The 144,179-nt window shown below is 41.2% G+C and overlaps 1 protein-coding gene across 1 annotated transcript; it reads left to right on the top strand.

The window, feature by feature from the left end:
* Positions 1-52,836: 52,836 nt before the first annotated feature.
* On the top strand, positions 52,837-119,095 carry LOC145395249 (uncharacterized). Its single transcript, XM_080268938.1, has 2 exons — positions 52,837-54,493; positions 118,893-119,095. The coding sequence occupies exons 1-2, from the start codon at positions 52,837-52,839 to the stop codon at positions 119,093-119,095; spliced, it is 1,860 nt and encodes a 619-aa protein (XP_080125064.1).
* The last annotated feature ends 25,084 nt before the right edge of the window (positions 119,096-144,179 follow it).

The following is a 144,179-nucleotide window of genomic DNA, read 5'->3' as shown; positions in this document are numbered from 1 at the left end:
CTGGTAGAGATTGTATGTAGGGTGAGAAGTGCTTGTAAGTGTACTGTAGTGTTGGAGTGGCTTTGGATGTGTGTGTAGTCTGTGAATCAAGTGTTATTGGCCCTCGCAAGCCGACTGGGTGAAAGTAGACCTTATAGTATGTGACACCGATTCAACCACAGCATCCTTGATGTCTGCCAATGCAGTACGTGGCCAGAAGAACGCTCCACAAATTTACTACTCTGGCGGAGCGCGAACTCTCGTTCTTCAGTGAACAAAAACACTCACTTTACCACAGTGCCACAGAGACTCCATATATATATATATATATAGAGAGAGAGAGAGAGAGAGAGAGAGAGAGAGAGAGAGAGAGAGAGAGAGAGAGAGATACATACATAAATAGCTAGATAGATAGGCAGATAGATATACAGAGATATAGATAGATAGATATAGATATAGATATGTAGTATATATATATATATATATATATATATATATATATATATATATATATATATATACAGTCGGCGCAATGGAAGTCTGGACGCTCTAATTCGCACCATATATTTGGTAGGGTCCAAGAAATATTGTAGGAAAATTCCTGTAGTTGGTGGATTTTTTTCTGGTGGTTTCTAGCGACTTTACAGGCTTACCACCACGTGCTGTGAGTTTATGAGCTCAGTGCCATCCTGACTGTGGACGGGAAAGTATGTCAGATTTTCTTGTCCTGCCTGGCCTTTGTTAATTTCAAAACTCTCGTTTTCACACCCTTCTCTGCCTTAGTGAATCATTGGAGATGGGTCCCAAGACACTAACTGATATAGAAAAAGCCCGATTTTTAACCATGAGAGAGGAAAATGTAAAAATTAAGGAGAGGCTTCAGTGCAGCAGTACAGCTGGGGATCTTGAAATCTGTATGAAGTCGATGCTGTATGGTTCTTTCAGACACATCTTTCAGCAATTGTGGGTACATATCTTTCAGCTGTCTAGCAGTCAAACGTGGGTCTTTTATCACAGCTTGCTTCAGTAACCTGTTTGTAGTTCGTGATGTCTTCCTTTTAGGGCCTAGCCTGTCCTTATGTTGGGGAATTGTGTTTTTTAGCAGGTGGCGGGCAGCAGCAAGGAGCGACATAACGGTAGATTTTCCTCACCCAGTTCGAATACAAATATCCTTAATTTTTACATTTTCCTCTCTCATAGTTAAAATTCGGGCTTTTTCTACATCAGTTAGTGTCTTGGGACCCATCTCCAATGACTCACTAAGGCAGAGGAGGGTGTGAAAAAGAGAGCTTTGACATTAACAAAGGCCAGGCAGGACAAGAAAATCTGACGTGCTTCCCCGTCCAAAGTCAAGCAGGCACTGAGCTCATAAACCGAGTCACAGCAGGTGGTGGTCAGGGCTCTCACAAGAGGAGATCAATAATTCCCTAGACCTGGGCTGAAAAATCCCTAGATTGGAAAAAAAAAGTCCCCAGATTAAAGTTACATATTTAACCCGCCCCATCCTGACGTTTTCTGGGCAGTGGTAGGCCCCAGTCCCGACATTATTGGACCTTTTTTGAGGGGGCTCAAACATCCGCTTTTGGTGAGAAACATAGAAAATTCATGGAGAAATCGCTCACCTGAGGTTTAAAATACTCGATCCAGGTAGGAGTACCTCCTTACCTTACAGGGTTTTCTATCAGGCTGGCTGCAAAGAAAGCAAGTTCTATGGGAGGATAACTATTCTACACCACTCATAAACGATATTATTTATTTGGCACGAATTTATATGTAGTATGAGAGTATATTGGTTTTCAAACGGTAATATAGGCATTATAAGCATTGTTTCACTCATTAACTCATCACCATTCCTGACCTTTTTTTGCCACATTACCTGATCATCATTTCTGACTGTTTCTTCCTCTAATGTTTGTCCTCCACATTGTCATCGATTGGGGAATCACTCTGGCCCTGAATTTTGTACCGTGGCATGACATGGCTTTACTGGCCAGGTCACTGATAACAGGTGAATTGCTGAGAAAAGGTCATGCAGGGGGGGAGGAGGTCATGCTGAGTAAGGCATTGTCCCTGCCTGGCATCTTGTAGAGGAAGGTGTCCCGTGTATACATGCCAAAAATCACTCGCAAAAATGGAAAATTTTGCAAATTAGGGACCTTGCAATGTCCTTGCAATGTTGCTGCGTTAATTTACGTCTCCGGGATATGAGTGCACATCATGTGAGGACGTGAATTCACGTCTCTGGGACGGGGCGGGTTAAACGTACTTTTAAATAAGAAAATCAACTTCTAACGGCCGCTACCACTCCTCCCTTACTCTCCACTCCCCCCATCTACCCATTCATATTATATATATATATATATATATATATATATATATATATATATATATATATATACGCTGTTTTTGTACTTAGTTTGTCACTAGCCTACCTGGAGAGGGACCCCAAGCTGGGTAGAAATGGTGTATGGCTGTACAATACACCTTTCATTTTAACATGGGTTTATTTCATGATATCCTATTACCACATGACATCCTGTTACAATTACGCTTAACATACAAGCTCTATTCACTTTTATGCAGGACTGATATGAAGCTATATTTGATGATAACTCAAAATAATATCAATAATAAATCATGCACTTAGTCAGCGTATGATGGAGTCCAACATGTGGAGGATCAGTGTAAACAAACCGGCACCGAGGCCGAGCCGAGAACAGAGATGGACTGTGATTGGCTGAGAAGTCAAAATGTTTGACTTCATTAGCCAATGATAATTCTCGATACAAAATATAGCTCACAAAACAGCTGACCACTAAACTCTTGGGCAATTGCCTCCCTCCCATATATGTGCTGCCGTTCAGTGGAAATGAATTCATCATTTTAGGCATAAATCCCTAAATTGTCACTAAGCATGACCAGAATTCCCAAGAAAATCCCCAGAAAGCTCATTTCCCCAGATTTATCCCTAGATGCACTAAAAAGTTCCAATCTGGGGACAAAATCCCCAGAAATGGGAGCGCTGGTGGTGGTAAGCCTGTAAAGTTGCTAGAAACCACCAGAAAAAAATCCACCAACTACAGGAATTTTCATATATATATATATATATATATATATATATATATATATATATATATAAATATATATATATATATATATATATATAGTATATATATATATATATATATATATATATATATATATATATACAGTATATATATATATATATATATATATATATATATATATATATATATATAAGGAATTTATTCCAACATATTAACTAAAATCAGTCATAAGTAACTGATAAGCATCTTTCTTCACAAAAACCTCAAAGACAAGGACCTTTTAAGGGAGAAAAGTGTTGATTTTAGTTTAGCTGGTAATTTGAATTACTAATATTTGAATACAGTCCTCTTTTATATACATATTATTTACTCATGCTGACAATATAGGACTACTAAAGTACCTGGTGATGGCCTGAGGTGGGCCGAAAATCTGTTATTCAATGTGTTTACCAGAATATTTTCCATCTTTTTACTACTCGTTCATAAACATACGTACATAAATCGATGTCTATCTATCTTTCTATCTATATATTCTGCATATATATATATATATATATATATATATATATATATATATATATATATATATATATATATATGTATATATATATATATATATATATATATATATATATATATATATATATATATATATATATATATATATAGAGTGTGTGTGTGTGTGTGTGTGTGTGTGTGTGTGTTTTGTAGAAACTTCGTAGCTTCTTGGATTTGCAGATCAGTTATACATATATTAGACTCGTGGACGAGTGGTTGTTATACGTGAGTAGTTTTGTAAGTAGATAATCTTCGTTCCTTTTGTCATGGAATGACAGGAGAGGTAACGATTTGTATGGGACTATTCTTTTTTTGTCTTGGAAATTTTAACGAAGTCTCTCACACACGAGTGAAGCATAAAGTAGAGTCCCGCTAGCCACCTCCCTGTCTCGCTCTATCTCTCTCTGCCAACCTTTCACTACAATCATCAGCCCCCTTCTGATCTCTGATTCCTACACTCCCATGTAGCAGGGGTCGTGTCACTTGGGCCATACTGTTGTTGAAGCTTCTAGAACACTGTATGTCTGTGTGTATGTGTGTGTATGGTCACGAGGTGCTGTTTGTGGGCTATTGTGCTGGTGTGAGACATTCTGGAGAGGTGTTAACGTCACCTCCTTTGGCCCCTACGTTAGACAATGACCTAACCTCTAGACTATATTATGTATGTTGCTGGTTATTATGTATTAAGATATTTTACAGGCCTGGCATCGCTCGGTCACTCCAACTGGCGGTCCTCCGACAGCATTCATCATTGATATATGTTAATCTCTTAATACATAATATTGATTATAATACTGAATAGATATAATATTCATGATAATATTGTACTGGCCTGATAATATTCTAGAAACATAATACATTTTAAACAAACTGTATATATAATTGAACAAAAGCACTATAGTTAAATTTATTTAGAATATTGTATAACATATTGTAAAATGTGTATGTATAACAGACATACGCATATAACTGTGCAATGGTAATACTGCTAGGTCATTACATTACATATGGAGTTATCCCTTTAGTAATATCTAATATTTCACCTAACTTGTGTGATGATTCTGGTAATACAGAATTGCAGTAACATTGTATGAATTGTTACACAATAATTGTATTGTACATAATTGTATTGTAATTGTTACATATCGTTTGTAGTTACATAACTGTAGCAAGTGTAACATAATTCTAGTAACACTGCAGTAATATTGGAGTAACATTGTAGTAATACATAATTGTAACATTGTATGAATTGTTACATAATTGTATTGTTACATAATAATTGTATTGTAATTGTTACATATCGTTTGTAGTTACATAATTGTAACAACTGTAACGTAATGCAATCGTTTGTTGTTACATAATTATAGTAACTGCAGTAATATTGTAGTAACATTGTAGTAATATATAATTGTAACATTGTATGAATTGTTACATAATTGTATTGTTACATAATAATTGTATTGCAATTGTTACATATCGTTTGTAGTTACATAATTGTAACAACTGTAACATAATGCAATCGTTTGTTGTTACATAATTGTAGTAACTGCAGTAATATTGTAGTAACATTGTAGTAATACATAATTGTAACATTGTATGAATTGTTACATAATTGTATTGTTACATAATAATTGTATTGTAATTGTTACATATCGTTTGTAGTTACATAACTGTAACAACTGTAACATAATGTAATCGTTTGTGGTTACACAACTGTAGTATTTGCAGTAATATTGTAGTAACCGCAGTCCTGACATCACTAATAAGGTCATGCTGCGGTCGATGATAGTGATGATGTGTCTTGCCACTGGCTCGTGGAGAACAACAATTTGCTCTTTGTTTCACTTATAGAAGGAGTTTATGTGGTATTTTGGCATTTGTAGTTACACTTACACCTATATTCATTTGTTTGTTATGTGATCTTTCTGTATTTATTTATTTTTTTGGATACATTAATTTTCTATAGCTTGTTTCTCCTCGTTTGTCTACGCTTTTTCGGTGTTGTCCGAGGTTGCATAATTGCTGGCTAATTCCCTTGGGACCCTTTTTTAAGGTTTAGTTTATATTGCACAAATATTACTGAAAATGATATTATATAGCCCCATATTTTGTTATTTTATGTAAAAAAATATATATACACCATATACAGTATTAACTATATACACTGACTTGTTGTTCACGTGTACCTATCGTGGGCAATATATGTGTCAGCACTGTGTGGAAATCATTGTCTTCACGATTGTGTGGAAGATGTTCATTTTTGCTAAAGTAATTTGTCTATCTATCTATTGCCAGACGCCTCAATCCCGTTTGGGGTGGCCACAAACAAATCGCCTCCAAGTCGCCCTGTCCCCCGCCATTTCACTGCCCTGCTCCCAACTCACACCCCCCTCTCTCATATACCTCTCCACCCCATCCCTCCATCTCATCCTCGGCCTCCCCCTCCCTCTTCTCCCCTCCACCTCACTCACATACACTCTCTTCGTCAGTCTTTCACCCTCCAAAGTAATTTGTATTGGGTATTATTTATTAATTTATTTTTATTTTTTGGTTTTCCTTGTAACTTAATTTCTCTGTTTCCACTAGGTAGCTTTAATTAATAAATGTTTCAAACAGATCTTTTAATCGCTCACTGAGTAACTGTGTATTATATTTTCTTTATTACTTTGTAGATGTAATAATGTATAGCTATATGTATGAAACACGTATTTTATGTAGGTATAAATGGTAACACTCGTTGGTAGTAAATAAATGGTATAATAAATGACTGAATATACTCAGTGTAGAATTTTTATTGTTGGTGCAAATATTTAGTGACTAAATTATGCAGATAACTGAAGCAGGTAAATGTATTTAAGTTGTAACTATACAGCACTTTTTATATGTTTGTGCAGTTTTCTGTCTACCACTGTGTATTGTATAAATGAAGTAACTATGTAACTCACTAATTTTTACCATGGTGGGAATGGTGTGAGTGGTGGTGCACGTGGTGATAGCGTTGTCCTTCACGGGTTGATTGACGGGTTGTGGTGGTGGTCTCAGCTTCTCAGCAAAACGCTAGCAACGTTGACTTCTCACACTTTGGTAGCTGTGGTGGGTAAATGAGTAACGATGAATAATGTTGAGTATCTATGAGTGAGAGGTGAGTGAGGGATCTGGTATTTGTTGCTTTGTTCTTGCTTTTTGTTTACTTGTTATGTTTTTTATTCTTGCTGCTGCTTGAAGTTGCGTGAGGAAGATTATAGAGTCGTCTTGTACACTTTTTATTTGTAGTTAATCGTAGAGCTTGTTGATCCTCACTAGTAACTCGTCGTTGCTACTGTATGCTCGTAGACTTGTAGGCTCGTAGACTCGTAGACTCGTTCTTCTTATTGTATACTCGCTTGTAGTTATTTGATTGTAGAATTGTAGTTTCTTGATAATGTAGAATCAGCTGTAGAACTGGAGCTATTCTTGGTTACAGTTTTGCCTGCTTTTGGAGAAATGATGGTTCGTAGGCGTAGAGTCGATCGTTACTGCCACCATTTATTGTTATTTTCTTGATGGGTTTCATGAGTTATGTTCGGTTGTTCATCGTAAAAATTGGAAGATTGTTTGTATCAATATTTTGTTAAACTACTGGCAAGGCGTCATGTGACCTCTTCACCTCTACATCAGCGTGATGATCAGGGAGACGAAGGGGGGGTTGGAGAGAATACTGTCAGGAGCTGGTTGTGCGTTGTTGGTTGTAAGAGGTATTTTTTGTTTTCTATCTTGATAATGTAGACTCAACTGTACACTCACGAGGCGCTGTTTGTGGGCTATTGTGCTGGTGTGAGACACTCTGGAGAGGTGCTAATGTCACTTCCTTTGGCCCTTAGGTTTGACATTGACCTAACCTCTAGACTACTGTATATTATGTATGTTGCTGATTATTATGTATTAATATATTTTACAGTCCTCACACACACACACACACACACACACACACACATATATATATATATATATATATATATATATATATATATATAGATAGAGAGAGAGAGAGAGAGAGAGAGAAAGAGAGAGAGAGAGAGATGGATAGATAGATAGACAGATATAACAGTGGTGGGTGGGGGGTATAACATCCGCTCAATGTAGTGCTATCTAGAGGTGAATCAGCCTCTGGGACATTTGCTATGCTGGGAGGTATCCATATAACCCCTCATTCCCTGCGGACCTGGCCAAAAGGGAGGGGATGGTAGGGACTGGCAGTCCCCATGTTTCTGTAGTTATCTGCATACAAAAGTATAAAAATTCTCGGAAGGTTCGTACCCTCCCATGGCCCAAAAAGAATGGACAGGTTTGTTCGGCAGAGTGTTATGTGGAAGACGTGAATGAGGAATGTAAGGTGAAAGTGGTGAATGTTTGTAATGCCTTAACAACTGTCTCACCAGTCAGTGATAAACACTCTCATCAGTCAACAGTAGACACTTAGTTACGTTAATTTTATTTGTAGCTGGGGCTTAAGAGCATTAGCTACACCATGATGATTTTGTGTCAAAATAAGATGAAAGACTGATGTTTTCGTTGTTCTTGATCAACCCCGGTCATGCCTGCCAAGCAGACCTGTCGAGGACAAGTAAGCAGCTTCCACAGTGGAGTCATCCAACAATTTTCCTGCACCACTGATACTGTGTCTGCGTCCTAAAGTGACAAATGTCGTGAGGTGCTCCATCAAGTTTTTTTTTTTTTTTTTTATGTTCTGTAGACTTATTCTGGAATCAGTTCTCGTGTCATCTGTGAGTCCAACCATCCCACATCTACTCGTAAGTTGGCAATTATGGAGGGCTGTATGACTCTGGCCTCAACTTAGCGAGGTGAACTCCATCTGCTCTAATTAAGGATACCACTGATGAATGGATGTCGGAAGGTGGGAGAGGGGCATTTATTAGTCTCCTAGAGTGCACTTGAAATGTCTACTGAACTGCTTCTTCATTTGTTGTGATGAAGTGTCTGAAGGTCGGATGTAACTGAAGAGTGTGGTGATTTTTTTGTGTCTAGTTGTACTGTTTGGCTCCATCACATAATGACTGGGGTGGTGTGTGTTGGCACAGGCAGTCACGTAAAACTACCTCTCATGTCAAGATATTCTCTAACAGGAAGGGAATTGGTTTCAAAATGTAAGTGAACGGGGGGGGGGGTTAGTATTGGTGCAGATAGTGATGATGTACAGAGCTTTGTTCTATATGGTGTGTAAGGTGTTGTAGTTAGTGTTAGTTAGGATGGGGGCACATTTGGGGATGCATAGGACTTCACAGATCGAACGGGTTGTTTGCAGAGTTGGGAGAGTGTAATGGTTCCGAGTGTATTGAGTCTGAGGGTGTACTATCTACAGATGATTATACTGTAGTTATTGAAGGTGAATCCAGTATCATACGTCACTACCGGAATTTTAGGTGAGGGCGTGTGCAGCATTGATATGTTGAATAGTGTGATGTAAAGGGTATACTTGCGTTCATGGTTGCTGCTGGTGATCAGTGTAATGATGGATTTGATTGAAGCAACCGTTAGTCTGTTGTCCTCGATATTTGTATGAAGTCATACTCCACTGTACAAGCTGTCTGCTATGTATTGTATGGTTATTTAGAAAATTTCATCCGCATATGAGGCACTGTTTGAGAACGGTTGGGGTGTGGGAAGGTTTATGCACGTATAAGCTGAAAAGAGTGGGTGACAGAAAGGATCCTTGTGGAATTCCGTTAGGGAAATTTTGTGTTCATGATGACTTGCCTTTGAGTGAAAATGAGCATGTCTACCAGATATACAGTAATGGGCAAGCGAGTATTTGGTGTTATGTTCCATGTTTTTGTGGTAGATTTTGGTGATTACTTTGTGTAAAGGAATGATATCAAAATCTTTACTAATGTATACTGTTTTAAAAAGTGTATGCTGTGCGGGTCGCGTGTATTTCATGCTGTCAAATATGCGACTATACTAAGCATTCAGGCATTCAGTTATTCTGAATGGTGTAAGAGGTGTTTAGGGTTTGTGCGAAAAACGACGTGTTGTGTCCTTGTTTGGCTGAAGAAGTGTACAATAAAACTAAACTCCAGTACTGAAGAACATGAGCGTCTGACGTTCCTAGATTTCGTACCATACATAAAGTTCAGTTCACGCCAGGTGTTCGACACTTGGTTGTGGTATAAAATAGTAACGGAATGTGACAGGAGGATAAATGCCACCAAAGACCCCTTTCGTGTAACAAACTTAAATATTCATACATACGATAGCTGTTTTTTTTTCTTTTACGGACACTGAATAGTTTAGACATAAAAATTTCCTTGGCAGGCTAAAATACATGGAAAAAACAGAGCTGTTCTTTTTTTTTTGTTTTTGTTTACAGGACTGAACATCTGTGTAAACGAATACGAGTAAGCGAAACTTGTGGTGATGAGGTGATGACGTTGTTCATAATATTTGGAGTTATGATAATAATTGTGCTTTAGAGTTAATTTCAGATAACCTGTGTAATTTCTCAAAAAAAAATTGAAATGGCAATAATACTGAAATGTGTGAGTTTGGCAAGTGAGTGCTCTAGTTCTCATATTTCAGGGCAAGCCAATAAGCTTCAGCTTTTATTCCAACAAAATCATTGTATGTCAAGCTTGGCGTTGAAAAGTTATGAAATAAATGGGACTTTTTTGTCAGTGGAGTGCTTTTGAAGCATATCACTTGCAGTTAAAGTGTCTCTTCTCCCATATTTGCGCTTAATAATTATGTAACGTTGAGCTCACACTGATTTATATTTCATGGTAGAAATTACAGATATAAGAGCTAGGTCACTGTTGGTAAACGGTCAATTAGGTTTGTATTTTTCATCAGCATTAGTGTGCCCATACATTGTACGTTACAATAATGGGTAAGGGGTACATACATTTTTCATCAAAACCAACACATAAATGCAATCACCTAAGTTCTTTTTTTTTTTTAATATGTAGTTCGGTTTTGCACCCAAATAAATTAACAAGCTGATTTAGGTAAGATAAAGTTAGGTAAGATTACCACGGGTGTGAAGTGGTTAGGATGCTGGTTAAAATATTTACCTGTTTCAGTCAAGCACTCTGATTTGAAAGTAGGCGTGTTGGCTTTAATGCAAAATTTGTTAGTAAAACAATACGGTTGATTTCAAGAGATTCACAAAAAAAGAGAAAAAATCATTACCCTCAGGCATCTTTCTCTTCCAAGAGCTTTTATTACTTGTAAATAGCTGCAGGCCTAATGAAATAACCTGCCCCATGACATAGTTATTCAGGTGGAAAAGACAGTTAATGTAATGGAGTAGATGGGTGTAGAAAAGGCATGGAATATAGGTCTGGGTGGAAGGGCTATACAAAAGTATGAAAGGAGTGGCTATGCAGTGACTGTGACTAACAGGAAATAACGAGATAAATATTTAGTGAAGATCAACATCAAGCATATGAATAGTTTAGGAGAAAGCTAGGAAAACAGAACTGTAAGCAATCTCAAAATGTATAGAACAGAACTGGAAACTACTGTAGGGGTGGAATAATTTATAGGAAAAGAGGTAAGACTTATGTTGCAGACTGGGATGGAAAAGGAACTACTGTACCAAGTAACTAAAAAATCCTTGGATACTGCCTAAAGATAATAATTAATCAAGAATGAAAATACCAGAAGGGCTAAACAAAAAATTTACTAGTGATGAGACAGGGATGGTAGCAATAGTAAAGAAAAATAAAACCAGGTATATAGGAGCTGAATGGACAAGTTAAAGTACACACATCTGATAACGTACATTATACAACATGTCATGGCTAGATGATACATGTGGAAAGAAATTGCCGAAAAAATGAAGGGATGGTACTGTATCACTCATATGTTGGTGCTACAATGGATGTCACCATTCCCCAAGCTTTATAATCAAAGCAATCTCCATGTTAAAATAAATTTGTTATAACTATGTATTTACATCTTGCATTATAAATTTAGGAACATAAGATGTACTGTTACATGAGTAGAGGCGCACACATTCAGGATATAGTGCTGTAGATTTCCTGATAGGTGGACTGGAAGAAAACATTCCATGGAAGTCTATGAAGTACCGGGTATATAATAATACATTCACTTTGTTCGTATAATTTTTAATACCTTCAACAATTATTTCATTTGGATAACAGCATACGGTGACTAAACCATAAACAATATAGGCTACTGTCTCGTGCTCGTAAATGCATCCTCTTTATGAGTTCTGCCTTAAATTTTTACCAATTATACCACACAGATATATATATATCCTACTTAAACAGTTTATAATGGGTTAGCGATATGTGTGGTTTATCAAACTGAAGAAACATTCTAAATTCCCGCACTGTTAGCGCATATGCAGAGCACTTTCGGTCCAGTCTAGTAACTGTCGCAACATTCCAACGCCTGAACTAGGTTTCGCCAAGGCTGACGGACCAGACTTTTTATAGTAAGGGTGACACGCACAGAAACGTCTGACGATTGAACGTCGCCGTTCACTGCCTGAACTCATGGTTTGTATAGTACGGCTCTAAGAAACAAACATCTGCTCATTTACATTTATCTCCCCACAGGGAAAATAAGATGTCTGCTGACATGTTATAAATAGAGAGAAACAGTACACCTAGTTGTACCTATACACCATTAGGACACCTGGGTCTCACAGACCCACAAAATAGAAAAAAAAAAAAACTTGTGTTTTATTTACTGAATCTTTGACCAATCTACAACCTTTTTGGTTCAATTTACTAAGCAATAATGAATATACAATTAAAATTAACATATTTAAAGCATTTTAGGCAAATTAAAAAAAAAAAAGTCTGTACAGTTTCTGTTTTCATGGACCCCATAAGAATAGAAACGACACAATGATGCTCACACTGCTGTCAAAGCTAGTGGCATGAAGGGTCTTCGTGGTGTGGAGAGAGCAATTCACAGGGTGAAAAAATTTGCATCACACAACAGTAAATTTCAGCCCCCCTTATCCAGTACACCTGGGTCTCACAGACCCGGCCACGACTTTAGTGTGTTTTACACCAAAACAGAATGGGACCTGGAAAACCACACAGCCACCTTTAGCATGGGCATCCAAACTTAGGAAGCTGTTGGGAAGGACAGGGGTCCCTGGCATATGGTAGTTGCTGAACCAGTAAGTGGCAAAAAGTGGCCGGGTCTCTCAGACCCAGGTGTACTGTTTAAGGGTTGATTAACAGAAGATAATTCAGATAATAAAACAACACTGATAATATAAGTGGATGACAAGAATATTATATGACAATATACTGTACTAATAACAAGAACATAAGTAAATGTACATACATAAGAGAATGATAAAGTACTGGTATATATTGCACAGATAAATAATGAAACTTTTTTATGTAAGGAAGAAGGACCCAAAGGCCAAGAGCCCGCAATTACTGTTCCTTCTAAGAGAAAAACAAAATACAAGAGGGAACCAAATTCAAGAGCCGATCATTTCGAGATGCCTGGACACACTGCGTTTGAAAGACTGAAGAGCATAGTTAGCAGGATTTACAGACAGAGGGAGACAGTTCCAGAGTTGACCTGTTGCATAAATGAAGGACTGGGGGTAACGGTTAACTCTTGCATTAGAGAGTTGGACAGAAACGGGATGAGAGTTTGTTGCTAGAAGGGTGCTACGCGCCAGTCGTAGAGGTGGAGGGATGTAGGGATGTAAGCAGACAGTTCAGAGGAGCAGTGACCATTGAAGTAGCGACAGAAAAAAGATAAAGATGCAACAGTGCGGCGAAGAGACAGAGGTTGAAGGGATCCAGTAAGAGAAGGAGAATCAATGAGACGAAACGCCTTTGACTCTAACCTATTGAGAAGAGTTGTATGTGGGGAGCCTTCCCACACATGAGAATTGTACTCTACACAGGGGCGAATAAAACCCGTGTATAAAGTCAACAACTGTGCAAGGGTAAAGAAGGTACGGAGTCGGCTTAGCACACCTAATCTCTTGTCAGCAGATTTTACAAAAGATGTAATATGATCTGTTCAAGATAAGTCACGAGTGAATAAAACCCAAAGCATTTTCAATGATGATGCAGGATTGAGCTAAATATTATGAAACATTAGTGGGTTACTCTTGTGGAAGATTTTGTCGTGTTGATAGGTGTAAGAACTGAGTCTTTGTTGCATTAAAAACAACAAAATTATTTTTAACCCAGTCTGAGATACAAGCCAAGTCAGACATTACGTGTGCCATAACCTCATCCCTTGTTTGTTGAAGTAAGTGCTGAGATGGACGTTGCGGGAACCGAGTGGAAAGGTGAAGTGTGGAATCATTAGCATGTGAGTGGATAGGATTAGATGTACAGCTTGGGTCATTGATGAATAAAAGGAAGAGAGTTGGTGATAGGACAGAGCCCTGAGGAACACAACTATTGACAGATCTAGGAGAAGAACGATAGCCGTCTACAACTGCAGCTATACAGTAAAACGACCAGAAAGGAAGCTATATATGAAGGCAGAGATAGGATAGAAACCGTAAGAGGGCAGTTTGGAAATTAAAGATTTATGCCAGACTCGATCGAAAGCCTTGGAGATGTAAAGTACAATGGCAAAACATTAGCAAAGTTCCGAAAGGAGGATGACTAGGAGTCTGAAAGGTAGATGAGAAGATCGCCAGTGGAGCATCCCTGATGGAACCCATACTGACGATCAGAAAGAAGGTTGTGATAAGAATGATCCTTTAAAATTGTTCTGTTTAGAGTTGACTGGAAAACTTTTGAGACACAGGATGTTAAAGCAACTGGACGAGAGTTAGAGGGTTGGGAATAGTCACCCTTCTTTGGGACTGGCTGAATGAGAGCAAATTTCCAGCAAGAAGGAAAGGTACAAGTTGACAGACAAAGGTGAAAGAGTTTACCTAGGCAGGGTGTAAGCACAGAAGCACAGTTCTTGAGGACAACAGGATGGACTCCATTGAGCCCATATGCCTTGTTAGTATTGAGGCCTGTGATGGTAGAAAATACATTAGTTGGAGAAATTTCACTCTCAGCCATGAGGAAGTCAGAGGGGGGAAGTGATTGGGGAACAGCACCGGAGTCGTCTAAGGTGGAATTGGAGGAGAAAGTCTGAGCAAAGAGATCTGCTTTATCGGTAGATGAAATAGCTATAGAGTCATCAAAAGAAGAGGGAAGGATGATGAGTTAAACTTGTTAGAAAGGTTTTTGGCAAGGTGCCAGAAGGAGTGGGGCGAATTCGAGTAAGAAAGTTGAGAGCATTTAGTATGTATGAAATTATTTTTAGTAGTGTGAAGAACGATTCGGGGCAGAAACATAAAAAAGATGTGATTCACAGGTGGGTTGGTTCTGGTAGCTTTAATAATAGTTGGTTATACAGGATTTATGATGGTATCGAGAGATAATAATATCTCATAATAACTTCATATCGTATAATGGGATAAGAAAATTATGGAGGGGGGGGGAGTTGGGGGTAAAAAAGAAACACCCCCTTAATCCTGCAATATTTGAAGATTTTAACATTTTATTGTCATATGATATTAAAGCATCTCTTCTAGTTTCACAGCAATATTTTTTCATAATTTTTTAATTAAAATATGAGATCATCATTGACGCTTTACTGAAATCATAAGAAAAATGTTTGTAAAAACTTTCAATAAACCTTCACAAACTTTGATTTTTTCTCCTCAAAATCATTTTAGTGTATTGCGGTAAGAATGATTCAAAGAGTCCCCACCTACCCTCCCCATGGTAGTCAGTGGGTTAGGACACCCCCCTAGGGAGGGATTTTTCCTTACCCCAAATTAATGCAATATGTGGGGTAAGAATAATTATTCAGGTTACTAATATTTTTCTCACCCCAACTTGAATTTTTCTTACCCAAACTGATGATTTATTCTCACCCCACCTTTATTTTTATTTTTATTTTGCTCCAAGAGGAGAAAATACCATTAGATGTGTCTTCCTTTGCCCCTCTGAAGGCTTATTATGAAAGAAGCCTGATGGAGCTAGTTCACCAGAGAGGAACACACAAACCTCTAGGCAAGAGAGGCTTTGTGAACATGTTTTGCCACATTTAGAAGGAAGGATTTTCTGAGGACAATATTAAAGCAAGGTTTAAAGCCACTAGTATATATCCATTCAATCCAGAAAAATATAAAAGAGATAGAATTGATCTCATTAACACTCTCGCACTCTTTCGACGCCACCTGCGTCCAACCACTTCCAAGTACTGAGTCTCTCGCCAGCCCAGACCTCACTCTACCCACAGTCCTCACTCAGCGATTCATGCAGTATCAGAAACTGATTTCAGTCATTTCATTCTCCCGCCCTTATTATAACTGTATTGTTTTAAAACTGGTTTATGTTATAAATTATGAATGATCTTCCTAAAGAATGAAAAAAAAAAGGGAATTTCCATATTGTATCATTCACTTATTTATTCAGTGCTCATTTACTCACAGACATATAAACATTTCGGCAATAATTATAGATTATTGTAGAGCATTTATCTGCGATCCATTTCGAAAAAAAAAAAGAGACAATTCTAGCTACACTAGAAAATTTTTTATGGCATACGGAATAACAATAGTCGTTCATCAAGCCTGGCCGCTGTGAGTGAACTGTTTCCTATTATTTCATTCTCACCCACCCAGACATCACGCTCGCCACATTCCTCACTTAGTGATTTGTGCGGCATCGAAAAATGAGTACAATCATTTCATTCCCCTGCCCTAATTTTTAACAGTATTGTTATGAAACTGATACATGTTACAAATTAATACATGATCTTCCTAATGAATGAAAAAAAAAAAAATATCTACCTATATACCTACAGTAGGCTGCTTCCCCCAAGGAAAGGGAGGTATCTGAGACAGGACGACACACTCCCCATTTACTCATCCATTCAAACACATTCCTTCACATCTTAGCCCCAAGGGGGACAAGGGACAAATCCTCACCACACCACACTGCACGAGGGTAAACTGCGCAGTGCAATCAGTGACATCCGCAGCAGGGCCTGACAGCAGAGCTGGTTTATCCCTGCCACATAAAAGACTCATCCCCTTACCCACACCTGACCTAATTAGCTGATCAGACCAAATGCGGGAGAATATCCCCCCAGGGCTGCATCATCATTTGTTCATTCACAATTTCTCTCCATTTACTTCTGTCACGCATAGCCACTCTTCCTTGCTCAACAGACATCCCTCTTGCATCCAACGCTTTCTTCACACTGTCCATCCATCCTATTCGTGGTCTCCCTCTTGGCCTTACACCTCTCACATCAGATCTAGTTATCTTTTCCACCAATCGCTCATTATCCATTCTCTCCATAGGCCCAAACCATTGCAACACCCTCTGCTCAACTCGATCAGCCATCTCCCGAACAACTCCAGTTCTCCTTTGCACTCCACCATTTCTCACCCGATCCATATGCGTCACTCCACATATACTCCTCAGGCACCTCATCTCCATTACATTCAAACTTTTCCTCTCTGCTACACCCATATTCCATGTTTCAGCCCCATATAATGCAGTCGGTACCACAACATCCTCATACAGGCATCTCTTTACATCCATTCTAAGCGAACGACATCTAAACACTTTTTTCATTTCTCCCAGAACCTTTCCTACTTCATTCATTCTAAACTTCACTTCTGCATCTATTCTTCCATTGACAGCAACATGTGACCCTAAATACTTAAAACACTCAACCTCCTCAGGCAACTCACCATTCAAAACTATATTCATCCCCCTACCATCTACCGACCTTGTACAGTTCATCACTTTACTCATATTCTCATTTACTTTCAATTTCCTACTTTCACACACGCTTCCAAACTCCTCTACCAACTGTCTCAATCTCTCCTCTGAATCAGCCACCAGTGCAGTATCATCTGCAAACAGCAGCTGCTTCAGATTCCACTCTCCACCATCAACATTCACCAGACTCAGACCTCCACCTAAAACTCTTGTATTCAACTCCCTTCCCACACCATCCATATAAATATTAAACAACCAAGGCAACATCACACATCCCTGCCGCAGACCCACTCTCACGGGAAACCAATCACTCAGAGTATTTTCCACTCTTATGCAAGCTCTGCTATTTACATAAAAACTTTTCACCCCTTTTAGTAACCTACCATCAAGTCCATACAATCTTAAAACAGTCCACAAAGCCCCCCTATCAATTCTATCGTACGTTTTCTCAAAATCCATGAATACCCAAAACACATCGTTGCCTTTCACTAAATATTTTTCACGCATTTGTCTCACAGCAAACACCTGATCCACGCATCCCCTCCCTCTCCTAAAGCTGCACTGCTCATCACCAATCACTCCTTTTGTACCCTGTCTAACTCTCTTAATTGACGCTCTACCATACACCTTTCCTACAACACTCAACAGACTTATACCCCTAAAGCTAGTCATTCATACTTATCACCCTTGCCTTTATACAATGGGACCACACAAGCACTTGCCCGGTCAATTGGCACCATGCCTTTCACAAAGCACACATTCAACAATCTTACTAACCAGTCAACAATAGTTGCTCCACCACCCTTCAGGCATTCCACAGCACACCCATCCATACCTGCAGCTTTCCTTTTTTTCATCTCTTTTACTGCCTCCTGCACTTCCTCCTTTGTGATCAAAGAATCATTCAACTCTCCCAACACATTTATTCCTTGCATCTTTCCATCCGCCACAATCTCAGCCACCAATTTCCTTTTCTACATTTAACAATCTTTCAAAATCCTCTGCCCATCTCTTCCTTACTGCATCCATCTCAATTAACATCCTTCCATCCACTGCTTTTACTCGTTCTTCCTTCCCAGACTCTCCCTTTCGCACCCTTTTCACCTCCTTCCAGAACATTTTCTTATTCTGATGAAAATTCTCAGTCAGCCGCCTACCCCACCTCTCATCTGCTGCCACTTTAACATCACGCACAGACCTTCTCGCCCTATTCTTCTTTTCCTTATACCTCTCACTTGACACCTCATCCTTCCTCTGCAGCCACACTTCATATGCACATCTCTCCTCAGCCACAGCCATACTTACTTCCTCGCACCAGCATTCACTTCCTTTTCTTACACCACCACCCACACGTCTCACACCACACACCTCTTCTGCATGCCCCACCACAGCACTCTTAAACATCTGCCATTCCTCCTCCACACTGCCATTTTCCTGATCTTTCACTGCGTCCCACTCATCGTTTAATTTATCCTGATACTCTATCGTTTTCTCTCTTTTATCCAACTCACTCACTTTCAAAACCTCCCTGCCACACCTAGCCCTCCTAGCTCTCACCCATCTCTTACCTACTCTTAACTTTCCCTCCACCAGGTAGTGGTCAGACATGCCTCCACCCTCCCCTCTCAGAACTCTCACATCCGACAATCTTCCTATTACATTCCTGGACACAACCACATAGTCCATCAATGCTCTATCAACAACCCTTCCACCCTCCTGTCTCACCCATGTATACTTATAAATATCATTCTTTTCAAACAGAGTATTTCCAATCACCATCTCTCGCTCAACGCACATCCCTATCACTCTAGCGTTCAGATCTCCCATCATTACAACATTCACATTCGCTCCAAAATTCTGCAGACACTCATCAACATCATTCCAGAAAGACTCCCTCTCTTCTTCATCCCTTTCACTACCAGGCCCATATGCACTCACAAACACCCACACCTCACATTCAAATTTTGCTTTCATCCACATCTGTCTCCATGACACCTCCTTTCATTCAATCACACACTGCTGTACATCCAGACTCATAATAATATAAATAAAGGATATAAATAAATAAAGGATATAAAACACTATACTAAGTTCAGTAATGTATTCATATACTCACTGACATGTACTGATGTACAGTACTCAGCACACTGTATATATGTCAGTGAGTAAATGAATACATTACTAAACGATAAAGTATGGTGTTTTATCTATCTATCTATTTATTGCCAGACGCCTCAATCGCGTTCGGGGTGGCCACAAACAAATCACCTCCACGTCGCTCTGTCCCCCGCCATTTCACTGCCCCGCTCGGAACTCACACCCCCCTCTCTCATATACCTCTCCACCCCATCCCTCCATCTCATCCTCAGCCTCCCCCTCCCTCTTCCCCCCTCCACCTCACTCACATACACTCTCTTCGTCAGTCTTTCACCCTCCATCCTCTCCACATGGCCAAACAACCTCAGTGTATTCCTCCTAACGCTTCCTATCACATCCACATCCACTCCGCAACGCTCCTTTATATCCTCATTTGTCAGCCTGTCTCTCCATGTGGCTCCACAGGCTCCTCTTAAATAACTCATTTCCACTGCTCTCACTCTTGACTGTGTCCTTCCAGCAACGTCCAAGCTTCACTTCCATACGTTAGATTTGGTATCACAATACTGTCATGTAACTTTTTCACTTCCATGCTCACTTCCCCGCTTCTTAACACTACTTTCAAAGAACCAGCAACCTTTCTTCCCTGCTGTACCCTTTCAAGCACTTCACCCTCCAAAACTCCATCCTTACTCATCACACTACCCAAGTACTTAAACGTACTCACATTTTCCAATTCCTCACCATCCAACCTCGTTGTACATTCACTGACTTCACCTCTCTCAAAGACGATCACTTTTCTGTTCCCTACATTCACCTTTAGATTCCGTTCCTTACACACTCTCCCAAACTCATCCACCAAGCCTTGCAGCTCTCCTTCGTCTTCACTCAACAACACAGTATCATCTGCAAACAACAGTATAGGGAGTTTCCAAACACTACCCTCTCTCACCAATGCCACTCGAACATCCACTACCTTACCTTGTATCTAATGTTTTATATCCTTTATTTATGTATTTTTTCATTTATTAGGCTGATCATTTATTCATTTGTACCATGTATCAGTTTCACAACAATACAGTTAAAAAATATGGCAGGGGATGAGGTGATTGTAATCATTTTTCGATGCCGCACAAATCACTTAGTGGGGAATGTGGGGAGAGTGAGGTCTGGGTGGGTGAGAATGACATGATAGGAAACAGTTCACTCAGAGCGTCCAGGCGTGATGAACGACTATTGTTATTCCGTATGCCATAACAATTTTTCTAGTATAGCTAGACGTGTCATTTTTTAACGAAATGGATCGCAGATAAATGCTCTACACTATTCTATAATCACTGCCGAAATGTTTACATAGTATGTCTGTGAGTAAATGGGCATTGAATGAATAAGTGAATGATGCAATATGGTAATTCCTTTCTTTCTGGATTTTTTTCGTTCATTAGGAAGATCAAAAATCAAATTGTTGTGAAAAAAAATACAGCAGATTATAAGGCTGGACTCAACCTACGTCGAAAGAGTGTGAGCGGTTGATTTCACTTGGACGAATCCTGAGTCAAAAGAGTGCGAGCGGTTGGATTTCACTTGGACGAATCCTGCGTCGAAAGAGTGTGAGCGGTTGGATTCTTCACCGGGCCCCCGTGTATGAAAGGGTTAAGCTGAAAACATACACAGAATGGAAAGACCAAGGATCTCCTTTGGATTCCGATAACAACTCACTGCTCACTGCGGTCTCACATGATATTGACTCCCAAGAACCAGAAATACCTGTACAAGAAAATGAAGATCTAACTGAAATCCCATCTCCAGCACCAAATCCAAGTGTCTTATGGCAATTCCAACACCAACACGGAGTCCAGGTCCGTCAAGGCGAGCTTCACCATTTCCAGGTTTATCAAGGCGAACTTCACAGTCTCCAAGTCCGTCAAGGCGAGCGTCACGTTCTCCAGGTCCATCAAGGCTAGCTTTACCGTCTCCGGGTCCGTCAAGGCAAGCTTCACCGACGCCAGGTATGGCAAGGCGAGCTTTATCGAGGCCACCAAGAAGAGAAGGCCTGTTCGTTTGCCAGTGACGTCAGCAAGTGTAGTACTACAGCACGCCCCGATAGCCTGCTCTCTCTCTCTCTCTCTCTCTCTCTCTCTCTCTCTCTCTCTCCCTCTGTGTGTGTGTGTCTCTCGATATAAACTAAGACAACAAAATAAAAAAATGGGTACTTACATTTTATTTAATACTTACACACTACATCATGAATAGCTACTATATGCTTTGACTATGCATGGGCTTGCAGCATAACTGTTTACAGGAACTTATGGATCTCGACTTAGCTTAAAGTTTGATTTTTTTTCTTTTCCACAGTTCTTTGTGGCAGTTATGTTGTTAATTTTCCTAGTGCAATAGTTGTTCAGCAGGGCGTTAGAAAATTCCCATAGCAACATACAATTTTCTTCATTCAATGGCCACCATCGCGAAGTCACTGGGAAACACATCATTATCTTCCAGAATATTCAATGAAATATCCATTGCTAAGTTCCTCTGGGTAGCAGAATGAGGGAAAAAATCATGTTTTGTCAATTTGTTGATAGAAATGTAATTGTACAATATTTGTCGAAATTTCGTTTGGGTACAACAAAGAACCTCTATTAATGTGGTGAATATAGCTGTTTTCTGGTAGTTCATGTTCCCTACCTGTACAAGTTAGTAATTCCTTACAAAAGTTACATTTAATTTTCTTTGCAACTTCATAACAGCAATAACCAGCTAAGTATGCTACAACAGGAAGAACGTCTTTACACTCAGTGTTATCGTCATTTGTCACATCTATATTGATTCTATGAAGATCTAACTTGTATCTCTTTTCCATATCATCCCAACTAGTCTCCTCAAAACTCTTTAGGTCAATATTTTGATTATGAAGTGGTAATTTCAGCTGCAATACCGACATCATTCTGAGCTTCTTTTCACACTCAAACACCTGACATATTGATATATTATACTGACCACCTACAAGCTGGTGGTGTTGGCCAAATCTTGATTCCAAAAGATCTGTCTGAAACTTTTCAGGTAGTATGTATGTCAATTTCAGTTCATTTATGCAATAATCTGTCAGTTCTGTTATTGCATATGTGGTATGCCTTATTGTTATAAATGTTTCTTATGTAAGTTTTCCACTAATTTCTGTTGAACTTTCCCACAGTTCCAACCAGTTGTAGAAGTTTTTTAGATGTGTGCTTTCCATCATTTTTGTCATTATTTAGTGGGTCATGCTTGTTATTAAATTTACATCCTTAAAAGAGTGATTTAACTTTCATTACCGTCCACCAGGTATGAAAAATCTTTGTGTAATCAGCAACATCAGCAAAGTAGGGCAAAGCATGTTTTTTTTTTCCTATTGTCAACAGTGCCTGAATTACATATTCATTGAAAATTTGAAGAACTAAATTATCATTTCGTCTTTCAAGATTTTATGGTGATAAAGCCTTCAAGGTCAACTTGTAAGAGTGCTTCAGGAGTGAGTCTGATTCCAGAGAATGCAGTTTTTGCAGTGGTGAATGGTGCTGTTAAGATACTAGTATGTGAATTATAATTTCCATCCCTGGAGAACTGTGGGAATGTCATGCATCTGTTGCCGTCTTTCTGGCCAAGCCAGTTGTTCCTGATACATTTTAGTACGTGAACAGAAACAAACATGAAAAATAATGGCCTTGAGTTTTGCATGGAGCGTGGATACAATTGAGAGCTTTGGTGGATTAGTGAAAAATGACAGGGCTTTCCTATTGATATAGTTGTTGTCTGTTAATACACATATTACATTAAAGCCAATTTCCTCCAAACCGACAATTACCTGTTTTAAAACTTCAAACAGTTTCCGCCTTCATGCATTTAGCTGGTATAATATGTACCACGCCTTTCAACTTAGAGCATATGCTGTTGAGCATGAAAACAAAAGCACTTGTTGCTGCCTCACTACAGTTAAACGCTGAACCAACAACATTTCCTCCTTTAAAATCAAAATAAAGCTTCAGGTGAATTTCGTCCACCATTAATGATATTGTTTTATCGTTTTGAGATAAAAGTCTAAACTTATTCTTAATATACATCAGGAAATTACTGTCATGTTCGGTTAATGGGTTCATGCATTTCGAAAGAGTTAGTCTTCTGTACTTGAATGGTTAGGAAGAATAAGATTTTTGGAATCCCTCAATAGTCTGCAACCTTGAGGAGAACAGCTATACATGAGAGAGGAAAAGATCATTACTTCTGGTGAGTACTATAACCTGTTTAGTGTCATAAAGAGCAACTGCTCAGTAATGAATTTCAGTGTGTGAACATACTTGAAGTACTCATTTTGCAAAGTTGCCAGAAGTGATAAAACCAACTGCAGCACAGAAATTACACTCGCTGGTCGGTTTACATGATCCTTAGTGTAAAATATTTTCATGTTACTTAATATCTCCTCAAGGACATTGGTGTCTGTAACATGAGAAGGACTCTTATACTGTCCAACGCTATGCATTTTTTAGCTTTACAAAACACACTCACTGCACAGCTTGGTTCAATTTCCAGAGACATTATTATTTTAGCATTAGGCAATTTACTTAAATGGCATATTATGACTGTTCCTGCTTAAATAGTTACGGTCCAGAAATTGTAATTTCCCCTCCAGTTCATCTACACTGTGAAATTCTCTCTGTCGCCTGTACTTTAAATCGTCAGGAACACTTTGCTTTAGTGCATTTTTTAGTGCAACCTCCTCTAGTCGAATTTTCTTTGAATCAGGTGATTCTCTTGAGCGGGTTGAAGAAGAAAGATAGGAAGGACAGTTTGGTAGGACAGAAGGGACTGCACCATCACGAAGATAAGGTTTCTGAGGGTGGCTGTAAGTCTGGTACCAATTATTTCATCAAAGTAAGTAGTTTCCCATTGTACTTCCTCCGGCCGGATGTGCAAGTCACATACTTAAAAGACAGTATTAATGCCTAAAACGTTGAAACCCTCTTAAATCCTAAACTCCATGTTTTGTTTTTTATTTACATGTACAAAACACTCATTCCATCAGAACACAAAAACCCTTAAATAATTTCCTCCGTTATTATCTCATTAAAATTATATCATGATTTTTTTTTTTTTTTGTAAAACACACAAAGGCACAAAAAAGCGGGCAATTAATTCCATGTATCCCTGATTGTTAAGTCTCACGTTAAACTCGATTCAAAATCAAAACATTTCCCACTACTTTAAGTAAAATTTTCGTGCATCAAAATAGGACCTATACTGAAAATGAGGACTATAATTATCCACACAGATTTTTATGTAATAGCAAGAAATGATGACTGATTATCAGACGAATTATAGCATTGTATACTTTTCTGAGAGTGTGATACAGTTATAGAAAGAAACGTAAGGTAGACTATAGGGAATTTGAATCGCCTATGCAACTGAGAATCGCAATGCTCCAGACGGGAAGTGATTCGCGGCTCCTGAGGAGGAGATCACGGTGCTTTGTTTATTTCTCATATTAAATATTCAAAACGTTATTATGTGTATTAGACGAACAGATTAAAGATATTCTTCATGTTTTTGATAAACAGTTCAGTAATTTTTCTCCAGGAACACGAGAGGAAAATGTTTATACACAAATCTGAGTGTTTGAGATGACGTTACTGCTAGCCAATCAGGAGCCGCGAAACACTTCCCGGCTGGAACATTGCGATTCTGATTTGCGAAGGCAGTTCAAATTCCATATAGATATTCCTGCAGTTTACAGGAACATCAGTACATTATTCATCTGTTAAAGTAGACAATTTTGTTAAACAAATGGTGATAAAAATAAGCATTCTCCCATAAATTACGATTTGTAATTTATGGGAGAATGAACATATTAGTGGGGCGCACCATTCCTTCGTTGTTTTATAATTTTCCTGCTCCTGCATCATGTATATCTTTCATTATGCATATAAGCTAGTTCGGCAAACTTTGAAACATAACGTGAAACAAGAGACAACCATTTCAGATTACTTACTCAGCTGTACTTGTTTAGTGTAAACTGGTCCTTCTTGATAGCTTGTACTCACGTCTTCGCCAGTTTTTTGGTCTCTTGGAAACGAAAACACATGTGCTTTTGGGCCATTCTTATAATTTCCCTTGCATTTAGGGACACAGCAACCACAGGGCATTGTATTTTCTCTAGAAAATTATCAATGATTTGAAAATATGTATATATGAAGGTCTTTCTGGCGGATGACGCAGAGACAACGTTACAGTCCCGTACTCCCAGGTAAACTAAAGAGTGTAGGTTTATATTCAAGTGCGTGACGCCACGGGTCACGTGAGCAGGTTCCATCAAGCCTTCTCTTCTCGGTGGCCTCGGCTTTACCGTCTCCAGGTATGTCAGGATGAGTTCCACTGTCTCCATGTCCATCAAATTCATGCAGTGCAACATTCCTCAGTGATAACACAGTCAAAGAAGTACAGGCAAATGAGGCCTAGTATGCCAAGGTGTTAAGATTGAGAACACTTGTTAATTACATTCAAGCAATGGTTCCTGTGGGAATGAAGTACAACATCCTTCTAACAAAAAAGGAAACAGATACATGATTGGAACGAGTTCTTCATTCCGGAGGACGATTTGGTACAACCCCTCAGCAAGTCAGAAGGAAAATAAATGCCCACAGTGAAGTGCTTACCCAAAAGGAGTGTGTTAAACAGCTAAGGAAGAAGAATGAAGAAAAAAGAAAAGCAAACAAGAAAGGACAGGAACAACAAAAAAGGAAAACCCAAACAGACACAACACAAAAGAAAGAAACCAAGAAAGCCAAAAAGAAAGGCATGTGAAGCGACATTGATTCAACAGTTACAACAGATGAAGATACAGATTATGGTTAATCTTCATCATATTTAAGTTTGGACTGTGTCCAGGATATAGAACAAGAGGCTACACCAATGGAAGCACCCACAACACAACTGGAAACAGCTACCGGTACCAAAGAAACCAGATATGAATTGCCCAAAATAGCTGATGTGTCAAAGGGAAAATATTCCGCAGTGTATTTTACTAAACCTCATCTAATTTACCACTGAGGAAAACACATGAACAATTTTTCTAAGGAGTAGGAAGAAGAAGTTTCAGAAGAGGAGATGAACTTTCTCAATAAAAAGACTACCTGCTAGTTACCCACGGGATTGGACCTGGGTTTAAAAACAACAAGCGATGTTTCGATTGTCCTTATTCCGTGCTTTCTATGGACCTAAACATCCAGACATCACCAAATCAACTTTCTGTTTCCCAGATGTAGTTGTCTCAGCTTACCTGAAGGAGCTTCAAAAAGTATCTAAGTTGTAAATGATTCAAAAGCAACCAGTGTGTATGTAGTTTATACACACTATCTTGTTCTCTTTCTTCATTAAGAAATACTAGTTGTATAATTATTTTATAATTTTGAATGCCATGATGTCATCTCCCTGATATGATTTGATATTTACAGAATCAATTATGTATTTGTTTTCCCATTTATTGAAACTTCACCAGCACTGAAGAATAAAATCAGTAAAGATTTTTCCCAATACATGTTTTTTCCCTTTTTGCGGGCATAAAAAACAAAAAATAAAAAAAAAATAATAAAAATAAAAACACAAACAAAATATTTCCCTAAACTAAAATCCTTACTAAGGTCTAAGTTATTGATGATTATGCTTCAGATGAAATAGCCAAAGTTTGCCAGCAATAATTACGTGGCTTGGGAGGCCAGAGTTGACCCTGTTGTCATTTTCTTACCCTACTTACCATGATGTTCACATAATTAGATGTCCACACGTCTTCACACAAATCAACATCGAACAGTAGAGATGAACTGGATGGTGGTGCAGTTGGCAGTTGCTTCTGGATAGTGGGTATTGGACCGTCATGTTCCCCTCAAATTTCTCCAACTCCAGCGTCATGTTGTAATTTCTTCACATCAATTTCAAATTTAACAAATTTCACTGTCTTCTTTGCTTTATGTTCTAACCTAATTTCATGGAGTATTTTCCATATATTCGTTTAACACAGCAGTGGACAAAAAACGCTGTGATCAAGAATCCTACTAGGGTGAATGCAGTAAGGAGGATATACAAAATATGGGCTTAAAAAAAAGAAAAGAAAAGAGAAAGTGGTGAAGAAAGTGAGACATCTGATCACTCACAATGAAGTGCTCAGGTAATTAATCATGTTTACCTGAGAGGTAATATATACTTACATTATTAATCGGGTAAATAACAGAGATATCTATCGGTGCAAAGATTTCAAAGGTAGTGTATGTGAAAGGATAGCATGGCGCTGACGTGTTGGGTATGTAGTGAGAAATTTGACCTGATGTAGCAATTGTCTGGGGAAATATAAAGACTAGAAGTTTCGAGTGACTTGACAGCAATGCTCGAACACATAACACTAACAAATGACTGTGTACGAAAATAAAAGTAATGTGAGTATGGAAAACGAGTACGTTTGGAGCAGGGGTGAAAGAACATGCAGAAGAAACAGTCTTAACTGAAACGTTACTAGCTAATGCATTCTCACGAGGGGCAGCTGTGATAGGAAGGATATTGTTACGTCCCCGTCCCACACTACCACTGGATCCAACAGCAGTAGTTCAGTATTGAAAGGACGTTGCCCAATAAGTTGCTCTTCCTAGAGGCAGCCTTTCGGTGTACAACACAGATCAGCACAGGCATTGAATGTAAACAACCTTCCCACGTTTGTTGTCTTTACTTATCAAGTAATAACTCGGTATGCTCGCCAACTACACATCACAGATATCACAAGTACCTGAGCTACACTAACTTCGCAAGGCCACAAGTCAAACTAAACTCAAACTCCTCTCTTCTCTTCTCCATCCTTATATAAGCTTGCATTATACTCGAATCTTCTAGTTTACTCTAGCGACAACAGTTGCCAAAATCAGACATCCAAAACATGCCAGCGTTTTCTTACACAGCATAACACTATAAATTATTTAGCATACAAACTGAGATAAAATTACATTATTTAACAATCACATAAATAAAACATTATAGAGAAAAAGAGCACAAAAATCAATGTACAACTTACAAAATAACTCCACTCACCATAGCAGGCTAACTAGCAACTCTGACATGTAACTAGAAATTACGAGGAATACTGAGTACCTTCCAGTACTTCCTTTCTAGCAAATCTCGCTTCTCAACAATATGAAAGAGAAACACAGGACAAAGACGAAGGGATTGAGCACGGAGGAACACGAGTGTAAGAGATATGGCAGGACAAAGGCCACAGACATATGGTGGTGAGATAGAGGAATGATTTCAGAGTACACATGATGCAGTGTAATGAGAGCTATTGAAAGGTAGAGGGAACGGACTTACTTGGAAGAGATAAAGGGTGACTGGGGAACGAACAGGTATTTAGACCCTGATAGTCGTGGAAAGAAAGGCGGCTTCTAGTCCAGGACAATATAGTTCTAGACCTGAAAAGGGAAAAACAGAATAAGGCTAAAATTAAGCCGAGCCCATTCAAAATCTAAATGAAAATAAGACATTACAGCAAGGTCTACATGACCACTGAGAGCATCTACTAACAAATGAATAAATCCTCTACTTGTAACATTAATGACTGGAGGAGCAGAGATAATTATTCAAGATGAGAGCTGGTATACACTATTTCTGTGACAACATTAATCATATCATTCAGTTTCTCTAAGACATCCAAATTTTTTTTTTACTTAGGTGCCCATTTCATTCATTTGTGACAATATTACCGAGTAACTTAGTGAATATTTAGCAACCTATCCTGTGCTTCCAAAGTTGAAGGAAATGTTTCTAATTGTTCATGATATGCTGACGACAAGTCACCGGATGTTGCTAAGCCGAAAACACCACCAAGGACTTTGAAACTGAGAGAGACCTTGTTTTGCAAGTGATCTTCCACCAGGGCCACTATGAAGCGGCGAGACATTTTAAGCTAATGAATAGTTTCTCGATCCAAACAAGTTTCCATTGAAGAGGTTCATACAGTGATACCTAAAAAAGATCCAGTCACATGTTTGTATACTAAGGAAGCAAGAAGGGATCGTAGGGAGGACAGCTAACTAGCAAATTTTGGAAGTTCTTGTGTGACTGTCATCAAACTCTGAAGATCATAACAGACTGAGATGACGTCCTGCACCGATAATACTTGCCCCGATGGCTTTAGCAATGCCCCGGGCCGAGGAGCCCATACCTATCATCATCATCTAGAGATGATCCGAACGAAGCTAGTGCCAGCAAAGCTGTCCACATATACCTATAATAGGAATCCGAATTAATGTTCAGATCAGCTTAGTGGTCCTGACAGGGGTCGGAACAGACACAAGAAACGATGGGGCGGGATTGATGAGCGAAGATTTTGTCTGTACTTATTAACAGGTAGAGCAGAAGGTGAGGAAGGGGTAACAAGGGCAAAGGGAGAAAAGGAAGAAGAAGATGCAATGTTTTCCTGATTTTCTTCCCACTCAAAGTACCTGGGAGTTCTCTGAAGATCATATGAATGGACCCATCGACTCTCAGATAACAAGTCTTTAATCTCAAAAATGTTACCGTTAGGAGATAATTTATCAGGCAGTGTGGACCCGAAAAATTGCGATCCAGTTTCGACATACAAATATGTGAACGAGCAAATACTAAGTCCCCAACCTTAATACTGCTAGGCGAGGCAGAGTTATGCTGGCAATATAACATATTCTCTTTAGATAAGACCAGATTAGCCTTTTTATACTAGTGTATTTTCTGGAAGTCTGTCAGTTTCCCTTTCACAACCATCCGGGTTATAGAGAGGATTAGGTTTTGAAAATAGCATTGAATAGGGCAAAAATGTATCGAATCCATAAAAGACAAAGAATGGAGTTTCGTCAGTTGATTTATTAATGGAACTGTTGACAGAAGCAGCAACTTGGGGTATCCACTCGTCCCAACAGGTGCTTCGAGAATCTTAGCACCTCAAGGACTCCAACACCTTATGATTTTGCCTTTCGACAAGGCCACTGGAAGCTGTATGGTTGGGTATGACATTACATTTATTGATGTCATACTGTTTAAATATCTGAACAAGTAGACTGTTGCTGACCTCCGAACCATTATCGGTAATACTGGTTCACCGCTTAGTGAACGAAAAAATAACATGATCGATGAAGGCACGTGCAACACTCTTATCAGTCTTGTCTTGGAGAGCTACGAGAACACAGCAACGTAAGAAATGATCAACTGTCAGAAACAAATACTCTGCACCAGACTCCGTAAGAGACACTTTAAGGAGATCAACAGAAGCAGTTACCCAAGGACGTGATGGATATGGATATCGTAAAAGTGGAGCGGATGATCTGGTTGACCCTTCATGAAAATTACAGGGAACTCAGGAATCACAGTGAATACTGATGTTCATACGCATAATAGGCCAATAAAATGAAAGATGTGCTTGTCATAAACACCATTTTTTTGCTGGATGGGATGCATGAGGTATGTTATACTGTAGATGATGTGGAGTATTAAATCAGTGGGAAGAACGAGTTGTCGTATCTCTCAATAAGTATATCCCAGCTGGTAAGGGACGTCTTCCTATACAAGATATCATTGTCTAACATGAGTTCATCTACAGGCAATGGCAAAGCAAGTAAGGTCGAAGCGTTTTCTGACTCTTAAATAAATAGCCGTAGACCACAGAGAGGGTCTGAGTCCTGACAACTATAGTCAACATCTGAGGTTCGAGTGGTGTAAGGAACTTCGCTTGGTTGACATGGAGAGACTGCCGCGACTACAGTACATGAAGTGAAAGAGCATTTGCAGCAGCTACATTAGATTTACCAGGCAAGTACTATACTCAAAAGTTGGGATGAAGTCTTGGATAACAATTGGCCATCGTTCTAGACGTCCGGTAAGCTTTCCGTTGAACAAGTCACAAAATGGGAGATGATCTGTTTGGATATACAATGGATATCCGTAGATTATTTTTTAGATTCCAAACAAGTGCTAAAGCTTCCCAATTAGTAACACTGTAGTTACATTCCGTAGTACTGAGGGCTTGACTAGCATTGGCTATTATATACACGATTAACGTGCATCAATCCTGCGCTTAGGCCTACACCAGATGTGTCTGTACAAAGAAGAAAAGGCGTTTTATAATTAGGGAAGACAAGACTGGGACATAAATAAGCGCTGTCTTCAATGTTTCAAAGGCATGAGACCGGTCATTAGTCCAAAGAAAAAAAGATTAATTTTCCTTAATTTTGTAAGACGGGTGGCAATCTGTGTACAACCTTGAATAAATCGCCTATAGTAGCCACGAAGTCCAAGGAAATGCCCTACATCATCAGTACTGGTGGGTTATGGAAAGTTAGCAACTGCTTTACCTTTCTCATCTGAAGAGTGAATTCCCTCAGCATCAACGACATTGTCCAAGAAATTTTAATTCTCTTATGCAGGAAGTTGCATTTACTGAGCTTAACTTATAGATCCACCATTTGGCGGCAATAAAAAATTTCCTGTAATTTGACAAAATGTTCAGGGATTGATTTATCCACTACAATTTTGCCATCATGATAAGCAGAAAGAAAACGGCCAATTATACCACCGAATACAGAATGGATATGCCTCATGAATAACAAAATGGATAAGCCTCATGAATACTGAGCAAGCATTTCAAAGACCAAAGGGAAGCCTTTTAAAATGATAGTAGCCCGAAGGGGTACGGAATGCTGTTATAGGGAGAGGCGACTCTTCCATTTCTATTTGCCAGTATGCTGACCACCAAGTAATCCAGGAGAAGTGAAAACAATGTTATTCTCGCCATGTGATTCCAGTAAATCTGTTAAGACTGGTAATGGGAAGCGATATGGTACAGTGAGAGTTTACGGTAGTCAGCTACGGGCCTAAACTCACCTTCTTTCTTGGGGATTAGTAAAAGTGGACTATTCCATGGACTGACGGAGTGTTCATTAATGTCTTGATTAAGCATATCCCGAACTATCTAGTCATTTTTTTTTCCCCACAAGCTGTGGGGTAATCAATATACTGGGACATAAACTGGCTGAGTTCCGGAAATTAATTCAGTGATGTGCATTATAAAAATCTGTCTTTCCCATATGTTCACCAGGCAAGGCCACAGAAATCTCTAAAGGTTTGCAAAAGATTAAGTTTTATTGTTTTTTTAAGTGCCCAACACTGGGCGAAGGCTTCAAGGCCCAGTAGGTCTCCTAAACACCTTCACAAATCACCGATTCGGCGCTAACACCACCGTCCATATTGAATTCATGCTAGGGCTGTCTCATACAGGACTGGTGTACACCCTCAATCCAAAGTTTCTGAACCCCCCTTGGTGTGAGAGCGGTCGAAGCCAGGGATGTGGAATGGCCAGGCGAACGGACAGTGGTTGAGGAGACGAAACCACGCCCCCAAACACCGTCACTACCACTACTCTCTCTCTCTCTCTCTCTCTCTCTTTTTGATTGTATTATTACCACCGCCAAAGAAGGTTATGTGTTTGCCTGTGTCTGTTTGTTTGTTTGTTTGTCCGCGAGAAAGGGCCAGTCACCCCTTGGAGGAGGTATGCGTTTTCAGAGTCCCGACTAATAACCATCATCATCATCATCATCATCATCATTCATTATTATTATTATTATTATTATTATTATTATTATAATTGTTATTATTATATATATTATTATTATTATATTTATTATTATTAGTAATATTAGTATTATATTTGCTACATCCTTACACACAACGAATAACATCACCGACATAGTAATGCAGGTAGAAGTGAAAGAGGAACGGACCAATGAAAGAGCCAGTGCTGGAGAACACAGTTTAGAATGTGAGTTGGGTATGGCATTTCGGAACAAAATCTGGGGGAAGGTATGATAACATCTATGTTATTTGAAGCCTATGCAACTGTTCTAGAAGCAGTTGCATGTTGAGACACTCTTTTCAATACTATTTCAGTAGGTTTGATAGGAAAGTGAGGTTTGTTAGCTGCATCTGAACTTTTCTCTCATCATGTCTGACGACGATAGTGATGAACTAGATTATACACATCACTTATTCATATATTGTCTGTAATGTTCTAAAAGTCATATTCTTTGTTTGTAGCCACCACATGAAAACCACAAGGTATGGAAGAAAAGGGCGTCAATTAAACTTTCTATTTTATTAAAGATCACAAGGTCTTAATACCTTGTCCATCCCCCCTGGGCCTCAATAACAGCCTGCAGGCGGGAAGGCATGGAATTCACCAAGTTAGTACAGATGTTTGGACGACGTCTGATGCTCTCCCACACCTCTCTCGTCTTCATTTCTACGGCATCCCTGGTGATGTCACGAACCTCCCAGTCTTCGACCATAATCCCCCACAAGTTTTCTATGGGGTTCATGTCACACCCCTTAGAAGGCCAGTCAATAAGGTGAAACTCTGGGTGTTGACGGAACCAGTTCATCACTGCGTTGCTGGTATGAATTGGGGAGCGGTCTTGGACAAGTATGATGTCGTTTGGTTCCGGGATGGCGTATGCACGGACTGATGGCAAGAGCGAAGTTTCCAAAATATTTATGTATTCTTCAGCATTAAGATAACCGTCAATGGTCACCAACTCTCCTGGGCCTGCTGCCCACATCCAACCATAACAAGACACTGACAACCTCCCACTTCTTGCTCTCTCGGTAATGTTTATGGCATCATAACGAGTGTTTGCCAATCGCCAGCAGTGTTTCCCAGTTGTTGCCACACTTTGAAATGATTTATCATCCGTAAAAATCACGTTCTGCCAGAAGTCTACACCATACTGCCTGTATCGCTGAGCGAATCTTAGTCGTGTCTCCTTATGATGTTGACTCAGTTTCTCCTTTTCTGCTGCAGTGTAGCAGTGCAGCCCCACCTCATGAAGGCGACGTCTCGTTGTCACAGGGTGACACTGTAGCTGTAGTTCGTGTGTCAACGTGACTGCTGTTTTCTTTGGAGCTTGCCTGGCAGCAACAGCGAGCCTTTCGTCTTCATCAGGTGTGGTCACCCGAGGCCGCCTTGACCTCGATCTAGTCGTCACGTGTCCCTCCTCTTCATATCTACGTATCCATAACCTCACTGTGTTCTTACTGATACCCATAACGCGGCTGATTTCGTTTATTGACATTCCAGCTTGATAGCGGCCAACTATCTGACTTCTTTGGCATATGACCTCTGGACGATTTGCTCGAATGTTTGGTGAACGTAAGCCACGTCGTCTACCCTGAACGTCCATAACTGTTGAAGCAATACCATATAGTAGCATCAACACGAGTATCAAGACTTACCTCCAAATATAAGCATCTGTGTCAAGATAATGATAAACAATATGTAACACACAGTAAAAAGTTGTTAGTCAAAGTTGTTACGCTAAAATGTAGGCCAAATCATAAAATAATCAATCAGACGTGTTTATTATCAAGGATAGATACTCACTAATTGCGAAGATGAGTTACAAACATTAATATGCAAGAAGTGTGTATTTACCATTATATATTGTTAGGGGGTCATTTAGATAGGAGTTTGTTATTTCGTTAAGCCAGGTAATGTAAAGGAACGACTGTGGGAAAAACGATACCTCTCATTCACAAACACAAAAACACACTTACACATATTCTCACAAACACACACACACACACCTACACATATTCTCACACACACACACACACAGCTACACATATTCTCACACACACACACACACACACACACCTACACATATTCTCACACACACACACACACACACACACACACACACACACACACACACACCTACACATATTCACACACACACACACACACACCTACACATATTCACACACACACACACACACACCTACACATATTCACACACACACACACGAAAACAAACAAGAACCCGGACAAAGAAACATACACCCCCCACCCCCACCCCCACCCCCACCCCCCCACCCCCCCACCCATACACACTCACCCAAACCCACACACCCATACCCCCACACCCACACCCACCTCCACCCCCCCACCCCCCACCCCCCCCACCCCCCACACCAACCCACACACACCACACACACACACCACACACGGAGAAAAAAATATATATATATATATATACACAGAAATGATACTCACTGAGACTCGAGAAGTGTTGTGAGAGCTTCAGCCAAGGTTGTTGTGTGCACTCGCGTAACAATGGATCCTGGGAAGTATGGAGATAAGGTTATCCCTCACATCACACTTTATCTCCCAAATAAATTCCGTCACTATTCTCCACTTGCCTCACACCAAACTCAACTTCCCAGATTAACTGCCCGATAAGGCAAGGTCAGGGACTTGTAATAGGAGTGAAGAGGTTATTATGGAAACTGAAACGTTGGTTAGTGTGTTAAACAGGATTATTACCTCACTCACAACAGTCTCATCACCAGTTCTATGAGTTTTCATGCGGAATAACAGCCCAACGTTAACTCATAATTTATCACATCATGATAATTTGTTCATTTTCATCTTAAGCTATAACAAAAATAATATGAAATCACACGAAGCATGTAATATTAGCAATATATATAATGCCTATTACTATAATCTTGTCAACAATGATAGTGCGTCATGTTTATTACACTAAATATTGAAGCAACATATTAATGAAACTGGAACCTCACCTTATTCTGCGTAAACTTCGGTGATGCTTCCTCAGGTGATCCTCCGAGTCTGTCTGTGTGGTCTGTGCTTTCTCCGGCACTTATACAAAAAAGGTCCAGTGCTTCGATTGTAATGAAAAGATTCAAAACAGAAGGGTCGAACCAGTGTTGAATGTTCCATAGTGGGAAGGACAGGGGGAGGGGTAACTGGGGAGGGACTGGAGGTTGGTGTGGGTATGACAAGCAATTACACACTAGTTCATCACTATCGTCGTCAGACATGATGAGAGAAAATTTCAGATGCAGCTAACAAACCTCACTTTCCTATCAAACCTACTGAAATAGTATTGAAAAGAGTGTCTCAACATGCAACTGCTTCTAGAACAGTTGCATAGGCTTCAAATAACATAGATGTTATCATACCTTCCCCCATATTTTGTTCCGAAATGCCATACCCAACTCACATTCTAAACTGTGTTCTCCAGCACTGGCTCTTTCATTGGTCCGTTCCTCTTTCACTTCTACCTGCATTACTATGTCGGTGATGTTATTCGTTGTGTGTAAGGATGTAGCAAATATAATACTAATATTACTAATAATAATAAATATAATAATAATAATATATATAATAATAACAATTATAATAATAATAATAATAATAATAATAATAATAATAATGAATGATGATGATGATGATGATGATGATGGTTATTAGTCGGGACTCTGAAAACGCATACCTCCTCCAAGGGGTGACTGGCCCTTTCTCGCGGACAAACAAACAAACAAACAGACACAGGCAAACACATAACCTTCTTTGGCGGTGGTAATAATACAATCAAAAAGAGAGAGAGAGAGAGAGAGAGAGAGAGAGAGAGAGAGAGAGAGAGAGTAGTGGTAGTGACGGTGTTTGGGGGCGTGGTTTCGTCTCCTCAACCACTGTCCGTTCGCCTGGCCATTCCACATCCCTGGCTTCGACCGCTCTCACGCCAAGGGGGGTTCAGAAACTTTGGATTGAGGGTGTACTTGTGTTGGCAGGGGTAATTTTACAACGTGTTGGCGGGTTTTCTGGTAGATCAGTATTTTTTTTTTTAAATGAAATTCAGATCCTTATATATATATATATATATATATATATATATATATATATATATATATCCTATTCCCTGTACCAGCCGGAATTCGAACCTGGGTCCATTAGGACTGCAGACCGCCTCTTGGGTTTACTTGAAGGATAATGTCAGCTGAAAGAGTCGTAGTAGAATCCGTATAGATTTCAATGGCATATACACCATGTTAATCATCATCCTTAGCAGTTACAGATAATGATATATCCTGGCACACCTATACGGTCGCTAGATATACCAGGAAACTACCAGTCTTTGTACCACTTTTAAGCTATAGTGGAGCATTGGTGACATTTAATAGGTACCATAAATGTAACACAAATTATCCTCCAACACTTACCACAATGCTGACTCTTATGTTAAACCATTCACACAACACATCTCAGTTATGGTTAATTAATTCACTCCTTTTATACCTACGATACAAGCACAGTCCTTCATGATTTTTTTGCGGCAACAAAACTGTGCACCATTTTGTCACTGCTCGTTTCATCTCTGCATGTTGCAAAATGTCATTCAGACTCTTTGAGGCAGTTAAATGAGATCTAGCTGAGTCAATCGTTATGTCATTGTTAGAGGGCGTCTCATGAGATACTGGTACAAAATTATCTTCTTTACTCTCTACTGGTGGCTGTGTCATAAAAGACTTTGTAGTAACTTGTAGAAAAGTTTTGTTGTTTAGTTGTCACTCTCGATTTCTTGTAGTAGGAATTAAAGATGAATACAGTGAGTTGATCTTAATTTATTATCTTCAGAGAAATCTAAGTTGAGCAGGGTATGTCTTACAGAGACAATATAATAAGTAAGTCTAGTTGAGCCCCTCTTTCTTGTTCACTCTCTCCACTACCTGTCGGTTCTAATGCTAGCCTCCTTCTGCCGCTCTGCTTCCTAAATTCTGGTGAAACAGGGGTCGTGTCACGTGTGTTACGCTGTGGTTGGAAAGTTCCAGAAACCTGTGTGTGAGTATGTGTGCATGTCACTAGGCTTTGTTCGCCTGCTATCTCACTGACACACTACCTACATCATCCCCTGACTTTGCTACTTCCTGTGTAATGGTCAACATTTCCTCAGTTAACTTGCAAGATCATTTCCCTTTCCCAGGCTTGCATGGAGCTGTCTATCTATCTATTTATTTATCTATCTATTATGATTTGTAATTATAATATGGACTCATAACATTACTCGGCCACGCCGCTGAAGGTCCTCCGACAGCAATCATCATTGGCATATGCTAATCAGTTAGTACATAATATTGATTATAACATTGTATACATATAATATTCATAGTAAATTGCAATGATCCAGTAATATTACATTTTAAACAAATTGTATACATATTTGAATAAATGCACTAAAGGTAAACTATTTAATTGTACTACAGTATGTACGTGGGTTATTGTAGTGAAATGCATGCATGCAAGAAAAAAAAAAGTTTAAAATTAAGATTATGGTAAGAGTTATTAATATTTCATTTAAAGTTAATGGTACTGGTATGCCATACTTCTATATCATGGGTCATTCTTTTCTTTATATATATATATATATATATATATATATATATATATATATATATATATATATAAAAATATATATATATATATATATATATATATATATACAGTATATATATATATATATATATATATATATATATATATATATATATATATATATATAATTAATACTATATACAAAATATGTACACTTCATTCAGGGGGGTTAACTTGGACGTTAACTGTCCCCCCATTAAATACTGACTCCAAATTTGCAATTCTTGCATGCATTCTGTGCATTGCGAACAGCAATACCGCAAATACAATGCAGAAGATTAAAAAGACAGTAGGTGCTGGGCTATACACATAATATGGGTTGAACATACTCAAACTCAAATCTTCCCAGGGCTTCATTGTTTCATTGATCAGCTGCATAGTTTCAAACATAGGTGAAGTCAACTTAATACTTGTGCTCATGTTTAAGTCCATATCAGGCAGTGGGTGGAAATGTTTGTGTGTATGATTGAGGATGGCGTAGTGATTGATGGTGGATAAAGTAGACATGGCTGGTGTAAATACCGCACAGTAGTCTGGTGCTATGTATAATCCTGAGGCTGAAGTATGATATGGTGGTATATCTGGACAGACTATGTAAACTGATGTGTTATGAATGAAATAAAAAAAACTGTGTGTCCGATGCGTTGATGGTGTACAAGTTTATCTGGAGCAAAAGTGAAGTTGCAATGATTATGAATATTGTCATTTCTGATGATAGCCATTTCACAAGGGACTGTATCAGTAGGCTGAAACGTGAAAATGTACGCAGGACAAAGATGAACAGACTGTAAGGATGTGCTGCACATTCGTTCAATCGTTGATTCACTTGCGAAAGTGACAGTGTTCCGTCTCTTGGAGACCATGATGAGTTCGGTGTCTGTGTTGATGTTGATGATGACCAAAGTGTTGTTATTTTTATAGTGGAAGGGGTGTATTTGGTATACTGTGAACAGGTCTTCAGTTATGAATGGTACATGAACTACTACTGATGTTGGTGTTAGTGTTGCTTCTGAATATGGATAATATTGCATGAATTCCCTACTGCGGAACAAAGGCTTCAATTTATGTTTATGTATGCCTTGACTAATTATCTGACGTAGCTCATGAACTTTGAGTAAGTCAATTGTGATCTTGCCATCACTAGCATTCGAAATTCCTAGCATAAGTGCCCTGAAACGATCTCTAGTGTTGTCTAATTGTAGTAGAATCGTGTCAATATGTTCTGTGATGATGGAGAACTGTTGGAAAAGTGTAATGTTTCCTTCCATTTCATTTATTTTATCTACACTTTCGAGAGCTATGTTTTCTGCCTTTTTCAGATTTTTCACAATTGTCTTCATTGCTGAGTTCTGTCCTGTGATGAATTTATCTTGGTATGTTAGTATCTGAGCTATTTTATTAAATTTGTTGTTTATTTCTTTAAGGTCATCCTCTGTAGCCATCCAAAGATGTTCCCAAGAACTGTGCCACCCACGTCGAACAAACTGCGCTTTTGGCGAGTACGTGTTATGTTGTTCCTGTAGCTCAATACCTCCGTTCCATAAGATGGGAGATCTTGGATCATGATAAGCATAGTTGACTTTGCCTGTTCTAGTTTCCATTTCGCTTACTTCACTATTTCATTCACTTCCTTTGTGTTATGTGCTTGTGAAACATAGCTTCCTATCATGAAGCCCATGGTTTGCATAAGGTTCGCGAGATTGTCTAGATAAGAAGGTAATTCATACAAGTAATCTAGACTTATTTCAGTACTCATGACGTCCTTTACGAATGAAGTCGTGGCCGTTGGAGCTATGAGGCATCCTTGTCATACTATGTGTTGGGGGTCTAAGTGCGCATATCCTCTTGTTATGTAGAGGAGAATCCATAGCATAAGTCCCTTCATCGTAACCTGCCGAAAAAAAATCTATGAATTTCCTAATATGGTCATGCTGTGGTCGACGATAGTGATTTGCGTTACGGTTTATTTTTATTTCATTTATAGAAGGAGTTTAAATCGATATTTAATTCTCGTAAATGATGTACTGTAGATTTTATTGAATCAGTTGCACCTATGTTTGATTGTTTGGTATATGACCTTAATTTCTTTTTGTAATCATTGTTGTGTTCTTGCTTGGTTTCTTGAGGTACGTTCGCCTGTTCGGTTGTATCCGAGGCTGAATAATTATTGGGTAATTCCCTTGAAACTCGTTTTAAATGGTCAATATGAACTTGTTTCTCTTCGCCAGTTGACAGTGACTTAATTAAAACTTTGTTTGCTTTTATGTTAATTACTCTGTATGGGCACTCAAATTTTGGGGATAATTTATTGTCTCTCGTATGAATGATACCATAAACAATGTCTCCTAAGCTGATAGGTGAATCTCTTGCCTTCTTGTTAAATGCCTCCGTCATTTCTTCCTTGGACATCGTCAATTGTTTTTTGACTCTTTTGTGTATGTCCTGGAATTCACGTAAACGGAGTTTAGAGTAATCATCGTAATTGTATATGGGCAGACTGTCACCTTCTAGGAGCTCATATGGTAGTTTTTTATCTGTTCCATATATAATGAAATGTGGTGTGTCACCTATGGATTTATTTATAGATCCATTAATTGAGGCTTCTACTTTGGAAATCCAATCATCCCGCTTGCATAATTTTCACTGAGAATGTGTCGTAGCACATCTAATACTTTTTTGTTTTGTCTCTCTACCAACCCATTTGATGCTGGGTGATAGGCTAAAACGTTAACCTTTTTGATGTTGTATTGTTTACATATTTCTTGTAAGATCTCAGAATTAAATTCTCCTCCATTATCACTTATTAGTACCTTTGGGGTAGTAAAGCGACATATTACATTATCTGTTATTGCCTTTGCTACTGTCTCTGCTGTCTTATCTTTAACTGGAGCTAAAATGACATAACGGGAAAAATGATCCGTTGCTACGAATAGGTATAGGTTATTATTGTATGATAATGGCATCTTGAGTAAATCAACAGCGACAACGTCCCATGGTTGATGTGGTACAGGGTAATTACCCATCGGTGCAGGTGTGATTGGGTATCCTTTGTGTTTTGCACATGATTCGCATCTGTCTATATGATTGTTTATATCTTTTCGTAATGAAGGCCAGTAATATAACAGCTGGGCTTGTTAGAATGTCTTATCCTTTCCAGGATGTCCTACATGTGGGCTATCGTGTATCGTTCGTAATACTTGGGGTATCATGTCATTAGGTACTACCAACTGGTTAGTATTTCTTTGGCATTTTGGTTGTTTAGAGTTAATCTTGCATAATGTATTATTGACCATTGTGAATTGTTCGAGTGGTACATGCAGTTTGGGTAATTGTATGTCATCACAACTTTCTAACTTGTATATAACTTTAGACCATATTGGGTCAAGTCTTTGTGCTTTTGCGATATCATCGTGGTTTGGGATATTACCTTTGAGATCTACTGCCGCGACCTGAATTGCGTTCGGGTTCCTAGATAATGCGTCAGCTACTTGTTCATTTTACCTTGTATATAATGAATTTGTACATTGTAGATTTCAACTGTACATTTCCATCTTGCTCTCCTCCCAGAAAGGAGTTTTTCTTTAAACATACCCACTAGTGGTTTATGGTCGGTGAATAAGTGGATTTCGTAACCATATACCAAATCTCGAAACTTTTGTAATGCAAAAACCACTGCAAGTGCCTCTAATTCTGTAGTGCAATAATTTTTCTCTGCACCTCTTGTTTGTCTGCTGGCAAATGCAATTGGTTGATTTTTTCCTCTTTTATCTTCCTGCATCAGTACAGCCCCTAATCCTTTAACTGATGCGTCTGTACAAATAAGAAATGATTTTGTGTAATCTGGATATGCTAAACAAGGTGCATTTGTTAGTTTAATCTGTAGATTGTTAAATGCCCATTTTTGTTCTTCTTCCCATTGGAATATAGCATCTTTTTGAGTAGTTGGAATACAGGAAAGGCTATGTGAGAGAATTGTGGTACGAATGACCTATAATACCCAGCCAGAACTAAAAATTGTCTAACTTCGTCAGTCGTAGTGGGTTTAGGAAAATCTCTCACTGCCTGTATTTTGTCATCAGTGGTGTGAATACCATTAGAACTTAATTTGTGGCCTAAGAAATTTATTTCCTTAAAGCAAAATTTGCATTTAGAAAGCTTAATTTTTAAACCAGCATCACTAAGCTTTTGTAAGAGTAAGTCTAATTTCCTGAGATGATCCTTAATATTCTTCATTGCGATTATAATATCGTCAAGGTAAACAAATATTCCTTGTCCTAAAATTCCGGACAATACGTAATTCATAAGACGCTGGAATGTGCCCGGGGCTGTCCTCAGTCCCATTGGCATCCTTGTATATTGGTAATGGCCTCTGTTTGTGGAAAAGGCAGTGTATTTACGTGACTCCTCTGAAACCGATATTTGATAATAGCCGTTTAGGAGATCGATGGTTGAGAATATGTTATTCTCAGGTCCAATATTCTGTAGAACGTCGCTTAGCAATGGCATGGGAAATCGGTCTGGGATTGTGTGATTGTTTAGTTTACGGTAATCTACTACCGCACGCATTTCTCCATTTCGTTTGGGCACGAAGAATAATGGGGCATTCCACGGGGAGACTGAAGGCTCAATAATTCCAAGTTTTAACATTTCATCGACATACTGATTTGCAAGTGTACGTTGGGAGTGTGGGATGCGGTAAGCTGGTACGAGAATTGGTGGTGTTTCTGGGCGCACATTAATCATGTGATTACTCAGGTTAGTACACCCTACTTGTTCTCCGGGTAATGCTACAGTGTCCCTGTGTGTTTCCAGCAGGGTTAACAAATCATTTTCTTCATCAAATTCACCTGAGTGAATTAAATTCTCTTTTATGCTTTCTCTATCCGTAGATTTTATCTCACTTGTCACTCCAGCTATAACTATTTCCTTCACAGGGGCGGGACATTTTTCAATATTAACTATGCAAGTCCCCTTTTTCAACTGAACTTCCCCATTCATGTGATTAATTATGAATATCTGAGTTTGCCCTTCGTCGTTCGTATGACATAATGCGTTTTCTACTGACAATCCCTTTCTATCTATCTATCTATTGCCAGACGCCTCAATCCCGTTTGGGGTGGCCACAAACAAATCGCCTCCAAGTCGCCCTGTCCCCCGCCATTTCACTGCCCTGCTCCCAACTCACACCCCCCTCTCTCATATACCTCTCCACCCCATCCCTCCATCTCATCCTCGGTCTCCCCCTCCCTCTTCCACCCTCCACCTCACTCACATACACTCTCTTCGTCAATCTTTCACCCTCCATCCTCTCCACATGGCCAAACCACCTCAGTGTGTTCCTCACAACGCTTCCTATCACATCCACATCCACACCACAACGCTCCTTTACATCCTCATTCGTCAGCCTGTCTCTCCACGTGACTCCACAGGCTCCTCTTAAATAACTTATTTCCACTGCTCTCACTCTTGACTTGTGTCCTTCCAACAATGTCCAAGCTTCACTTCCGTACGTTAGAGTTGGTATCACAATACTGTCATGTAGTAACTTTTTTACTTCCATGCTCACTTCCCTGTTTCTTATCACTGCTTTTAAGGAACCAGCAACCTTTCTTCCCTGCTGTACCCTTTCAAGCACTTCACCCTCCAAACCTCCATCCTTACTCATCACACTACCCAAATACTTAAACGTACTCACATTTTCCAATTCCTCACCATCCAACCTCGCTGTACATTCACTGACTTCACCTCTCTCAAAGACCATCACTTTACTCTTCCCTACATTCACCTTTAGGTTCCGTTTCTTACACACTCTCTCAAACTCATCCACCAAGCCTTGCAGCTCCCCTTCGTCTTCACTCAACAACACAGTATCATCTGCAAACAACAGCACAGGGAGTTTCCAAACACTATCCTCTCTCACCAGGGCCACTCCAACATCCACTACCCTACCTTGTACCTCTTTTATTACCCCATCCATGTACAGATTGAACAACCATGGAGACATGACACATCCCTGTTTCAAACCAACTTTCACAGAGAAAAATTCACTTAGTTCACCATCCACACGCACTGCAGCCTTCGCACCATCGTACATACTCTTCACAGCATTCAACAACTTCCCATCTACTCCATATATTCTTAACACTTTCCACAATCCTTGTCTATCCACCCTGTCATATGCTTTCTCCAAATCCATGAAAGCCGTATACAACTTCTTTCCCTTCTCTAGAAACTTTTCCACTAAAGATCTAAGAATGAATATCTGATCTACACAACCTCTTCCCTTCCTAAAGCCTCCCTGTTCTTCTCCAACTAATTTCTCTGTTCTTTCTCTAACTCTGTCTATAAGTAACCTACCATACACTTTTCCTATTATACTAAGAAGACAAATGCCCCTATGATTACCACACACTTCTTTTTCCCCTTTTCCTTTGTATAGGGGAATAATTATACCTGACTTCCAATCCTCCGGGACTCTACCTTCCTCCCAGGCCAATCTGCACGTCTTCCACATCCATTCTACTACTATCTCTCCCCCATGCTTCAGCATTTCACCACACACTCCATCAATTCCTGGGGCTTTCCCCGGTTTAACTTTCTTCATTGCTTCCACAACTTCCATCCTACTGATTTCTTCCTGTCTTCTCACCTCCCTCCTTCTCCCAGCCATTCCCCAGCCACTTATACTCGCATTACTTCCATCCTCCACGTTCAACAATTCCTTAAAGTGTTCTCTCCATCTGCTCACTTTTTCTCCCTTCTCCACTAGTAATCTACCATTTTTATCTTTCACTCCCCTGCTGACTTCACTTCCACCCTGTCTTACTCTTTTCACTTCTCTCCAGAACATTTTCTTACAGTCCCTCCACTTTACACTCAAATTCCTTCCAAATTCCTCATCCACTCTCTTCTTACTCTCTCTTACTAATCTTTTCACCTCTCTCTTCCTTTCCACATATAACTCTCTCTTCTGCCTCTCAACTTCTTCCACGCCCCTATTTCTCATCCATTCATTGTATGCTTTCTTCTTTTGTGCCACAGCCTGTTTCACCTCTTCAGTCCACCACGCTGTTCCTTGCACCCCCCTCCGTCTTCTCTTCCTTCCACACACCACATCACATGCTGCACATATTTCTTCTGTAAATATCTTACACACACCTTCCACGTCTCCCATCTGCTCCAATTCATATTTGCCCAATCGTTCCTTTAATATTACCAGTTCTTATTGGTTCTCTTTTACTAATCGGTGAGGGCTCTGATGGTATTTCCTCTATGAATTCATTGTCAAAGTCTATTCCATTCATTTGTGGGAGTATAGTTATGTTCTCTGCTCTCATGGATCTTAAGCCCAGTAACATATGAGCTTTAATTGCTAAGTTTTCAACGATATAGAAAAATGCAGAGAATGGTCTTGTAGTTTCTGTGAAACTGATATTTAATCTTATCATACCTTTCACTGTAATTTGTTTTCCATCTACCGTATATAAATCTAAATCAGCTTCTTCCAGAAAAGTTACCTTCTTCTTATTTTTAAGAATTCTATTTATTTCTTCATGTGTTATTAAGTTCACTGGAGAGCCTGTATCTAAAAATAAGGAAACGTTTTGATCCTCACATACAGCTGGTATCAAGATACACTCATTTCCCAACATGCCTCCTATGTGAATTTTAGACTTATTTTTCTTTATGTTTGTTCGTTTTTTGTCATGACTTGGTCTTCCCCCGATTTGAACATAGACACAATTTTTTCTACTGTTTTGCAATCACTGGTCCAGTGCCCTTGGTATCTATGATGCCTACAGTAAGGACCAAATCCTTGTGTCTTGTCTATCCTCTTTTGCTTTGATAAAGCATTCATACCTTGTGTGTCCTGGTTTTGCACAATAATGACATAGAATGAACCTATCTCTTGACTGTGACCTACGAGGTGACTTCTCATAAGTTGTATTGTTTATGGCGTGAGACCTGCTCGGGCTGCGCGAAAACTTATGAAACTGCCTGTAGCCTGGTGTTTGTGATCGAACCCTCGTCACGTTTGGTTGTTTGCTCCGCCTGCTTTCAGGTCGCATATCGATTTTGTTCTCTGTTTGGGGTCGGTGTAGATGTTTTCACAGCTGATACTGTCTCAGGTACTCACATTCTACTAGAATGTGCATGTGTGTCGACCACACCTGCTTTACTGCACTGCATTTCTACCTCGTTCATTAAGTCTAGTAAGCACATGCCTGGGGTGTACGCGATCGTCTTGGCGATCTTAAGGGTCCTATCAGGTAATTTACACAAGGCAGCTACATAACCAATGATGTCCACGACGAGGTCTGGGACATCTTTCCATCATCTGTTATCCAATTTGAGTTTTCCAAAGTAACTAACAATGTTCTTTTGATTGTGGAGACATCAGCAGTTATTTCACTGAGCACATGGTTTGTAGTGTGCTCTCTTACAAGATCTACAATCTTATGTAATTCTGGAATTATACCTGGCAAGAAGTTCATATCTCCAGAAAATTTCTTCAAAAATTCAGTTTTAAATTCATCATATGTCCTAGCCTTGAGGAGCTTGTCAGATCTCAATAAATTGCTTGCTAGACATCTTTCCTGGCTTATGCAAGATGAAAAAATGGCAATTTTCTCTTGTTCATCGAGTATGTGGCGCTTGATGAACATTTGTTTGCACTGACTGACTAATGAAATGACATCAATGCGATCATTTTCTGTGCCAGAGAATTTTGGGGCATTTTTATCATCATGGTAAACATACACATGAGGTGGGGATATTAGATCCGCGGTATTTGTTTCGTGATTCATTTTCACTGTTTGCTCTGTTAATTTAACTTGGACTTGTTTATCGTTGTGTGAGGGAATGGTGGAATATATTCGGCCAGAACGGTGAACCCTGTTAAGTGTACTGGCATACGTGTGCAAATCAGCGACAAAGTCCTCACTTGCTACGTCAGAGGGGATTTCCCACTCATCATCTGGAACTGATGTATTTGTTTCTTGGTCTTTAGTTTGTGGTGAGGTTTGTAAAATGGGTGTGTTGCCTTGGTGCTCTCCTAATTGTGCATCCTTTGTTGGGGCTAATTGTGTTTTATCTTGTATTAACGTGGGTGGTGGCAAAAATGTCCCTGTCATTAAGCTATGGTGTTATGAAATACGCCTTTTGTTTCTTTATGTCCTAACTAAATAGATGAGTAAATGAGTTGTAATAAATGATAGACAGTGAGTGTATAAGTGTATATATGGAAATAAGTAAAGGAGTTGAATATACCTAATTTTAGCACTGAGAAGAAATGAGTGAATATAATTTCACCCACTTGATACAGATCGTAGAGGCGTGTCGATGCAACTGTCGATCTCGGAAGAAAAATGCAGGGTTGACTGAAGATCTCTTGATAATTCTAGTGCTGTGTTGATGGCCGATATTACTCAGGAAATTCCATGGCCTGGTGCTTGTTGTGGTTAACAGCTGTCACAGGCAAACCTCAGCATAGAACATCGAATTTCCAACTCAATACTGTGGAAATAAATGAGTATGAGTAGGAGCTATGTGAATAATGAGTAATGAGTAGTGGGTGAGAAGTGCCTGGTGTCAGTCACACGTTGCTTGGCGTGGCAAACTCGCGTTGTGATATCATCTCAGCACATGGTGACGTCGGCTTCCCACACTGGTAGCTGTGGTGAATACTGAGTAGCGATGCTTAAGCTGGGTGAAGAAAGGTAAGTCGCGTTATAAATGTGGCTCTGGTGTTTTGCTGCTTGTCTTGACCTCTGCGTCAGCGATGGAGGTAGGCGGGAGAGAGTGGTGGGGGTTTGTGTGCTTGTTGCTTTGGTCTTTCCTCTTCTTTACTTGCCTTGTTTTTTATTCTTCTTGCTGCTGCTTGAAGTTACGTGAAGATTATAGAGTTGTTTTGTAGACTTGTAGGCTATTTGCATTGTAGGTTGTATTTTGTAGGAATTCACTGTAGAACTGAAGCTAATCTTGTAGAGTCTCGCCTGCTTTTGTAGAAATTCGCTTTTGATTCGGAGACGATGTCCGTAGTTTCGCTGGCCACCAAATAATGTCATAAAAGACTTTATAGTAACTTGTAGAGAAGTTTTGTTGTTTAGTTGTCACTCTCGATTTCTTGTAGTAGGAATTAAAGATGAATACAGTGAGTTGATCTAAATTTATTATCTTCAGAGAAATCTAAGTTGAGCAGGGTATGTCTTACAGAGATAATATAATAAGTAAGTCTAGTTGAGCCCCTCTTTCTTGTTCACTCTTTCCACTACCTGTCGGTTCTAATGCTAGCCTCCTTCTGCCGCTCTGCTTCCTAAATTCTGGTGAAACAGGGGTCGTGTCACGTGTGTTACACTGTGGTTGGAAAGTTCCAGAAACCTGTGTGTGAGTATGTGTGCATGTCACTAGGCTTTGTTCGCCTGCTATCTCACTGACACACTACCTACATCATCCCCTGACTTTGCTACTTCCTGTGTAATGGTCAACATTTCCTCAGTTAACTTGCAAGATCATTTCCCTTTCCCAGGCTTGCATGGAGCTGTCTATCTATCTATTTATCTATCTATCTGTTATGATTTGTAATTATAATATGGACTCATAACAGCTGTGGAGTAGGAGTTAAGGAAGACTGTGTCAACGAATTTACTTGTGAAAGGGCAGGGTTTGGGTAATTCATACCTGATGCATAAAGTACCTTGGCTGTAACACTGCCACATGCAAATATCAGTTCAACATTATGTTGAGCCATGATGTCACTACCAATTACAACATCTGAATCGTGACGACTAAGCAACAAACAATTCGCTCTGTTAGAGCTGCTTTTGTGGGTTTACTGGTCTGACACCAAAGTTGTTAGTGCCGATTTATTTAAAGTGGAAAAACAACTCTCGCAGAAAAGTGGAATAGACTTATTTTTTTCGCAGTAAGACTTCAGAGCACGACTAAACACAACCGCAGTTGACATCTTTTAATGGGTGAATGCGGTAGTTGAATTGAGAAGGCTACAATTCATGTAGTTTTCAAATTCCAGGGAAGGAGTAACTCTAAAAGGGTTGAAGTAATAGCACAGTGTTCTCGATGCTTTATACCAATAGGTCCAGTGAGTTCCTGGACCCTGTACCGCATTCCTGCTTTTTTGGAGACTTCGATTGGATGTCTGTCACGCATTTCCTCGAAAAGGACGAACGTAAAGCTTTTTCTGGAACGTTATATTATGACTTAGCGATTTACGGAGATGCTTAACCGTTATATGATAAAGAAATATATACATAAATTGGCCTTTGCTAATATTTTTAGGTAAAGGTTTTAGGGAAAGACCTCTGCCATTATTTGACGGTAGGGTTATGAACAAGAGATCCTTTCGTTTCTCCTACATCACTCAGTTTGTCTTTGCTATTCTTTTAGTCGTTTGTCAGTCAATTCTTTATCGTTAACCTCTTTAGCAATGGAGCGAGAGAACTGGGGGGCACCTGCTGTTACTAGTAAGACTGGTATAGGAAAGAGGAGGCCACCGTGTTTAAATAACTGAATAACCTGAGTCTTGCTCAGTTTTAGGGTAGAGAGAAATTGTTTTCAGAATTTATCCACTTGTGTCTGTCATTATCAGACATATGTTTCAGTCTTTCTCGGATCATTCCTGAGGGATGGAAGGCGCCGATAATTAACAGTGTGATTTAGTTCTTTAGTTTGACCTTGCGACAGGTATAATTTCTGCTCCATTTATTATATTGGAGGAGTAGACTGTAGCACCAGTCGAACAGGGCAGTACTCCCGAGGTTGATGGCAAGCTGGTGATAGGGAGAGCTGGAGCTCCCGTTTCACCAGCCCTCAGGACTTGATCCTGACCATTTCCCTTTTCTGAACATTTTCAGTGCATTCATTTACACAGAGAGTAGGCCAGCATGCTCTCATAATACTTCTACCTTCAACTGTCTACACCACACTACATGCGCATAACATATCACACCTTCTATTCACATCTTTAGTAATGGCCGCTGCAATCTTACAATCAAATGAGGTGGTACCTCAGATTGCCACCACCGGCAGGGTAGGGCTGGAGGCACAGGGTCCTCCCGGTCGTCATCAAGCGACTGTGCCGGCACTGTTGCTATTTCCGGGAATGCTCGTCGGTGAAGAGGTGACGGTGCGGCCTTATTCTTTACCAACATCCGCGGCCTTACCACAAATTTAAACTCAGTTCATTTTTTCCTTCAGTCCATATCCCCTTTGGCCCTTTTCCTCACAGAACCACAAATCTCACCCTCTACCGATATATCTCCATTTTGTTTTCCCGGTTACCATCTCCTTACAACTTTCAAAACAAGGGCGGCACCTGTTGTTATATCAAATCCCAATATGCAGTTGATACTATTTTAAACTTCACATCATCCAGTTTTGATTACTCATTATATAAATTAAATTGCCAAAACATTACCAAATATATCTGTGTAGTTTATCGTTCCCCCAATGCTTCTTCGGAACCCAGTGTATTTGATTCCATATCCACTCAGTTGAGTAACCTTGACCTTGCCCTTGGCAATGAAATTACCATTTTGGGTGATTTTAACATACACAGTGTTGAATGGTTATTGCATTCTGCCTGGACTGACGATGCTGGTCTAGAATGCGAGCTGTTTGCGGAATCGTTTAATCTCACCCAGTTGGTAAAGCAACCAACCAGAATACCTGATAATCCTGACCATAATGCCCATCTCTTGGATTTATTCTTGACAAATAATCCAGATCAATACAGGATAGAGGTACTGTCACCACTTGGATCCTCTGACCACAATCTCATCAAAGCCTCATTAGTTAACCCTCCTACACCTCCCCATTCCGAACCTGTCAGGGTGACCCGATGGCACTTTGACAGGGCAGACTGGGATGGATTTAGAAATTATCTTGCTGATGTTCCATGGCAGTCTTTCTTCTCTAGTGATCCCAATACTACCCAGTCCCACATTTGTGACTTAATACTAGCTGGTATGGATTTATTCATACCAAGTCAATAGTTCACTAAAAGATCAAACTCTCCAAAATGGTTTGATGGCAATTGTGCCAGAGCAACAGACCAAAAGTCATTAGCATATAACTCTTACTTAAAATGAAAATCATCTGAATCACTCTCCCAATTTAAAATTGCTAGAAATCATGCAAAAGCTGTATTAAATCTATCTAAATCAAACTTTCTTCAAAAGCAAGCATCAAAACTACTTAACATCCCTAATGACAATAGTATATTCTGGTCAGCTCTTAATTCTTTCAATAATAACTTTAACAAGTCATCTTCCATTCCGCCACTAAAATCTTCAGATGGGATTATTACAAATGACCCACGTGGGAAAGCAGATATCTTTGCTAGTACCTTTGCAAGAAACTCTACCATAGATGATACCAGCCAGAATGTCTCAGGACTGGAACTTGATTCTCCCGAAATTGCCCCATTTAAAATACAGACAAGATTCGTAAAATCCATCCTAGACAATTTACCTACCAACAAAGCTCCAGGCCCAGATGGAATTCCTCCAATTGTTTTGAAAGGGGGGCAAATTCCGACTGTCACCTCCAGGTCATCTGACCTAGGTGCCCCCTGGGTAACGCTAACGACAGCGGTGGACTGTGACAGGCCTAGCTAGCCGACAGTTACAACAAATATGCTCGTGAATCTCATGGATCAGCCTCGGAATCTGGACGGACCGATCAATGTCGACCTCGGAAATGTTTAAGGGACATGAACCGGAATACCCAAACAAAAATTAGAATTGCCACACTTAATGTATGTACATACACAGACAAAGAAGAAGAACTAATCGAACTAATGAAAGAACGAAAAATAGACCTGATAGGTTTAGCAGAGACAAGACATCATGGAAAAGAAAAGGGAAAAGATCTGGGAGGAGGATTTGTATTAATGTATAGTGGTGTGGAAGAAGGAAGAAGGAATCATGGCGTAGCTATGATAGTAGGACCAGCTCTATCACCACATGTACAAGAAGTCAAACTTGTAAATGAAAGGTTAATGTACTGTACCTTGAATATAAAAAATATGAAACATATCATATACCAGGTCTATGCCCCACAACAAGGACACCCCGAAGATGAAAAACGAGAATATATGGAACTTCTTGAAGATAACTGTGACCTCAGACCAAATCATACAACAATACTTATGGGAGACTTCAACGCCCGAGTGGGAAAAGAGAGAGAAGGAATAGAAAATATTATCGGTCCATTTGGTGAAGAAACCAGGAATACTGAAGGCGAAAATCTGATCGACTTGTGTGTTAGAAATAATCTCAAAATCATGAATGGCTACTTTGAACACAAAGAAGAGCATCAATTCACACGATATAGGTGGAATACGGTAACTGGACAATTTGACCAAAAATCCATCATAGACTACTTTATAACATCAGATAAACGGATATTTCGCAATGTTAAAGTTCTTCCTGGAGACTCTTTAAATTCTGACCATAGATTACTTGTCGGGGACCTAACTATAAACAGGAGTAAAGTGAAACAAAAACAGAAGAGAAAGATGATAAATGTTGAACCACTTAGAAATGAAGTGACAAGGGAAACTTATATGAACAAAATTGATGAACAACTTGAAAATAGGGATGACGAGATCCAAACTTGGGTCGAATTAGAAAATATTATAAAAAGAATTGCAGAAGAAGAGTTAGGAGTAAAAATGGTAGGAGGAAGCAGAAAACGACATACACCGTGGTGGACGGAAGAAGTTAAGTTGTCAGTGAAGAATAAAGTGAAGAAATTGAGGAAGTGGCTGAAACATAAAAGCCCAGAGACAAGACTTGAGTATATAGAGGCAAGAAATGAAACTGAGAACATAAAGAGACAAGCAAGAAGAAATGTTTGGAAAGACTTAGGAGAAGCTTTAGAGGAAGATGTTAGAGGAAATAAAAAGAAAATATTTGGACTGGCAAAATCATACCGTAAAGACAAAACAATGATCTACAACTTGAAAGATGACGATGGTAATATAATCACAGACGAGGACAAAATCAATGAACGATGGCAAAACTACTTTAAGAGACTACTAAACAGAGAGACAGTAGATCTTGAGGAGTACAGAGATGGATTGGGTGCAGAGTATGAAGCACAGGACGAAATTGATGACTTAATAACAATGAGAGAACTCGAGGACTCTTTGATAAAGATGAAGAACGATAAATCACCAGGCAGCGATGGAATACCTATTGAATTGATCAAGAATGGAAGTAATCGACTAAAAGAAACAGTGTTAAGAGTGGTCAATGAAGCATGGGTAAATGGAAAAATTCCACCGGATTGGGGCAAAACCATCATAGTGCCCATATTTAAAGGAAAGGGTGATTCGGGACTGTTTAATAATTACAGAGGCATATCGCCTATAAACCATATAGCTAAACTCTACGAAAGAATTATAGAGAAAAGAGCAAGATCTATAATTGAAGACAGACTAGGAGAAGAGCAGTTTGGGTACAGGAAGGACAGAAGCACGTCGGACCCGGTATTTGTACTCAGAATGGTGATGGAAAAATGCTGGGAGTATAACAAGGACCTATATGTTGCCTTTATTGACCTGTCAAAGGCTTTTGACTCAATTCCTAGGAAAAAGCTTTGGAGGTGTCTTGTAGAGGAATATGGAATTACTGGGAGATTAAAGAGGGCCATTAAGAGTACATATGACCCTCATCAATGTAAGGTTCGAACGGGGTATGAAAAAGATACTTGGTTTGAAGTGGAAACTGGGGTGAAACAAGGAAGTGTATTATCCCCATTACTGTTTATTGCTTATATGGACATGATAATTAAAAGATTCAAGGAAAGGTTTGGAAATGAAGAGCAAGGAGATATATTGGCCTACGCAGACGACATCGCATGTTGGAGTAATAGCCGGCCACAACTAACAAGAGCTTTGGAGTGCTGGAGGGAATGTTTTGAAGAAGCAGGAGTAACAATAAACATAAACAAAACAGAAATACTCACTGTGAAAAAGCAAAATGATGACGCGGATGATATAGTAGTTGGGGGCGATCAGGTCAAAGAAGTAGAACTTGTAAAATATCTGGGGTGTATTTTTACGAAGGAGGGAGATAAGAATAAGAGAGAGATCACCGAAAGGATAACTAAATATAGCAGATGTGTATGCTCTCTATATCCAATACTCAAAGACAGATACGTACCACTGGAGGCAAAGAGAACTATATTCCAGTCTATTTTAACACCTATACTCACATACGCATCTGAGAGCTGGACTCTGACAACCCGAGACTGGAGCAGAGTTCAAGCAGCAGAAATGAGACCACTGAGAGCAATAGTGGACAAAACAAGGAGAGACAGAATCAGGAATGAAACAATAAGAGAAATGGTTGGAGTAACATCGGTGAGAAAAGTAATCGAAAATTCACAACTGAGATGGCTAGGACATGTTGAGAGGATGGACGAGTCAAGAATAGTGAAGGAGAGATGGAATTGGAGACCTGATGGCAGAAGATCAGTCGGAAGACCTCGGAAAAAATGGAGAGATGGTGTGGAGGAACTGTTGGACAGACGAGGTATGGATAACATCGAAGCATTGAGAAATCAAGAGGCCTTTGAGAGAACCAACTGGAGACGGCTGATCCACCTGACAGGCTAAATGCCTACTTGGGAGCCGAATGAATGAATGAATGAATGGTGAATGTTTTGAAAAAGTGTTCCCCTGAACTTGCCTCTGTCCTAGCCAAATTATTCAGACTATGCATACGTACTTCTTTATTCCCAAATTCATGGAAAGAAGCCAATATCCACCCAGTTCCGAAGAAAGGAAGTTCGTCTGACCCCACCAATTACAGACCAATAGCTGTCACATCTTCTCTTGGTAAGGTATTTGAAACTTTAATTAATAAGCATATTGTTAAACATCTTGAATCCAACAACTTAATTAGTGATAGACAATACGGTTTTCGCCACGAAAGATCCACCATTGACATACTCAATCTCTTAACTCATACCATCGATCAATCAATTGATCTTTTTGGAGAAACTCATGCAGTAGCTCTTGATATCTCTAAAGCTTTCGACAGAGTATGGCACCGTTCCCTGCTGTCCAAACTCCCTTGCTATGGACTAACGTCTGTTGTTCCTTTGATTTCTTCTTATCTTAGTGACAGGAAAATAAGAGTAAAAGTAGATGATGTATATTCGAATTTCCACTCAATTAATGCCGGCGTGCCGCAGGGATCAGATCTGGCGCCAAACCTATTTCTGGTTCATATTAATGATCTCTTATCTGTCACTCACAATCCCGTTCACTCATATGCAGATGACTCAACACTACATAGTTCATTCACACTCAGACATCCATTTACAAAATCTAATATCTCTACCTCTCAACTCAGTACAGCCATCTCCATAAATCAAGATCTAGCTACAATCAGTGAATGGGGACAAAACAACCTTGTCTCTTTTAATGCTAGTATAACTAAATATATACAGTTTACTAATAGACAGATATTGCCAGATTCGTACATTACCTTCAGTGCTACTAATATTTCCATCCCCAAAAGTATTGAAATTCTTGGTGTCTCACTTAACAGTGCCCTCAGCTGGACCTCTTATGTCAGATCACTTGCTAAAACCGCCTCAAAGAAACTTGGATTATTGTACAGAGTCCGTAACTTCTTCACCGATGAGCAGTTAGCTATAATTTATGAGAGTCATGTGCGCTCTCAGCTTGAATAATGCTCACCCTTGTGGAATGGTTGTGGAGAGGTTGCATTGAGACAACTGGACAAAATTCAGAATAAAGCTGTAAGAATCATTAACAACCCTGCCATTACATATAAACTACCTCCCCTGCATGTAAGAAGGAATGTTGCCTCCCTTGCATTATTTTACAGATATTTTTTTGGCAAATGCTCAGACGAAGTTGCGTCCATGGTGCCACCTCTCCATGCCTTCCCTCGTGCTACACGGACATCTGGTAGCGCTCATGACTGGAATGTCACTCAACCATATTGCAGAACTTCTGCCTATCAGAATTCTTTCATTCCCCGAACTGCATCTCTCTGGAACTCGCTTCCCCAGAGTTGTTTTCCTCCAAATTTCAACCCACAACTGTTCAAGTCTAACTGTTACAGATATTTTATGAATGGAGGACACCAGTAGTCTGGTGTATTGATTCTTTTTTTTTTCCCCCATTTGTTTTTCCTTCCTCCGTTCTGTTATTTAAAAAAATAAAATAAAAAAAAATAAATAAAGGAAGAATATTTCCTACATTGTAATCATTCGAATATTCCCAACTGCAGAAGGTGTCGTTAATAGTCTGTAATTCATTGAAGATATTCGTGTTCCCAGCCTCCATCTCTAGAAATAATAAAAGACTTGGTGTTCGAGATAGGCAGTTGGATCCGACTGGAGAATAACGAAAGTTCTGCAATGTATTGCGTGATGTCAGGCAAGCTACTTCGACGTGATAGATAATATAGGAATATTTGATATATTAGTTTCACTCTGCTTGCTCAGTTTTTTTTTTTTTATGCAAAAAAAGAACCAAGGGCCAGGGACCTGGAAATTGCTCCTTCCAAGGAAAAAAAAAAAAAAAGATAACATAAAGCCAAATTCAAGATCCATTCATTTTAAGATGCCTAGACACACTGCATTTGAAAGACTGGAGATAGGCAGTAGGAAACAATGGCGTATATAGGTCCATGGAAAGGGGGGGGGGCCACAGGGGTGAATCCAGGATTTTTCTTAAGGGGGGGGGGAGCGAAGCGAGCCTCTACAGCTGGGGGGTCTGGGGGGGCACTGTAAGCTCCCCCCAGGAAATTTTTTGAAAATCAGCATTTGTAGAGATATTTTGAGGCCTCAAGAGGGATATATTGGACTAATTTGATACTGACCGGCAAAACAATATATAGAAGTTTATATATCTTGGCTAAAACAAAAATGAGCTGTTTGAAAAATATTTAATTAGGGAATTCTACAGCACCCAGTATGTATTAAAAAAAAAAAAACCTAAATCACAGTAAATAATTGGTTCCTTCATCCCTGGAAGTGCCATGTTCATTTTTATATGAAACATTTAAAAAATTAAACTAAAACTCGCATTAATGACTTAGAGAGAGAGAGAGAGAGAGAGATTGAGTGAGTGAGAGCTTACTTACTCACTCGAGTCGTGTGAGAGTTGATGATTTGAAATCAAGCAGCCTATTTTTACGGCTAAATTCACTGATTACTTGTATACGTATTTAGATCTGTAGATATATAGGCTTAATGGGACAAAAAGGGGGGGCATGGCCGAGTGCCCCCCCCCCTACATACGCCACTGGTAGGAAAAACGGACAGAGGGAGACAGTTGCAGAGTTGACCTGTTGCATACATGCAGGACTGGGAGTAGCGGTTAACTCATGTATTTGGGAGTTGGACAGAAAAAGGGATGAGAGATTGTTGCTAGATGGGTGCTGTGTTCCCACCGTAGTGGTGGAGGGATGCAAGCAGACAGTTCAGAGGAGCAGTGACTATTGATGTAACGATAGATAAGAAATAAAGATTCAACAGTGCGGCAGAGACAGAGATGGAAGGAAGCCAGTAAGGGGAAGAGAGCTAATGACGCGAAAAGTCTTTGACTCCACCCTGTTGAGAAGAGCTGCATGTGGGGAGCCTCCCCATACATGAGAGCTGTACTCTACACAGGAGCGAATAAAACCCGTGTATAAAGTCAGCAACTGGGCAGGGGTAAAAAAGGTACGGAGTCGGCTTAGCACACTCAATCTCTTGGAAGCAGATTATTCAAGAGAGGCAATAATTATGTTTTGTCCAAGATAAATCCTGAGAGACTGAAACCCTAAGTACGTTTAAAGATGATTTAAGATTGAGCTGGGTATTGTTAAAAGTTAGAGGATAATCCTGTGGAAGATTTTGTCTAGTTGACAGATGTAAGAACTGAGATTTTGATGCATTAAAAACAAGGTTATTTAACCCCAATCAAAGATATGACCCAAGTCAGACTTTAGGTGTGCCATAGACTCATCCCTTGTTTGTTGAAGCAACTGCTGAGATGGACTCTGCCAGAAACGAATGGAAAGGTGAAAGGGTGGAGTCATTAATGTATGAGTGGATAGGGTTAGGTGTTCAGCTTAGGTCACTGATGAATGCAAGGAAGAGAGTTAGAGACAGGAGAAAACCCTGGGGAACACCATTACTGCTAGCTCTGAGAGAAGAACAGTAGCCGCCTACAACAGCAACAATAGAACAACCAGAAAGGAAGCTAGTGATGAAGGCACAGATAGAAGGTCAGAAACCGTAAGAAGGTAGTTTGGAAATTATAGATTTATGCCAGACTCGATCGAAAGCCTTTGAGTTGTCAAGTGCAATTGCAAAGCTTTCGCCAAAGTCCCGACAGGAGGATGACCAGGAATCTGAAAGGTAGATGAGATCACCAGTGGGGCGTTCCTGGCGAAACCCATACTGACAATCAGAAAGTAGGTTGTGATAGGAAAGATACTTTAAAAAGTTTTTGTTTTGACTAATCTCGAAAAGTTTTGAAGTACAGGATGTTAACGCAACTGGGCGATAGTTAGGGGGCTGGGAATGGTCATCCGTCTTTGGGACAGGCTGAATGTGAGCAAACTTCCAGCAAGAAGGAAAGGTGCAAGTTGTCAGACAAAGACAAAAGAGTTTACCTAGGCAGGGTATATGCACAGAAGCATAGTTCTTGAGGACAACAGGAAGAACCTCATCAGGTACATATGCCTTGTTAGTACCGAGGCCAGTGATGGCAGAAAATACATCAATTGAAGAAGTTTCAATGTCAGCCATGGGGAAGTCAGAGGGGGGAAGAGATGGAGGGAGAACTCCGGAATCGTCTAAGCTGGAATGGTAGGAGAAAGTCTGAGTGAAGAGCTCTGCTTTATTAGTAGATGATATAGCTACAGAGCCATCAGAGTGGAACTGGGGAGGGAAGGATGATGAGGTAAAGTTGCTAGAAAGGTTTTTAGCAAGGTGCGAGAAAGAGCGGGAAGAATTCGAGTTGGAGAGTTCAGAGCATTTAGTACGGATGAAAATACAGATTGACCCAGAAAAACCTTCGACATGTCAAAGGTAAATGAAAAAATAATGGTTAAAGATAATCAGAATATTATTTGCACACATGAAACTTCATTCAGTACAGTTTTAATCATCATGTTTTAAAGATAACATCCTCCAAATGGTGGCCGTCATTGTCTATACACGCTTGGAGGCGATTTCTGAAGGCTGCCATGACTCGACGGGTCATGTTGGGTGGAACACCGGCTATCTCCTGCTGAATAGCAACCTTAAGGGCTTCAAGAGTTTGGGGTCCATGAGTATACACTCGTGATTTTAAAAAATCACAAGGGGCGAGGTCAGGGGAACGGGCCAGCCACCCAATATCGCCGCGCAACGAGATCACCCGATCTGGAAACATTTCCCTCAGCACTTGCGCTGATCTTCAAGCTGTGTGTGCCGTAGCTCATTCTTACTGAAACCACATATCGAGTTCTTCAAGCTCAAGATGTTCGAGTTGTGGCCTTAGAAAGTTTTCGAGCATATCAATGTAACGGTCAGAAGTTACGGTAACAGTTACACCACCTTCTTCAAAGAAATAAGGACCCACGATGCCAATATCGGCAACAGCGATGGGGCTACCTTAAATCACGAGTGTATACTCATCGACCCCAAACTCCTGAAGCCCTTAAGGTTGCTATTCAGCAGGAGATGGCTGCTGTTCCATCCGACATGACCTATCGAGCCATGGCAGCCTTCAGAAGTCACCTCCAAGCGTGTATAGACAATGACGGCCACCATTTGAAGGATGTTATCTTTAAAACATGATGAATAAAAACGGTATTGAATGAAGTTTCATGTGTGCAAATAATACTTTGATGATCTTTAACCATTACTTTTTCATTTACTTTTGAAATGTGGGAGGTTTTTCTGGGTCACCCTGTATTTACTTCATCTAGCTGTCTTAACACTACAATCTTGTAAGAATGACTTTGTTTTCACCATAATCTTCTTAGTATCATGGTCCATATCTGTTACTTGTTCAGGGTCAAAATCTTTTAAGGTCGGGAGTCTCCACAATCCTTCCCTGCCTTTAAAAGTTGTGTCATCACTACTCACATGATTTCCCTCGATATTATTGTTACTTTATCCCAGTTTACTGTATATCCTAAAACATCATCAGTGGGTTTTATATCATAGGCACAGTCATAATCCCTGTCACATATTCCCATTATTCTCAGGTAGGCTACTTTACTGCCATGTTCCTACCTTTAAAACCTTATTTAGATGAGATGTAGATATGAGATGAAGTGCTGTTGGGAATTAGGAATGGCAGGAAGTTGAGGTTCTGGTGCTTGGATGGTAGGACGCTGAGGCTGTGACATTTGAATGACTGGGACCATTTTTTCAAATGGTTCTATCTGCGGTTTCAGAAGCTTAAAATTTTTTGGTACATGTCTATCTAATTTAATTTCGTATTTTGAAACTGTTTTTTATTTGTTCTCATGTTAACGAGATCAGCTTTTTGTTTAATATTAGTTTAAGCCATCCATTTACTGAAGGAACAAGACCCACAATCTCATTCGTTGTTCCCTACAATTCTATTTGTGCACTCTACAATCCTATTTGTGCAACGTACAATCTTGTGTGAACAACCACAACTTCTCATTACGCTACCCACACTCTTGATTGCTGCAACTTTCAAATCTTACTGAGCGACCACCAAGTGTGACTGTGCAACTTGTTGTCCCCTAGCCATGTTTTGAGACGCCATACTTCACCATTTCCTCTTAGTAAAAATTCCCAATAATTTCTTCACCGTCCATATCGTTCAGTCTGAAGTTGTTGGGTTTGTCTGTAAGTCCCCTGACACGACGGACGCTAAGGTGGTAGTGCTGGAAAACAACATTTCTTTAAAGCTTTGTGCCTACCACTGATTCTTACTTTGTCTCCAACCTAAAACTTTTTAACGTTATCCCAGTACTCCTGTGATAGCTGGAGTTATAGTTTTCACTTAAGGCATGCGGGATATCAATCCATTGAATCGTTTTGTTGTGGGTTAAGTACTTCCACATTCTAGATTTTAAGGTTCTATTGAAACATTCTACGATTTTTTTTTTCATTTTCCGGTTCAAATAAATAAACTCTGCATTTTAAGTAGGTCTTGACTCGTGTTATTGGTCAGCTCTTACTTTTTATCTGTTTACAATTTTCTGGGGATTCTTTCCAAAACAATCGCTTAAACACATTCATAATCTCCACCCATGTTGTCTTAATGAGTATAACCCAAACATCTTTGCTAAAGATATCGTTAACAGAATATAATTCGTCTTGTTGTTCTGTGCTTTATATTTCGCATGCCATTGATCGTCAGTGTCTGACCCTAAGACTCTTATCGTTTTGACCCTATATCTAATGGGCTTATGGAGTGTCTAATGTAAACATGTCGACTCAGACACTCCTTGACTGTCTGAGCTCAGCTTACTTTTTCGAGTTAGAACATTGATTCAAGAGTACTGCGTGCTAGGTCTATGATATATCTTCTTTGATTGACCATCTGTGTGCATTTTTTTCATTCCTACTCCAAATATTATTTGATGCCCATAATACTCGTGACGAGTCGAGCGTCATTTTTTGACAGTCAAGCTCGTTGGGAGAGAGCGATTTCACTAGCCATTTGTGATAGAATATCACCGGTTTCATTTTGTCTTTATTTTTCGGGTGTTGAAAATAAGCAATATATAGCTGTTTGCAAACCATGTCTAAATCGTTCACTTCCTGATACCCTTCCTTAAATCGTAGTTTTAGCTTCGTACCCGGACCACGGAAGAAATACCCCCCCCCTTTTTTATGTGACCTACTCTGGGCAAAGGCTTCAGGGCCTATCCCCAGGGTATATCCCCAAGGCCAAGTGGTCCTCCCACATCTCCATATGTCACCACTTCGGCGCTAACATCCACCATCCATATTGAATACGAGCTTGGGCTGTCTCATACAGGACTGGAGTATTGGTATTAGCGGGGGTGTTTTTACGACATGTTGGTGGGTCTTTTGGTAGATCAGTAACGTCTGCTGTTTATGAAATTCAAATATGAACTGTTTCCTTCTTCTCACGTACAGCAACACTGCAATCCTCATTCCATCATGGGACTGGTTGATAGCAATATGTGCCAGAGGTTTTAGGGACAGCATGAAGGGCAGCAGAATGCAGAACGGAGGTAAAGAACGAAACAGCCTCATTAGTATGTGGAAAGTCTTCAACGGAGACATCAACAGAAATCAGAGAAGAGAAAAGGGACCAGTCTGCCTTATCCAATCTCCACCTCGGTAGACGGGAACAGGACTAGATGCTGCTGCAGTAAGAAGGATGGGAAAGTGATCACTTCCATGGAGATCCTCCATAACCTCCCAGGTAAAATCCAGGAGACAGTCAGGAGAGCAGACAGAGAGGTCGATTGCAGTAAATGAACCCGTTTGGAGGTGAAAATGGGTAAACGCCCCATTATTGAAGAGGGCAAGATCCTCATCCTCCATTAACCCCTTAACCGCGGGGCGTCACTTTCGTGACGCTCGGCTACAATGGATCATACCGCGGGGCGTCACTTTTGTGATTCTGTGTTATTTTGAATTATCCCGGGCTCTCAAGTGGTGGCTTGTATCATATATCAGTACTGCCAATGTCCAACACTAGTCAGCACTCCAAATCTCATCTGTACTCCCATCCATTGTTGACATTTTAGCTATTTTAACCCCTTCCTGACTCCCCTCCCTACCTGCCCTCCATTACCCTCTCCTCTCACATCCCACGCCGCGCTGCGCTACGGAAATTTCCCCCTTCTCTTTCCACAGATTTCATCCATTGAAATAAGCCCTATGCCCTATATTTTTACCCAATAATATATACCAAAAAAAAAAAAGGTAAGTGATAGTGTTATACTCCAGAAATTGCCTAATTATCACCTGACAACACCTCACGTGCATTCATTCGCTACATTACCACGGTAATTTCCCCTTTGATTTATGCCTTGTAATCGATGTCTGTAATAAAAATATATATCAGAAAGGAAGGGAGAATCCTAATTGACATTTACAGTCACCTGGAACTACCTATTTCTATATTTATTGCCAAGATTTTCTACCTATAAAAAATTAGCATGTAAGTTAGCAGCAGTAAGCCTAAAGTGTCATTGTCAACCCTTCCCTTCTCAGATAATTTACCCCCTTCTTGACTCCCCTCCCTACTTGCCCTCCATTACCCTCTCCTCTCACCTCTCACGCTGCGCTGCGCTATGGAAATTTCCCTCTTCTTTTTCCACAGATTTCATCCATTGAAATAAGCCCTATGCCCAATATTTTTACCCAATAATATATACCAAAAAAAAAAACAGGTAAGTGATAGTGTTATACTCCTGAAATTGCCCAATTATCACCTGACAAAACCTCACGTGCATTCATTCGCTACATTACCACGGTAATTTCCCCTTTGATTTATGCCTTGTAATCGATGTCTGTAATAAAAATATATATCAGAAAGGAAGGGAGAATCCTAATTGACATTTACATTCACCTGGAAGTACCTATTTCTTTATTTATTGCCGAGATTTTCTACCTATAAAAAATTAGCCTGTAAGTTAGCAGCGGTCAGCCTAAAGTGTCATTGTCAACCCTTCCCTTCTCAGATAAGCCGCGGCATTTAGTTCCTTGTCCTCCACTGCAGAGACAACATGTCGCACTCGCGCCCCGCCATTCCTGCCGCTTCTGCGCCCATTGCAAAGGGCCCCGTGACCTCTACCCCCAAGAAAAGTGTTGAGGCAAGCAGGAAAGGCCTCAGTGACTCTGCAGTGGCATGAGAACTTGCTGAATTGTCGATGATAATAATGGACAGCGATTTTGACGATTCCGGTGAATCGTGTGATGAGCCGGGTGAACTTATCACGCCAGAAACAGCGACAACAAGTGCTCCTACCAGTGAATCTGTGTGTAGCTCCAAGGGAAAGGAGCCTTTAGTGCAGGAAGGAAAAGAATTTGGGAAGGGAGTGAAAAGGCGGCGTGTTAGCCCCAGAACAATGCCCCCACGTGACCCAGCCTGCCATGAGTCACGAGATCATTCACCTCCCCGTTCCCCAAGCCCCGCTTTACTCATCTCGTCATCATCGTCGGCTGAGTTATCTCCGGAGTCTTCGTCGTCGGAGTCACCACCAGCATCAACAGTGAAGGCCGGCCGTAGAGGTAGAGGTAGATCTAAGAGAGTGAGAAGTAGTGTAGCTAGTAGGGTAAGGGCTGCTAGTGCTGTACGGCAACCTAGGGTCAGTGTGAGTGACCTTGACCGTGATAAGCCTCCCTCTCAGCCAACCTCCACCACCACCACCACCACCATCCCTCCACTGCCATGCCAGGGAATCCTGGACGCCTTCGCGTGGACGGAAGGGTCAGATTTTGTCCCCAAAAACCTGGTTTTCGATGAGAGCTCGTCAGGAGTTCAGCCTGCCTTCACTATGGACGAAAATGCTGAGTGTGTCGACTACCTTTTGGCCTTCCTAGATGACGAAGTCATGCAGCACATATGTGATGAGACTAACAGGTTCGAATCACAACGTGCTGCTAGTGGTACAGGTGCAGCCAAGATGCAACAGTGGACCATGCTGGGAGTGCAGGAGCTGTATGTGTTCTTTGCCCTCATGCTTCTTATGCCACACTCCAAGAAGCATGAGTTGGAAGAATACTGGTCCATGGACCCCTTACTACCCTCACCGACCTTCAACAAGTACATGGCCAGAGATGGCTTCCGGAACATCATGGGAAACCTGCACTTTGCCGATAATGATATACCTTCCCAAACCGACCCACTCTGGAAGATCCGGGAGATTCTGAACAGAATGAAGGATAAGTTCATGTCATTCTTCCACCCATTTCAGAAGGTTGTCATTGATGAGTCCTTGGTTCTGTTCAGAGGACGTCTTCGGTTTGTCCAGTACATTCCAAGCAAACGCCATCGCTTTGGAATTAAGTTCTTTGTACTGTGCGACTGTAAGACGGGGTACATCCTTGACTTCGTCATATATTCAGCCAGCACTGTCGATCTCGATAAAACACACCCCCTTGGCTTCTCAGGCTGTGTAGTGAAAGTGCTCCTAGAAAAGTATTTTGGTGGGAATCATGTGCTGTATACAGACAACTACTATACAGCACCGAAACTTGCCAAATACCTTTCTGAGCACGGCATTGGCTCCTGCGGCACTGTCAAAAGTAATCGTGCCAACTTCCCCAAATTCCCAGAGGCAGGAAACTCGCAGCGAGGAGACGTGCACCTACGCAAGTCTGAGAAGATGCTGGCAATACGGTGGCATGACAAGAGAGTCATGCACATGCTCACCACCGTACATAAGGGGGAGATGAGAGACAGTGGGAAGGTCGACCGTAGGACAGGCGAACCTGTGATGAAACCTGATGCTGTGTTGGACTATAATATAAACATGCGGCTGGTGGACAAGTCCGACATGATGATTGGTGAGATCGACTGCCTCAGGAAGAATACTAGGTGGTACAGGAAAGTTTTTCTGCATCTCATAGATATGACGATGCTGAACGCCTTCATCCTGTACAAGATGAAGGTAAAGCCACCCAAGTCCTTCTCCCTGAGGTTGTTCGCCAGGACTTGTGTCCAGCAGCTGCTGGAAAAATATGGTAAGGTGCAAGCAGCAACTCCAAGGCGCCATCCAGTTACACTTCCCGACCGACTTGAGCAGAGGGCGTATATGGATCGGCACAGACTTGAGCTAATGCCTGCCACAGGGAAAAGGAAGGCTGCGATTCGCAGGTGTCAGGTATGTGCGCATACCACACGCCGCACACCTGAGCATAAACGCACCTCTTGGCAGTGCGCTGAATGCCAGGTTCCCCTCTGTGTAACCTGCTTCTTCGATTATCACAGCCAGAAGCAGTTCTAACAGTGCAAGTGTGGAAGCAGAATTATTTGGAAATAATGTGTAAATAATGTGTAAATAATGTGTAAATAGCAGGTGAAAGCAATGGATGTTCAGTTCATATGATTGAACAGTGTACTATAGTTTCATCTTACTGAAAGTGACAGTGAATAACATATTGTAAGTAAAATAGAAGGGTAAATATTGAAAATAGAATAGAAAATGTAAATAGTAATGTAAGTAATTAGTAATATAAGAATATGAGTACAAATAATTTATGTTATAACAGTGAGAGTGAATCCGTGGCTCTCTACGTATTTTACTGACTGAAAAATAGAATGACTTCAGTGACAATAAAATAATACGACTGAATGAAACTTATGGAGAAAGACTCCAGATATATATAAGTGTGATATAGTAATAGAAATATAAAGTGTGAGGGGTTTTATGAATAATAAATGACAGAGTGCCTAGAGCGAACTAGCACAAGTGCGGCGATCAGACGCGCTCGTAATTTCCATTGCTTTCACACTGTTTTTTTTTTTAGTATGGATCCCAAACTACTTGAAAATGGTAGAATAGTGTTTATAGTGTTTGTATCTGGCTGTGGTAATCATATAACGGGTTGTCGGGAAGTGTAAAGTGGAGACTTAGTTACCCTACTTCAGAGGTCTCCACAAGTCCTACGGAAACTGACGAAGGCTCAACAATCATTCCAGGAGAAAGCTGAAGGTATGTGCTATAAGCATATATAATTTTATTATTCTAGGACTAATAACTGATTTTTAGCAAATATTTTTTGAGAGTCTGTCGGAGCCCAAATAACCCCGCGGGACACGCAAGTAATTGGTAAACAAGCCCGCGGTGTAGGGGTTAAGGACGCCTACAAACTCTCACATTGGTTAATAAGACAGTCACTCCAAAAAGGGGTGGCGACCACTGAAGTCCCCCAAGAGAAGAAAGGGCGCAGGTAACTGCCCAAGCAGGTTCTGAAGTTCCATCCTACTGATTGTTGTGTTGGGTGGTAAATAAATGGAACAAACTATATACCAGCGGTGAGCATACAACCGCACAGCAACACACTGGAGGTCAGACTGGAGGTGGACTGGCCGATGAGGAATGTCGGCCCTCACCAAAACAGCACCACCTCCAACAGGTTCCTGGGTTGGAGCTGAGTAAAAAGCATCATACCCAGGTGGTGCATGAGGAGTGGCAAGCCCTACAAGAGATTCCTGAAGATACATGCACAAAGGACAATAAGCCAGGAGGGTCCGCAGCTCCTCCCAGTTACCACGCAGCCCTCGACTATTCCATTGTAATATACCGGCTGAGAATGCCATAGTACCCACAGCAGAGGAAGAATCAGGTTGAGGGGCGAGACAACCTTGCCCCCGGCAAGCAACCAGATTTTGATTGCTGCTTAGAACTGTCCTTAGAAAGGGACTGCCTGACACCGTTATGGTGTACAGTGTGCTGCCCAGCTGAAGATAACCTGGAGGAAGAAGAAGAGGGCCGGTGTAGCATTCAAATCTGACTCCCTTGCTGATCATGAATCCTTGCGTTCATTGCGCATGCGCCATCGGCTGCCAGACATACGACTCATTCGCAGCAGTAGCCCTGCAGAGAGAAGAACTAGCGAAATGATTGGTTATTTCGTACGTCAGAGGACTCGGGAATTTTGCCAACTAAATCCGTGCTGATTTCACAGTTCAGTCCCATAATTTTTACCACTTACTCTTCCTTGCCATTATATGGCCTCTTTCTCCTCTGAACCGTGTACAATGAGCCTAATTCGGTGGACCAAAAATAAGTTAAGGACGAATCCTCAGTAAACAAAAGTAGTTGCAGATTGAGGAAGACAGATTACCCACAGATATTTTCATTTTGATTGTAGTTATGACCCTATTAAAGCTATTACAAGAGATTTACATGGCTTACACGTAGTTTCTTCGAAATTATGTGTGAATGTAATCAGTGGTTTCGAGATGGTTAAGCCATTACCAACGATAACGAAGTTGCATAAGCTGTTGATCATGGTGAAGCATACGTAGAAATGTCAATATATATGAAATAACAGAAACAGGTTACATATAGGATTTAAATGGAATTCCAAGAGATTTTGTTCAGAAACCGTTTGATTGTCGATTCAGTGACTGTAATTGTGGGAAACGTGCAGATACCACGAGATATTGCACTGTTAATAAAGCATAATAACCAGTGAGTTTTCTTGTCATTGGCTGCCATCCCTCCTACTCACACACCCAATTTCATATATTTCTCTCCATTCCATCCCTCTAGCTCGTCCTTTGTCTCCCCCTCTTACTCTACAACTCAGACTCTCAACTAACTTCTTATCTTGGCCAAATCATCTCATTATTTGTACTATCATTTTCATTTACATATTTTTTGTTGCAGGTAAAAATAGCAACAGTTATGTGTTTGGAAGGCCTCTATATTTAAGTTGAATTGAACAGGTAAGACCCATTCTGATTTACCAAAGTGGGTTAGTTAAAAAGAAGTGGAGTTTAGGTTGACAGAAATTCATAGTTAAACTCTAATACTGGTTATAATTTTTGTGGCGGTTGCATTTTATAATTGAACTGTAAGCCACTCTATGTTTCACCTAAAACAGTACTCTACAGGTAGCACTGCTGAACTTCAACCTTTCAGCATAGACTATCCTTTTCTGGCCAACATTTTCACTAATTCAAGTAAGTCTTGGAGATTTGATATGGCAAGGCTCACCACTGCTTACTTTTAGATTAAATGAGGGTCCAAAGAGTCTAATAAATGAAGGCAGGAGCTGCAGGAGACAGGGAAGAACATACAAGAGTAAAAAAAAAATATAAGTGGAAGGAAACAGACAAGAGTTTTGAAGAAAATGGAAGTGTTTGATAAATAATGTAATTGTTTGCAGATGATACATTTCTTTCCTTGGCGATGGTAAACAAATAGTGCTTGGCATGAACTTTAGGAGCTGTATCTGAGAATCAAATTCGACAGTGTAAGAGAGCATCATTATTATCTTTGAGGAATGAAATTACTGATTGTCCAGTGATTTGATTGGCCATTCAGAGGAATACATTGAGAAAGGAGAAAAAGTGAGCATATGGAGAGAACACTTTAATGAATTGTTGAACTTAGAGAATGAAAGTAATGCGAGTATAAGTGGCTGGGGAAAGGCTGGGAGATGGAGAGAGGTGAAAAGACAGGAATAAATCAGTAAGATGGAAGTTGTGGAAGCAATGCATAAAGTCAAATGGGGAAAGCCCCAGGAATTGATGGAGTGTGTGGTGAAATGCTGAAGCATGGGGAAGAGATAGTAGTAGAATGGACGTGGAAGATGTGCAGATTGGCCTGGGAGGAAGGTAGAGTCCCGGGAGATTGGAAGTCACGTATAATTATTCCCTTGTACAAAGGGAAAGGGGAAAAAGAAGTGTGTGGTAATCATAAAGGCATTTGTCTTCTTAGTGTAATAGGAAAAGTATACGGTAAGGTACTTATTGACAGAGTTAGGAAAATAACAGAGGAATTACTTGAAGTACAGGGAGGCTTTAGAATGGGAAGAGGCTGTGCAGATCAGATATTCATTCTTAGATCATTAGTGGAAAAGTTTATAGAGAAGGGAAAGAAGTTGTATGCGGCCTTCATGGATTTGGAGAAAGCAAATGACAGGGTGGACAGACAAAGATTGTGTATATGGAGTAGATTGGAAGTTGCTGAATGCTGTGAAGGGTATGTATGAGGGTGCTAAGGCTGCAGTGTGTGTGGATAGTGGACTGAGTGAGTTTTTCTGTTTGAAGGTTGGGTTGAAATAGGGATGTGTCATGTCTCCATGATTGTTCAATCTGTATATGGATGGGGTTTTAAAAGAGATACAAGGTAGGGCAGTGGATGTTGGAGTGGCCCTAATGAGAGAGGGCAGTGTTTTGAAACTCCCTGAACCGTTCTGTTGTTTCCAGATGATACTGTGTTGTTACATGAAGACGAAGGGGAGCAGCAAGGCTTGGTGGGTGAGTTTGGGAGAGTGTGTAAGAAATGGAATCTAAAGGTGAATGTAGGGAAAAGTAATGTTATGGTCTTCGAGAAAGGCGAAGTCAGTGAATGTACAGTGAGGTTGGATGATGAAAGAAATGGAAAATGTGAGTATGTTTAAGTACTTGGGTGGTGTGATGAGTAAGGATGGAAGTTTGGAGGATGAAGTGCTTGAAAGGGTACAATAAAGAAGGAAGGTCGCTTGTTCCTTGAAGGCAGTGATAAGAAACAAGGAAGTGAGCACGGAAGTGATAAAGTTATTACATGACAGTATTGTGATACCAACTCTAACGTATGGAAGTGAAACTTGGACGTTATTGGAGGGACACAATTCAAGAGTGATAGCAGTGGAAATGAGTTATTTGAAAGGAGCCTGTGGAGTCACATGGAGGGACAGACTGACAAATGAGGAAGTGAAAGAGCATTGTGGTGTGGATGTGGATGTGATAGGAAGCGTTAGGAGAAACGCATTGAGGTGGTTTGGCCATATGGAGAGGATTGAGAGTGAGAGACTGACAAGGAGAGTGTATGAGGTGGAGGGGGAGAGAGGGAGGGGAAGGCCAAGGATGAGATGGAGGGATGGAGTGGAGAGGTATATGAATGAGAGGGGTGTGAACTGGGAACAGGGCAGTGAAATGGCGAGGGACAGGGCGACATGGAGGCGATTTGTTTGTGGTCACCCTTTATAAGGGATTAAGGCGTCTGGCAATAGATAGATAGATAGATAGATATTATTTTCAAGATGTACAACAAGGAATGGGGCTTACCTAGGTAGCAGTCAGGAGAGACCAGTAGGAATGGACAAAAAGGAGCCAGTGCATGACAGTACATTAAAACAATTCCACTATGTGTACAAGGAAAGGATGAATATTATTGAGTCACGAGTTGGAGCCACGGTAATGAGTCATATGAATTAGGCTGTGGATTAACATGAAGATGCCTAGGCAGACCAGTGAAGTTTACAGTGTTATGTTGGTGTGGAAGCTTCAGAAAGATCCACAATAGATGCTTTAACGTGGTTCAGCAATACAGAGTAAACAGAGGCTGCTTTAAACTAGGAGAGTGTACTAGTAAAGAGAATGGAATGAGAGGAACTAAAATACTGAAGATGAGGTGGAGGGATGGAATGGAGAGGTATGTGAGAGAGATCTAGGACACCTAGATCTGGCATCCGCTGACTGGAGACGGGTTGGCATGGAGACAACTTAGGTGAGACTGCTCATCAGAGATTGGGGCATCTGTCTGTAGATACAGCTGGTGAAGTTTCCCATTATTTCACCAATAACAACTAACAAGAGGAGGTCTGTTTATTCTGGTGAAAGCTTGTACTGTATGAAGATGCTCTTTTGTTGGGTGTAATATAAGTGGTAGTTTACCTAATTTCCAACATACGAAGTGGGAATTCCACAGTTGTAGGTAAAGCCTTCACTATGAACTAAAGAAAATTTATTTGCAGGACATAATTTCCATTTTAAAGAACCCATTGGTAATGCAAGGTTCCTCGGTATACAAGGATGGGTGATGTACAGTCTCCTGCAAAACTAGAGCGACCGGCTCGACGAACAGGTTGGTATATGTGGCACCACCGCACCCCCAGTTTCAACCTCTCCCCTCCCTCCCTCGTTCCCATTCATTTGTCTACCCTCCACCCTCCCCACATCCAAGGGCAAATGAATAAAGTAAGGCCTACTCGCATTGTCTCAACAACTCTTCCATCATCCATCTGTCTTGGGAAATAATGGTTTTGTTATGATAACGAATAAAAACACATTATACAGTATTTTACTCCACAGTATAGTTATTTATACACCACGATCTGAACACAGGGTGATATAAAATAGTAATATATTCGTATGATAGTGAGGTATGTAATCATACAATTTATCATTTTGACGGTTGTATCCAGTCAGTGCGTAACATTAAACAGTTGGAAGCTATATGTAGATGTTTGTAGCGGTCGGTGGTGTGTGTGTGGGGGGGGGGGTAGCTGGCCGTCACACGTTGTGGTGGGGGCATGGGGAGAGGGAGATGGGCCTCGGGTCGACGGCTCTGCCCGGGGTGGATAGTGTGTGTGTGTGTGTGTGTGTGTGTGTGTGTGTGTGTGTGTGTGTGTGTGTGTGTGTGTTTTCCACCAATGCTCATAAACACGTCTTTATTATCACCATGAAGTGTGCATTACAATATTGTCCACTGCGCCATATAACAGTGATATTTATAGTTTAACGACATGGAAAATAAGCATTTAATGATCGGTACACAGTGAGACCTTATTTTCTAAATGTTATTCAGTCAGATACCCAGTGCAGTTTACAATACATTAGAGTCTGAACGTAGCCTATAACTCTGCAGGGTAAGTCAAGCTAGAACACCACGTCTCTAGTAAAATATTCAATGTCATCACTGTACCACATGTTATTGTAGGCAACTGGAACAGGCAGATAGCAAAGCTGGTGGATGGTCCTACTCGGTGTTGCCAGGGTTACCATATCATTCCCCCAGTTACCCACAACATTCCATTATCATATAAATCCAATGTCTGACTCCATTGTTTCATATCGTTTTAAAATGTGTTCTTTAATATACCGGTAGTCAGTTAGTCTTCCTTATTAAATATTTGCGCATCCAAAACCGTTTGTCCATTTTAGCATCCTTCCTTCTCTGAGGCAATTGACGTTTCGGCTGACGATAGTTAATGGGAAAAACCATGGCCAACCAGATCGAGGAAAGTAGTAACAGACATACTGTAGGACACAAGTTGAAAAGCAAATAATCATAAGGTTAACCTACCGCTACGTCTATTACGTTGCTATAAGTAACACTGACCAGTGTGAACTGTAACTCGTCAAACCTTTGTTGAAAACGTTCTCGCTGAAAACGAATAAACTGAATTATCTGTTGTATGGCACGATAATGTTGATTAGCGTAAGCAGCAATCGAGACTAGTTTGTTTGGTTACTATGCAGATCATCCATTCGGCCAATTTAGTTATTGGTTACCTTTTTCGAAATTCATGTTATAAACGTGTGAATTGCAAATCACACCCTATTGCAGTTATAACTATATAAGGCAAGGTTATATTCCTGATATTGTTATCAGGAGGTGGCGGGTCCCTTGCTGGACTGAGTGGCGATAAGTGGTTGAGGCAAGGGGTGGTGGGGGTTGGTTGTATGCAGCGCCGGATCAACCCTGCTGTTGCCTGGTAGGCGAGGCAGACGGTTGGCCTGCAACATATAGATCTCTTTTTTCCGTTATTTCCAGTGAAATTTTGGCATGACCTATAATGGCCTTTTTTGATGGCCTGATGGATGGTGACACTTATTTGTACGCCCAGAGCGTATATTTATTCCGCTTTGGAAGTCTGGATGGCCTGTGACAGGCCGTGGCCTGGTAGGCAGTTGCCCATTTTGCCTATACCTGGTAATCCGGCCCTGGTTCTATGGTGTGCTTGGGGTCAGCACACCACGCAGCTCACTCTGCTGTTGGCTATCCTGTCTATGAAATTGACCTTGATACTTATAATACTGTCAGCAGCAATGAATGGCATCTAAATATTGACTTACCTTTGGTAATGCCAGCAACCACGTCATGGCCTTGGCTTAAATACAAGACTGTCATCCAGTCCCTGTTGCCCAACGTTATCCGATATCATGTATTATGACATCAATAACCAAGATATTACTGATCATGTCTTTTACTTATCAACAACACTTTGCTATTATCACACGTGAGGGATTAGTAGTAAGTAATGGTACTGACCTGTAACAGAGTTTGTAAAGTAACAGTGATTACGTCGAGTAAAGGAAGGAGCAAACTACAACCGTCCACTACAAACATCTGCATATAGCTTCCGACTGTGTAATGTTACACACTAACTGGATACAACTGTCAAAATGATAAATTGTATGATTACAGGCCTCCTTGTAATACGAATATATTGCTATCTTAGATCACCCTGCATTCAGATCGTGGTGTATAAATAACTATATTATGGAATGAAACACTATGTAATATGTTTCTTTTCTTCGTTATCATAACAAAACCACTATTTCCCATGACAACAGAATTACGGAAGAGTGGTTGAGACAATGCGAGTAGGCCTTACTTTACTCTCGTGCCCTTGGATGTACGGAGGGTGGAGGGTAGACGAATGATTGGGAACGAGGGAGGGAGGGGAGGGGTTGAAACTGGGGGTGCGGTAGTGCCACATATGCCACCCTGCTCGTCGAGCCGGTCGCTCTATTTTTGCTGGAGACTGTACCATATCTGTTGACCTTCATTATATATTATTTTGCTGTAGTAAACACTACTGGAAGTTTCATAAGTACCGTATAATTAAACTTCCATTATACTGTATATATTTATATCTTATTTTGCTTTGGTACACACTACTGGATGTCTTACCAGTGCCATATCTTTATACTTTCATTAAATAAATCAGTATTTACCAGCCTTCAGGACCTGTTCCACACCATCTCCCTTTGCTGAACCTTTCCAGTGTTTTCAGTAACACAGAGGGTACGCCAGCATACACTCATAAACCAAACCTCTACTTCCAACAGTCTCCACCACAGTACATGCATGTTAAGAACCCAGATCTATTTCCTTCCTGCTTTATTTTTATGAATGGAGGACACCTGTAAGCTGGTGTATGGATTATTTTTAAATTACTTTATTTTTCCTTCCTCTGTTCATCTGCTTAACGATAGAAGTAATACTTTTATTTTGTACACACAATTGGAAGTTATATCAGTCCTAGATCTTTCTGTTTTCATTAAAACCTGATGGTTTAGTGCTTAACTAAGGCTCTTCAGTCTGATTAAGCCTGTGTCGGTTAATATCCAAGGGGTGGTTCGGGTTTATTGCTCACGTGATGCCACTCAGGGATGAGTGAGGCTGGTCACTCTTGTCTTTAATGTCAGGACCAACTTCCCTAACCCTGGGCTTCGCTCCTGATGGGGCAACATAGGTCTGGATGAATGGATGGATGAATGGATGGAAATACATTTCTTTGCTTTTGTAACACTAGTGGAAGTTGTACCAGTGCCATATCTTTATGCTTTTATTAAAAATATTAATATAAATTGCTCTAGTAACCACTTGTGGAAAGTGACCAATTCATGTAGCCTAACCTTTGGTTAGGTTGTTATGCTAGGTTGCTTTACACTGGAGTGTGTAGCCTATGACTGGGTGCCTCCATTCTTGCCTATCCCATTTGCCCTGTAAGTGTGTTTTTCTTTAATTAAGCCTGTTATCTCAATTTCAGCCATCTTCATTGCATTTTTCTGGTACAAATTCTGCCTGATTACCATTTTTCTTAAACCTTGCCTACTATAATTGATTTTCATTTTGGAAATACTCATGCTGGTAAATGAAGGCATATTCATGCCATCTTTCCATTCTCCTTAAGTAGGGTACAAATCTTTAAATTAACAGGTCATACTCATTCCTCCAGACAGTCCTTTCAACCTGAATCTGATAATGGAAACAGGGGAATAATAGTTTCCCGGAGCTAGCCCCTATCAGATCATATAGCCCTGGTAGGTGACAGGAGGGTGCTACCCCTCTCGGCAAGACAGCTACTGGACATGGCTCGAACTCATGACCCCCCCCCAGTTCTGAGCCTGACACTCTACCACTGAGCCACTCTGCCCCAAAATAATAGGAGAAGCTTTGACTGAAAACCAATTGTCATATTGCACTAGTCTTAAAATGGGGTCAGTTCCATTAAATGTCCAAACAGGTAAAGTACGGGGTGAAGTTAGTAAATCAATCAATCAATCAATCATTTCCTGTGGCACCCTCGGGGATGCATAGGGCCTCGATGAACTCACACCACCACATCCTATCTTGTGCTAACTCCTCAAGATCTCCCCAACACTCATCTCCAGCTTCCCGTCTCATTGTCCTCACCCACGTCTCTTTTGGCCTTCCTCTACCTCTCCTACCAAGTGCCACCCACCCTGGTGTACCTCGTACTATTCCCTGTCTCCTATACACATGTCCTAGCCACTTCCATCGTGAGAATCTAACATATTCATCGATCGGCTGCACTCCCGTTATTTCTCTAATTCTACTATTTGGTATCCTTTCCCACCACTTAACTCCTAATATTCTTCTAAGTGCTTTATTTTCAAACACCAAGAATTTATTTTCCATAGTCACTGTGCTGTACCAAGTTAGTAAAACAAACTTCATAATTATTTTTATTCATCTGTGACTTAAGAAAATGTATGTAACTACCTGCATGTTGAATTGAACAAGCAAAAAGTAATAAGATTATTGGAGCAGATGCATGAACAGTACTGATTTACTACCCATAAGCACAATACCAGATAGTGCACCCAAGCTGCCTCCAAGTGGTTGCTGACAAACAAAATAATGGTCCTCCTACTGTACAGTTCCCGAAATATTAATTTCCAAAATGTCGAAATGCTGGTTTTCCTAATTTTTTTTTTTTTTTTTTTATGAAATCAGTTTACTCAACATATTTTTAAAGTATAGTATCATATGTATCCCCCCCCCCACACACAGAGACACAATGATAACAATAACAGCATTTCCTTGCTTTGGCTTCCAGCATGAACACTGTTGGCAAAGAGCTTTAGTACTTTGCAGACACCCAAGCCAGCTTAAACTGGACTCGTCTGAATTATGTGGCTTTGTTCATAATTTTTTGTTGTGTGATTTTCTCACCCCAGGAACACAACATTTTCATTGTTTACTGATAAATTTTCACACCAGAACCATGACTGTGAGATAAAGTACAATATAGCATATACCTGTATACTGTTATCTGTGAAGGTAATGCCAAGCAGTTGGATGTTTATGCATAGAAGTGATGGTAATGATTGATAAATAGTTTTCCAAGATTTTTACATTTCCTTAAGCCTCTTGATCCTGAAAATTTCTGAATTTGGGAATTGCACTGTAGTACTGTATTAGTCACCACAATATCATAACCATGTAGGACCTCATCAACCCACAAATTATAAATACAGTGTACACAATTTTTTTTTTACACATACCAGAGTGCAAAATGCATTGCAAAATTTCATACTCATCACACTTGTCAGACTCCCTTCTTTTCTCAAATAACTCTACAAACATCATAATCTTTGAGGTATACATTCCTTCAAGATGATAGTTTTTTTCAAGTGTGACTTGAATGAGAGAGAGAGAGAGAGAGAGAGAGAGAGAGAGAGAGAGAGAGAGAGAGAGAGAGAGAGAGAGAGAGAGAGAGATTCTTACACACACTCCCAAACTCACCCACCAAGCCTTGCTGATCCCCTTCGTCTCAACTTAACAACACAGTATCAACTGCAGACAACAGTACAGGGAGTTTCCAAACACTGCCGTCTCTCATTAGGGCCACTCCAACATCCACTGCCCTACCTTGTATCTATTTTATAACCCCATCCATATACAAATTGAACAACCATGGAGACATGACACATTCTTATTTCAACCCAACCTTCAAATAGAAAAACTCACTCAGTTCACTATCCACACACACTGCAGCCGTAGCACCCTCATACATACTCTTCACAGCATTCATCAACTTCCAATCTACTCCATATATTCTTAATACTTTCCACAATCCTTGTCTATCCACCCTGTCATATGCTTTCTCCAAATCCATGAAGGCCGCATACAACTTCTTTCCCTTCTCTAGAAACTTTTCCACTAAAGATCAAAGAATGAATATCTGACGTACACAGCCTCTTCCCATCCTAAAGCCTCCCTGTTCTTCTCCAACTGATTCCTCTGTTATTTCCCTAACTTTGTCAATAAGTATTTTACTGTATACATTTCCTATTACACTAAGACGACAAATGCCCGTATGATTACCACACACTCCTTAACCCCTTTCCCTTTATACAAGGGAATAATTATTCGTGACTTCCAATCCCCCGGGACTCTACCTTCCTCCCAGGCCAATCTGCACATCTTCCACATCCATTCTGCTCCTATCTCTCCCCCATGCTTCAGCATTTCACCACACATTCCATCAATTCCTGGGGCTTTCCCCATTTGACTTTCTTCATTGGTTCCACAACTTCCATCTTACTGATTTCTTCCTGTCTTCCCACGTTACACTAGTCTGCATTCCACACCCGCTGAGTGTGCGATTAGTCATCATTGGAGATGTCTTTATTTTTGAGAGTGATATGAAAGTCCTTTTCAGAGCTAGGTGTTCCTGTTGAAACTTCTCATCAACCATCCAGTTGTGGAGGTATACACCTTTTCGTTGCATGAAGATTGAGCTCCTCCTCTTTTGGGAAGTATTTTCTCAGGATATTAAGACATTCATCTCTGAGGTTGGAGGTCAGCTTTGGAGGGGATGAGGACATGAAGCTGATGCTGTCGATGAACTATAATTCCGCACCCCCAGCAATCTTCTGGCTGAAGTTCATGTAGATCTCATCTGGTTTCGGTATACCTCTTTGTTCACCTACCAGCTGCCTAAAATCCTTGATAAATAAGTAGGCATCATACTTCGAGAGGGTGTGTATGACAACAGGAACAAACTTCAGGTTTCTAATCTTCACACAGAAGCTGCTCTGGGCAGGTCCTCTGCCTTGCCTAGTTAAATGTTTGTGGTCTCCCACCTCTTCTTCTTTCTCAGGGAATCCATCATTGCAGATGTAGCACTTTGTCGCTTCTCTGTGGTGAGTAACCTCTTTTCACTAATTAACAGATCCTCGTACTGTCTCTGGTGAGGCAGTGCATGAATGTTTTGAAGGCATCAGCTCCATTGTAGGTATCAACTTTGAAATGTTCATCACTTCCACTGCATGTTTTATGGCAGCATCAGTTACTCAGTCCATGGTATAGGACTTATTTGGATCAGGCTGGACTGTGCAAATTTTATTCAGGGTACTTTTAAAGTCAACATAGATAATGAATGGGTAGAAAATTCATTTATGATGGTTTTCGAATTTTACCGGACTTTTAACCATTTCCAACTTCACTGGTGTATGGATAATAGAGTTAGGTTTGTGGTTCTCTAGCAACTCTTGCTTACAGAAACTGTATACGCAATAGGGACAAGGGTAGGTTCTCTCTTTATGTTTTTGATTGATGAATGAATCTAATTATGCATAAGGATATACGGTGCTGATCTTTGCATGATTTGAGAAAAGAAGCAGATTCACGTGTTTCTCCTGTTAAGACTTAGTGACCCTCAATGGATACAATATATCATCATCATCTAAGTCGCACACATTGACTAATACACCATTCTGCCCCTCAAATCTTATTGATGTGTTTAACATCACCTGAGAAGGGTATGTATCCCCTATTATACTTTGCCTCTTCCTATATCCTGCTTTAGATCCTCTGGGGCTCCGTCTGATTAGTGCACCATTTAAAGCATTCCTGACCATTATTTTGCAGGTTATTGAGTTTATAGTCAAAGTTCTGGTACTTTGTCGGTGTTGGAATGTATGACGAGACTTTCAGTTTTCATACAGTGCAAGTTTAAGCTACAGCCCGAGGAGTTTACTTATAGTCCATTCCAATCCTTTATGTGTGAACTTCGCTACCTTCTCATCAGTCCTCTGAGTCATGCTTGTGATTGCTTTCTCGATATGAGAATGCTGCTATCGTCGTCGTAAACCTGCCGTGACACAGTTTTCTATAATCCGTTTCCCTCCGTCAGGTGTCTTCATATACTCGTCGATCTCAGCATGGGGGCAGATGCAGGGCTTCAAGTTCTTCCAACGTTGCTCTTTCACTCGATGAATAATCTCCGCCAACATATTTCTAGTGAAGAACACCTGTGAATCTACTTCCGTAATGTTTTCATAGCAGTATACCTTTGCGTCATCGATACTATGCCTCACTTTTAAAAAACTACATTGTTGATGTTTCTTAGTTTTCCCGGAGGCTTTTGGACTGCAGACACCATCTCGACATTTTACATTCCTACTTGTCCCTGTTTTGTTAAAGCAGTAAGAAGCATGAAGAATCGTGTTGTTTTCTCATGAACTTTGCGGTTCTTGACAGTACTCTGACAGATGTTGCTGACTGCCATGGTATTATTTATTAATGGGGAAAAATCCTATGAATGAAGTAAAACCTTGCTATGGACAGTGTACAGGATCCACACAAATGCAGCGTCTTTAACGGAAGTCAAGAGTGAAATGTTCTCCCTCACATCATGTGGATCTTTGTATAAACTCGGTTACACTATATATTCTCACTTGTCGGTTTTACAACCCTTACAACCCTTTGCGTGGGCTAGCACGACATGTTACCACTAGTCGATGGCATTGCTATGAGCATAGGAAACAGGCTGGCAAAACAGCCTACAGATGTGAATCGTTGATGACAGATGAAGATAGTGCAAGTAGGGGAATTGATAAAAATGTATTTATTTGAAAAATTTTTTCCCATAAGCAATCAACCTCTTTCATCATTCAATCATTGTGTGGTATCTTAGAGTCGGATATTCAACAGCCAATAGTGCATAGCTGTAGTTATTTAAATAGTTTATAATGTATATTGAAGGATTTCGTTCAGTTCATTCTTCTGTAAGCTCCCTTGAATTGATTATTGAGGACAATGCATCTCTTTACATTATCTAGTACACAAGCCCGGTCTTTATGCTTCGTTTCAGTGACCTTAAGTTTTTATTTTCGATGAATATTTGTGGCAATAATAATCTGCACGATGGGAACTAGAAAACTGAGGTGTTAAAACAGGGTCCATAATTTTACAGGAGTTACAGACTTTTATATTAAAGAATTCCAGGAAGTCATGCAAGCATTTCATTAATTCTCTGATGTCCCTCCTGGCTATAAAAGCATTAAACATTCAATGCCCACAATTGACCTACCTATTACCCTTTCTGTGATTAGCTCCATTCACATATGGTTAACAGGTCAGAATCAGAAGCCTTTGAATCTTCGAGGTAACAATGTAACATATAACCATTCGACTGCATTTGAAAATATCTTTTTGCCCATAAATGAATGTAGTGTCTCAACTGTCGTCAAGATTTTGAAGTTGATGATTCAGTCAAAAGATTCGAGTACCAAGAGTATGAACCCTGCACCAGCACTAATTTTAATAAATCAGGCGACATTCATATCATCATCCAAAACCAAGACCTACAACTTCTCCCATCAAGGACTTACCATACTGAAGGTAAGTATGCGAAAGAACATGGAAAGGAATTTGGTATAAATGATGGTGAATCTCCCTCAACAGTAACAATCTTGGGTATCTCTTCAGCCGGAACGAGTACAAATGAGGACACGAAAATGAAGGCTATTCATGTCTTGGACAGGCATCCACCATAAAGTCATTCATAGCCTATTCACGGGAGTATCCCGAGGGAGTGAACTTTAAGTGGCATACCGACACCAACGCGGTTTTGACAAATGTTGAAAACAGAGGGTTTACAGAGCGATATTTACTATATGAAAAAGTATACCTATCCTAGTATGAGAATTTCAGCTATTTCCCTTACTCACCTATTTGGATTCTGTGAAAACTATGATAAAGTGTTCCACGAAATCAAATACCAGTTCACACTGCGAAGGGAGAGCAGCCATCATGATGTCATAGTCTAATCTAGCATTCAAGACAGTGGCGCATGTAAAGTTTCTTATGGAAAACTCTCTCCATCGAAAGTAAATATGTGAATTCCAAATGTACATCCATAGAATAATTATGAGAAACAGTTGGTTGAAAACATTGCATATTAAACCGTACCACACGTTAGTTTCTTCAGCAGCCAATGTGAAAGTATTGGGGTCAGTGCAGGACAAACAAAGTTTGACTGGGGGTTCATTATAACAGTCGGAACCGAAAACATAAGGTATGTCAGTGAGAGGCAAAATACTGCTACTTTCTATCACTGTAGCGTCACCCATGCCAGCGTTACCTGAATAGTAAGAGTTGCCTTGAAATGGATTTAGACCTCGATTTCGAACAGAGTATCCTCACTGGCTTATTGAAAATGGTACTCGATTAATATAACCAAGTTATCCACAAAGAGGGCTGTCCCATCTCATTTGATTGAATTGTATCATTTTAATCTGATGCTAGTAGACAGTCAGAAAAGCTTACTCAGAATTGCTTAAGAAGGCCGTCCCTGACACATGAATTAAGGTACGACATAAACGAGGGCTTGTGCTCTCATCCTCTCTGTGTAGTGAAATTCTAATTGACTTCGGTCAGGATGGGCCATAGGATGATTATAGGGAAAACCAGAAGTCCATGTACTAACATGTCAGGACACTTGCTGACAAGAACGCGTCAGTGCTGCGCATCAAGCGTTATGACATCACTTGGCGGTTTTTCACGTCAGTTGCCTACGAGGCACAGGTGTGTGAGGGCGAGCTGATGTGATCACGACTTATGCAGCGTCGTGTGCAGACAAGTCTTCAGGCCTCTGAGGGACATTACCAGCATTTGCTGGAACACATTCTGAAGGGTGGTGGGAGTGATCTGTTCGATGTGTTGGGTCATTACATATTTCCCACTGCACAGTAACTTTTGGGACACCCTATATATATATATATATATATATATATATATATATATATATATATATATATATATATATATATATATGTGGTAGGTGGGGTTACTAACCATCCACTCACTCGATGTAGAGCTGCTCTTGGGTGTCTGCCCTTTCCTCTCTTCCATCCTTCTTTTCTTCCGTCCTCCTCTGTCTTTCTTTCCTTCATTCTTTCCTTGTCCTTCTGCCTACGGGTGACTTTACACTCCCTCTTCGGTCTTTCTTTCCTTTTCTTTCTGCCTGTGAGTGACTCTACACTGAGTGACAAGCCAAATGGTTTTCTGTACACCAGGAAACCATTTACTACGCTGGGTGGCAACCATATAACCAAACTTTGGCACCTGGTGGTTTAGTGGGTAATTATTGCGCTCCAGTCGGATTGAGCCGGTGAAGGTTTATATCCAAGGGGTGGTTGTGATTGATAACTCACGTAATACCACTCAGGGATGAGTGAGGCTGGTAACTCTCATCTTAATGGTAACTCTCATCTTAAATGTCGAGACCAACTGCCTAGCCCCGGGCTCCTACGCTCCTCATGGGGCAATGTAGGATTGGATGATGGATGGATGGATGGATGGATATATCTATATATATCTATATATATCTATATATATCTATATATATATATATATATATATATATATATATATATATATATATATATATATATATATATATATATATATTAAATATCTGTAACAGTTAGACTTGAACTGCTGTAGGTTGTTTGGAGGGAAACAGCTCTGGGGATGCGAGTTCCAAAGAGATGCAGTACAGGGAATGAAAGAATTCTGATAGGCAGAAGTTCTGAAATTTGGCTGAGTGACATTCCAGCCATGAGCGCTACCAGATGCCCATGTAGCACAAGGGAAGGCATGGAAAGGTGACACCATGGACGCAAATTCGTTTGAGCATTTGCCATAAAAATATCTGTGAAATAATGCAAGGGAGGCAACATTCCTTCTTACTTGCAGGGGAGGTAGTTTATTTGTAATGGCAGGGTTGTTAATAATTCTAACACCCTTGTTCTGAATTTTGTCTAATTGTTTTAATGCAACCTCTCCACATCCATTCCACAAGGGTGAGCAATATTCAAGCTGAGAGTGCACATGACTCTTATAAATCACAGCTAACTGCTCGTCAGTGAAGAAGTTACGGACACTGTACACTAGACCAAGTTTCTTTGAGGTGGTTTTAGCAAGTGATCTAATATGAGAGGTCCAGCTGAGGCCATTGTTACGTGAGACACCGAGTATTACAATAGTTTTGGAGATGGGAATATTTGTAGTACTGAAGGTCGTATACGAATCTGGCAATATCTGTCTATTAGTAAATTGTATATATTTAGTTTTACTAGCATTAACCCTTAGCCGCCATGGGGTTCCCTGCCGCCGCACACTCCTCCCTACGGGCAATTTCCGAGATTTTGGGAAAAATACCCTTACTTCAAACCCTTATATCTGACAAACTGTAAAACTAGAGATTCAAATAAATGTTCATAAGACTCACCAACTCTTCCTCTTTCCAATGAATGTATCCCGAGGTCTCTAGGTGGTCCCGTCGATGAGTAAGGATGAGTTGAAGATGAGTGGTTTTTCATGTTTTGGTGCTCCAAGCGCGAACCACTGGCTGTGGCCTTGGTCCAGCCAGCTAGCGTTAGCAGCACTGCCTGGAATGGTGATTGTAACACTGCCCGTCTGTCCTTGGATGGAATGCGGAAGATTCCACTCGTTTTTTCAACTACTCCTTGCTCACCGCCGTGAAAATGAGTCATCATCCTGTTCATGTGGCTCACCCAGGGATTTACCGCCCACTCCATTATGCCTCTATGCCCCGTAGGAGTGTGGGAAAGGAAATATCTCGTTATTCTGTACTTACTTCTTCCGTAAGGAATATTTCTCCTTTGCCTCGTTTTTCTGTTTTCACATCTTCCGTAAATAATCATATTTCTCCTTTACTATGACACTTAGAACTGCACTGTACATCACCATTACGCATAATTACACTTTGACAAGTAAATGTTGTTGCTCTTTCACGCATTATCGTAGAGTATGAGGTAATTATTTGTACTATAAATCAGACTGCTTTGTACTAATCATGGTTATAGTGAAAATCATATAAATGTTTCACACAACTAACATTATTTGTACTTCACATCACAGATACACTAATGCTCATATTTGGCACAATCTCCCTGAGTACTGAGTGAAATAAATTAGGTATAGCCAAGCAGGTATTGTTCTTTGTGGCTCGCTCACAAGTGGTTTTCTTTCAGGTAACACGTAGGCAAATGCAAAATATTTCCAATAATTTTCTAACCAATATCCAATACACAGTATCAATTTCTGTATTGCACTTAACTATAAATCACTTATATGCACTTGTAGAACTTATTACAAATGACTTACATCTTAGCACTTACTATACTTCATTCATACTATCACACTTTTCACTCATTTATGAAAAAACACAAACTTGTGCATTGCTGTACGTTATTTACACTTCCCCACACACCTGCTCAGTACTCACGCTCGGAGTGATACTCTGAGAAGTATTTGGGGCATAGGGGGACCTTGCATTCTGCACATTGGTACGAGGTCTCTTTTCGTGCTGGGGGACGGCGTTTGGTTGTGCGGCAGACGTGGCACCGCCTGTATGCCAGACGACCCGCTGCTGTTCTCCCGATCTCCATAATCTTGTGCTGACGGAAATACTCAGCACAGCTGAGCCTGTCCGCTGGAGCCGCTGTCCCCTGCCTAGCACCTGTCACCTGAGCAGTTGAATATTGCTCAAGGAGTTCGCGTGCCAGCTCTCTCTCAAACTCTCGTAAAGAGAGAGATTTCCTGATAAGCTCCTTGAACAGTATGAAACTGTTCAGGACGGCGATATTAAGAAAGTGTAAGAACACCTTCTTGTACCACCTGCAGGACTTATGTAGGCAATCGACCTCACCAATTTGCATATCCAATTTATCAACCAGCCGCATGTTGATATTGTAATCGTTGACTGCATCTGGCTTTACCACGGGTTCCCTGGTCCTGTAGTCTGTTTTACCAGTTTCCTCCAGCACACCCTTATGAACTGTAAACAATAAGTTAACCCATCTCTTGTCATGCCAGAGAAGGGCTAACATGTTCCCCCATTTCATTGTCAGAAGGGCTCCTTTCTCAGTATTTGCCGGAAATACTGGGAAATTCTTTCTGGTGGCCCTAACATTTCCACAGGACCCAGTATCATGGTCAAGCAAATACTTTGTCAATGGCGGGGCTGTGTAATAATTATCAGTATACAGAATGTGGTGCCTGTTGAAATACCTTTCCATCAGCACTTTCGCTACTGATGCAGAGAATCCATGAGGATCATCGCTAGGTATATCAACACCTAATGCCAAGTAAACTATTACATCCAGCACATATCCAGTTTACAGTCACAAAGCACAAAGAATTTGAGGCCAAATCTGTGATGCTTTGATGGCACACACTAAATAAACGCAACCTTGCCCCTGAATAACACCAGCGACTCGTCAATAACCACTTTCTGGAACGGATGGAAAACCCTGGGGAATGACTCTTTCAGCATTGTCAGGATTGGTCTGATTTTCCATAACCAGTTGTTCGGTGCAGGCCCGTAATTTCGATTGAAGTGTAGGAACCTCAGGATTGCCAGGTACCTATCACGGGCCATGTACTTGCCAAAGACAGGTGTGCCAACGAGTTCATCTACTGACCAATAGTCATGGAGCAGATGTTTCTTTATGTGCGTCATCAGCATGGTCAGGGCTAGCCACACAAATATCTGCCCCACCTCAACCGGTATCCATTCACGCATGTGCGTGCTCTCGCTTGCAGGTACGTCCAGCCAACGCACGCACATGGCCTGGTGGAAATTTATTTCATCCACCAGGTACTGCATAATTGCAGTCGTGAAAATGGCCTTGAATAGACTGCTAATAGTCCAGGGCCTGAGGGGAAGCGCATCCTCCTGCACACCTGCACCCTCGTCATCAAATGCCGGCACAGATGGCTCAAAGCCGGCACCATCCTCCCACATAAATGTGTCCATTCTACCCACACACGGTAGAGCTGGCCGTCTGGCAGTTGCACTGTGTTTTTCCATCACTCGTGCACGACCACGTGCACGGCCACGAGCAGGGGGGAGGGGAGGAGAGGGAGAGGGAGAGGGAGAGGTGGGGAAGTGGGTGATGACTCACCTGACGAGGAACTTTCAGTAGAAGACGCTCGGCGCTGCGTATCACCATGTGGCTTCCGTCTAGGCAATACTACTCCTGAAGGGCCTGGTTGAGGCGATTCTGCCCTTGAAGTGGTAGGCTGAGGTGTGGGGGAGCAGTGAAGGAAGGTACGTCGGCGAGCAAGCGGGGAGAGTGTGGGGAAATGGCTCTACGGGTTTTTTTCCGCAGATGTCCACCAGGTCCACGGCCACTTTCCTGATCTCTTGGGTCATCTTGCACCTCCTCCTCATCAAAATCATCGCTCTCGTAGGCTGTCCATTCCTCCTGAAGAAGTCAGAGAGCCTGCTCTGACGTTGGAGAGTGAGTAGGGGTTGGAGAGCGAAAGAGCTTGCTCTCCACGTGGTAGCTTTCTTTACCCTCTGACGACGTACTTTCACTAAGTGTTCTAGATGATACAGTTTCATCTAGGGCACGTCCTATGGCACTATCACTAAGTCCTTTCCCTGGCACAAAAGGCATGACTTTAGCGGGGGTCGATGAGGTGATCGGCCCTTCACGTCGTGGAACGGAATTGGACGACATCGAGGAAGATGACATGGCTCCTCTCGCTACCACTGCCGAGTACAAACCGAACCACACAACCGCGGGGTACCTGTGGGTCCTACCTATCCTGTAGGTATCACAAAAAATGGTCCCACGCTCAAACAGTGGTGGGAAGGTGAGTGCGGTATAGCAAGTCAACCGATGGCCCTGCACGCCCTGAATCCTGTCGGGCATACACATCAACCGGCGGATGAGGGTTAAATGAGACAAGGTGGTTTTGTCCGCATTCATTAATCGAAGATAGGTCTTGATATATGGTGATGGCTGTACTGAGTTGAGAGGTAGAGATATTAGACTTTGTAAATGGGTGTATGAGTGTGAATGGACTGTGTAGTGTTGAGTCATCTGCATATGAGTGGATGAGATTGTGGGTGACAGATAAGTGATCATTAATATGAACCAGGAACAGGGTTGGCGCCAGAACTGATCCCTGCGGCACGCTGGTGTTAATTGAGTGGAAATTGGAATATACTGTACATCTACTTTTACTCTTATTTTCCTGTCACTGAGATATGAGGAAATCAAAGGAACAAAAGATGTTAGTCCATAGCAAGGAAGTTTGGACAGCAGGGAACGATGCCATACTCTATCGAAAGCTTTAGAAATATCAAGGGCTACTGCATGAGTTTCTCCATGTAGGTCAATTGATTGATGGAAGGTATGAGTTAGGAGATTGAGTATGTCAATGGTGGATCTTTCGTGGCAAAAACCATATTGTCTATCACTAATTAAGTTGTTGGATTCTTTACCAACATCCGCGGCCTTACCACAAATTTAAACTCAGTTCATTTTTTCCTTCAGTCCATATCCACTTTGGCCCTTTTCCTCACAGAACTACAAATCTAACCCTATACCGATATATCTCCATTTTGTTTTCCCGGTTACCATCTCCTTCCAAACTTTCGTAACAAGGGCGGCACCTGTTGTTATATCAAATCCCAATATGCAGTTGACACTATTTTAAACTTCACTTCATCCAGTTTTGATTACTCATTATATAAATTAAATTGCCAAAACATTACCACATATATCTGTGTAGTTTATCGTTCCCCCAATGCTTCTTCGGAACCCAGTGTATTTGATTCCATATCCACTCAGTTGAGTAACCTTGACCTTGCCCTTGGCAATGAAATTACCATTTTGGGTGATTTTAACATACATAATGTTGAATGGTTTTTGCACTCTACCAGGACTGATGACGCTGGTCTAAAGTGCGAGCTGTTTGCAGAATTGTTTAATCTCACCCAGCTGGTAAAGCAACCAACCAGAATACCTGATACTCCTGACCATAATGCTCATCTCTTGGATTTATTCTTGACAAATAATCCAGATCAATACAGGATAGAGGTACTGTCACCACTTGGATCCTCTGACCACAATCTCATCAAAGCCTCATTAGTTAACCCTCCTACACCTCCCCATTCTGAACCTGTCAGGGTGACCCGATGGCACTTTGACAGGGCAGACTGGGATGGATTAGAAATTATCTTGCTGATGTTCCATGGCAGTCTTTCTTCTCTAGTGATCCCACTTCTACCCAGTCCCACATTTGTGACTTAATACTAGCTGGTATGGATTTATTCATACCAAGTCAACAATTCACTAAAAGATCAAACTCTCCAAAATGGTTTGATGGCAATTGTGCCAGAGCAACAGCCCAAAAGTCATTAGCATATAACTCTTACTTAAAATCAAAAAACATCTGAATCACTCTCCCAATTTAAAATTGCTAGATATTATGCAAAAGCTGTATTAAATCTATCTAAATCAAACTTTCTTCAAAAGCAAGCATCAAAACTACTTAACAACCCTAATGACAGTAGAATATTCTGGTCAACTGTTAATTCTTTCAATAATAACTTTAACAAGTCATCTTCCATTCCCCCACTAAAATCTTCAGATGGCAATATTACAAATGACGCACGTGGGAAAGCAGATATCTTTGCTAGTACCTTTGCCAGAAACTCTACCATAGATGATACCAGCCAGAATGTCTCAGTACTGGAACTTGATTCTCCCGAAATTGCCCCACTTAAAATACAGACAAGATACGTAAAATCCATCCTAGACAATTTACCTACCAACAAAGCTCCAGGCCCAAATGGAATTCCGTCAATTGTTTTGAAAAAGTGTTCCCCTGAACTTGCCTCTGTCCTAGCTAAATTATTCAGACTATGCATACGTACTTGTTTATTCCCAAATTCATGGAAAGAAGCCAATAACCACCCAGTTCCGAAGAAAGGAAGTTTGTCTGACCCCTCCAATTACAGACCAATAGCTGTCACATCTTCTCTTGGTAAGGTATTTGAAACTTTAATAAGCATATTGTTAAACATCTTGAATCCAACAACTTAATTAGTGATAGACAATACGGTTTTCGCCACGAAAGATCCACCATTGACATACTTAATCTCTTAACTCATACCATCCATCAATCAATTGATCTTTTTGGAGAAACTCATGCAGTAACTCTTGATATCTCTAAAGCTTTCGACAGAGTATGGCACCGTTCCCTGCTGTCCAAACTCCCTTGCTATGGACTAACGTCTTTTGTTCCTTTGATTTCTTCTTATCTTAGTGACAGGAAAATAAGAGGAAAAGTAGATGATGTATATTCGAATTTCCACTCAATTAACGCCGGCGTGCCGCAGGGATCAGATCTGGCGCCAACCCTATTTCTGGTTCATATTAATGATCTCTTATCTGTCACTCACAATCCCATTCACTCATATGCAGATGACTCAACACTACATAGTTCATTCACACTCAGACATCCATTTACAAAGTCTAATATCTCTACCTCTCAACTCAGTGCAGCCATCTCCATAAACCAAGATCTATCTACAATCAGTGAATGGGGACAAAACAACCTTGTCTCTTTTAATGCTAGTAAAACTAAATATATACAGTTTACTAATAGACAGATATTGCCAGATTCGTACATTATCTTCAGTGCTACTAATATTCCCATCTCCAAAAGTATTGAAATTCTTGGTGTCTCACTTAACAGTGCCCTCAGCTGGACCTCTTATGTCAGATCACTTGCTAAAACCGCCTCAAAGAAACTTGGATTATTGTACAGAGTCCGTAACTTCTTCGCCGATGAGCAGTTAGCTATAATTTATAAGAGTCATGTGCGCTCTCAGCTTGAATATTGCTCTCCCTTGTGGATTGGTTGTGGAGAGGTTGCATTGAGACAACTAGACAAAATTCAGAATAAAGTTGTTAGAATCATTAACAACCCTGCCATTACATATAAACTACCTTCCCTGCAAGTAAGAAGGAATGTTGCCTCCTTTGCATTATTTTACAGATATTTTTTTGGCAAATGCTCAGACGAAGTTGCGTCCATGGTGCCACCTCTCCATGCCTTCCCTCGTGCTACACGGGCATCTGGTAGCGCTCATGACTGGAATGTCACTCAACCATATTGCAGAACTTCTGCCTATCAGAATTCTTTCATTCCCCGAACTGTATCTCTTTGGAACTCGATTCCCCAGAGTTGTTTTCCTCCAAATTTCAACCCACAACTGTTCAAGTCTAACTGTTACAGATATTTTATGAACAGAGGACACCAGTAATCTGGTGTATGGATTATTTTTTTTACCCATTTGTTTTTCCTTCCTCCGTTCTGTTATTTATATATATATAAAAAAAAAAAATTAAAGCTACAAATACATCACCAAGAGATGTGACTGCTATCGGTCTGTAATCACAGGGGTCAGGGGAACTTCCTTTCTTCGGAATTGGGTGGATATTGGCTTCTTTCCATGAATTTGGGAATGAAGAAGTACGTATGCATAGTCTGAATAATTTAGCTAGGACAGAGGCAAGTTCTGGGGAACACTTTTTCAAAACATTTGGCGGAATTCCATCTGGGCCTGGAGCTTTGTTTGTAGGTAAATTGTCTAGGATGGATTTTACGTATCTTGTCTGTATTTTAAGTGGAACAGTTTCGGGAGAGACGAGTTCTAGTACTGGGACGTTCTGGCTGGCATCGTCTGTGGTAGAATTTTTGGCAAATGTACTGGCAAAAATATCTGCTTTCGCATGTGGGTCATTTGAAATGTTGCCATCTGAAGATTGTAGTGGAGGAATGGAAGATGACTTGTTAAAGTTATTATTGAAAGAATTAAGAGTTGACCAAAATATTCTATTGTCTTTAGGGTTGTTAAGTAGTTTTGATGCTTGCTTTTGAAGAAAGTTAGATTTAGCTAGTTTTATTACAGCTTTTGCATGACTTCTAGCAATTTTAACTTGAGTTTTTTTTTTCAAGAATGCTCCCCCAGTATCCCTGCTTGTCGTACAAGGCGACTAATAAGGTTGGCGGAGGGTTAGTGCCCCTCCCCGGAAAACAACTAACTAAAAAGATGAGCAAGAAGCCTCGGACAAAGACTGACCAAAAGATGACGACCAAGGACCGGACAAAGGACATGGCAATCGGAACATGGAATGTAAGAGGTGCGAATGATGAGGTGAAAGAGAGAGAGATTGCCCAGGTGCTTGAGGGTGCGAAAGTTGATGTATGTGGAGTAACTGAAACTAAATGAAGAGGTGAGAGGGTGAGAGAATGGGAGTATGGATGGGGTATATGTGCAGGAGTAGGTGAGAATGAGAGGGAAAAAGAAGGAGAGTGTATAGTTGTGAGTAAAAATGGAAGAAGAACATAAGAGAGGATGGATCTGTTGGGTCAAGGATTGTGTGGGTAAGATTGAAAGTTGGAATACAAATGTGGGCAATTGTGTGTGTGTATGCGCCAAAGCAAGATCATGCAAGCAGAGTGAGAGAAGAATTCTGGACAAATGTGGAAGTGTGCATGGAAAAGTTTGGAAGGAATGAGAGTGTATTTGATCGGTGATATGAATGGTAAAGTAAGGAATGTGGATGGAATAGTTGGTGAGTGGGGTGTGCGTGCTGAGATAGATGAGAATGGCAGTGCGTTAGTGGACATTTGTGCTGGGAGGGGGTTGGTGATAGACAATACCCTCTTCAGGCATAAAATGATCCACAAGTATACATTGCGAGTGATGAGAAGGGTGGGTGGTGAACTGAATGAAAGGAAGGCATTGATGAATTATGTGTGTGTGGATGAAAGGATGCGAAGATGTGTAATGGATGCAAGAGCATGTAGAGGTTGGGGGAGTGGACTTTCTGACCACTATTTGGTGGTGGCCAGAATCAAGATCCAAAAAAGATGGAGTAATAGAAGAAGGGAAGGACAAGAAGAAGGAGTATTTGCAAGGAGAGAGGAAAGGTTACAGGAGGATGAGAAAAAGGCAGAATATAAGAGAGAAGTGGAGGAACGATTGGGCAAATATGAACTGGAGCAGATGGGGGACGTGGAAGATGTGTGCAGGATATTCACAGAAGAAATATGTGCAGCACGTGTTGTGGTGTGTGGGATGAATTGAAGACAGAGGGGGGTGCAAGGAACAGCGTGGTGGAATGAAGAGGTGAGACAGGCTGTGGCACAAAAGAAGAAAGCATACAATGAATGGGTGAAAAATAGGGGCGTGGAAGAAGTTGAGAGTCGAAAGAGAGAGTTATATGTAGAAAGAAAGAGGTGAAAAGACTAGTAAGAGAGAGTAGGAAGAGAGTGGATGAGGAATTTGGAAGGAATTTGAGTGTAAAGTGGAGGGACTGTAAGAAAATGTTCTGGAAAGAGGTGAAAAGAGTAAGACAGGGTGGAAGTGAAGTTAGCAGGGGAGTGAAAGATAAAAATGGTAGGTTACTAATGGAGAAGGGAGAAAAAGTCAGCAGATGGAGAGGACACTTTAACGAATTGTTGAACATAGAGGATGGAAGTGTTGCGAATATAAGTGGCTGAGGAAAGGCTGGGAGAAGGAGGGAGGTGAGAAGACAGGAAGAAATCAGTATGATAGAATTGTGGAATCAATGAAGAAAGTTAAACTGGGGAAAGCCCCAGGAATTGATGGAGTGTGTGGTGAAATGTTGAAGCATGGGGGAGAGATAGTAGTAGAATGGATGTGGAAGATGTGGAGATTGGCCTGGGAGGAAGGTAAAGTTCCGCAGGATTGGAAGTCAGGTATAATTATTCCCTTGTACAAAGGAAAGGGGGAAAAAGGAGTGTGTGGTAATCATAGGGGCATTTGTCTTTTTAGCATAATAGGAAAAGTGTATGGTAGGATACTTATTGACAGAGTTAGGGAAATAACAGAGGAATTAGTTGGAGAAGAACAGCGAGCCTTTAGGAAGGGAAGAGGTTGTGTAGATCAAATATTCATTCTTAGATCTTCAGTGGAAAAGTTTCTAGAGAAGGAAAAGAAGTTGTATGCGGCTTTCATGGATTTGGAGAAAGCATATGACAGAGTGGATAGACAAGAATTGTGCAAAGTATTAAGAATATATGGAGTAGATGGGAAGCTGTTGAATGCTGTGAAGGGTATGTATGATGGTGCTAAGGCTGCAGTGCGTGTGGATGGTAAACTGAGTGAATTTTTCTCTTTGCAGGATGGGTTGAAACAGGGATGTGTCATGTCTCCATGGTTGTTCAATCTGTACATGGATGGGGTAGTAAAAGAGGTATAATGTAGAGTAGTTGATGTTGGAGTGGCCCTGGTGAGAGAGGGTAGTGTTTGGAAACTCCCTGTACTGTTGTTTGCAGATGATGCTGTGTTGTTGAGTGAAGACGAAGGGGAGCTGCAAGGCTTGGTGGATGAGTTTGGGAGAGTGTGTAAGAAACGGAATCTAAAGGTGAATGTAAGGAAGAGTAAAGTGATGGTCTTTGAGAGTGGTGAAGTCCGTGAATGTAGAGCGAGGTTGGATGGTGAGGAATTGGAAAATGTGAGTACGTTTAAGTACTTGCGTAGTGTGATGAGTAAGGATGGAGGTTTGGAGGGTGAAGTGCTTGAATGGGTGCAGCAGGGAAGAAAGGTTGCTGGTTCCTTGAAAGCAGTGATAAGAAACAGGGAAGTGAGCATGGAAATGAAAAAGTTACTACATGACAGTATTATGATACCAACACTAACGTATGGAAGTGAAGGACATTGTCGGAAGGGCACAAGTCAAGAGTGAGAGCAGTGGAAATAAGTTATTTAAGAGGAGCCTGTGGAGTCACATGGAGAGACAGGCTGACAAATGGGGATATAAAGCAGCATTGTGGTGTGGATATGGATGTGATAGGAAGCGTTAGGAGGAATACACTTAGGTGGTTTGGCCATGTGGAGAGGATGGAGGGTGAAAGACTGACGAAGAGAGTGTATGTGAGTGATGTGGATGGGGGAAGAGGGAAGAGGAGCCGAGGATGAGATGGAGGGATGGGGTGGTGAGGTATATGAGAGAGGGGGGTGTGAGCTGGGAGCAGGGCAGTGAAATGGTGGGGGACAGGGTGACGTGGAGGCGATTTCTTTGTGGCCACCCCGAACGGGATTGAGGCGTCTGGTAATAGATAGATAGATAGATAGATTCAGATGTTTTTTTTTATTTTAAGTAAGAGTTATATGCTAAAGACTTTTGGGCTGTTGCTCTGGAGTATTTGCTATCGAACCATTTTGGAGAGTTCGATCTTTTAGTGAACTGTTGACCTGGTATGAATAAATCCATACCAGCTAGTATTAAGTCATTAATGTGGGACTGGGTAGAATTTGGATCACTAGAGAAGAAAGACTGCCATGAAATGTCAGCAAGATAATTTGTAAATCCATCCAAGTCTGCCCTATCAAAGTGCCATTAGGTCATTCTGACAGGTTCAGAACGGGGAGGTGTAGGGGTGGGGGGTTAACTAATGAGGCTTTGATGAGATTGTGGTCAGAGGATCCAAGTGGTGACAGTACCTCTATCCTGTATTGATCTGGATTATTTGTCAAGAATAAATCCAAGAGATGGGCATTATGGTAAGGAGTATCAGGTATTCTGGTTGGTTGCTTTACCAGCTGGGTGAGATTAAACAATTCTGCAAACAGCTCGCACTTTAGACTAGCGTCATCAGTCCTGGTAGAATGCAAAAACCATTCAACATTATGTATGTTAAAATCACCCAAAATGGTAATTTCGGTGCTAAGGGCAAGGTTAAGGTTACTCAACTGTGTGGATGTGGAATCAAATACACTGGCTTCCGAAGAAGCATTGGGGGATCGATACACTACACAGATATATTTGGTAATATTTTGACAATTTAGTTTATACAATGAGTAATCAAAACTGGATGAGGTCAAGTTTAAAATTTTGTCAACTGCATATTGGGATTTGCTATAACAACAGGTGCCGCCCTTGTCACGAAAGGTTGTGAGGAGATGGTAACCGGGAAAACAAAATGGGGATATATCGGTAAAGGGTGAGATCTGTGGTTCTGTGAGGAAAAGGGCCAGAGGGGATATGAACTGAAGGAAAAAATGAACTGAGTTTAAATTTGTGCTAAGGCCGCCTATGTTGGCGAAGAATAAGGCCGCACTTTCACTTCTCCACTGACGAGCATCATTGGAAATGGCAAGAGTCACTGCCGGCACAGTCGCCTGATGACGACCGGGAGGACCCTGTGCCGCCAGCCCTACCCTGCCGGTGGTTGCAATCCGAGGTACCACCTCATTTGATAGTAACATTGCAGCGGCCATTGCTAAAGAGAGTCAATAGAAAGTGTGATATGTTATGTGCGAGTAAAGTGGTGTAGACAGTTGAAGGTAGAGGTATTATGAGAGCATGCTAGCCTACTTTCTATGTAAATGAATGCACTGAAAATGTTCAGCAAAGGAGGATGGTCAGGATCAAGTCCTGAGGGCTGGTGAAACGGGAGCTCCAGCTCTTCCTATCACCAGCTTGCCATCCACCTCGGGAGTACTGCCCTGTTCAACTGGTGCTACAGTCTATATAGATAGATAGATAGACAGATGGATATATATATATATATATATATATATATATATATATATATATATATATTGTTACATAGCCTAAGATTTCATTATCCTTTGTGTAATTCTAACATACAGTATGCTGCATGTTTGATCACGAGCGTGTTCTACCTCACTCCCCCCCTCCTCCCTTATAGTAGAGTAAGTCGTTCTTTCTGTTGTTCAGAGCAGGATTGTCAACTCTTTGTCCCCATGGCTTCATTTGCACGTCCTTCTTACAAGTTGTATCAAGCTCTGCCGGCCCCTATATAATGAGCTCAGTCTCTGCATTATTGCCACTTAGATCTACTCCTCATTTTGCTCACATCTCTGTCCTCCCCTGTACAGTTGTTATTATTGTGAGTGCTCAGGAAGTCTCCAACCATCTAGCAGCTGTGTAATTTGAGTATAAGTGTTATTACATTTTTTCCTCGTACTGTATAGCATAAAGTGTTAATTCGTAGGCCTAGTGAGGGTTTTTGTGATTCATGTGTTTTTATGTCAGTCATTTTTAATAATATTTTGTATCTGTAATAATATATATTGCATCAACTGAGCATTATCCGGTTTTCTCATTTTATCAGGGCTGACTTAGATAAATTTACTCTTGCTAATTTCGTGTTACTAGCGGTTATTGCAGTTAACCATATATTTAACCTGTTTTTGCCATTACATTATCCTTATGAGTCCTGAATGTTTAGTTGTTAGTTTGAGCATTAAACTTTAACTTGTAATTTTACCTAACTCTTTTGTTTTGAACCTGGAACTTTGCAGGACAGTTTTCTCTATTCCGTAACATAAATTTGGCGACCTCTTATCAGGATATTCAGGATATTATCATAAGGATATTGCTTGATATTTTGTGACTGTGATTTATTCATGATGTCTATTATTACTACGCTTGATGAAGCCAAAGATTTTTTGTCAAATGTGCAAACAGTGTGTGATGTAGAAAACAGAACAAAGAATGAACTTAAGCTTGTTGCTCAACAATTGGGAATTGCAGTTCACTCTCATCATTCTAAAGATCAAATTGTTGGCATGATTAATAAAAGCTTGTTTAATGTAACTCCTCCAAATGAGCAAACGCAGATTGAAATAGCTAAGTTACAGCTAGCTCTGCAGGAGGCTCGTGTTAAGGAAGCTGAGTTTCAGGCTCGTGCTAAGGAGGCTGAGTCTCAGGCTAAGGAGGCGGAGTGTCAGGCTCGTATTCAGGAGGCTGAATTTCAGGCAAATGCTCGTATTCAGGAGGCACAGGCACAGGCTCAGGCACAAATTGAACTAGCTAGGATTCAGGCAGACCATGAGTATCGCATGAAACTAGGTGGAACTGGATCATCTAGCTCTGATGATTTTGATGTGGCTAAAAATGTTAAACTTGTCCCTCCTTTTAATGAATCTGATTTAACAAAGTATTTTCAGTTGTTTGAGAGGGTAGCTACAGGTTTTAATTGGCCCAAAAAGTATTGGCCAGTACTCCTTCAAACTGTTCTCACCGGTAAAGCTCAAGTAACTTATGCATCTTTGCCTCAGGATCAATCTGATAATTATGATGTAGTTAAGAGCTTGATTCTTAAGGCCTATGAGCTTGTTCCTGAAGCCTATAGAGTAAAATTTAGGACAACTTATAAGCAAGATAAGCAATCCCATGTTGAGTATGCAAAAATCAAAGAAGATCTGTTAGAGCAGTGGTTAAATTCTAAGAATGTGGATTCTGATTTTGACAAATTTAAGCAGATGATTTTGCTGGAGGACTTCAAAAGGTGTATTAATAAAGATGTAAGCCTATATCTTGATGAGAAAAGAATAGATAATTTGTCTGATGCTGCAGTTTTAGCTGATGAATATGTTCTCACTCACAAGAGATATTCTAAAGAAAAAGGGAAAGCTGAGAGTAAGTACGTTGCCTCTACTCAGAGTACAGGTAACAGGAAAGAGAATAAAGATGATGTTTCTCAGGAAGTAAATACCAGCTTCACCTCTAGATTTCAGAAATGTAAATGTACTTATTGTTGTAAGCTTGGTCATACTAAGGAGAAATGTTTCAGGAGACAGCGTGATGTGAACAAAAAGGAGTCTTTAAATATTCAGTCAATTGGTCTAGTGTCCACCCTTGAGAGTTCCCAGAATTTTTTAACTGAGTTAACTGAACCTGCTTTGAGGGGTAAATTAAATTCTCATGATGAAGCTCCTCTTTTGAGCAGTAACGTGGGTGACACTCTCAAGAGTTCATGTGCTAATTTCCTGTCTGAAGGTTTTGTCAGTCCTCTGGACAGTAATGACAGGAAATCAGTTAAAATATATCGTGATACAGGTGCTTGCCAATCCCTTATGCTGACCAGTGTTCTAGGCTCTAATGTTAAGTCCTCTGATGAAACTGTAATCTTACAAGGTGTAGGGAATAATTACTTCTCTGTCCCTCTGTGCAGAGTGAATTTAGAGTCTGGTTTTGTTAATGGTTCCGTTATGGTTGGGTTGGTTGAGACACTCCCAATGTCAGGTGTAACTTTCTTACTTGGAAATGATATTGGTGGAAGTCAAGTGTGTCCAGGTCCTCAGTTGTCTAGTCAGCTAGTGGCTGCAGCCCAGGATTGTGATGTCCCTGATGTGTTCTCTGCATGTGCTGTCACTAGGGCTAAGTCTAAAGTTACTGGTGACTTAGAGGATAATGATGATGATGATGTTATCCTAGCTGACACTTTTCTTGCTAATTTGGACCACTCACCAGATGAGGCAGTACCCCGTAGTGTTGATAATTTGTCTCGTCAAGAGCTGGTTGAGTTGCAGGTTGCTGACCCTGAGTTGAAAGGTCTAGCTAACTCTGCTTGCAGTGAGGAAGAGTCAGCTGGTGCTTCTACTTGTTATTATATAAAGTCAGGAGTACTTATGAGGATGTGGAGACCCCCAACAGCATCAGCCGACTGTGAATGGGAGGTTGTACATCAAGTTGTCATCCCTCGTGTTTGTTGGCAGGATATCATTAGAGTGGCTAATGATTCCAGTTTGGCAGGACACCTTGGAGTGAGGAAGACTGTGGCACGCATTTTGAAACACTTCTACTGGCCAGGTATCTTCAGGGATGTTTCCTGGTATTGTAAGTCTTGTCACACCTCTCAAGTTGTGGGGAAGTGTAATCAGACCGAAAAGGTTGCACCTCTAGTTCCCATTCCTCCTTTTGAGGCGCCATTCACCCGTGTGTTGGTGGATATTGTGGGCCCTCTTCCTAAGACTTCTTCAGGATTTTCTTATGTGTTGACCCTGATTGATATGGCTACTCGTTATCCTGAAGCCATTCCACTTAGAAATATCTCAGCAAAGAACGTGGTTAAGGAAATGCTAGGGTTCTTCACAAAGTTTGGTCTGCACAAGGAGGTACAGTCAGACCGGGGAAGTAATTTCATGTCAAATGTTTTCAAGCAGTCTCTGAAAGAGTTGGGCATCACCCGGATCACGTCTTCAGCTTACCATCCCCAGACCCAAGGAGCGCTGGAGAGATATCATCAAACACTCAAATCGATGCTCAAGAAATACTGTTTGGAACATCAGAAAGACTGGGATAAAGGTCTTCCATTCGTTGTATTTGCCGCAAGAGAATCTCCAAATGAATCACTGGGCTTCTCACCCTTTGAACTACTGTTTGGCCATGAAGTAAGAGGACCCCTTAAGCTACTCAAGGAATGCTGGCTGTCGGAGGATGATGACGTCAACCTGCTGGAGTATGTGATGAAGTTCAAAGGACGGCTGTCCACTGCTTTACAGCTGGCAAGAGAGAATTTAGGAGCTGCTCAGGAGAAGATGAAGACTTAGTATGATAAGAAGTCCAGGTTACGCCACTTTCAGCCAGGAGATCAGGTTTTGATTCTACTACCAGTGCATGGGCAACCTCTTCAAGCCAAGTTTAGTGGTCCTTATTTCGTGGAGAAGAAACTCAGTGATGTCAACTATGTCATCGCCACACCAGATCGTAGAAAGAACATGCAACTTTGTCACATCAACATGATCAAGTTATATCACAGGCGGGACGAAAATAACCCAGTCTGCACTGTAGCTGTTCCACCCGAGTCTGCAAGTGAAGCTCTCCCATGCAGCATGAGCCTGAGTGATAGTTTGGGGAAGAATCCTTATATCATGAATGATCTCCAGACTAAGCTTTCTCATCTACCTCCCGAGGAAAGGCAGCAGTTTTCGGCATTACTGCAGGAGTACCCGCAAGTGTTCCGTGCCACTCCAGGAAGAACCACTGTGTTGATGCATGATGTCGATGTTGGAGACGCAAAGCCAATTAAACTGCCTCCTTACCGTGTGAACCCAGTGAAAGTTCCTCTCATCGAGAAGGAGCTTGGCTACCTGTTGGACCACAAGATGATTGAGCCCTGTCAGAGAGAGTGGAGTTCTCCTGTCACTCTAGTCCCTAAGCCAGGTGGGTCACAGCGGCTTTGCATCGACTACAGACGTGTTAATCAGATAACCAAAACAGACACTTACCCTCTCCCTCGCGTGGAAGATTGCATAGACAAGATCGGAAAGGCTAGGTACATAAGTAAGTTTGATTTGTTAAAGGGATACTGGCAAGTACCTATGACTGAACGTGCTAGGGAGATCTCATGTTTTGTAACACTAGGAAAGACTTTTGCATGTTCTGTAATGCCATATGGTATGAAGAATGCACCAGCCACATTTCAGAAGCTCAGGAATGTTGTAACAGAGGGTTTGGCAGGGTGTGTTGTTTATATTGATGATGTATTAATCTTCAGTGACAACTGGAAAGATCACGTATGCCATGTCAGTAAATTTCTTGAGCGTTTCGTTCAGACTAATCTTGTAGCTAATTTGTCAAAGTGTGAGTTTGGTCAAGCTAAAGTTCAGTACCTTGGGTATGTAATTGGTGATGGACATGTTGCACCACCAGGAGCTAAGGTTCAGGTTATAAGTGATCTTCCCAGACCTAAAAGTAGGAAAGAGCTACAAAGATTTTTGGGAATGGTAGGTTATTACAGGAGATTTGTTCTTAACTTTTCAATTCTTGTATCACCACTTACAGACCTACTGAAAAAGGGAGTTAAATTTGTCTGGACCGATAACTGTGAATCCTCTTTCAGCAAACTTAAAGCTATCCTATTAAGTCAGCCAGTGCTCGCTACCCCAAATTTTGCTAAGCCTTTTAAGATGGCTGTTGACGCAAGTGATACAGGAACTGGGGCTGTTTTGCTACAAGAGGATGATCAGGGTATTGAACACCCTGTATCTTATTACAGTAAGAAGTTCACTCCACCTCAAAAGAACTACTCAACTATTGAGAAAGAGCTTTTGGCCTTGATTTTGGGTTTACAGCATTTTTCATTTTATTTGTGTTCTGGTTTTGACCCCATAGTCATTTATACCGATCATAACCCACTGAAATTCCTTAGTAAGTTTAAAGATAAAAATCAGAGATTGACAAGATGGAGTCTACTTCTTCAGGAGTATTCATTAGACATACAACATGTCAAGGGGAAAAAAAATGTTATTGCAGATTGCTTATCTAGACTTTAGACAGATTGTTTTAGAGTGATAAGAAATTTCCTTTGTAAATTTCTTTTTCTTTGTGGGGAGGTGTTACATAGCCTATGATTTCATTATCCTTTGTGTAATTCTAACGCACAGTATGCTGCATGTTTGATCACGAGCGTGTTCTACCTCACTCCCCCCCTCCTCCCTTATAGTAGAGTAAGTCGTTCTTTCTGTTGTTCAGAGCAGGATTGTCAACTCTTTGTCCCCATGGCTTCATTTGCGCGTCCTTCTTAGAAGTTGTATCAAGCTCTGCCGGCCCCTATATAATGAGCTCAGTCTCTGCATTATTGCCACTTAGATCTACTCCTCATTTTGCTCACATCTCTGTCCTCCCCTGTACTGTTGTTATTATTGTGAGTGCTCAGGAAGTCTCCAACCATCTAGCAGCTGTGTAATTTGAGTATAAGTGTTATTACATTTTTTCCTTGTACTGTATAGCATAAAGTGTTAATTCGTAGGCCTAGTGAGGGTTTTTGCGATTCATGTGTTTTTATGTCAGTCATTTTTAATAATATTTTGTGTCTGTAATAATATATATTGCATTAACTGAGCATTATCCGGTTTTCTCATTTTATCAAGGCTGACTTAGATAAATTTACTCTTGCTAATTTCGTGTTAATAGCGGCTATTGCAGTTAACCATATATTTAACTTGTTTTTGCCATTACATTATCCTTATGAGTCCTGAATGTTTAGTTGTTAGTTTGAGCATTAAACTTTAACTTGTAATTTTACCTAACTCTTTTGTTTTGAACCTGGAACTTTGCGGGACAGTTTTCTCTATTCCGTAACAATATATATATATATATATATATATATATATATATATATATATATATATTGCTACTATTAGTGGTTTTGGTAGGGGGGGACAGACGGATATGGGGGTGTGGGGGTGTTGGTTGTGGAGAAATGGGTGCAATATGTTATGAATGTTATGAGAGTAAGTGATAGGATATTGGTAGCGAAAATTTTGTTTGATGGAATGATGACTGCAATTATATCGGCATATGCTCCACAGGCAGGCTTGAATGAGGCAGAGAAGGATAGATTTTGGGATGGCTTAATACATGTAGTAGGTGGTATGAGGGATGATGAGGGGACTTAAATGGTCATGTAAGTGAAGGAGCTCAAGGTACTGAAGAAGTACATGGGGGATGTGCATATGGTATAAGAAATGCTGAGGGGGAGCGGATACTCGAGTTTGAGGAGGCAACAAACATGACTGTGTGCAATACACATTTTAGGAAAAAAGGGAGTAGGTTAATTACGTACGAGTCTGGGGGAAATAGCAGTCAGATAGATTATATTCTGGTCAGCAGGGCTCATAGGAGGTTAGTGAGGGATGTCAAAGTTCAAGTTATAGGACGCAAGAAATGTGTGCAGCAGCACAAACTATTGATTTGTGATATGGTGCTTAAAGAACGAGTGATGAAAAAGAGGACTTATGTACCAGGAGGAAAATAATTATGGAAGCTGGAAAACCAAGCAGTAAGGGATGCCCTCTATAGCGCGATGAGGAGTGATGGCTGATAGGGAGCCGTAGACAGAGGCGTTAATGAACAGTACAGAGCCCTCAAAAACAACCTCTTGAGAGTTACTGATGGAATATGTGGTTGGACAAGAGGCCCACCAACACATAAAGTAACTTGGTGGTGGTAATGAGGATGTAGAAACTGCAGTTAAGGAGAAAAGAAGGCTTTTCCGGGAATGGAAGAAGGGTGGTAACAAGGAGGAATACTTGACTGCCAAGCATAGGGCTAGAAGAGAGGTATACAGGGCGAAGTCTGAGACACCGAAACTTTTATTTGATAACCTAAATCATGGGGAAAGGAAAAATGTGATATTTAAGGTGGCCAATCAGATGAAGAGGGATAATCGGGATACTAGGCCTATAGGTGTGCAGTGTGTGCAGAATGATGAAGGAAGGGTAGTGGTGAACACTGGGGATATTAAAGATGCATGGAGAGAGCATTATAGCCGGTTGTTCAATGAGGAGTTTGACTTGTACAGGGAAGGTTTGGAGCCAGATGATCCAGTGTTTGTCCCTTGGCCTTTGATTGTCCCTGCTACTGTGAGTGAGGCAATAGGCAGGATGCAAGTGTGGAAGGCAGCAGGTGTGTCTGGGTTGACTGCCGAAATGTTGAAGGCCTCAGGAGATATAGAGGTGAAGTTAGTCACTGACCTGATAAATATGATTATACTGTATATGAGTGTGTTGTCCCAGTGATTGGTTGAAGAGTGTAATTGTAAATGTGTACGAAGGGAAGGGTGATGCCCTGGAAAGAAGAAATTATAGAGTTATAAAGCTTTTAGATCAGATAATGAAGGTAATGGAGAGAGTTCTAGAAGGTATGATTTGAGAAAGAGTGAATATTGATGAAATGCAGTTTGGGTTTATGCCAGGCAAGGTGACCATTGATGCCATATTCATTGTTCGACAGCTTCAGGAAAAATATATTTGGAAGAAAAGGGATCTGTATTTTGTTTTTGTTGATTTGGAAAAGGCCTTTGACAGAGTCCCTAGAGAGGTGGATAAGTGGGCAATGAGAAAGCTAAGGTTGGAGGAGTGGCTGGTTAGGGTGGTTATGGCCATGAATGTGGGCGTTCGCACCCAGGTAAGAGTGAATGGAGATTTGAGTGATGAGTTTGCCGTGAATGTTGATGTGCATGAGGGGTCAATTTTGAGTCCCATGTTGTTTATCATGGTACTTGAAGCCCTCTCACGTGACTTCAGAAACGGACTCCCGTGGGAGATGTATGGTGATGATTTGGTGTTGATTGCAGAGAATGAAAGGGAGGCAGAGGAATTATTTAGGAAGTGGAGAAATGGTATGGGGCACAAGGGCTTAAGGGTAAGTGCAGATAAAACAAAAGTGATGATATCTAGGGCTGGTGGCGGTACAGTCAAAGAAGAGGGAGAGTGACCATGTGAAGCTTACCATAAGGGCGTGGGAAGTAATTCCATCCTGTGCAGAGTATGTGATAAATGGGTGCACAAGAGATGTAGGTGTTAGAGGCAGACTGAGAGATAATGCTGATTTTACGTGTGTGGCGTGCCAGGGAGAGCAGGTGGAGATTGTCAGGCGTGAAAGGATTGAACTTGCTGGTGAGTCTCTTGAGTGTGTAGAAGAGTTTTGTTATTTGGGAGACAGGTTATGTGCTGGAGGTGGGGCTGGAGCTGGCTCTGTGGCTAGGGTGAGAAGTGGTTGGAAGAAGTTCAGGGAGCTGTTGCCTCTTCTGACATTGAGAGAACTCTCCCTACATCCTAAGGGGTCTTTGTATCCAGCATGTGTTAGGACTGTGATGCTGTATGGTAGTGAGACCTGGGCAGTAAAGGAAGAGGATATTTGCAGGCTCAAACATACAGAAATGATAATGATTAGGTGGTTGTGCAGTGTGTCCCTGCGTGCAAGACCTGGGGGGGGCTGGGTTTGCGATGGAAGAGTTGAAAGGTAGGATCGGACTGGAGTGTAATGATGTTGTGATGAGGAGAGATACATTGAGATGGTTTGGGCATGTGGAGAGGATGCAGGATGATAATTGGGTGCAGAAGGTGAGAAATGTTAATACTTGGGGTGAGGTTGCGAGGGGTAGACCGAGAAAGACGTGGGACGAGGTCATTAACCCGCCCCATCCTGTCGACGTATGGGTACGTTGCAACGATTTGCATTTGCCAGTCCCGGCGACATACCGGTACGTTGTGCAATTGCAAGGTCCTTAATTTGCACAATTTTCAATTTTCGCGTGTGATTTTTCGTATGTATACACAGGACACCTTCCTCTATTCCTCTACAAGATGCCAAGCAGGGACAATGCCTTACACCGCATAATCTCCCCCCTCCCCCCCTCACGCCATTGTCTCAACAATTCACCTGTTTCCAGTGACCTGGCCAATAAAGACATTCAGGGCCAGAGTGATTCCCCAATCGATGACAATGTGGAGGACAAGGTTTACATAGCATTACAGGAAGAAACAGTCAGAAATGATGATCAGGTAATGTGGGAAAAAAAGGTCATGAATGGTGATTAGTTAGTGAGTGAAACAATGCTTATAATGCCTATATTACTGCTTGAAAACCAATATACTCTCATACTACATATAAATTCGTACCAAGTAAATAAATAAATACCGTTTATGAGTGGATAAAATAGTTACCCTCCCATAGAACTCGTTTTCTTTGGTGCCAGCGTGTTAGAAAACCAGTCAGGTAAGGAGGAACTCCTACCTGGATTGAGTTTTTTAAACCTCAGGTGAGCAATTTCTCTATGAATTCTCGATGTTTCTCACCAAAAGTGGAGGTTTTAGCCAAATTTTTTTTTTTTCGAAAATACCTCAGGACTGGGGGATGTTGGAGGTGCGGAAAACCTCGGGACTTGACGGGTTAAGTGTGACCTTGGACCGTGCAGCTTGGAAAGCCGCCATTAGGTGACTAAGGCTGATGCATGCAAGCATGTTGGAGCCTTCAAAAACGAAATGAAACGAAAACGAAACGATATATATATATATATATATATATATATATATATATATATATATATATATATATATATATTTGTGGTAGGTGGGGGCGCTCACCATCCACTCACTCAATGTAATGATGCTCTCGGGTGTCTGCCCTGTCCTCTCCTCCACCCTTCTTTCCTTCCATCTTCATCTATCTTTCTTTCCTTCATTCTTTCCTCGTCCTTCCTCCTACGGGTGACTTTACACTCCCTCTTCTGTCTTTCATTCCTTCATTCTTTCTTCCTTCTGCCTATGGGTGACTCTACACTGAGTGACAAGCCAAATGGTTTCCTGTACACCAGGAAACCATTTACTATGCTGGGTGGTAACCACATAACCAAATTTTGGCGCCTGGTGGTTTAGTGCGTAATTATTGTGCTCCAATTGGATTGAGCAGGTGAAGGTTTATATCCAAGGGGTGGTTGGGGTTTATTGCTCACCTAATGCCACTCAGGGATGAGTGAGGTTGGTCACTCTCATCTTAAATGTCAGGACCAACTGACTAGCCCCGGGCTCCTTCACTCCTCATGGGGCAAAGTAGGACTGGATGATGGATGGATATATATATATATATATATATATATATATATATATATATAATGTACAATATCCAATTCTGTAATAAACGGGTGGATGCTAACATTTTTTCTTTAATCCCTATCTTTTCATTATATTTACCGAATTATATACCGTGTCATAGTTAAGAAGAAACCCTTCATCAGCCCCTTACTTATCTTAAACCAAATCTTCCTTAACCCTTCATAAACTTATCAACTCTTCATCAACTCATGACCATCAACCTTTTATCACCAGCAGTACATCAACCCGTAAAATTACTTGAAATACTGAAATAAAATTAATAAATAAAAATAAAATACAATAAGCTAGATTCTGCCATATTGTATTATAGTTTTTGTTCAAATATCGTTGGATCCATTTTCTGTGCTAGTGCTAACGCCAAGTGGCGTCACAACTGCATCTCTCCACCAACCTCTCTAATGCACGTGTCCCGACACGTTATTATATAGACTTTGAGGGAAACGGGGGGATGAACACTCTCCGACCGATGGGAGGCGTGGGCTCAGATTCCCACTTTCTCTACTGCATGGGCATAAGTAGTTGATGAAGTTCGTAAGGGCCTGGATGCCGTGTGGTCATAGGTGTTTCAGGTGTAGGTTGTTGATACCACCCAGTTCTGTGCTTGTAGACGTCTTTGTTTTCTTGATAATGTTACTTATTTGTTCTTGAGTGAAGGGAGTTAAGCAGCGGTCAAATGAAAAGGACAGCCTATGCAGAGAAGGTTGTTCTTCACTCATCGCATTTCTGTAATTCACCAGGTCGGTCAGGATCACTTGATGGTCGTGGTCGTCAGCTTTTACCCTCCCAGAATGGAACTGAGAGCTCATACAGTCCGATCTAAGGGCAAGGCTGTGACCTTCACACATGCACACATCCATCCCCTTCCTCTAGGGGGACAGTAACCACCTACTTCGTCAGTGAAACTTGTCACAACCTGAGCAAGGCACAAACTCCCGTCTACCAGATGGCAAGCAAGAACGTTACCACTGAGCCAGCAAGCGGTGTGTAGCCAGCGAGCAGTGTGTATGATGATTTTTGTTTGTGTAGTGGGTCATGAGTATATCTACTTGTTCTCTGTAGGAAGGGATGTGTTGGTTCTTGGAAGTAATGGCAGCATGGATTATAAAGGTATTTTTAATTTACAGATATCGTTAAATATTTTATACGGCCGAGAAGCGTCTGCAGAATGGTTGAATTTCGTTGCAAAGATTGACCAGTTTTCAATTTTCTTTGCGTTAATGTTGTTCTCAATTTCATTTCTTAGTTAACAGAGCCTTGTGAGGGTGTCGTATGTGTTGGGAAGAAGAGTTGCATCGGAGTGAATCGCACTGTTTTACGAGACAAGCATTCTCTGGTAAACTATGCTCTTCATTGTTGGTGAGGGATGTGTTTAGTGTGCTGAAGGATCGTTCTGTTTTTTTTCTGTTAATTATGTCCATTTTGCTTTTTTGTAGTTTGTGAAAATGATGTGTGATCACTCTAGTTTCTGGTGTACTGGCATGATAATCATGATAGGGAGGTGATCCTAAGTGAGTCTGGGTTCCGTCCCTCAGGTGGTAGTGAGTTACAGTACATGGATGAACAAAATGTGATGTGTGAGGAAGAGAAAGAGGAAGATGGCTTGGTGTAGGTGTATTGTGCAGTGTCCTTGAGAATGTAGCCTATATGTTGTTGTGATGGTGTGTTGTGACCTCGGCAGTCATTTCATTATTATTATTATTATTTTTTCCTTTGCTGTGTTCGTTCTGGGCAGTGTTTTGGGCATTTAAGCCGCCGGCAGATATGGAACTGGATATCTGTGTTAGGGCAAATAGCTGAGGGTTGCATTGTGCTTTTGTTGTGATGGATGACATGCGTTGACGCTGTTAGTTTGAATGATGAAATGGATCATTTTGGAATATTGGAGAGAACGATACCGGAAGATGACTGTAGGACATGAGTCAGAATGGGAGATTATGCATCAATAATGTATATTTTAAGAACAAAGATGCACACAAAATATACATGGTACAGATAAACTGGAGAAAATGATGAATGGAACCAGAATGTTTGGAGGTGTTGTCGACTTGAGGTCAGTAAAAGAATGATGAGAAGGCTTATCTGATCATATGACTGTGATCTGAAACGTGAAACAAAGAGAGAGAGAGGGAGAGAGAGAGAGAGAGAGAGAGAGAGAGAGAGAGAGAGAGAGAGAGAGAGAGAGAGAGAGACTTTCAGAGAAGTTGAGAATGATAGATGTGCCTGACGAATATCAGTTTACGTAGTACAGGAATCAGTCAATAAATTAAATTAAATGGCTCTGGATAACGTGTCGGGTTAGGATTGCTAAAGCTGTGTGATGCCGCGAGGTTAACAAGAAAGGTAGTGCCTTGTGGGATTAAGAGGTTGAAAGGCTATGGAGGAAAAGAGAAAGAATTTTATCACTGTGAATGCAATAATGGGGCTCAAATAAAAAAAAAAAAAAAAAAAAGAATGCAGTTTCAATAAAAAGCGCATGTAGAGACTAGTAGACAGAAAAATGAGGAAATGATGCCGTAAGAAAAAGGGTTGGAAATTAATTAATAACAGGAAATTGTTTTGAAGGAGGTGCAAAAATATTGAAATAGAGGAGGAAGGTTTGAATGTGTAAGGGATAAAAGTGGAAAGAAAACTACTAAATGAAAATTAAGTACAGAGCGGATGGAGAGAATATTTTGAAAAGTTGCAAAATGGGAATGATAAGTGATTGGCGTGTAAAGAGAAGGAATGCAGTGGCAGAAAATGTATCGCTGGCAGAAGTGAAGTACCGGTATGCTGAGATGTTGCCGAAGAACTGAAAGGCAGCGGGGTATTAATTAGGTGCAGTCAGAGACAATTAAGTGCAGTGTATTGTGGGATAAAGTTTTTTTTTTTTCTTTTATGAAACAAAGCTCGGATGAGTGGAAATGTACAGGCAGTAACTGTATCCCTGTTGAAGAAGAAAAGATGACTGAAGTGTATGCAAAAATTACTGAGCTATAGGACTGACCAGAGTTGTAGAGTTGGTATATGAAAATATAATCAAAAGTAAGGAATGCATCAGAAGGCCTGGTGAGTGACGAACAGGGTAACTTTAAAGTGTTACAGTGGAGGTTTACGTCAACTATGTGTAATGAGACAGTGAAAAAAAGGCTATGAAGAGTACTCTAAGGTCTTTATAGCTCTGAAAGAAGCACATGGGGAGGTAAACAGAAGGTTTCGAGTGTTGTATGTATAGTGTGGGTGAAAAGCTGTGGAATACCGTTGGGAGTGTTTATCATGGTAGTGAATCCTGTATAAAGGTTAGTGGGCATATAACTGGATGGTATGTGGCCATTATTTTAGTAATACAAGGCTTTGTATGTCTCAATGGCTGTTCACTATTTTTATTAATGGGGATTTTAGTAAGGTAAATTTTAAGAGTTATGGACAAAGGGATGAGACTGATAATGAATAAAGAACGGTGAAGTATCCCAAATGTGATGTATGTGGATGATTCTGTATTGCTTCCTAGTAATGGACAAAAGCTTGGTAGATCGCTGCAGGATTTTGTGGCTGTGGGCTTCGGGCTTTGAATGTAAATGTCGATAAGCGAAGGATGATGGTTGTTGAGAGAAGGTACAGCTTTTCTCAATAAGATGGAGTCAAAGGCTTTTCGTCTTATTAACTCTCATCCTCTTACCAGCTCCCTTCAACCTCTGTTTCATCGGCGCACCGTTGCATCTTTATCTCTTTTCTGTCGCTATTTCAATGGTCACTGCTTCTCTGAACTATCTGGTAGCACCCCTCGACCACTACAACGGGCGTGTAGTACCCACCTAGGAACAAACTCTTATCCTTTCTCTGCCCAACTCTCTAATTCAAAAGTTAACTGTTACATCCATTCCTTAATTTTTGCAACAGGTTAACTCTGGAACGGCTTCCATCTATCTGTATTTCCTATTTCCTGTGACCTCCAGTCTTTCATATGCAGTGTGTCCAGGCACCTCGAAATGAATGGGTCTTGAATTTGGCTCTCTGTTGTATTGTTTTTGTTTTTTCTTGGAAGGAACGGTTTGCGGGATCCTTGCCTTTGGTTCCTTCTTCCTTGCATAGAAAAAAAAAATCTACCACAGGGAAGGAATTTACTCTGCGGGACCGTACTGTGCAGTGTACAGATGTTCCCTAGTGGGCAGACAACAACTTGCCAGGGATGAGGGGAAGAGCCTCGAGTTTTGGCTTCTTGATGGACGCAACATTTGCGTCTCCTCTCTTACTATTTCTTCCATCCTTCCTGTCACTATTACAGTGGCAATCATAATGGTTTGCTGTTACCCAGGAAATAATTTACAACGCTGGTTGGTAACGATATAACCATTATTTTTTTTTTTACGTGTCCGACTCTGGGTAAAGGCTTCAGGGCCTATTTATCGGGGGCAATGATACCAAGACCCAGTAGTCCTCCTACACTTCCACATGTAACCACTTCGGCACTAACACCCACCATCCATACTGAATATATGCTAGGACTGTCTCATACAGGACTGGTGAATTGCCATTAGCGGGGGTATTTCTATGACATGTCAGCGGGTTTTCTGGTAAATCAGGAAAGTCTGACGTCAGGAAATTCAAGTCCTTAAACTGTTCCCTGCCCCAGCCCGGATTCGATCCTGGGTTCATTAGGACTGCAGGCCGCCTCTCTACCGATTCAGCCATCGCCTTCCCTTAATGGAGTGATGTGGAAATACGTAAAATGTATTAGCTACTAATCACATTAAGGGCCTCTGGGAAACAGTTTTTTAAAGGAGGTGATCGAAGCGCAGATGATCACAGGTGGAGGAGGGAAAAATATCACAATATATCCAAGAATGTCTGCCATATCGGCATCGATATCACTAATTTATCATTATTACTTCTTTCACTGTGTCTGACTCTGGGGCCAGGCTTTACAGCCCAGTCCCCGAAGTCAAGCAGTCCCACGTATTTCACCTCCACATGACACCACATCGCGTCTAACACCCATCGTCCATACTGAGTACATGCTAGAGCTGTTTCCTAACGAACTAATGTATTGGTAGTAGTGGGGTTGTTTTCACATGTTGGCAAGTGTTTTGGTAGAATAGTAATTTACATAATAAAACTCTTTTCTGTTCCAGCCTGGATTCGAACCTGGGTCCATTTTGGCTGTGAACCACCTCTCTACCGACTCAGCCACTGGCTGTTTAACCTGCCCCATCCCGACCACTTTTCCACCACTGACTCCCCCCAATCCCGACCATTTTTGGAAAATTTTTTTTTTGACTCAAACCTCCGCTTTTGGTGAGAAACATCGAAAATTCATAGAGAAATCGCTCACCTGAGGTTTAAAATACTCGATCCAGTTACCAGTACCTTACTGGGTTTTCTAACAGGCTGGCACCAAAGAAAACGGTATTTATTTATTTACTTGGTACGAATTTATATGTAGTACGAGAGTATATTGGTTTTCAAACAGTAATATAGGCATTATAAGCATTGTTTCACTCACTAACTCATCACCATACCTGACCTTTTTTTGCCAAATTACCTATCTGACTGTTTCTTCCTCTAATGCTATGTAAAGTTTGTCCTCCACATTGTCATTGACTTGGGGAATCACTCTGGCCCTGAATTTCGTACCGTGGCATGACATGGCTTTACTGGCCAGGTCACTGATAACAGGTGAATTGTTGAGACAATGGCATGCAGGGGGAGGAGGAGGTCATGCTGGGTAAGGCATTGTCCCTGCCTGGCATCTTGTAGAGGAAGGTGTCCCGTGTATACGTACCAAAAATCACTCACGAAAATTAAAAATTATGCAAATTAGGGACCTTGCAATTGATTCGGTTTTATGTACCTCTACGGGATTGGCAGTGACAAAACGTGTGGACGTTAATTCACGTCGACGGGGCACCACGGGTTAATATCACTGTCTTATTTATTATACTGTAAAGTAGGATATATCCTTGGATACTTGCTTGCAGTCTAGGTGGGGTCACAGAAAGTCTTTAGTTTTCAACGGGGGTAGGTCAGAGGATCATCCAACACATTAGGATTTCGTTAAATGGATAAAGGTATCCGAGTGTGTGGCCTTCAAATGCGCCGGATATTAGGTTCGCACTTTACCCACGCATAAGGAAGATATTCATATCTATAATCTCTCTCTCTCTCTCTCTCTCTCTCTCTCTCTCTCTCTCCATATCCCACCCTACTGCCTTGTGAGGTGAAAGTAGCAAACATCTGCAGTCAACCTACCTGCCTCTGTCCCGTAAAAGGGGGCTACAATCAAATCGTTTAAATGTCCTTCTGTCCCCTGCCATTTGGCTACCCTCCCTCCAACTCACACCTTCGTCTCTCATATATCTCCACTAAATCCCTCCGCCTCATCCTTGGTCTCCCCCTCATCCTTTCCACTACAGTGACATACACTCTTCTAGTCATGCTCCATCTTCAGTACATGACTAAACCAGCTCAGAGTATTTATCTCACCGTTTTCAGCGACATCCACTCCAACACCACAACCGTTCTTCACTTCCTCATTTATCTTTTTGTTTTTGTCTACGTAAGACCACGGGTTCTTCTCGAAGAACTCATTTGCCGTGATGGCGTTTAATAAGCTATACCAAACTAATGGCATAGTACTGTGTAATTGCATAGTGTGCACTTATGCCATTATCTTGACACTCATTGAGTGTACTTACACTACACCATAACTGCACGTACTGGCTTAAAACACAAACTGTCGGGGTAGGATTACTTTGACTTTACTGGCTCGACCTTGTTCCAATGGTTTTTGTCGAAATGCCCTCCATACAATTTCATACACTTTAATAGTTTTTTATACTTGTATACCTTAACCTGATATCCACACCATACCACCCCCTCTTAACTACAGTAGAATCATATTGTTGTGTTGTTTTACTATTACAACTCTATTGTCAAGACTAAGAGAAGCCAGTTATAAACCAATGTAGTTAGACACTTCATCATTAAAATCATGTTTAACATCAGCGTTCGCAAAGCGAAAGGGAGTGTTAGTTTATCCACGAGTGTTTGTGTGTGTGCGTGAGTTTGGGTGAATATGCATGTCTGATTGTATGAGTGTGTGTCAATTAATATGCGTGTGTGTGTGTGTGTGTGTGTGTGTGTGTGTGTGTACTTGTCTCTGGTTGTTTGTGTCTGAGTGTATCTGCTTGCCCTTTAGTGTGTGTTTGTCTAGAGACTTTAGACTGTTGAGAAGCAGGAATGCTAGCTAAGTGGCAGTAGAAAATTCCGAATAGTTTGCATATTTTCAGTTGCTAGTCAGAGTTGCCAGGTAGCCTGCTGGTGTGAGCAGAGATATTTTGTAAAGTTATACATTAATTTTTATTCTTTTTTTTCCTCCTTATACAGTAATGTTATATTTGGATGATTGTTGAATTATGCAATATTCTTTAATTTCAGTTTGTATGCTAAAGCATTCATTTACATAATGAAAAAAAGCTCTGGAATATTTTGGATGTCTCCGACTTGGAACTGCTGTCACTACGAGTACCAATAACATTCGAGTTGCAAGGAAGATTATAAAAGGATGAGGGAGAGAATAGAGGAACCAGTTTCCTTGTGGTCTTGTGAAGTTAGTGTAGCTCTGATACTTGTGAAATTAGTTAAGCAGACAGCGTAAGTACTTGAAAAATAAAGACTATGAACGTGAGAAGCCTGTGTTTTTACGACGCCTGCCTTGAACTTGTGTGCATTAAAAGGCTAACCCTTCAAGAAACGATTCCCTGGGCGAAATTCTTCCTATACTAAAGTTCTGCTGTTGGAGCCTGTGGCAGTGTGAGACGAGGACATAACAAGTGGTGTCAGTTGAGATAGAAAAGTGCTGCAGAGAATCAAACCTTCGAGATGAAGCCGGAAAGTGTACAGACAAGAAACCAAGCTAGGTAGGAGGAGGCGTCTCTGGCTCCAATCATGAAGTTACTACAAGCACAAACTGAAGGACAGAAAGAGACCGAGAAAAAACTCAGTGAATAACTAAAAGTGCAAACTGAAGGACAGAAAGAGCTCAAGAAAGAACTCAGAGAACAACTACAAGAACAAAGTGAAGAACAGAATGATTGATATAAAGGCTTCGAGAAGCATTACGGGAGCAACAGAAGTTGCAACTGAGGATGCAGGGAAAGCTAGATGCTTTCAAGGGGAGAAGTGAAGGAAGAACAGCAACAGTTGAAGGTGGAAGTATATGCTGAGCTACAGCAGCAGAAGTGTGAGGTGAGCAATAACGTGATGGAGTGCAGAGAGCATGGAGATGACCAATTGAAGATAATTTGTGAGAGAATTGAGACTGTAGATAAATTTTGCATTGCTGAGCTTCAGGTTGGTGTATAGGGAGGTTATGTAAAAAATGAACTGTGTATGGTGAATCTTGATGAATTCCAAGCATCTAAAGGTAGCATTACAAGGTCGAATAATCAGAATGTACAAGCTTTGGGTCCTAGACTTAATTATAATGTCCAAGTTTTTAGGCCCCAAACCAGTGAATTGCATGACAATAATGGGGGTCCAATTAGAAAGAAACCCGAGGAATTGATGGTAAGGTATCTTGAGAAGATTACTCTGTGCAATTTGACTTACTTGTGGGTCAGAATGGGTGGGGTGATAGGCAGAGGGCAGTGCAGCTTGCTACTTGCCTCAAGGGTGCCGCAGTGGAGATTTTTTGTCAGATGTCAGTTGAGGAAAGGAACAGTTGTCAGTCCCTAGTAGAAGTGTTGGAGTGCATATACGGTACGATGTACCAGACTGAGGTTTACAGAGCAAGATTCCAGACCAGTGTATGGGCTCAAGGTGAATCCCTTAAGAAGCTTGCTCATGACCTGAAGAGTATGGCGCACAAGGCATACCCTGGAGCAACACCTAACCTGTTGGCTATTCTTCTGAGGGACTAGTTCACTGATGCTCTTGAGAGTGCGAAGTTGAAAATGCAAGTGAAACAGGCACAGTCAAGAAGCATGCAAGAAGCACTAGCCAGGGCTCTGGAATATGAGTCCTACATCAGGTCCAGTACACATCCAGCTTGCAGGCAGGACGTCGTGTAAGATTCAGAGCAAGAAAGAGGCAGATACGTGAAGCGGAATAATTTGAAGGGAGTTGCTGGTACTGTGAGAAGCCAGGACATAGGAAAGAGGACTGCTAAAATTGGAAGAAAGAACAGAAGATCAGAAGAGGTTGCTGCTTCTTCAAGAAGCCTGGACATAAGAGGGGGGATTGTTATGAGAGGAAGAAGGGGCAACAGCAGAACAGTGCAAGGAAGCCAAAGATTGCAACAAAAGGGAGTTGGACATGTGGTGAGGTGGGACAATTCAGTTTTGATTGTCCAAAAAAGGGAAGGAGGAGGATAAGAAAAAGGCTGCAGAAGGCAAGAAAGAAGCAGAAATCTAGTAAAGGCTGGTGTTAAGGGACAACAACCGGCTGTTTTTCTCAAAATAGCCCCACCACCGAGAAAATGCAAGAGAACTTCGACTGACAGTGTGAGAGCAGATGGAAGAATAGATGTCAAGAGGTGTTCCGTGGTGCTTTATTCAGCCTCAAGGCAGACTTCTGTGAGGCATGGTGTGTTATGTCATCAGTACATGCCTGAGTCATCGGAACGACTGCGTAGCACAACTGGGCACTGCACAGAACTGAGAGGATCCTTGGATGCCAGGATTGAAGTGGTAGGGCAAGAGGCTACACTTCCAGTCTTTGTGGCTGACATGGAGGATCCTAACCTTCTTTGTCTAGACTATCTGACGTCCAAGGGATGTCATCAGAACGACTGTGTGGCACAACTGGGCACTGCACAGAACTGAGAGGATCCTTTGATGCCAGGACTGAAGTGGGAGGGGAAGAGGCTACACTTCCAGTCTTTGTGGCTGACATGGAGAATCCTTACCTTCTTCGTCTGAATTATCTGATGTCCAAGGAATGTGAGCTGGACTTCCGTTCCATGAAGCTCAAGGTCTGAGGAAAGTCGGTTTCCATCACAGTAGTGAGACATACCAGTTCTGGTGGTGAGGTGAGGGTGCTGCACACTAGTGATACCCACAAAATCAGAACTATTGCTCTAGTGTAAGGTGTGTGGCTCTTTTGACAGCTGTCTGTGGGTGGTGAAGCCTGATGGATGGTGCAAAACGTAGGCCAGAGTGATGGTGGGGAGGACTATGCTGGAAACAGGTGCAGGTGAAGTGCCAGTTGTGGTGACCAGTTTCTCCTGTAAGATGGATAAGATCAATGAGGAAGAAATAGTGGGACTGTGCCAGGAAGTGGACCCCGAGTGGCATCAGTGGGAGGTCTGTGAAAGGAGTGTAGTCAAAGAAGATGGGAATCTGCCAGACCACTTGCAAGACCTGTTCTAAAGGAGTTGCCAGTGCCTGGATAACTCACAAGTGCTGCAGGTAAGGCAACTGCTAGTGAAACTTGCTGATGTCTTTTCCACCAGAGACCTAGGCCTGGGATTCACAGGTCTAGTAGAGCATTGTATTGACACTGGGGACCACTGCTTGATTAAACAACCTGCTCGGAAGATGGAGCCAGTTCAGTGGCAAGAAATGGAGAGGGTGATGTAGAATCTTCAACGTCAAGGAGAGATAACAAAGTCCGGCAATCCTTGGGCGTCAGCAGTAGTTCTGGAAAGGAGGAAGGATGGCTCAATGAGGTGTAGTGTTGATTATCAAGCCCTAATTGAAGTGACAGTGAAGGATGCATACTCCCTGCCAAGAACTGATGACATGCTGGATACTCTGTCAGGTGCCAAATGGCCCTCCACCCTTGACATGAAAGCAGGATATCACCAGGTCAAGGTTGCAGAAAATGATAACGAGGATAGAATCTTTTCATATGGGTTGCTTTTATACAGTTCAAAGTGGTGCCATGTGGCCTGCGTAACGCCCCTGGCTACTTTTGAGCACCTTATGGATAGAGTACTGGAATGCCTGCGCTGACAGACAGCTCTCATCTGTCTTGTTGATATGATTGTGTTTGGATGGACTTTTGACCAAGAACTGGAAAGGCCATTAGAGGTGTTCATCAGGATCTGAGCAGCGCACCTCATGCTGAACCTTAAGAAGTGCTACATGTTCTAGAATGAAGTAAAGTACCTGGGACCCATTGTAGGCATGGGTGGCGTTTGTACTGCTGTGGAGAAGGTGGCAGCTGTGAAAAACTCGCCGTATCTAATTTTTGTGAAGGAGATACGGAGTTTCCTGGGTTTATATACCTACTGCCAGTGTCTTGTCAAGGCCTTTGCAATGATAGCTGTACCTCTTCACAAGTTGTTAGGAAAGAGGCAGAAGTTTATGTGGACTGCAGTGACTCAGAAGGCCTTCAATGAACTCAAGCACGAGTTGGCAAGCTCTCTAGTGTTGCCATACCCAGATCAGAGTAAACCATTCATTGTGGACTATGATTCTAGTGACTATGGCATTGGTGGAGTTCTGTCACGGATGGGTGACAAAGAGCATGTGGTGGTGCATTGCAGCAAGAAACGACCAGTAAAGAGCTCTTGGCAGTGAAGAGCCTTGACTTCTTCCACCTCTACTTGTATGGGTCCTACTTCATCATAAGGGCATACCATACAGCACTCAAGTGTCTGAAGACAAAGGAATCCAGAAGGACAACTTTCACACTGGCTCGGGAAGCTGGATCAGCACATCAGTGAGGTGCAGCACCATCTTGCGCGGGTACATGGCAATGCTGGCAGCCTGAATCATCGGTCTTGTGACCCAATTGTAAGCAGTGTAGTAAAAAATAAAATTTTAGCAAGAAATGCAGCCGTAATGCAGTGATATGAAAAAGACCTGTAGAGGAAGCAGATGGAGGATACGGATTTACAACCAGTGCTAGAGTGGTTGCAGTAGAGTACAATATGACCATCTTGGGAAGAAGTTTTCAGGTTTAGCACTGCAACTAAGAGCTGCTGGAGTCAGTGGGACCTTCTTCTCGTGAACAACAAACTACTGGAGCGTCAGTGGAGACAACTGATGGCCTCAACAAGTATTGAGAGTTAGTGGTTCCTAAGAAAATGAGGTCTGAGGTCTTAGAAGAGTCTCATAACCAGAGCACTACTGTCGGTTTCAGAGGCCATGTCGCATCGTTTTTTGAGAATAACGTAGTAAGTAACAGTTGCATCAGTATGATATTTGGCAACAGTGTGTTTCATACCCTGCGGTAATTTTTGGCAGCATAGTGGAGTACTTAAATGAAATAATTAAGGCAATTGTCCTTGAGAAATGAGGCTGAATGTCAAAATAAAGGACAGGGATACGAACGATACTATGGAAACGTAGTACCTGCCACGTGAGTGACGTCAGTAGACAGGCTCCTCCCACCACCCACATGGGACACTCCCACCCCTACCATCTCCCTCCTTCCCTCCCTCCCTCTCTTCGAAACCATGGTCGAAACTTCAATTATCGGCACATGCTTTATAGCCTATATAATGATATATTATGTAATTGACGCATCCAATATGTGTTACTATAGTTGGTATATTTGTATTGATAGTGACACATAACAGAGCGAAAGTAGGGTAGAATGGGGCTGATAATGCCCGGCATGATAGGAGAGTCGAAGTCAGGGGTGATGTGTCACCGTGTGGAACTTGTTCCTGGATAGTGAGGAGGAGTAAAATACTTATGTATTGATTTTGTTTCTTTTGTCCACCCGTTACATATATGCTTCATTTCATTTACAATGATGTATTACTGAAATCTGTCCACAGTATGCCATAAAGATAACAATAAGCCTACGCTGAGTAACCGACTCAGCATCGGTGTATACTGGGACGTAATCCTGATATTGGGTGCTTCATGATGATACTTGATTACGATACTGCTTAAATCAAACATTATACGACAGTTATGAGCTATAATCGATAGCAATTACAAAATAGAACCCATGGCTGACGAGGACCACATAACACCTTATATACATGGCGTATCATTCCACCACAAAACTACACCACTCCTCACTTCTACCGAACCAATGCTCTTCTATCATGCCGGGGATTATCAGCCCCATTCTACCCTACTCTCGCTCTGTTATGTGTCACTATCAATACAAATATACCAGCTATAGTAACACATATTGGATGCGTCAATTACATAATATATCATTATATAGGCTATAAAGCATGTGCCGATAATTGAAGTTTCGACCATGGTTTCGAAGAGAGGGAGGGAGGGAAGGAGGGAGATGGTAGGGGTGGGAGTGTCCCGTGTGGGTGGTGGGAGGAGCCTGTCTACTGACGTCACTCACGTGGCAGGTACTACGTTTCCATAGTATCGTTCGTATCCCTGTCCTTTATTTTGACATTCAGCCTCATTTCTCAAGGACAGTTGCCTTAATTATTTCATTTAAGTACTCCACTATGCTGCCAAAAATTACCGCAGGGTATGAAAGACACTGTTGCCAAATATCATATTGATCCAACTGTTCCTTACTACGTTATTCTCAAAAAACGATGCGACATGGCCTCTGAAACCGACAGTAGTGGCCATCTAGGAGTGAAGAAAACTCTAAGTCGGCTCTGAGAGAGGTTCTACTGGACTGGCATGTGTCAGGACGTTAAATAGTGGTGTTGGGCCTGCAATGTATGCCGTGCCAAGAAAGGACCCAAGAAACGTGGTTGTGCCCCTCTTCAACTGTACCATGTGGGTGCACCAGCAGAAAGGGTCACAGTGGACATTGGTGGACCTCTGCCACTCGCTGAAAAAGAAAACCAGTATATACCGGTATGTGTTGCCATGGACTACTTAACAAAGAGGCCAGAAGCCTATGCCATCCCAGATCACGAAGCTGCAACTGTTGCTCAGGTGTTAGTTGACCATTTCTTCAGTTGTTCTGGGATGCCACAAGAGCTACATTTAGACCAGGGTAGAAACTTTGAGTCTGCTGAGTTCTGTGTGTGCTGCAAGTTACTGGGGATCAAGAAGACCAGGATGACTCCACAAAGGCCACAGTCAGATGGGATGGTGGAGAAATTCAACTGGACCCTGGGATAAGAACTGACAAAGAACTGTGTAGAGGGACAGATGGAATGGGACCAGAAATGACCTTCGTTGCTGATGGCATATCGGTCTGCATTCCACGGGTCTACCATCTACACCCCTGCAAAACTGATTTTGGACCATGAGTTACAATTGCCAGTCGATCTGTTAATAGAAAGAACATCTGGTGAAGAGCTGCCTACAGACACCTCCAGCTATGGGAAACATCTTCAGGAAAGACTGGCAAGGGAACATCATCAAGTTCAAGTAACTCTGAAGTTTTCGGGTGAAATAATGAAGCACAGGTATGATGCCAAGGCAAGTGAGGTGAGCTTTAAGGGTGGCGACAAATTTTGGCTATACAATCCTTAACAGAAGAGAGGACAGTCACTGAAGCTGCAGAGCACATGGGGTTGGTCCTACACTGTGATGGACCGCATGTCAGATGTAACATACTGGATTCAGGAAGACAGAAAGTCTCGTCTGAAGGTAGTACACTTGAATCGTCTGTGGCAGTACCATGAACTTGGACAATACAGCTGGGACGTCTTCGAGGAATCGTGCACAACCACAGCAAATGATGATGAGGACCAAGGAGCTGAAACATAAGAGGATGGTGACAGTTTCCCTAGAGAAAAAGTGGAACAGGAAGAGGATCAAGTCATTCCAGGAAGAGTGGACTGTGTTGAGGAGCAAGAACGTTGTCAGAAGCAGCATAAAAGAAGACCTGATAAGTTGAAGGAATATTTTTTGTATAATTAAAAGTTTTGTTAGGATTAAGGATTAAGTTTGTAAATAATCTGTAGTTTTGAGACGACAAAAGGACTAGGGAGGGGGTACTGTTGAGAAGCGGAGTACTGTTGAGAAGCGGAGTGCTAGTAGGTGATAGTGGAAAATTCCAGATAGTTTGGCATTTTCAGTTGCTAGTCAAAGTTGCCAGGTAGCCTGCTGTTGTGAGCAGAGGTATTTTGTAAAAGTATGTATTTTTTTTTATTTCTTTGAATTATGTAATATATTAATTTCAGTTTGTATGCAAAAGCATTTAGAGTGCCACATAATGTAAGAAAACTCTGGAATATTTTGGATATCTACAACTTGGAACTTTTGCCGCTACGAGTACCAAGAACATTCGAGTAGCAAGGAAAGTTATAAAAGGATGGGGTTGAGAATAGAGGAGTACTCGTAAGTTTACTTGTGGCCTTGTGAAGTTAGTGTAACTCTGGCACTTGTGACATTAGTTATGCAAACAGTGCCATTACTTGGATTATGCAGACTACAAACGTGAGAAGCCTGTGTTTTTACGATGCCTGACTTGAACTTATGTACATTAAAAGGCTGACCTTTCAAGAAACGATTCCTTGGGTGTAGTTCTTATACTAAATTACTGCTGTTGGAGGCTCTGGCAGTGTGGGACGAGGATGTAACAATATATTTCAGTATGTTACAATCTGTGTGTGTGTGTGTGTGTGTGTGTGTGTGTGTGTGTGTGTATTTGCTTGTTTAAATGTATGAGCATATGTCTAAGATTGTCTGTACTGTCTGTATGTCTCTCTGTGTGCTTGTCTGCATAAGTGTCTATAATTATATATCGTATATATCTGTATATGCTAATGTATTTGAGTGTCTCTATGTTTATCTGTTTCTGTGTGTGTGCATGTGTCTGTCAAAATTTGGGTCTTTGTGTCTGTTTGTGTGTCTGTATGAGTGTCTTTGTGACTGTCTGTATGTCCTGTCCTTGTGCTTGTTTTTGTTGGTGTGTGTGTTTTATTTGTTGGTTTGTGGCTTGCCGACTGTGACTTTACTACTGATGTGTCGATACCGGTATTGGATGAACCAATTTCCCCGTTAGAAGACTAACATCAGGCAAAATTGTTCAAATCAGACAAGGCTTCGGGACCTGTTGGTTTATCTCCAGGCATTCTAAAAATCCTACCTGGCCAATGGTTTGTTCTCCTAGCGACTGTTTAACATTATCTTTTATTCAAGTGCCTACCCTTTGGGTTGGTCAAGAGCTAAATTGGTAACAATGTTTAAGAAAAGTGGTAGAAGTAATATTAACCCTTAGCCATCGGGGAGCTCCCGGCCGCAGCACACTCCTCCCTCTGGGCGATTTCCGAGATTTTGGAAAAATACCCTTACTTCAAACCCTTATATCTGCCAAACTATAATAGCTAGAGAATCAAATGAAAGTTCATAAGACTCAACAACTCTTCCTCTTTCCAATAAATGTATCCCTAGGTCTCTAGGTGGTCCCGTCGATGAGTAAGGATGGGTTGAAGACGAATGGTTTTTCACATTGTGGGGCGCGGCTCCGAGCCCGCCCCACTGGCCATGGCCTTGGCTTGGCTGGCTAGTGTTGCCAGCACCGACTGGAGTGGTGATTGTAACACTGCCCGTGCGTCCTTGGAATGCGGAAGATTCCACTCATTTTTTCTACTCCTCCTTACTCACCACAGTGAAAATGAGTCATCACCCGGTTCATGTGGCTCACACAAGGATTCACCGCCCACACCACCATGCCACTAAGCCCCGTATGTGTGTGGGAAAGGAAATATCTCGTCGTTTTTCTGAACTCACTTCTTCCATAAATAATTATATTTCTCCTTTACTAAGCTACTTAGAACTGCACTTTACATCACGATTACAGGTAACTGCACTTTGACAAGTAATTGCTGTTGCTCTTTCACGCATGATCGTAGAGTATGAGGTAATTATTTGTTCTGTAAATCACACTGCTTTGTACTAATCAGGGTTATAGTGAAACTCATATAAATGTCTTACACAACTAACATTATTCGTACTTCACATCACAGATACACTGATGCTCATATTTGGCACAATCCCTCTGAGTATTGAGTGAAATAATTTAGGTATAATGATGCAGGTATTGTTCATTGTGTCCCGCTCACAAGTGGTTTTCTTTCAGGTAACAGGTAGGCAAACTCAAGGTATATCCAGTAATTTTCTAACCATTATCCAATAAACAGTATCAACTGCTGTATTGCATTTTCTATAAATCACTTATATGCACTTGTAGAACTTATGAAAGACTTATATCTTAGCACTTTCTATAATTCACTTATAATATCACACATTTCACTCATTGATCAAAATACACAAACTTCTGCACTGCTGTACACTATTTACACTTCCCCACACACCTGCTCAGTACTCATACCACTCCCGAAGGGCCTGGTTGTGGAGATCCTGCCCTTGAAGTAGTAGGCTGAGGTGTGGGGGAGCGCTGGAGGAAGATACATCGGCAAGCAGGCGGCAAGAGTGTGGGGGAAACGGCTCTGTGGCGTTTTTTTCCACAGATGAACGCCAGGTCCGCGGTCACTTTCCCGATGTCCTGGGTCATCTTGCGCCTCCTCATCGCCGAAATCATCACTCTCGTAGACTGTCTCTTCCTCCTGGAGAAGTCGTAGAGCCAGCTCTGGCGTCGGAGAGCGAGTAGGGGTTGGAGGGCGAGAGAGATTGCTCTCCTCGTGGCAGGGTTTTTTTCTCCACAGAGGACGTACTCTTGCTGCGTGTACAAGAGGAGACAGTATCGTCAAGGGCACATCCTATGGCACTATCACTAAGCCCTGTACCTGGCACTAAGGGCTGAACCTTGGTGGGGATTGATGAGGCTATCGGCCCTTCATACGGTGGGACGGAATCGGACAATGTCAAGGAAAATGGCATGGCTCCTCTCGCTACCACTGCCGAGTACAAACTGAACCGCTCAACCTCAGGGTACCTGGGGGTCCTACCTACCCCGTAGGTATCACAGAAAATGGTCCAACGCTCAAACAGTGACGGGAAGGTGAGTGCAGTATATCAAGTCAACTGGCGGCCCTCTGCACCCTGAATCCTGTCGTGCATATTCGTCAGCTGGCGGATAGGGGTTAAGAATGACAGAGGCATAATTATAACAGTATCACTAAATTATATGACAAGGTCTTGTGTTCAAGAATGAAGCAGTGGTTTAACACCATATATGGAACAGGCCGGAGCCCAGGAGAGGAGGGGTTGCCTGGAACATATAATTTCATTGAGACTGTTGTGTGATATGGTTAGGAGAAAGAAGTTAACTCTGTTCATAACATTCATTAATTTCTCCCAAACTTATGATAGGGTACCAAGGCATACATCATTCAGTGTTATGCCATTTAGGATGTGGATCAGTGATGCTGTGTGCCTTGGTTGCCATGTAGGCTATAGTGTGACAGAGAGCCAGATCGGTACTGCCTTAGTCTTAAGATTTTTAGGTGTTAGACGGGGATTACCCACTTCTTGCCTCTTATTTATTGTCTCGGTAGATGATCTTTTACGGTTAATCGAGGAGGGTTGTGAGTATGATGGCTTTCTGCAATGGTTACATATCCTGGTTCATATGGATGATACTGTGCTGCTATCCATAGCTAGGCGAAATATGACATTAAAATTAACTTTGCTTCACGGTTTGTTGTACCGAATATGGAATGAAAATTAACTAGTCTAAAACTTTTATTTTTTTTTATGAATCATGGTAGTGATGCGGACTTGGAGCCTTTGGTCATGAATGAGTTAGTAGTGAATCGCTGCGATATATATGTGTATTTGGGTTCACCATTTACGAGTGATAGTTCCACCTCATCAGCCATTCAAGCTCATGGTAATGCTAAAGATGCCACATGTGCTTACATTTGTGTCATTCATTAGTAAGAATAATGATGTTCTCTTCATTATGAAGAGAAGAGTATTCGAGGCAGCTCTCATGTCATCACTCATTTGTGGATGTGGATCATGGTGGGGGCGCCAATCATCCACCCACTTAGTGTAGTAGTACTCTGTTTTTAGGGTAGCTCTACACTGAGTGGCAAGCCAAATGATATCTGTTAACCAGGAAAGCATTTACAACACTGGATGGTAACCTTATAACCAACCAACACGTGTTCCCTACGTGACAACAAGTGGGTTGGCGGAGGGTTAGTACCCCTCCCCGAAAAACAACTAACTAAAAATACAAACAAGAAGCCTCGGACCAGGACTGACCAAAAGGTGACGACTAAGGACCGAACAAAGGACATGGTACGGAGAGCTACATGGAATGTAAGGGGTGCAAAATGATGAGGTGAAAGAAAGAGAGATTGTCCAGGTGCTTGACGGTGTGAAAGTAGTTGTATATGGATTAACTGAAACTAAATGGTGAGGTGGAAGTGTGAGAGAATGGGAGTATGGATGGGGTATATGTGCGGGAGTAGGTAAGAATGAGAGAGTAAAGAAAGGCGTGTGTATTGTTGTAAGTAACAGATGCAAGGAGAATATAAGGGAGCATGGATCGGTTGACCCAAGTATTGTATGGGTAAGATTGAAAGCTGGACTACAAATGTAGGCAATTGTGTGCTTGTATGCACCAAAGCAAGATCGTGCAAGCAGAGTGAGAGAGGAGTTCTGGACAAATTTGGAAGCATGCATGGAAAAGTTTGAAAGGAATGAGAGAGTGTTTTTGATTGGAGATATGAATGGAAAAGTAGGGAACGTGAAGGTGGGTGGAGTAGTTGGTGAATGAGGTGTGCCTGCAGAGATGGATGAGAATGGCAGTGCTTTAGTGGACATTTTTAACCGGAATGGAGTTGGTGATAGCTAATATCCTCTTCAAGCACAAAATGATCCGTAGGGATACGTGGCGAGTGATGAGAAGGATGGGTGATGAATTGAATGAATGGAAGACAATGATTGATTATGTGTGTGTGGATGAAAGGATGAGGTGTGTAATGGATGCAAGAATATATAGAGGCTGGGGGGAGTGGACTTTCGGACCACCACTTGTTGGTGGTCAGACTCAAGGTACAAATGAAATGGAGAAATTGAAGGGAAGGACAAGAGGAAATAGTGCATACAAGGAGGGTGGAAAGGTTATAAGAGGATGGAAAAAAGGCAGAATATAAGAGGGAAATGGTGGAGCGATTGGGTAAATATGGATTGGGGCAGATGGGGGACGTGGAAGGTGTGTGCAAGATATTCATGGGAGAAATTTGTGCAGCATGTGAGGTGGTGTGTGGGGTGAAGTCAATACGAAAGGGAGTGCAGGGAACAGCATGGTGAAATGAAGAGGTGAGAGAGGCTGTGGCACAAAAGAAAGCATAGTGTGAGTGGATGGGAAATACGGGCGTGGAAGAAGTTGAGAGACGGAAGAAAGAGTTATATGTAGAGAAGAGGTGAAAGGACTGGTAAGAGAGAGAGAAAGAAGACAGTGGATAAGGAATCTGGAAGGAACTTGAGTAAAAAGTGGAGGGAATGTAAGAAAATGTTTTGGAAAGAGGTAAGGAGAGTTAGACAGGGTGCCAAAGAAGTTAGTAGGGGAGTAAAAGATAAAAATGGTAGATTACTAGTGGAGAAGGGAGAAAAGTGAGCAGATGTAGAGAACACTTTATGGAATTGTTGAACATAGAGAATGAATGTAAGGCAAGTATAAGTGGCTGGGAAATGGCTGGGAGAAGGAGGGATGTGAAAAGAGAGGAAGAAATCAATAGAATGGAAGCTGTGGAAGCAATGAAGAAAGTTAAAATGGGGAAAGCCCCAGGAATTGATGGAGTGTGGGTGAAATGCTGAAGCATGGGGGAGAGATAGCAGTAGAACTGACGTGTAAGATGTGCAGATTGGCCTGGGAGGAAGGTAAAGTCCCAGAGGATTGGAAGTCAGGTGTAATTATTCCACTGGACAAAGGAAAATGGAAAAAGAGGTGTGTGGTAATCATAGGGGCATTTGTCTTCTCAGTGTAATAGGAAAAGTATATTTCAGGATACTTATTGGTAGAGTTAAGGTAATAACAGAGGGATTAGTTGGAGAAAAACAGGGAGGTTTTATGAAGTGAAAAAGTTGAGGAGATCAGATAATCATTCTTAGATTTTAGTGAAAATTTTCTAAAGAAGAGAAAGAAGTTGTATGCGGCCTTCATGGATTTGGAGAAAGCATATGACAGGGTGGATAGACAAGGCTTGTGGAAAGTATTAAGAATATATGGAATAGATGGGAAGATGTTGAAGGCCGTGAAGAGAATGTATGAGGGTGCTAAGGCTGCAATGAGTGTTGATAGAGAACTGAGTGAATTTTTCTTTTTGAAGGTTGGATTGAAACAATGATGTGTCATGTCTCCATGGTTGTTCAATCTGTACATGGATGAGGTAATAAAAGAGATACAAGGTAGGGCAGTGGATGTTGGAGCGGACCTAGTGAGAGAGGGAAGTGTTTGGAAACTCCCTGTACTGTTGTTTGCAGATGATATGTGTTGTTAAGTGAAGACGAAGGGAAGCTGCAAGGCTTGGTGGATGAGGTTGGGAGAGCGTGTAAGAAACGGAATCTAATGGTGAATATAGGGAAGAGTAAAGTTATGTTCTTCAGGAGAAGTTAAGTCAGTGAAAGTAGTGAGGCTGGACGAGGAGGAAATGGACAATGTGAGTGCATTAAGTACTTGGGTAGTGTGATGAGTAAGGATGGAAGTTTAGAGGGTGAAGTGCTTGAAAGGGTACAACAAGGAAGAAAGGTTGCTGGTTCCTTGAAAGCAGTGATTAGAAACAGGGAAGAGAGCATGGATATGAAAAACCTTCTACATTACAGTATTGTGATACCAACCCTAACGTATGGAGGTGAAGCTTGGACCTTGTTACAGGGACACAAGTCAAGAGTGAGAGCAGTGGAAATAAGTTGTTTGAGAGGAGCGTGTGGAGTCACATGGAGAGACAGAATGACAAATAAGGAAGTTATGGAGCGTTTTGGTGTGGATGTGGATGCGATAGAAAGCGTTAGGAGAAACACACTGAGGTGGTTTGGCCATGTGGAGAGGATGGAGAGTAAGAGACTGACGAGGAGAGTGTATGTGAATGAAGTGGAGGGGGATAGAGGGAAGGGGAGGCCAAGGATGAGATGGAAGGATGGAGTGGAGAAGTGTATGAGAGAGAGGTGTGTAAGATGGGAGCAGGACAATGAAATGGTGGGGGACAGGGTGACATGGAGGCGATATGTTTGTGGCCACCCTTTACGTGATTAAGGCGTCTGGCAATAGATAGATAGATAGATAGACAGTGTTTAAAGAAATTGCTAGGGGTAAGAAAATCTACATGTAGCGATGCATGTTGTTGAATCAGGATATCTGCCTTTACACGACTTAGCACACTAACAATAATAATTCTTTCGTTCCATGTGGCAAGAGAGATCCCAGAATGAAGATGATCCTTCAGTACATGTAATTGAGATTGTTAGTAACACAAACACTGTTATAAGCAGGCTGATTAGGGAGTTTATCACGGCTAATGTGACGGGTTTGAGTATGGCAATGGGCAGTGTGAAAATTGGTATCGCAAACGTATAACACATAAAGATATAAATCCAAACTTTTCTCTCCATTATGTTTACAAGGAGAGACACGCAATTAATGAGACACACAGGTTATCATTTACACAGATTCGTGTGAGCGGACATTACCTAGCCTGTGAGACAGGAAGGTGGAACAGCAGGGGTAGCTTGCCTATGGATGAGAGGTTGTGTGCGTGTGGAGACGTGCAAACAGAGAGACAGGTAGTGTAGGATTGTCCATTGACTTAGATATTAAAGACCGTTATCAATTTTCAGAAACAAACCATTTGTTTCTTTTGAGAAATTCGAACCCGATACGACACTTTAAAAAAATTGATATTTTGTCTGTCTATACTTAAAGCGAAGAGTTGCCAGTGTATAGGGATTGGAGTGTAGTAGATAAGATATACTGGACTGCAGTTAGTAGGATTACCCTAATGAATTTTGTATACATACTACCTTTTGTAAGTTGCATTTTAATGCTGTGGCCAATGAACTGTCTATCTATCTATCTATCTGTCTATCTGTGTGTGTGTGTGTGTGTGTGTGTGTGTGTGTGTGTGTGTGTGTGTGTGTGTGTGTGTGTGTGTGTGTGTGTGTGTGTGTGTGTTTGCGCGCGTCATTCTACCTGTGTGTGTGTTTGTGTGTAACAGCTCTTTAAGTCACCAACAAATGAACCCTGATGGAAAATAAATCCAGCTTCATCTAGACGATACCTTTATAAAACTCAGACGTCTTCAAGCACAATCAAAGACTTAAATAGCTCATTCCCAAGAGGTGCAATACGCTGATGACTGTGCTGCCTTCCACATACCCAAGAAGCCCTACAGCGAAGTATCACCATCGTCTCCAACATGTGCCATGCATGGAACTCCAAATAAATGTCAGTAAAAACGTGATAATAACTCTGAGAAGTAGCGCAGCAGAGTCTGTTGCATTTCAGATAAATGGCGAAAATGTAAAACAGATCGATAATTTTACCTTCCTTGAGAGCATTCTCATAGATAAACATAACATTGATGCAATAGTCCTTGCACGAATCAACCACGCCTCAGCTTTTTCTGGACGTCTCATTTTTTTTTTTTTTTTTTTTACGTGTCCGACTCTGGGCACAGGCTTCAGGGCCTATTCCCAAGTCCCAGTTGGGGCTCAGTAGTCCTCCCACATCTCAGCATGTTACCAATTCTTCGCTAACACCCACCATCCATATTGAATACATGCCAGGGCTGTCTTATACAGGATTGGTGTATTGGTATTAGCGGGGTTACTTTTATGTCATGTCGGCGGGTCATCTGGTAGATCAGAAAAGTCCGCTTTATCAGAAATTCAAATCCTTAAACTGTTCCCTGCCGCAGCCGGGATTCGAACCTGCGTCCATTAGGACTGCAGGCCGCCTCTCTACCGATTCTGCCACCGCTTCCCTCCAGTCTTTGAAAACACCAACTTGGTAGTCGAGACAAAGGTATCAGTATATACAACTTTATGCCTCCCCACCCACTTATATGGTGCTGAATTCTGGACTACCTACCAGCGTCACATAAAACAGCTTGAATCGTTTCATATCCGATGCTTGCAGCATACCGTATCCTAGTACTCATATTGAAGGATAAAATCCCCCACTCACAAACTCTCCAGTGGGCAAGGTTGGTTGGTTTAGATTCGCCTCCTAAAAAGGGAGGACACGGGCGAAACAAAAGCCCGTCAGAGAAATTCTGTTAATAAAACAAGGATTATATACTAGCGTGGGGGTGGGTACATGGCCACAACCCCCAAAAGAGCAGACGTGGGTGTCCTTGCAATAAGCTCTGCTGCCAGTTGAAAGTCGTCAGCCCCAACATGAAGCTGCGTCCCAATATTACACCAAAGTCGAGGTTGCAGGACAGTCCAGAACATAATGGAGCAGGGGCTGCTCACTGACCTCAAAGCAGTGAGGGCACGGCTCTGGGTTGCTGTTAGTCACCTGGCTATAGCACGGGAACCCCAGGCGTAAGCGGCGAAGTGGAACCAGTAGGTGGTTAGGTGTGCCATGGGGAACAGACACAGGTGTGTACTCTGTAGCTCTGGCATACCACGTAGCAGAACGGGAGCCCTCCCATACCTGAAACTGATGATCCTCCTGTGAAAGTCGGCAGACGGCATCAGCCACGTGTCGCAAGAGAAGGGATAGACTAGGACGCAGCTGAAATGTGGTAACAGGTAACGTGCCAGCATGGCGAGCAGCAGCAGCAGCACGCTCACTGCCTGCAATACCGACATGCCCAGGAAGCCAGTGAAGGTGAACCTCACCCCCCCGACCCATGATGGAAGTTGCAACAGCTATGATGGACGTAAGGAGATATTTATTGTCAGTGTAGCAGTGCTTTTGGAGGCCACATATAGAGGAAAGCGAGTCCGTATGGATAATAATACGCCGATGGAGGTGTTGATCAGCATGGCGAAGGTTGCAGAGAATGGCAATGAGCTCAGTCTGGTAGGCTGAAACACCGGAGGTGACACGCCAGGACTCAACCCCCTCATCACAAACAAAAGCAGCACCCGCAGACCCGTCATCACCAACAGACCCGTCCAGTGGGCAAAGTCAATGAGCATAGAAACCATTCTAGCCATAAGGCAGCGGAAACGGGTCGGACACGTGTTCCGCATGCCTGAGCACTGCCTCCCCTGCCAGGTTGTGTATGGCCAACTCCCTGCAGCATACCATAACCCAGGGGGACAGACGAATAGATATAAAGACTACATAAAGACAGCTCTGAAGAAGTGCAACATCATACCAAAAGATCATGAAACCATTGCTTCTGACAGACAACAATGGCAAGCCCTCTACAGCAAAGGAACCATTCATCTCGAAGAAGCTTGGAACCTGGCCATAGAAGGGCGTAAGAGGAGGCAAACCCAAAACAGAGTTCTCCCAGCAAACCTGGATTTGGCATGCAGACTTTGTGGCAAAATTTGCGGATCCAGAATTAGTCTGCACAATCACACACGTTGGCGCCAAAGACAATGAGAATGATACCAGTTCTGTCAGTATTACAGTCGTCGTCTTCTGTATGAGAAGGACAGTTCTAAGTTAGTAAGTAGGTAAGTAAGCAAGTGTGTGTGTGTGTGTGTGTGTGTGTGTGTGTGTTTGCATGAGTTTACGGCTGTGTATATTGTATGTGTGTACCTCTATGTGCATCTGTTTGTCCTTGTTTCTGTGTATCTGTCTGTGTATATGTGTGTGTATGTGCATCTGTTTGTCCTTGTTTCTGTGTATCTGTCTGTGTATATGTGTGTGTATGTGCATCTGTTTGTCCTTGTTTCTGTGTATCTGTCTGTGTATATGTGTGTGTATGTCTGTCTGTCTTTGACTTTTTTTTGTGTCCGACCCTGGGCATAGGCTAATAGCCTATTCCCTGAGGACCAGCAGTCCTCCTACATACAATACGCCTCCACCTGTCATCACTTCGGCTCTAACACCTACCGTTCATAATGAATACGTCAGGGCTGTCTCATAATAGGCTGGAGTACTGGTATGAGCGGGGATGTTTTTACATACTGGCGAGTCTTCTGGTAGATCATAAAGTCTGCGTTAAAGAAATTCACATCGTTTTTATATTCCATGCCCAGTTGGATTCGAACCTAGGTCCATTGGGATTGCAGGCCACCTCTCTGTCGACTCTACCTTTGTCTACCTGTCAGTGTTTGTCTGTTTCTATGTTTCGTTGTCTCTGTTTGTTTTTGTGTTTGACTATCTCTCTCTCTCTCTGCGTGCTTGTATCTCACTCTCTGTGCCTACCTGTCAGTCTGTCTGTATCTGCCTGTTTGTGTGTCTGGCTCCTTGCCTGTATCTTACTGTGTGTGTGTGTGTGTGTGTGTGTGTGTGTGTGTATGTGTGTGTGTGTCCGTAGTCTTTATGTGTCTGTGCTTGCCTGTACCTGGTTCTCTCTCTCTCTCTCTCTCTGTTTGTTTGTTTGTTTCCAGCAATGATGTACCTGCTCTTGAGGAGGAGACAGGATCCTACCATGGAACTTAAACCCGTTAAAATACTTAAATTATGAATCTAAAGTTTACATATACTTTTTCACATATGTCCAAAAAACTGCAGCAAACGTTAATTTCCAAAAAAAAAAAATAAAGTTAAAAGTCGCAATATTGTAATCAATATTTATACTCAAAATTATCAGACCAGTAGTCTTCATCTAGTATAAATAAACAAGGAAGAAAATGAAGCAAAAAACTCACAAAACAACGGACAAAAAACAGATAGGTGACTGAATTTAATATAATTCTGCCTTTGATTCAGGTGCATTAGTTTTGCATAATATTATTTGTCTTATATGGAAATTACGGTGCTCTGGGTTCATTACTGATGTGCTGATGTGCTCATTATATATATATATATATATATATATATATATATATATATATATATATATATATATATATATATATGACCACGTTGAGTACACCGCTTCCCTTCCGATCAGCGAAGTTAAGCAACGTTGGGTCTGGTTAGTACTTGGATGGGTGACCACCAGATGCTGTTGGCACAACGTTCTCCCTACGTGTGTGGAGTTGGTGGAGGATTAATGCCCCTCCCTGTACAGCAATTAACTCTAAGCCCTTGGCCACCCTGTTTGGGATACATGGCGTCTGGCAATGAATGGATATATATATATATATGTGTGTGTGTGGATGTATATATATATATATATATATGTGTGTGGATATATATATATATATATATATATATATATATATATATGTGTGTGTGTGGATATATATATATATATATTGTTACGGAACAGAGAAAGATAATGTACACTTTAAGTGAGAATACGAAGAGTCACTACTGTCCCGTAAAGTTCCAGGTTCAAAACAAAAGAGTTAGGTAAAATTACAAGTTAAAGTTTAATGCTTAAATTAACAACAAAACATTCAGGACTCATAAGGATAATGTAATGGCAAAAACAGGTTAAATATATGGTTAACTGCAATAGCCTCTATTAACACGAAATTAGCAAGAGTAAATTTATCTAAGTCAGCCCTGATAAAATGAGATACCAGATAATACTCAGTGAATGCCAGATAAATAATTACAGATACAAACTATTATCAAAAATGACTGACATAAAGAACCCCACACGAATTACAAAAACTTCACTAGGCCTACAAATTAAACTTATGCTATACAGTACAAGAAAAAATGCAACAACAGTTATACTCAAATTACACACAGCTGCTAGATGGTTGGAGACTTCTTGAGCACTCACAATAATAATATCTGTACAGGGGAGGACAGAGATGTGAACAAAATGAGGAGCAGATCTAAGTGGCAATGATGCAGAGACTGAGCTCATTATATAGGAGCCAGGAGAGCTTGATACAACTTGTAATAAGGACGCGCAAATGAAGCCATGGGGACATAGAGTTGACAATCCCGCTCTGGACAACAGAAAGGACGACTTACTCAACTATAACGGTAGAAGGGGGGGACTGAGGCAGAACACGCTCGTGATCAAACATGCAGCATACTGTGCGTCAAAACTACACAAAGGATGATGAAATCATAGGCTATGTAACACCTCCCCACAAAGAAAAAAGAAATTTATAAAGGAAATTTCTTATTACTCTAAAACAATCTGTCTAAAGTCTAGATAAGCAATCTGCAATAACATTTTCTTTCCCCTTGACATGTTGTATGTCTAATGAATACTCCTGAAGAAGTAGACTCCATCTTGTCAATCTCTGATTTTTATCTTTAAACTTACTAAGGAATTTCATGGGTTATGATCGGTATAAATGACTATGGGGTCAAAACCAGAACACAAATAAAATGAAAAATGCTGTAAACCCAAAATCAAGGCCAAAAGCTCTTTCTCAATAGTTGAGTAGTTCTTTTGAGGTGGAGTGAACTTCTTACTATAATAAGATACAGGGTGTTCAATACCCTGATCATCCTCTTGCAGCAGAACAGCCCCAGCTCCTGTATCACTTGCATCAACAGCCATCTTAAAAGGCTTAGCAAAATTTGGATTGGCAAGCACTGGCTGACTTAATAGAATAGCTTTAAGTTTGTTGAAAGAGGATTCACAGTTATCGGTCCAGACAAATTTAACTCCCTTTTTCAGTAGGTCTGTAAGTGGTGATACAAGAATAGAAAAGTTAAGAACAAATCTCCTTTAATAACCTACCATTCCCAAAAATCTTTGTAGCTCCTTCCTACTTTTAGGTCTGGGAAGATCACTTATAACCTGAACCTTAGCTCCTGGTGGTGCAACATGTCCATCACCAATTACATACCCAAGGTACTGAACTTTAGCTTGACCAAACTCACACTTTGATAAATTAGCTACAAGATTAGCATGAACCAAACGGTCAAGAAATTTACTGACATGGCATAGGTGATCTTTCCAGTTGTCACTGAAGATTAATACATCATCAATATAAACAACACACCCTGCCAAACCCTCTGTTACAACATTCATGAGCTTCTGAAATGTGGCTGGTGCATTCTTCATACCATATGGCATTACAGAACATGCAAAAGCCTTTCCTAGTGTTACAAAACATGAGATCTCCCTAGCACGTTCAGTCATAGGTACTTGCCAGTATCCCTTTAACAAATCAAACTTACTTATGTACCTAGCCTTTCCGATCTTGTCTATGCAATCTTCCACACGAGGGAGAGGGTAAGTGTCTGTTTTGGTTATCTGATTAACACGTCTGTAGTCGATGCAAAGCCGCTGTGACCCACCTGGCTTAGGGACCAGAGTGACAGGAGAACTCCACTCGCTCTGACAGGGCTCAATCATCTTGTGGTCCAACAGGTAGCCAAGCTCCTTCGGGATGAGAGGAACTTTCACTTGGTTCACACGGTAAGGAGGCAGTTTAATTGGCTTTGCGTCTCCAACCTCGACATCATGCATCAACACAGTAGTTCTTCCTGGAGTGGCACGGAACACTTGCGGGTACTCCTGCAGTAATGCCGAAAACTCCTGCCTTTCCTTGGGAGGTAGATGAGAAAGCTTAGTCTGGAGATCATTCATGATATCAGGATTCTTCCCCAAACTATCACTCAGGCTCATACTGCATGGGAGAGCTTCACTTGCAGACTCAGGTGGAACAGCTACAGTGCAGACTGGATTATTTTCGTCCCGCCTGTGATATAACTTTAGCATGTTGATGTGACATAGTTGCTTGCTCTTTCTACGATCTGGTGTGGCGATGACATAGTTGACATCACTGAGTTTCTTCTCCACGAAATAAGGACCACTAAACTTGGCTTGAAGAGGTTGCCCATGAACTGGTAGCAGAATCAAAACCTGATCTCCTGGCTGAAAGTGGCGTAACCTGGACTTCTTGTCATACCAAGTCTTCATCTTCTCCTGAGCAGCTCCTAAATTCTCTCTCGCCATCTGTAAAGCAGTGGACAGCCGTTCTTTGAAATTCATCACATACTCCAACAGGTTGACGTCATCTTCCTCCGACAGCCAGCATTCCTTGAGTAGCTTAAGGGGTCCTCTTACTTCATGGCCAAACAGTAGTTCAAAGGGTGAGAAGCCCAGTGATTCATTTGGAGATTCTCTTGCAGCAAATACAACGAATGGAAGACCTTTATCCCAGTCTTTCTGATGTTCCAAACAGTATTTCTTGAGCATCGATTTGAGTGTTTGATGATATCTCTCCAACGCTCCTTGGGTCTGGGGATGGTAAGCTGAAGACGTGATCTGGGTGATGCCCAACTCTTTCAGAGACTGCTTGAAAACTTTTGACATGAAATTACTTCCCCGGTCGGACTGTACCTCCTTGGGCAGACCAAACTTTGTGAAGAACCCTAGCATTTCCTTAACCACGTTCTTTGCTGAGATGTTTCTAAGTGGAATGGCTTCAGGATAACGAGTAGCCATATCAATCATGGTCAACACATAAGAAAATCCTGAAGAAGTCTTAGGAAGAGGGCCCACAATATCCACCAACACACGGGTGAAAGGCGCCTCAAAAGGAGGAATGGGAACTAGAGGTGCAACCTTTTCGGTCTGATTACACTTTCCCACAACTTGACAGGTGTGACAAGACTTACAATACAAGGAAACATCTCTGAAGATACCTGGCCAGTAGAAGTGTTTCAAAATGCGTGCCACAGTCTTCCTCACTCGAAGGTGTCCTGCCAAACTGGAATCATGAGCCACTCTAATGATATCCTGCCTACAAACACGAGGGATGACAACTTGATGTACAACCTCCCATTCACAGTCGGCTGATGCTGTTGGGGGTCTCCACTTCCTCATAAGTACTCCTGACTTTACATAATAACAAGTAGAAGCACCGGCTGACTCTTCTTCACTGTAAGCAGAGTTAGCTAGACCTTTCAACTCAGGGTCAGCAACCTGCAACTCAACCAACTCTTGACGAGACAAATTATCAACACTACGGGGTACTGCCTCATCTGGTGAGTGGTCCAAATTAGCAAGAAAAGTGTCAGCTAGGATAACATCATCATCATCATTATCCTCTAAATCACCAGTAACTTTAGACTTAGCCCTAGTGACAGCACATGCAGGGAACACATCAGGGACATCACAATCCCGGGACACAGCCACTGGCTCACTAGACAACTGAGGAGCTGGACACACTTGACTTCCACCAATATCATTTCCAAGTAAGAAAGTTACACCTGACATTGGGAGTGTCTCAACCAACCCAACCATAACAGAACCATTAACAAAACCAGACTCTAAATTCACTCTGCACAGAGGAACAGAGAAGTAATTATTCCCTACACCTTGTAAGATTACAGTTTCATCAGAGGAATTAAAATTAGAGCCTAGAACACTGGTCAGCATAAGGGATTGGCAAGCACCTGTATCACGATATATTTGAACTGATTTCCTGTCATTACTGTCCAGAGGACTGACAAAACCATCAGACAGGAAATTAGCACATGAACTCTTGAGAGTGTCACCCACGTTACTGCTCAAAAGAGGAGCTCCATCATGAGAATTAAAGTTACTCCTCAAAGCAGGTTCAGTTAACTCAGTTAAAGAATTCTGGGAACTCTCAAGAGTGGACACTAGACCAATTGACTGAATATTTAAAGACTCCTTTTTGTTCACATCACGCTGTCTCCTGAAACATCTCTCCGTAGTATGACCAAGCTTACTACAATAAGTACATTTACTTTTCTGAAATCTAGAGGTGAAGCTGGTATTTACTTCCTGAGAAACATCATCTTTATTCTCTTTCTTGTTAGCTGTACTCTGAGTAGAGGCAACGTACTTACTCTCAGCTTTCCCTTTTTCTCTAGAATATCTCTTGTGAGTGAGAACATACTCATCAGCTAAAACTGCAGCATCAGACAAATTATCTATTCTTTTCTCATCAAGATATAGGCTTACATCTTTATAAATACACCTTTTGAAGTCCTCCAGCAAAATCATCTGCTTAAATTTGTCAAAATCAGAATCCACATTCTTAGAATTTAACCACTGCTCCAACAAATCTTCTTTGATTTTTGCATACTCAACATGGGATTGCTTATCTTACTTGTAAGTTGTCCTAAATTTTACTCTATAGGCTTCAGGAACAAGCTCATAGGCCTTAAGAATCAAGCTCTTAACTACATCATAATTATCAGACTGATCCTGAGGCAAAGATGCATAAGTTACTTGAGCTTTACCGGTGAGAACAGTTTGAAGGAGTACTGGCCAATACTCCTTAGGCCAATTAAAACCTGTAGCTACCCTCTCAAACAACTGAAAATACTTTGTTAAATCAGATTCATTAAAAGGAGGGACAAGTTTAACATTTTTAGCCACATCAAAATCATCAGAGCTAGATGATCCAGTTCCACCTTGTTTCATGCGATACTCATGGTCTGCCTGAATCCTGGCAAGTTCAATTTGTGCCTGAGCCTGTACCTGTGCCTCTTCAATACGAGCATTTGCTTCCTTAACACGAAACTCCGCCTCCTTAGCCTTAGCCTCCTGCAGAGCTAGCTGTAACTTAGCTAATTCAATCTGCGTTTGCTCATTTGGAGGAGTTACATTAAACAAGCTTTTATTAATCATGCCAACAATTTGATCTTTAGAATGATGAGAGCGAACAGCAATTCCCAATTGTTGAGCAACAAGCTTAAGTTCATTCTTTGTTCTGTTTTCTATATCACACACTGTTTGCACAAATGACAAAAAATCTTTGGCTTCATCAAGTGTAGTAATAGTAGACATCATGAATAAGTAACAGTCACAAAATATCAAGCAATATCCTTATGATAATATCCTGAATATCCTGATAAGAGGTCGCCAAATTTATGTTACGGAACAGAGAAAGATAACGTACACTTTAAGTGAGAATGCTAAAAATCACTACTGTCCCGTAAAGTTCCAGGTTCAAAACAAAAGAGTTAGGTAAAATTACAAGTTAAAGTTTAATGCTTAAATTAACAACAAAACATTCAGGACTCATAAGGATAATGTAATGGCAAATAAACAGGTTAAATATATGGTTAACTGCAATAGCCTCTATTAACACGAAATTAGCAAGAGTAAATTTATCTAAGTCAGCCCTGATGAAATGAGATACCAGATAATACTCAGTGAATGCCAGATAAATAATTACAGATACAAACTATTATAAAAAATGACTGACATAAAGAACCCCACACTAGGCCTACACTAGGCCTACAAATTAAACTTATGCTATACAGTACAAGAAAAAATGCAACAACAGTTATACTCAAATTACACACAGCTGCCAGATGTTTGGAGACTTCTCGAGCACTCACAATAATAATATCTGTACAGGGGAGGACAGAGATGTGAACAAAATGAGGAGCAGATCTAAGTGGCAATGATGCAGAGACTGAGCTCATTATATAGGAGCCAGGAGAGTTTGATACAACTTGTAATAAGGACGCGCAAATGAAGCCATGGGGACATAGAGTTGACAATCCCGCTCTGGACAACAGAAAGGACGACTTACTCTACTATAACGGTAGAAGGGGGGGACTGAGGCAGAACACGCTCGTGATCAAACATGCAGCATACTGTGCGTCAAAACTACACAAAGGATGATGAAATCATAGGCTATGTAACAATATATATATATGTGTGTGTGTGGAGAGAGAGATGCGAGGTGCTACCCTAAAGTTCCAGTAATTTTAATATTGTAGGAAAATAAGTTACCTTGCCTCCTTGTTCTCACTGTCGCCCTCGAAGTAATCCCCTTGGGCATGTATACAGTGGTCTCAGCGTTTTTTCCACGAGTCCATGCATCCCTGGAAGGCTTCAGGCGTGATGGTCTTGAGCACCTCCTCCGATTCTGTCTGGATCTCCTCAATCGAGTCAAATCGACGCCGTTTCTGTCATAATTTCAGCTTGGGGAAAAAGGAAAAACTTGCAGGGAGCAAGGTCAGGTGAATACGGTGGGTGAGGAATGACTACGGTGTTAGTGGAAGCCAGGAGCTGCTGGACAACGGTTGATATGTGGTTGGGCATGTTGTCATAATGCAGGACCCAGTCCTTGTTCTTCCACTATTCTGTATGTTTGCAGAGGATGTTCTCCCTCAGACGCTGCAAAACTTCACAGTAAAACTTTCTGCTGACAGATTGACGGGTGGGACGAATTCCTTGTGAACAATCCCTTGGATATCGAAGAAAACGATGAACATTGACTTGACATTGCTGCGCCATAGATCTGCCATTGCAAAACCGCCAAACCTCCTACACACAACGTTATAATAGTAAGCGTAGCCCAACAACACGTTCGCTCACAGACAATGCCAGGGCCACATTAATGTACAAGGGGTGCTGCTGACTCCTCTTAGCTGTAAAAGCAAATGGTTGGCTCCCTCTGCTCAGATTAATGGAACTTTTGGGGAGCACCTCGTGTGTGTGTGTGTGTGTGTGTATATATATATATATATATATATATATATATATATATATATATATATATATATATATATATAGAGAGAGAGAGAGAGAGAGAGAGAGAGAGAGAGAGAGAGAGATACTATATATATACACAGTACATATGTATACATCTCTTTCTATCTATTGCCAGACGCCTTAATCCCGTAAGGGTTGGCCACAAACAAATGGCCTACAAGTCGCCCTGTCCCCCGCCATTTCACTGCCCTGCTCCCAGCTCACACCCCCCTCATATACCTCTCTGCTCCATCCCTCCATCTCATCCTTGGCCTCCCCCTCCCCCTCTTCCCCTCCACCTAACTCACATACACCCTCCTCGTCAGTCTCACACTCTCCATCCTCTCCACATGACCAAACCACCTCAGTGTGTTTCTCCTAACGCTTCCTATCACATCCACATCCGCACCACAACGCTCCTTCACATCTTCATTTGTCAATCTGTCTCTCCATGTGACTCCACATGCTCCTCTCAAATAATTCATTTCCACTGTTCTCACTCTTGATTTGTGTCCCTCCAACAACGTCCAAGCTTCACGTCCATACATTAGAGTTGGTATCACCATACTGTCATGTAGTAACTTTTTCACCTCCTTGCTCACTTCCCAGTTTCTTATCACTGCTTTCAAGGAACCAGCAACCTTTCTTCCTTGCTATACCCTAATAAGCACTTCACCCTTAAAACTTCCATCCTTACTCATCACACTACCCAAGTACTTAAACGTACTCACATTTTCCATTTCCTGGTCATCCAACCTCACTGTACATTCACTGACTTCACTTCTCTCGAAGACCACGACTTTACTCTTCCCTCCATTCACCTATAGATTTCGTTTCTTACACACTCTCCCAAACTCAACCACCAAGCCTTGCATCTCCCCTTCATCTTCACTTAACAACACAATATCATCTGCAAACAACAGTACAGGGAGTTTCCAAACACTGCGCACTCCCATTAGGGCCACTCCAACATCCACCTTGTATCTCTTTTATAACCCCATCCACGTACAGATTGAACAGCCATGGAGACATGACACATCCCCTTTTCAACCCAACCTTCGAATAGAAAAATTCACTCAGTTCACTATCAACACCCACTGCAGCCTTAGCATCCTCATACATACCCTTCACAGCATTGAACAACTTCCCATCTACTCCATATAATCTTCATACTTTCTACAATCCTTGTCTATCCACCCTGTCATATGCTTTCTCCAAATCCATGAAGGTTGCATACAATTTATTTCCCTACTCAAGAAACATTTCCAATTATGATCTAAGAATGCATATCTGATCTACACAACCTCTTCCCTTCGTAAACCATCCGTGTTCTTCTCCAGTTAGTTCCTTTGTTATATCAGTAACTCTGTCAATTAGTATCTTAAGATATACTTTTCCTATTACACTAAGAAGACAAATGCCCCTATGATACCCACACCACACTTCTTTTTCCTCTTTCCCTTTGCACAAGGGAATAATTATACCAGACTTCCAATCCTGTGGGACTCTACCTTCCTCCCAGGCCAATCTCCACATCTTCCACATCCATTCTACTACTATCTCTCCCCCATGCTTTAGCATTTCACTACACACTCCATGAGTTCCTCGGGCTTTTCCCAGTTTGACTTTCTTCATTGCTTCCACAACTTCCACCCTACTGATTTCTTCCTCTCTTCTCACATCCCTCCTTCTCTCAACCATTCCCCAGCCACTTATACCTGCATTATTTTCATTCTCTATGTTCAACATTTCCTTACAGTGTTCTCTCCAGCTTGCTCCTTTCTTCTCCCTTCTCCACTAGTAATCTACCATTTTTATCTTTCACTCCCCTACTGACTTCATGGTCACCCTGTCTAACTTTCTTTACCTCTTTCCAGAACATTTTCTTACAGTCCCTCCACTTTACACTCAGATTCCTTCCAAATTCCTTATCCACTCTCTTCTTACTCTCTCTTACTAATCTTTTCACCTCTCTCTTCCTTTCTACATAAAACTCTCTCTTCTGTCTGTCAACTTCTTGCACGTCCCTATTTCTCATCCATTCATTATATGCTTTCTTCTTTTGTGCCACAGCCTGTCTCACCTCTTCATTCCACTATGCTGTTCCTTGCACCCCCTTTCGTCTTGTCTTCATCCCACACAACACGCTGCACATATTTCTTCAGTGAATATCTTGCACACACATTTCTTGTCATCCATCTGCCCAGATCGTAATTGTCCAATCGTTCCTCCACTTCTCTCTTATATTCTGCCTTTTTCTCATCCTCTTGTAACCTTTTCACTCTTCTTGAATCTATTCCTTCCTCCCGTCCTTCCCTTCTATTTCCCCATTTTACTTGGACCTTGATTCAACCTCTATATGCTCTTGCATCCATTACACA

Source organism: Coenobita brevimanus, chromosome 30, assembly GCF_032717465.1.
Source record: "Coenobita brevimanus isolate Jiangsu-jjx chromosome 30, ASM3271746v2, whole genome shotgun sequence".
Taxonomy (NCBI): Eukaryota; Metazoa; Arthropoda; class Malacostraca; order Decapoda; family Coenobitidae; genus Coenobita; species Coenobita brevimanus.
Note: the sequence above shows the minus strand (reverse complement) of the source record. Positions and strands in the feature narration are given on the sequence as shown.

Coding starts and splice junctions, on each gene's coding strand:
- LOC145395249 (XM_080268938.1), top strand. CDS start 52,837: ATGAAACATATCATATACCAGGTCTATGCCCCACAACAAGGACACCCC. Junction 54,494..118,892: donor TACATATGACCCTCATCAAT/GTAAGGTTCGAA, acceptor TGTGGACTGCAG/TGACTCAGAAGGCCTTCAAT.